General features: G+C 36.0%; 2 protein-coding genes and 1 long non-coding RNA gene across 3 annotated transcripts in view; all 3 read left to right on the top strand.

Moving 5' to 3' along the window:
* The first annotated feature begins 34,953 nt into the window (after positions 1-34,953).
* LOC143641037 (A-kinase anchor protein 9-like) lies at positions 34,954-95,198 on the top strand. Its single transcript, XM_077108478.1, has 17 exons — positions 34,954-35,114; positions 37,537-37,705; positions 55,152-55,397; positions 55,921-55,965; positions 60,026-60,199; positions 61,141-61,296; positions 61,991-62,182; positions 66,602-68,962; positions 76,326-76,536; positions 78,256-78,418; positions 88,578-88,677; positions 89,801-89,893; positions 90,280-90,636; positions 92,315-92,518; positions 93,753-93,893; positions 94,370-94,486; positions 95,019-95,198. Exons 1-17 carry the CDS (start codon positions 34,954-34,956, stop codon positions 95,196-95,198), a joined length of 5,070 nt encoding a protein of 1,689 aa, XP_076964593.1.
* Positions 95,199-102,857: 7,659 nt separating this feature from the next.
* LOC143641054 (uncharacterized) lies at positions 102,858-103,180 on the top strand. Its single transcript, XR_013155222.1, has 3 exons — positions 102,858-102,876; positions 102,953-103,020; positions 103,131-103,180. It is a non-coding gene; the product is annotated as an uncharacterized LOC143641054 (long non-coding RNA).
* A 32,135-nt stretch (positions 103,181-135,315) lies between these two features.
* LOC143641036 (phosphatidylinositol 4,5-bisphosphate 3-kinase catalytic subunit delta isoform-like) overlaps positions 135,316-144,179 on the top strand; it is a 10,102-nt gene continuing 1,238 nt past the window's right edge. The window contains 16 exon segments of the mRNA XM_077108477.1: positions 135,316-135,459; positions 137,012-137,240; positions 137,338-137,424; positions 137,427-137,569; positions 137,972-138,151; positions 138,305-138,454; positions 138,836-138,925; positions 140,005-140,226; positions 140,867-140,963; positions 141,050-141,180; positions 141,552-141,602; positions 141,673-141,845; positions 141,923-142,048; positions 142,244-142,387; positions 142,537-142,636; positions 142,754-142,932. Of these exon segments, the coding sequence (XP_076964592.1) occupies positions 135,316-135,459; positions 137,012-137,240; positions 137,338-137,424; positions 137,427-137,569; positions 137,972-138,151; positions 138,305-138,454; positions 138,836-138,925; positions 140,005-140,226; positions 140,867-140,963; positions 141,050-141,180; positions 141,552-141,602; positions 141,673-141,845; positions 141,923-142,048; positions 142,244-142,387; positions 142,537-142,636; positions 142,754-142,932 (2,246 nt within the window).

The raw sequence follows: 144,179 nt of genomic DNA, 5'->3' as shown, positions 1-144,179 counted from the left end.
AAGGCAGATCTTAAAGTAAACAACTGGAGCAGTGTATCTGGTGGCAGTAAAATCAAAATCAAATACAAAGATAAGGTGGTCCCTGAGAAGAAAGTGAGGTTGGTGTGTTGGAGGAAGAGAAGGGAGGGTGTGGTGTAGTGAATGATCAGGATACACAGTTTCTCAGTAGAGTTATAGGAAGAAGAAAATTTTTGTTTATAAAATTGTATACATGATTTTTAAAGATTCTCATGCCAATTGTGTGGGCACACAGTTAACCACTTCTTCAATAAAAGCACAAGATCTGAGCTGCTGGATTTTCAGTATGCACTTCAGCTTTGCTATTTGGGTTGCTTTCAATGATGAAGGCTGGGAAGGACTCTGTGTTCCTAGTTCCAGACTGGCCATTACTAACCATGGGAGATATTGAGACGAATGCAGATGTGCATTTGTGTAGATGAAGGAGGAGAGTTCAAACTCTGATGATGCTGATTGTGACAGTGGCATGTGTCGGTCACTGTCTTCACTGTCTTGAGATCTGTCCTTAGATGGCTTCTTCAACTCTTACCTGAGAAGTAGGTCCTCTGTTCCCCTTCTGTGATGGATGAAGAAACAGGCACACAGAGATTGAGTGGCTTGCTCAAGGTCATCTGGTTGGTCACACTTGCTCCTTGCATGGCAAATGGCAGATCTGAGATTCAATCCCCAATCTGTAGTTGCTCAAAATAAAGCAAAAATCTCTATTAAGTCATTAATAATTTATTTCTTCTAATAATATGTAGAATTAAGGATTACGAGGTCTAAGTTTAGTGGTTTATTTTTATTTTAAAAATATATATCCTTCAAACACTCTTAGTACATAAAACTTGTTTTTAGACTTGTAGCAAAACTTTCCAGGGAAAAAAAAGCGAGACCATAAAATTTTGTCACATTATGTTGTTCTTTTTAATGTAGTAAAATGCTTTTCATGTTTTAGAGTCTTGGATCCTATAATGTTTAAATTTACAGTGCTTGGGATCTAACATCTTCAGCATTAAATACATAATCCAAATCACAGTTCTGCAGAGGCAAATGCATTGAAGGTTTGCTGTGTTTCAGGTTATCTCAACATCACAGTTAACCATTTACCCTTTATTAAGAACAATTTCCTGAATCCAAACTAGTTTAAGATGAATAAGTAATACTTCATGTTCATAAATTCCACTATATGTCCATTTTTATTAAAATGCAATGACAAAAAGTAAACATGTGTACCAGTTAATAGTTGGAGATATATTATAGTGACCCAAGCTTATGTAAACTCTCCCAGGTATATTTTTTCTTAAGCACTACACAGTGTATGTAATGCTTTCCAAGCACTGCCAGTGTTTGCTATTTATCTGCCTTAGTGATGTTAATCTATAAATATGTTTTGAAAGCAGTATTTGGATAATGTTTTTTCCTCTTTAACTAAACAGTTTTATGGAGGGGAAGTGTAGAATGGGTTACAGGCTTTCAGGTTTTTTTAATGTGTTTTCTTGTAGTTTAGTGATGACTGTAATGTGTTAGATAGGCCTTTTCAAGTGAAAATTATTTACGAATTATATTGTCAGACTTTACAGTCATTTTCTCCAGAAGGCGTTCTCAGTGAATGATTAGATTTGTGGAATAAGTGGAAGTGGGGAGGGAATGGTTCCTACAGGCACCCTCCCTCCTCTGGACTCTCCAGCTCACGGCCAGTTCTCCTGAATATCTGCTCATCTCACACTGTTATTTGAAAGCAAATGTAATATATTATTTTCATTCATAAGTAAGGAACATTATTAAAAATGTATTGCTAGTCTTAGTGTTTGCACTTAAGATCAGTGTAATGTATATTGCACTGCTCCTTTTGAAGAGCGCTGGGGGGCTTCATATGGCATGCATGAATTAAGCCAGACACCTAGGAAAGATGTGAAAACAGATGGGATTTTTATGTATTTTAGATGTGATCAAACGTGCCGCCAATCCTTCATTCTGTTCTTCTGGATGGAAGGTTGTGTAATATTTGAAGTTTCCTTTTCCTCTTCCTTCTTTCTGATGTGTTTTCAACTACTGCTGCCACCTTACTTCCCTGATTATTATATGTCCCATAAGCCATTTTCTCTGATCCATTTTCCTCTCTGTTGCAGTTCATCTCCCAGACTGCCCTTCTAACTCTTGACATATCCCTTTGCAGTATCTATAGGTTGATTCCATCTGTTTAAATCCCTTTTTTTTCTGATATTCAATTTCTTCCACAAGCTGACCCTGTCAACACCTCATCTTTTTCTGTTTACCAACATCAACCTTTCATCTGCTCTCCTGAATGCCCTTCTGTGTGCTGGACCATGCTCACTCTTACCTCTCTGCTTTAACTTACACTCTTTGCTCAGTTAGTAAATCTGTCCTCTCTTTCCTTGATCTATGGTCTCCTTTTCCCTCAGTCATCCTTGTAGATGACTGCAAGCCAACACACCTTTTTCCCTTTCCAGAATTTCCAGAAGTGCAAATAGTTGATGCTGTGAATCGGAGTCTCGAGTTATTTCTTTTTTGAATCATCTTCCAATGGCTTGTGGATTTTACACATCTTGGGTACAGTGACTTTACAAACAGTGTTGGACACAAACTGTGTGTTTCTGATATCTCTGTTGATTACAGCTCTTGCGTAGGATGAATACTTGGATTATCTTAACCAACCGTGGAGGTTTTATCATAATGCATTTTCTTTGTCCTTTTTCAAGGACTGTTCCCTTCTAGCTGTCCCATCTGCTGCTAGTCTTTGAGGGACTGAGGCTTTTCCTTTCCTATGAAGGTGTGTGGGGGCAGGGCCTTTGGCGTTCTCATAGCCTGGCCACTGCTGTCCTCCTCTGTCATGTCATCCCCCTGCATCTTCCCCGGGTGGAGGGCACATGTGAGTGTTGTGGTAGTTAGTGGTCCGTCTCAGCCTCCTATGTCAAGAAGCAGGAAAAGAGGAAGCTCTCAGGCTAAACCCTGAGAAGACTCTTTAAAATAGAAGGTTCTTCAAATGAGGGTTCTTCTGTAGGAAAATGTGTCATATTGTAAGAGGCAGATAAGGAGAGGAAGTGAGAACTAAAACTAGCTCTGTTTCTCTCTGTGAGAGAAAAATTAGTATCAGGAAACAAATGTAAACATAAGAAGAGTGGATGCTAAGATCACTTTTTAGCAGTCACAAAATTTTAAAAGGTCTTCCCGAGAACTCTTGGGAATTAAACAAAGGCTATGCCACTAAAAATCTGAAGTGGCTGATTGTGGCGGTTGTTGTGTTTGTCATTTTGCGTTACTTACTGGTCCTGCTGTCCTGTTTGTAATGGTGCTCAGTGGCTTCTCAAAATCACCTCAAAATGAACAAAAATAAACTTTTAAAATTTATTTTTTATTCTGATCAGTTCTGTGTAACAGCAGAATGCTCTTTGATTCTTTGTACACAAATGATGTACAATTTTTCACTTCTCTGGTTGTCCACAAAGTAGGGTCACAACATTCGTGCAGTCATACATGTACCTAGGGTAATGGTGGCCATCTCATTCCGCCATCTTTTCTACCTCCCCTCCCTCCCCTTTGCCCAATCCAAAGTTCCTCCATTCATCCCATGTGCCCTGTATCCATTATGGATCATTACCTACTTATTAGAGAAAATATTCAGTCCCTGTTCTTTTTTGAAATTGGCTTACTTTGCTTAGCATGATATTCTCCAACTTCATCCATTTACCTACAAACCATGATTTTATTCTCTCTAATGCTGAATGATATTCCATTGTGTATATATACCACAGTTTCTTTATCCGTTCATCTATTGAAGGATATGTAGATTGCTTCCACAGTTTGGCAGTCATGAATTGTGGTGCTATAAACATTGATGTGGCTGCATCACTGTAGTATGCTGATTTTAAGTCTTTTGGGTATAGACCGAGGAGTGGGATAGCTGGGTGAAGTGGTGGTTCCATTCCAAGTTTTCAAAGGAATCTCCATATTGCTTTCCAGATGGATTGCACCAATTTGCAGTCCTACCAATGTGTGAGTGTGCCTTTTCTGTCACATCCTTACCAACAATTATTGTTGCTTGTATTCTTGATAATTGCCATTCTGACTGGAGTGAGATGAAATCTTAGTTCTGATTTGCATTTTTCCAATTATTAGAGATGTTTAACCTTTTTTTCAATATTTGTAAATTGATTATATATCTTCTTCTGAGAAGTGTGTGTTTAGTTCCTTAGCCCATTTATTGATTGTTTTTTTTTTTTTTGGTTGTTGCTGTTGTTAAGGTTTTTGAGTTCTTTATGTACTCTAGAGATTAGTATTCTATCTGATGTGTGAGGGGTAAAAATTTGCTCCCAAGATGTAGGCACTCTCTTCACCTCAATGGTTGTTCCTTTTGCTGAATAGAAGGTTTTTCATTCGAATCCATCCCATTTATTGATCAAAAATGAACTTTTAAATGTGAAACCCCTTTATTAACTGAACCTGTGTGGGTTGCATATGGCAGCTGCTAGTCACATGTAACCATTTAAAATTAAACTAATTAAAATTATATTGAAATTCAGTTCCTTTGTCTTTCTGCTAAGTTGATAGAGGTACTATTTTGACTGCACAAGATCCTGACCATTTCCATTACCACAAAGCATTCTCTCTCTCTCTCTCTCTCTCTCTCTCTCTCTCTCTCTCTCTCTCTCTCTCTATTCAAATCTAGAATATAAAACAAGTAGAAGAAGCCACATGTTAATATGATATTTAGTGGACAAATATTTTTGCTTTTGTGATTAGAATATAATGTTCATATTTTAAGCAATTTGTTGTTACACTAGGGAAAGAGCAGAATAGTTTGTGAAGTGGCATCCCAGTTGCAAAATGTTTGTTGAGAAAGTGTTTGAAATAACTCACTTTCTCTGCATTTCAAGAATTGTCTATTTTTCCTGGACAGGTTCTTAGATTCCTCAGAGTCGTCTGATGGAGTCTGAATGTGCATATAAATCTCCAGGCCTCCTTTGTTTTGATTCATAACAGAATTCCAGGCATAGGAATATTTACTCTTAAAAAATCTGCATTTTATTTTGTAATGGATTTGAAACGTCTTTATGCACCCTGTATAATTAGTAAAATGTTTTCTGTATTCTGACTAAACATAATTCCTCTTAATTGTATTTTTAACAGAAGGGCTTCACAGTGAAAGGAAAAAATATGCAGATTTAAAGAGCCAACACATAGTTTGTGGACCACCACTTGTATTCTGTTATGTGTTTATTATTTTAACATCCATATCTGCAATGTAAAGTCCTGTAATTATGCAACAAAACATGCATTTTTAAAGAGTCATCTCCAATTGGAGACAAAGTGAAACATTTATACATTTGGAGTGGAAGGAAGGAAGGAAGGCCGGACAAGAGTAACAGACTTACGTGGGGATAAAGAGGAACAAGAGGAACAGAGGACAAGAACAGGAAAAGAGGAACAGGCTTACGTGGGGATAAAGCTGATGGAAACAGCAATGGTAGGACCTTCTCTCCCTCCTCAGGCCCAGGAGGGACAAGGCCTTTGACACCAGACCTCTTGTCACTTTGCTTCAGATGCCACTGGATATTCAGGGCCAGATCTGGCACTCAGAGGAGAGATAACATGGAGCACTTTCATTCACAGTGGAAAGGTAAACAGTGACAGATTCAGGGAATGAGTACCATTGTTTCTGCCCTTACCATTTTTCCCCCTGAGAGGGCCTGAACAGAATGTAGGCCCTCAGTGTTCTCAGACTGGGAAGGTAAATTTTTTTCTTGGCATTACATGTCAGATGGGTTTTAGACTGCTGCAGATATTATTCTGTCCATTTTTAAGTTATCTTGCCCTTGGCTAATTGGAACTTCTTAAGTTAGTTCCTATGTCCCTTTTTTAAAGTATATAATAAAAAATTATATATAGCATATCATTATGATATATGATAAACAGTGTAATTTTGAGGTATGAGTATCATACAACAGATTTGTAGATCATGGGTGTTAAATTACATGGGTCTGAGACTTAGTTACAGCCTGTGATCATCCACCCTCTCAACATGTTGCCCTAGTCCAGAAGACCTAGGGGTCATTACCAGACAGGTTCTTACCCCTAGGCAACAACTTCCCAGTTTGTATTAGTATAAATTTATTTTCTCTGTTACTGGAACTCATACAAAAGAAATCATATAGTATATACAACTTGTGTCTTGTTTTTTTTCTTGAGCCCATTTTTGAGATTGGTTCATGCATTGGTAGTGTCTCTGTTGGTCAGTAGATTGACTATACCACAAAGTGGGTATGCACTGATCGGAATCAGCTGCCCTTTGGCTTGTTTCCAGTTTTTTGACTATTATAAACAACGGCATGTTAGCCATTCTCGGGCAGATGTTCTGTGAAAATGTTTTAATTCATCTTTGGCAGGTAGTGAGGAATGGAGTTTCTAGGTTGTAGGGTTCATATATGTTTAACTTTCTAAAAATTGGCACATTGGTTTTTTAACGTGTTGGTACCATTTTTCATTCCTATCAGCACTGTTGCATTGCTCCATAGGCTCACCCATATTTATTCTTTTTCATCTTTTTGGTTTTAGCCATCTAGTGTTTGTGAATGGAATTCTGTGATTTTAATTGCTTCTCTCTAATTATTAAAGACATTGAGCCTATTTTCATGTATTTTTTGACCGTCTGAGTGGCTTCATTTGTCAGTTATTTTTTATTTATGATAATATAATGACTTTGTTAATTTTAATAATAAAAACTTAGGTCCAGTCTCAGGTCCTGTCCTATACTGGATGCATTAAACCCTCCATTGCATTTTATTGATTTTTTTTTATTGTGATAAGAGCACTTAACCTGAGATCCACCCTCTTAACATGTTGTTAGGTATATCGTGCAATACTCTTGACTTAGATCCCTGGGGCTCATTCACCTCCTTTACCTGAAATTTCATCCCCTACTTCCTTCAGCTCCTAGCAACCAACATTCCCAGACTTACTCCATCAGTTTAACTCTTCTAGATGCTCGGCATCAGTGGACTCACGTAGTGCATTTCTTTCTGTGTCTGGCTTATTCTACTCAGTATTTTTCTAGGCCACCCCATCTTTCATGTTTGTATTTCTTTCAAGTCTAAAAGCAACGCGCCTTCATCTGTCAAGGTTTGTTCTTATAAAAAGTCCTAAGTGCTTTTTTTCCTATTGTGAAAATAACAAATGATAATTGAATATGTATGTGTGTAAGGGGAAACAAAGAGAAAAGATAAAGATTATCTCTTCTCTCTTATTTCTTCCTAGGTAGCCAAGAGCTTCTTTGAGCCTCCCTATTGATTCTGCCTTTAGAACAATAGAAAGTATGACTCACTTTTCTGTAGTTACTTGTTCAAGTGAATGTAAGCTTAATTGTATAAATTCCCCTTTTCTTAAAAAATCTTTGTTAATGAATGTTTGGTTTAGTTATTCGATTTGTTTTCCTTTAAAGTTTTGAGTGATCTTGATGGATGGGACATTAAACGGAGGCAGGTGGGAGACTCAGGAAAATATTGAATGGGCATTGCCAATGACAGTTTGATCCTAGCTTTCCACAGGGATTTTAGAATGAAGAGCAAGAAATTTTAGGAGACTTCAGTCTTCACCTTCTCCTGTACTCCTAATTTGTTGCTTTCCTAACAGTAAATGAGGAACTTGAAGGTGGGGCACCAGGAGTGTGGGACGGTACTCCTGTTTTGTAGCTCCAACCTGATAATGACAGAAGTCTCCCGATTCTACTCTGCTAGCCTGGGATGAAGAAGGCCTGGGTGTGCTCATAACATCCTTCTCCTGTGTTCATAGCTGAGATGGTGGAGTAGGCAACAGGCCCCAGTGATCAGAAGGTAGCAAGCTACAGCGATGGAGCCCCACCACAAAGCCAGAGAGACAAGGTCAGCTTGTTTCTAGGATTTTTGTAGATCAGATTGTTTTCCATCAAAATGATAGGATTTAGACATTTATTTTTCTAGGGATGATTTCATTGATATTGTATTCAGTTGGGAAAGTATAAGTTGTCCACTTTAGAAAGAATATGGAGAGACTGTTTTCTGTGTATCAGATTAATATCAATTATAGAAAAGTTAAGTCCCTCTTCCCCCTGGGACACCATCACCTTTTTCCCATGCCAAAGTTATTCCTCCTCAGAAAACAGCTTCAGCACCGGGGGGTTCCTGACCAGGGTCTGAAAAGCAGTCAGGTGTGTCAATTGCCATGAGGGTGGTTACAGAACTAAAAGTGCATGAATCCTGATGTGTAGCTCAGTGACTCTTCACCACAGGGACCATACCCATGAAAACTCTGCTGAAGCCTTCCTCCTGACCACTGCTGTCTTCATCCTCCTCAAAGGAACCCCTATCTGACTTCTGCACCTCAGACATTTGCCTGTATTTTAACTCTATATAAGGGAATTTTTCTACATTGAATTTTGAGTGTATTAACATGTTTTTGAGAGGGGAATTTATAGCTCTCTAAATCTGGAAAAAAATCAGGAAACATTGGTGTATGTTAATGTTGGATAATTATGATCACCATTATCCACAATTATGGTAAATGGCGAGGGAGATAGACTCATGAAGAGGAGTATAAGAATCATGTAGAAAAACTGGAGTCATGAAATCAGTGGCTCAAAAAAAGCAGTGTGGCAATATGGGAGAGTGTGTTTATCTTCATCATTCTTTTTAAAAATAAAGCTTTTCAATATAGTTAGAAATTTGCAATCTCTAGTCTCTTAGAAAGTTAATATAAACTGATAAATCAACAACAAAAACCCAAGCTTTGGAATGAGACAGAATCTCTGTTATAAACTAGTTGCAGAAATAAGAATGCAGCAATTAGCTTGTGATTCCCTCATTCATGCATTTATTTCTATCTTCAGTAGTCAGACACTTTGATAATCACTATGAATATATGTTATGTATATCATGTACATATAGTTCATAAAACATACAGTATAATAGAAATGAAGACAAAATATCCAATGTTCTGGGTTTATAAGACTGTGAAGAGAACATTCTAGTTCCGTGTGATAGGTTCTACGGCAAGGCAGACGTGGAGGATGGACAGTTAGCCCAGAATGGAGGTACTAGAGAATGCGCTGAAGATCTTAATGGTGTGTGAAAGGTTAGGGCCGCTGAGGGGTATGTGTGTGTGTTTGTGATGTCGTGACTGGGGTTTCCAGAGGGAGACTTTCCCTTGTCTCCTGCAGAAAATATCAACTCATTACCTTGAGATTCAAGGTCATCTTTCCAGGCATCTTAGTCAAATAGAACTGCTCAGGGTCCTAAATATGTCATGCCCCTCTTCCTTCTGCCTTGTTCAGGCCCTTCCTGGTGACTGATCTGGTACACACTGGTGCTACCCAGGATCCTCCTGAGTGGCTGCCATCTTGCCTCATACCTACAGGTAGATCCCCGGGCTGCACTGATGCTCAGACGTTTGTAAGAGCACACACTAGCCCCTCTTCTAGCTCTGCCGTCCGCACCTCAGTGCTCATCTCTTGTGCCATGTGCTCCAGGAGGACAGCCTTGCCGTCCAGCCTGGTATCAGGAGACATCTCTTCACACATAAAAATACTTAAGTCACAATGTTACATTCACATTTTACCTTGATTTAGAGCTGGGAAGACTTATATGCTTTACTAGAGTATAAATTTCCAGTGATCTATTACTCTTTAACTTTGCATAATACTTTATAATTATTTACTTTCTCATTTCATCTTGTGACTTAGGTATGTGTAGACATATCTTATATCCTTCACTAGGTGGTGGACTTCTGGAAGGCAGCAATCACAATTAATCATCTTTTTATGCCTCCTAATATCTAGTACACTAATGAGCATCTGAGAATTTATTGAATTAATGATTTTCTTCATTGATATCTTAGCAAAGATGCCATGAAGACTAAGGTTTATTCTGGCCAGGGATTTCTTAGATGTAGCATCAGTTATCAGAAGTATCTTGATGATAAAAAAGACTTTGGATAATTACATATTTTCTTATTATGTGAAAACTAGAATATGTCAAAAAGATTACACATTTTTTTTTTTTTTTTTTTTTGCCTAAAATGACTCACGGTGTATGTTCCACTTTTTCCACAATTTCCCAAATTACATTGCTTTCTAATTCCTGTCTGCATAAGTCTTTTATCCTGAAACTAAGGTCCTTGCCTTTGAATTCATTGGTATTTTGAGAACAATACGAACTATGACCATGAATGTCAAAACCTAAGTTTCAGAGGTTCATTTTAGTAATTGTGACTTTGTGGAACTGATGGGTTCTTAGACTCTTTAGCAGAATAGTCTAAGAATAGCTATAAATTTTGGTGTTGTGTATGATATCTGAAGTGTAGGCAGCATTGTATTTGGTTTGTTTTTTAGTTAACTGATGAATATAGAAATCCAGAAGGAAAGTCTTCCAGAAGATTCTTGATGTAGAATCATTGTTTTATGCAAACTCAAGTTAATTTAAAAGATGAGCATGCCAAACAAAAGACTCTGCTGTGTAACAGTGACTGCTCCCATGAGCACTCTTGCACAGGGTGGGGTGGTGAGGAAGACCCAGTCAAACAGGGAAGCAAAGTGCAGGCCTGACCTCTTATTCCTCTCACACCACCAATTTTCTCCTGTAAGATTTCAGACTTTCAGCTTTATATATCCTTGTGACTTTCTCATCAGTAGATCGATAACACTTTTCAGAGTGATCAAGTGGGAATAGAGGATGACTGTCGTAACTCTGCCTCTAAAACTAACTGTGCCCCAGCCTGCCCAGGTTCAAAATATAATTGAAATAACTGACGAATGTGGGAGGTCAGCTCTTAAGAATTAGCTTCTACAGCCTGCATCAAGATCATTAACCCAGGCACCTGAGAGCAAGTGTCTGGTACCCCATTGAAGGAGTTGGTGAATGTCATAGGTCATTCAGAAACATTTGCTCTCTCAGTCGGTTTCATTGCAGGTGGCTGGGAGTGTGGTAATGGGGGCATTAGATAAGGGTTCAAGGTCTGATTGTGCCACTGTTTTACTATGACACAGTAACTTCACTTCTTTGAACTATACTTTCTTGGTCTATGACCTTTCATAAAGAGATCACTGTCTTTGGAGTATTCAGAGAAAGTTCCATGAAGAACCTATGGCTTTGACTAATTAGAAAAGATTTGGATAAGCCAAGAGTTACCGTGGCCCTTCAGAGCTGGGATTAGACCAACTATAGACTACCTGGATATGCAGTTTTGGTTCCAGAGCTGCAAGTCTTCTTGTTCACAGTTGCTATTAAGCATGTGATCATTGTCCTCCCTTTAGAAAGATTATAAGCATTTTATTTTCCTACTGTGGTTGGAATGAAGGAATACAGTGTTGTTTTCTGATTCCTTTTAATTTTTATTCAGTTTGTTCAGGTATAGTTTCACATAATAAAATTGAATCTTTAAGCATAGAGTTCAGTTATTTTTGAAATGATATGTAGGTGGATACCCACCACCACTGTCAAGATTAAAACAGTGTGACTTCCCCAAAAGTTCCTTTCATCCTCCTCCTTGCAGCACTCTTGCCTCAGCCTTCTGAGTTGCTGTAGTGACAGACATGCACTACCTCACCCAACCCAAAATGTTTCTTTTTGTCCCTCTACAATTGATCCCCTCTTTCAAAACTCTCCACAGCCTTCTAAATGGAGTCATATGCTTTCTTTTATGTCTAATATTTTTAAATGTATCAAATGCTTTTGAGATTCATGCACATGATTTTGTGTATCCATGGTTTCTCCTTTGTTGGTGCTTAGTAGTATTCCAGTAGGTAGGTATCCTACAGTTTTGTTTAATCATTCACCATAGTCTGTGGACCTAATTCCTAAAACATGCTCTTTCATTGGGATGCGTTACCATTCTTTAAGTGCTTCTTTGGAAAATATGTTAGTTTCTTTAGTTAGAACCACGAAAAATTCTTATAATTGACAATTTAACCCTAGAAGCTCTAAAAACAATACTAGAGACTATATATAAGTCTTAAATTTGCTGTGTCTTAGTGAAAATTATGGAAAATCTTACTCAATTCCCTTAAGGCTCCTATGAGATAAGGCAATAAATATAAATCGGCTATAGAATAAATTTGAATCAAGTATCCGAGCATAAAATGTGATCTCAATAGTGTCTAATATAATTGACATTAATTTAAGTCTTCCAGTGACTGTTCTGACTAGTTTTTCCAGGAATTGGAATTTATTTAAGCTATTTTCAAGAATTTTATAGTCAAAAAATGCAATGACAGTGTGCTCTGATATATATGTGTGTGTGTTTGTGTGTGTGTGTATAATATATACATATATATCTAATTTGTACATGATGAACTTGGCTTATAAAAAAACCAAATGTCTTTGATTCCTCTTGATTCTTATAAGCCTCACCTTAGCAATGATTAGTTATTTGCTTTGACAAATTTCTATTAAAAAGTATTTATGCAATCAAATTACTAAGCTCTGTAAGCATGTCAACATTATTGGGTCTTTGAATCAAAATGATGGAAGGTAAAAATGATTAGCACATTTAAAAGAAAATTTACAACAGAAGTCTTGGTATTAAAGAACCTTACACAACAAACTGTGAAGGCATATTTATCTCAAATTATTGATTAGATTAGTTTAGTAATATATTTTAGTCTGTTGGTTATCAAATGCTGTAAATCAGAGATCTCAAAGCTATCCATGCATAGCCATGAATCATTTGGGGCCCTGGAGGAGGGAGGAATGTGTATGCAGAGGTGCCATGTTTGTCACATCATGCATGAACTGAAAATAAATTTCAGAGTGAGATCATTTTTAGCAGCTGCAGGAAGTCAGTTTACAACTAAATTAAATCAGAAGCATTGTTCTTTATGGATATTCTATTTCATAAAGAATGTTCCTGACAGAACCATTTTCCTTTCCTGCTCTGTGGATGGAGTCTTCAGAAATAAATTACCTCCTAGGGATTTTTTTTCAAAGAAGCTCAAATCATTTCTCAAAAGTTTTGAGTAACATGTGGCTCTTTTAGTTTTACTTTTTTAAAAACAAAAAGTTTGGATTGTTTTAATGTTACATTGTCTGAACAATGTGAGGGCTAATTTCTTTGTCACTTTTTTGCTTATTTTCAATAGATTTTTAATTACTGAGCTAAGAAGTAATGGTTGAGATAATCCTATTGTACCAACATGTGCAAAATTGTTTTTTTTTAACTTTCAGAACGGTCATGGTCTGGTTTTCATATGCATGTAGGGGAGTGCACATGCATGCCTGTTGCTGACACACATTGGAGACTTCTGCATTGTTTCTTTATTATTAAATTTTGGGATTTGTGTTATGACCACCAGTCAGCAGAGAAACTCCAACACTACTCGGGACAGCATGCATAATGTGGTGACACATCATTATAGGGCCTGAAACTTGAGTTGATGATGGGATTGCTACTGAGCCAGCCTTGGCCTTCCAGTTGTCAGGAGACAGAAAAGTGGCAGCTGGAATTCAATTTTAAACAAGGACTAGTTAATAAACGTTACGGGAAAATGTCCAAATGGCAATTACACCAAGGGGAGCCTTGGACTATCACTTACAATCCAGAGATGTAGCTCCGAGAGTTTTTTGACTTGTATTCCTTAAGACTGCAGTTTTGCCTCTGTAACCTGAAAGTTCAAGAATATGCTGAATGATCTCGAAAAAGGTATCTAAACTACAACGGAAAATATTTTACAACCCTAAGAAAAAAACTTTTTGCGTGTGCACGTGCTTGTGTAAAATAGGTATTAAAATAGCTAGATAAGAGGAGTAAGTTCAATAGGGCAGCTACAGATTTTGAAAATGTATTACCTATCTCAAAATAACTAGAAGATGGTCAAAGGTTCCCGTCACAGGGCTAGGGTTTTGGCTCAATGGTAGAGCGCTTGCCTAGCATGTGTGAGACACTGGGTTTAATTCTCGGCACCACATACAGGTAAATTAATAAATGAAATAAAGGTCCATTAATAATTTAAAAAAATATATATTAAAAAGGTCTCTAGCACAAATAAATGCTCAATCGCCCTGATTTGATCAGTATGCATTGTACACATGTATTGAATTTTTACACTTTTCCCATGAATATGTGATTATTCTGAGTGTCATTTAAAAAATTTAAAAACGCTGAATCATTGGGATTGCAGTTGTGGCTCAGTGGTAAAGCACTTGCCTAGCATGGGTGATGCACTGGGTTCAATCCTCAGCACTACATAAAAAAAAAAAGAAAAGAAAAGAAAGAAAGAAAAAGCTGAATCATTATCCAAACCCCATAATCCTGAATTGCAGTTGGCCCTTTGGTTGATGAGATCTGCAGTTCTCCACTTGGGCCATGGGAAGGTGATGTTGTCTGCGCCACAGGGCTTCTGCCAGAAACACTTGGCTTTGCCTTGGAGGGCAGGTTCCCTCCACATGTGCAGGGCATCGCACAAGGGCCCTTGACACCTGGGGCATGTGATTTAGGGCTAGAGGTTCCATGAAGGGAGAGGTGTTAAACATTAACGCCTCTTAAAAAGGGTTACTTAAAATCTTCCTTCCATCTGAATGCTGATTTCCTACTTGGCTTATAATGTTCTAACCATTATAGTGCCCCTTGAAATACCAGGATTGTGTTTTAGCTTCTGATGGAGAGACCTCTATAGAGAATAGTGTCTGCTCCATTTCTGAGCCATCTCTGCTTTTTTTCCAAACTCTGCTCATGTGTTCTGTCTCCCCAGAAGTCTTTCCTGAAAAAAACTCAATTTCCACAGACCCAGGTTAGGAAAAAAAAATCATTTGAGCAACCCTTCATGTAGTGCCACATTATGTTTTAACATGCATGAATTCTGTACCTGCTTCTACCTTACTGCACATAACTCCTTGTACTTATTTTGTTCATCTTTAGAAATATTCCCAGCAGCCAGGACCAGGTTTGGTGACTGACAGATGATAAATAAGTAGTTCTAATTAAAAGTGTCCTTTCTTTTAGGTGGCTCTTCCTGATAGTGACAATTTCTCCATGGATCTCATCAAGCTAGTAGATGGCAAATGCTATGTGACCTAAGGGTGTTTGGGTGCTGAATGTCTCACCCACTTGTGTTCCATTATTACCAGCCTCTTTTACTGCACTTGTCTATGAGGTGCTTTCCGAGTGCGTTCTCCTGCCCAGCACTTCCAGCATCCCAGCATTTATCTTATCACCTGGGAATCATCCCACTAGAGATTTCCACCAGATTGCTTGCTCATTTATGGCATTTGCACTATTTCAACCTCAGCAATTAGATCATGATGTGCTAAATATCTGATTAAATAATGATTAGAAATGGTCTTCCACAGCAATGTAAGCATTCCACTATCACAGCTTGAAGGCATGTTTCTGACCCAGTAAAAAGTAATTCTTAAGGTTATTTTTATTCAAGAGGAAAATCAGAGACTGATACAAAAGCTCTTCTGTTAACGTTAGGAGCCTCTTTTCATGCTAGGGTTTGCAAAGATAGGTAAGGATAGCCAAAAGTAGAAACAGACTGCAAATTCCCCACCAATATCCATCCACAGTATCTTCTGTCTCCAACGCTATCTTCATGCTCTGGGACAATTTGAAGATCTCTACGAATCTTCTCCTTAGTTTCCCCACCGTACTCATTTCTCTAACTTAATACCATCCTGGTTGTGATGTAAAATGCCCTAGTTAGGAATTTTTTTTAAATTCCTCAATGACGGTGAAAGGGAATCAAATGGTCACCTGTCATGCATGTAAGTGATAAAACAGCTGTCTGGCAGTCTGACAAATTTAATAATAGTCTTCCCAGGTTTTTAAAAAGGATATTAAAGTATTAGGGTATAATTGTTCCCTGGTTTTATAAAAGTGTATTGTCAATCAGAAGATTCTGTGTGTTTTCTCGGACTTTAATATTTTTTTCTAAGTAAATTCTTAAATTCTACTCTCATCACTCATAATTTTCCTGGGGTGGTTTGTAAATTTGTTATTTTAGATATCCTTTGCTTTTTCAAAAATTTTTTTCTTACTTAGACAAGCTCATGTTGTACAACGTAAAGCTTTTGTAGTCTGAATCATTGTAGCAGTTAAGAGGATTAAAAATATATTTACAATATGTAATATGTAAAAAGGTTTCAGGACTTTAAGGTAGAGCTTTGCTTTAAAAATAAGACAAGACATATCAAAGACATTTTATAAATATTTATTTTTAAGGATGTTTTCTCAAAAAAGTATTTTAATAAAAGTATTTCTTTTATTAAAAATATTTAAGGAAAGTTTATAGACAGGAGAAAATGTTTCCTGACTTCCAGCTTAATTGTTACAAAGGCCACTTATGCCTGTAAGCTTAGATTGCAGTTTTCTTTGTAGAACTATTATGATTTTTTTTTTCTTCATGCAAAATTCACTTATTTATCATGAGCGGCCTCTAGTGTGTATTCAGTTTGCTCCTGCTTGGCTGTACATTAGTTCGTTATTAGTGACTGGAGAGCAGTTCCATGTGTTCGGAACAAGAAAAACAACTGCAGTTTCTGTCATCTTAGCAATTTTATCAGTCAGTGAGAAGAACATTTTTGCATAATAGTGTGGTCTTAGGATTCCTGTTAGCAGTAATAGGGCTTTCACAGTGAATTTCCTCCAAGTGGCAGTGGCTCTCCAAAGCTTGTTTCTGATGTGGGAGCAAGAGTGAGTTGTCCTTATCATGCTAATATTCTCCATGGTTTTAGCAGATTGCTTTCAGGCAAGGGTGCAAGTTGCCATGATTTAGCAAAACAAGAGACTTGAGGCAAATCATAGGGCCGAAGTCTGAACTAAACTCTTCTTACTTGTCTTATTTCACATGAACTGTATTCAGGCAATTTTTAATGCAGTCAGAATTACAAATATAAATCATACAAAGGCAAGATAGTTTAAGTTAGCCAAATTGATATTAGTTAATATTCATCTTTTTTACCTTTATTCTTGTTTTGAAAAAAAGACTTGTCTTCCACTATTACCTCTGCTCCCTCTCCTTATAGAAGTAATATAAGTTCATTGTAATGAATTTGGAAAATACAGGAAAACACAAAGAAGAAGATAACCTGAAATCCTACTTTTATGAATGACTCTATTAATATTTTTACAAAAAATATGAATAACTCTATTAATATTTTTACAAAATTTTTAACTGAGTGTATGTATTTACATGTAATAAAATAGGGATTTTATGTATATATTGTTTCACATCATGCCCATTTTCATAATAATATATTAAGAACATATAACCATGTCACTATAAACAGTTACATTTTTAACACTATTCTATATATATCAGAAATGCACACAGTTTATAATTTTTTCTAAATAAAATTTGATGAACAATATAAATAAAACTTTGAGTTTCTGACACTTAGGGTAATTTCCTAGGAATAAAAGACCTGGGTCAAAGTAATGTTTCAAAAACAAACTTGAATTCAGTTTGATAGCTTCATTTTCAGAGTGTTTGTGCTCCTCTGCTGTTTCACAAACCAAGTGAAAAAACTTACATTTCTCTGTACTCTTGCCAGTGTTATTAACCTGGTGTTTTTTTTTTTTTTTTTTTTTGTGTGTGTGTGTGTGTGTGTGTGTGTTGCAGAGCCTCCAACCCAGGCCTCCCTGATGCTCAGCATGTGCTGAACCACTGAGTTACATCCCCAGCCCAAACCTGGTTTTTATTGATTTGTCATATGAGAAATTTATATCATATGAGAAATTATGTTCTTTTAGATTATGCAGCCAAGCTGTGTGACAGACCTTACTGTAGGCATTTGAGATACCATAGGTAACATAATGCCTGACTTCATAGAGATAAGTAAATTAAAATGTGATGTGTGTTGCTAGTAAACAGGAAGAAACTGAAGCTGGAGAAGGGGTAACATGTTTGTGGTAAGTCAGCAGCAATCAAAGGGAGGGGCCCTTACTGAGGAAGTGACCTGAGTTAAAACCACAGAGGTGCAGAGTGAGCCACCTGAGAGCCAGTGATGGGCAAGGTGGTATCAGCTTTTGCCACATAGCTGACCACCCCAAAGCATAGTGGCTTTAAACAATGACATTTATTTTCTCACAAGTCCAAAGGGTCAGCAAAGCAGATCTTCTGGGCTCATTCATCTGTCATTCAAGTAATTGATAAAGGAATACTTTATCAATCCCAGAGGTTCCCAGAACCTCTTCCTCAATCCTGTGCTTTATCAATACCTGTGTACATGACCCTTCTGAGAAAAACGTGTGGATTTTACACCAAATAATTCTGCGGGTCACTTCAAGCCCCCAGCTAGGTGTCCTACAACTAATTCAAATTAATTAATATTCAGTGTCCGGAATGAGCATTGACCCCACAGGTTAAGGGGTTGGTCCCACAAAACTGTCCCTTTCCTTAGAAAATCAGAATTAATGGGTTCCCAGGTAACTCACCATTCTGTCTGTTATGGTTTGTATGAGGTGTCCCCTAAAAGCTCATGTGTGACACAATGCAGGAAAGTTCAGAGGTGAAATGACTGGGTTATGGGGTAGGGTATGGCTAGAGGAGGTGGGTCATTGGGGGTGTGCCTTTGGCATATATCTTTTGTCTGTGGTGAGGGGGTCTGCTTCCTGGTGCCATGTTCCCAGCCACTTTCATCTACCCCACTTTTCCATCATGATGTTCTGCCTTATCTCAGGCCCTGAAGAAGGCAGCTGGCTGCCTGTGGACTGAGAACACTGAAACTGTGAGCCCCCCAAAACATTTTCTCCTCTCAAATTGTTTTTATCAGGTATTTTTGTTATTTATCCAACAACAACAACAAAATGCTGACTAAATCATGACTGCTTCAGCTCCAAATTGGGGGTTCACAGAACCTCTTCCTCATGTTTCACAACTTGTTGTAACAGCTCACAGAACTGGGGACAGGAAGGTTGCTAGGACAGGAGCTTCTGTCCCCCATGGATTGGGGATATATCGCCTTTCTGGCATGTGAATGTGTGCACCAACCTGGAAGCTCTTTGAACTCCATCATTTAGGAATCTTTATGGAAGTTCTATTATGTAGAAATGACTGATCAAGTCACTGTTCATTGCCAATTAACTCAGTCCCCAGCCCAACTCCCTTCATTTGGGCAAGGGATGGGGGCTGAAAGTTCCAATACTCTAATCATGCTTTGGTCTTTCTGGGATTAGCCTGCAACCTGGAGCTATTCTAGGAACCCTGAGCTACTAGTCATTGCATCAGCAAAAGGACACTGATCGGTGAAGACTCCAATGGTCTTAGAAGTTCTTATGTCAGAAGCCAAGGGATAAAGACATATATTTTCCTTATAGTATCACGGTATCACAGTTGTGCTGATGTAATTAGCATGTGGATGCGACTTTCTTACAAGTTTGGAGGTTAGCCAATAATAAGGTGAGCAGCTGACTCTTCTCTTTCCTTCTCTGTCCTTTAGGCTTGCCCAGTACTGCTCTCAGAACAACAGTGAGAGTTCTCAGAGACCAAAGGGAAGGCTACAGCTTCTTTAAGGTTCATAACTGACACACTGTCATTTCATTTGCATTTTGTTGGTCAAAGCAAATGACCAGGTTGATCCAAATTCCATCATGGGGAAACCGACTCTGATCAGCACCTTCTGATAGAAGAATCAGTGAAGTTATATCATAAAGGGGTTTATTGGAGAAGGAGAAAAAATTACAGTTAATTTTCCAAATTATCATGAAGAGAATAAGGTAAAGATTTCAGGAGGGAGAGTGGTTTAGAAGAGTATGTGATCGTGAAGGGATTCATTGTTAATGGTAATGATTTACTGTGAAACGGGAAGCCACTGTGGGGATTTGAGCAGTGGAGTGGTAGTAGCTCTCTTCTTAGGGCTGTGACATGGTGGATGGTAAGAAAGAGCCAAATGGGGAGTATATTTTGAAAGAAGAAGCTGTGTAATGTGCAGACAAGTCAATTATGGTGCCAAAAGAAAGAGTCAAGGATGACTCCAAGGATTTTGGACTAAGCAACTGGAAAAAAAATTGTTTTAGGTAAGATTGATAAGACTGTAAAATGAGCAATTTCTTTGGGGGAAAGAGAAGAGATTCAGTAAAGTATGCATAGAGTTTCAGTTATTTATCCACAAAACTTTGAATGGGCCACTTGAGTTGGATACTTGAGTCTGAGCGGAGAGAAGCTGCAGAATTCGTAGTCATTAGCATGTAAAGGCCCTTAAGTCCATAAGAGTTGGTAAGATACCTAGAAACTGCAGAAATCAGAGCAGCAAAGTCCAGGGACTGAGCTGTGGGAATTCAAGTGTTAACAAGTCTGAGATCATTGAAGACTAACAAGGAGACAACAGGAATAACCATTGAACTAGAGGAAGCCAAGAAACTGTGGTCCTCATCCTTAAGTCACATGAAAAATGAGAAGGAATAGAAAGTGTCCATTGGTGTCCAGTGGTGCTTCTGTTGAACAAAGTAGCATGGGAAAACTGAACATCAGATTAGTAATCTGAAAGTCTTTGGAGGTTGGAAATTGTGTGTGTGTGTGTGTGTGTGTGTGTGTGTGTGTGTGTGTTTGTGTTTATAATGATTTTAGATTATTTATATACTAAGATATTTAAATTTGGATGTCTTTGGTGTCATGTCTATTTTCTACATTATATTTTCTATTTGATTTTATTTCCATTTGAAACATCAACTCTATTTGAATGAGTACCCTCACACTTTGTATTTTGGATTTAAGTTATTTCCCAAGTAGTCCTTTTATTTTTGTTAGTGATATTGATCATCTAATGATTCTATGGTTTTCAGCAAGATACACATAAGCCTTTGTCATCTGATTGCATTCTTTGGGATTCCTGTAATAGAGAGATCTTCATGGGGAGAACTGGGAGGCTTTAGTGTCCGTCTTTTAGGAATATAGTTTACACGGCCGTGTGCAATGGTTGGAAGCATTAAGATAATTTTCTATCCTTGCCAGTGTCTGTTTTTAAGTATTTACTATATATTTAGCATATTACTTAAGAAATATTTTCCTCAACATTTTCTTAAGTAAAACTTTAGCTCTTGCCATGGGGGAAACTGTGGAAGTAAAAGCAGGATTGAGATTAAAAACACCATATGACAGCAGAAGCTGTAGCCAGACAGCTTATTGCACTTGGCAATAGGAAGCTCAGGAGGAGCAGACAACCTATTAGTGACCCTAATGGTGTTTATCGCTGGCTGTATTTATTGAATTCTGTATATTACGTCTCAGCTGAATCAGAGAGAGAAGCATAAAGCAAATAAATTACACAAAGTGATTCACTATCAGTGAGCTCTCTTTTTATATTTGTTAAGGTGAAGAATTGGCATTAACCTCTGTATGTTCTTTTGGGTTCTTTCCTGTTGTAAATAAGAGGAGACATTCCATTCTGCAGTGCATTGGGCTGCTCAGCTATTCATGGCACTTCCTGGCACTTCCTGCTGCTGACCACCACCACTTCCTTCTAGGAAATAAGCCCATGCTTTGCTTTCCATTCCTATAGCCACTCTCATTCCCCTCCCCACCCCTTCTGTCTCTTTTGGAAAACAAATAATTTCTTCAAAGAGCAGAAGGGAAAGGTGACCTAATACAACTTTGACTGAATATAGTATACAAAGGCCTGCTCTGAAGGGTGCCCGAGACGTCATTCTCTCATCCTTTAAAGATCATAACACACGAGGGTACAAGTGACTGGATGATAAAATCTTAGTCTGTTTGGGCTGCTGTAACAAAATAATGTAAATGAAACTGCAGACAAACAGCATTATTTTTTCTCTTAGTTCTGGATGCCCAGAAGGACAAGAACAACATTCCAGCAGATTCCGTATCTGGAGAGGGATGTTTTCCTGGAGCACACATGGTGCCTCTTGTGTGCTCATGTTGTAGAAGCACAAAGCAAGCTTTGGGCCTCCCCCCAAACCCCTACCTCTGTTTCTAGGGGATTACTGGGAGTTGCCCTTATGGCCTAATCACTTCTTAAAACCCTACCTCTGAGTGCCATCCTGTTGGGGATTGATTTCTACCATATGCAATCTGGAAGGACATAATCAGATGGCTGGTCTAAGAACTTAAGAAAGTGCCTTCCTGCCATCCTGTGACACTCCATGCATAGGATTTCCTGGACTGCCTTTGTTTTCTTTCTGTTCTTCCCATTGTTGTTTAAACCTCTGACCTTCTTCCCATGACTTCATGTATCGATTTTAACTTTCCATGCAGTACCAATTTAGGATGCATCTTTCCTTTCTTCTTCCTGTACTTGTTCCCCAATCCTGGCTCTTGTCTCTTGTGCCTCTACAGCTTTCTGTAGAGTATTGTGTTTGTAATGCTCACCTGTGTTTACTCTTAGACTTCACACCTTTAAGGACTGTGATAAGTCTTATATTCATATAACATGCTAAATGAATATCTGATAAGTTGAACTGAGTATTCTGTATATGGAGGATTCACCAGTTTTTGAGCAAGGCACACTGAAGCCTTTGTCATCTGAATGCATTCTTTGGGATTCCTATAATGTGTGGTCTTAGCTCTGACTTTCTAGCTCTCTTTCTGCATTTACAACTTTTGCTATTACTGGGCACCCCAACAGTGATTATTATCACCTCCAATTCCAACTGTCTAAAATCTAGTTTTTCTAACTTTGTTTTAACTAGGATTAAATCAAATTTATATAAGACATAAGGATTGAGGTGTGGCTCGGTGGTAGAACACTTGTCTAGCATGCCTGATACCCTGGGTTTAGTCCCTAACCCTGAAAAATAAAAATTAAGTATTGGCTTCAGTCTTTTAAAATTAAGATTGTGTAATGATTCTAGACAATTTTGAAAAGATAATTAGAAAGGTTGACTAAACCAGCTTATAGAATGACACTCTTAGAGCAGTCGATGGTGGTGATTTGTTAGAAGTGTTTTGCATTAAAATTTTCCCTTGTCACGTGTTTACAGGGACAGCAAAAGCCTTAAGTCAGTGGTGACCTGCTGTATCTTACAACTCAATTTTTGAACAAAACTCATTCCCATTCAAAAATTTGGTAGTAGGTCTTTTAAGAATATCATCTTGAAGGAATATTGAAAGAGAATAAAATCACTACAGTCTATATGCTTAAGTGTAATTTATATTCTAAATTTTGTTTTCTAGAAACACTTTGTATGATTTATCTGATTTAGTAGAAAAAACTTTTTCTTTTCATGCAAACTTATTTTAGGTCATAACACATTTTTCAACTCGGAGAATACTTGTGAGGTTGCATGCAAAATATAAGAATTTATTTTAATGGATTGGCTTTTTATATCTGTATATTATATAATTTCATATGCATACCATCTTTATACCATCCTTGTTTATAATGCAAATATTCCTGAGGTTCTCCTGACTTATTTATTTTACTCTTTTAAAATGTTTTATTGGTGCATATTAATTATACAGAATAGTGGGTTTTATTGTGGCATATTAATGTGTTCCCATAACAGCTTCATTCCCCAGTACCTACCTCCTCTCTCTTTCGCTCATCCCTGCCCATCTACTTCTTACTTGTGACTCTTATAATAAAAGTCCCTTTTGTTACTATTTCATGTCTACCTTCCACATATGAAAGAAAACATACGACCACTGTCTTTCTGAGTCTGGCTTATTTTATATAACCTGATTATTTCCAGTTCTATCCATTTTCCTACAAATGAGATGATCATTCATTACAGCTGAACAAAAGTTTATTGGGTATATATACCCCATTTTCTTTATCCATTCGACCTGTGATAAACACTAGGCTGGTTCCACAATTTGGCTCTTGGGACTCACCTTGTTGTAAACATGGGTATGTATGTGTTGCTGTAGTAGGCTGACTTTAATTCGTGTGGACCTTTACTGAGGAGTGGATATAGCTGGGTCATATGTGGTTTCATTCTGTCTTTTGAGGAAAGATCCTTACTGATCTCCATAGTGGTTTTGCTAATTTACAGTTCCACCAAAAATGTATAAATGTTTCTTTTTCCCCACATCCTCTCCAGCATTTATTCTTATTTGTAGTCTTGATTTATTTTTCTCTTTCTAGAGCAAAGAAGATATCACAGTTTGAACAAAGAGTTGATGATATATTAATAAAATTGCTTTTATTTCACAACTGTTTTTCCTTGAGTTTTGCTATCAAACTATTTTTTTTTTCTTCTTTGTATCTCATCCATCCTTGGTTCTACCTACATAGGTCATTCGTTAAACATGTAAAGTGATTTTCTGGAATGGGAATAATCTCATTCCCAGAAAATGCAGGTCATTTAGGTAGAATTGTCTGAACATTGTCATCCTGAGCTTTAAAAGTCACAGGTGCATGCAGAACTTCTTTTCTTTTTTTTTTTTTCCTTAAATATTTTTTTAAAAATTTTTGATTCTTTTTTTTTATTATTAGTTTTTCAAAATATTACAAAGCTCTTGACATATCATATTTCATACATTTGATTGAAGCAGATTATGAACTCCCATTTGTACCCCGTAGACATATTGCAGATTCACATCGGTTTCACATCCAGCTATGCTTTCTCATTCATTGTGCCCTGAACAAATTTCTTTTTTTTGTTGGTTATTCAAAACATTACAAAGCTCATGACATATCATCTTTCATACATTTGATTCAAGTGAGTTATGAACTTCCATTTTTACCCCAATTTCAAATTGCAAAATCACATCAGTTACACATTCTCAATTTTTACATAATGCCATATTAGTGACTGTTGTATTCTGCTGCCTTTCCTATCCCCTACTATCCCTCCTCCCCTCCCCTCCCATCTTCCCTCTCTGCCTCATCTTTTGTTGTTCAGTTCTCTCCCTTGTCCCTCCACCTTTTCCCCTCAAACCTCTTATATGTGATTTCGTATAACGTTGAGGGTTTCCTTCTGTTTCCATGCAATTTCCCTTCTCTCTCCCTTTCCCTCTGAATAAATTTCTAATAAGGAGGGAATGAAGTACATCAGTAACTTCATCACAATTGTGCCTAAAAATCTAGAAATTTGGGGCAGGGAGCAGGGTCAATTGCCATATTAATCAATGTTCCCAAGCAAATTAAGATAAATTTAAGATAAGTTTGTTTTCTAGAAGTCAATAAGTTTATTTTATCTACATCATTTTTCATTAAAAAAACAACCTGTTTTTGCTTGGTCTGGTCTGGGTTCCTCTCTTCTTTTTGTCTCTAAGCTGTGTCTAAATCATTTTATCATGACCCTTAACTTTCAGGACATCCAAATGCCACTGTTTCTCAAACATATACTTCCACCGCTGCCCTCTCCACCTGTTCTTCATTTGCACCAAGATTCCTGGAATATAATCGGCACCCCAGTTCAGAAACTCTATCTCCTTTATTTGTATCTTATCCCTGCTGCTCAGAAGAGAAGGTGTGGGAGTTGTCATTGAGAGTATCTCTTGAATAAATGTCTAAGAGCCTTGTCTAACCTAACACAACCACTAAACAAACAAACAACTTGATTTTGTTCCACCTGCTTTTCTCTCTGCCTCCCACTTTCCTTTGTAGGTGACATAAACAAACATCATCTACAAGTTGCTCAAAGCAAAGCCTTGGACTCATTCTCTCTTTTTCCCATCTCCTCAGTCATGAGCCTAGTGTGATCCCAGTCCAAGCCATCTTCTTATCTCACCTGGAACCCTGCCGAGTCTTCCTAATGGATAACATTCTGCAAAAAGCAACCCAGTCTTTTTAACTCCAAAGTCAGTCTCTGCCACTCCCCAAATCAGAACCCTCTAACAGCTTGCCTGCATATTTGTAGTAAAAGCCACTCTCCTGCTGTGTCTCACAGCCCCATCTCCAGCCTGGAGGCCAATCCTCTCTCCCTCACTCAACTCCAGTCTCACCGTCCTTTAGTTCCTGCCATAACCCTATGTACTTACTGTTTCCTCTTCCTCAAATTCTAGTCCTCCTCTCCTTCAGTGTATCTTGCACACTGCAGCATTTTAATGTCAGCGTCGATACTGATTCCCTCGTTTCTAAGAACAAGGTGTAAAATAGTATGGTACGTTCCCCTCCCAACACAGCATTCTATGGCACGTCACCCTGTTTTATTTTCTTCATTGCAGTCATTGCTGGTTTTTTTTAAATCATTTTGTGAAATCATTGTCTGTCTTCCCCTCACTAAAAGTTAAACTTCATGAGAGCAGCAGCATTGCCTGTCTAGTTCTCTTCTGTATCATGAACAATTACAGTGGCTACTGAACAGAGTAAGCACTGAGCACATATTTACTGAATGAAAGAACTCCTCAAACATATTACTGCACCAAATTGACTGCTCAGGCTCTGGATCACTTTTCCTGAGTTAAAAGCCAAAAGGTTTCCAAAGGGATTGAGTCAGATGGCAAGCACTAACATGAGATCATCAGGAAAGAAGGTTTCGCTTACGGTTTGGCCTTGTGGCCTTCATGTTTGAATTGCATCATTAAGAAAGAAAGCGTAAGCTGCTTTCTCCCAGGAAGAAACAGGAATAGTGGGCATCATGGCAGAATAGAAAGTTGAGATGGAGAATGTATGGTGGCATGGCTGGGACACTAAGTTGGACCAAAATTTAGAGGATCTAGAAGCAGTTGAACCTAGGATGGAATCAGATACAAAACCTGACATGAATCTAGGATGGTCACTTTTGCCGTGGGAGATTTCCTCTCTGTCTCACAATATGAGTAGCTGAGATGTCCTTTACAACAAAAGTCTTAGACACCCTGTTCATCATGGAGATACAGTTCTGTTGTGTCCAAAGTGTTTTTCCTTAAATTCAGGAATTGTTCAGATGGGGGAGCCCACCAGCAGGTGATAGGCTCTGAACTCCAACCCATAATAAAACCAAATGTTTCATATTCTTAGATTCATTTCAGTCATCCATAGCTCAAGAGCTATACCCTGGAATGGGCCATTTATCTGATGTTCCAAAATCTACAACTTTGGTGTTCTGAGCCCCACCTTGTTTTATAGGCCTCTGAAAGCAGCAATTGCATCTTGAAAATATTCATTTTATCTCCACCAGATGTGGACTTTAATTTCTCTGAATTTTCAAAGTATGTTTTGAGTATCTAAGGAACTTGTAGCCTTGAGTTGTTAATATTTTCTATAATTGCCTTAGCACCCTTTTCCTAACTGAATCATAATTCCTTAAAAGCAGAAATTAGATCTTAATCATTTTTATACCTGCTAAAACACAATCACATGCCTTAGACGTGAATGGACCAGTGTAAAATTTGGAAAGAGGGAGCTGGGTTAAAATACTTGTTCTGCTACTTAGTAGGTGTGTGACCTGATGACTTACTTCTCTAAGCCCACATTTTCTCATCTCTGAAATTTAAACGGTGAAAAAGAAACTAATAACCATGTTGTAGACTGTGGAAAGAATTAAGATCCTGCACACATAGTGCTAGTACAGAGTAAAGATAGTAGATGCCATCATGAGGACTCTCAGGGATGCCCAAATGAAAATCCCAAGAGATCCAAGAGTGTCTCATCCTAAGTGACTGTCTGAGATTCCACTACTGATGGCATCCTAAAATATTGACTCTCATGGAGCCAATGAATACTCGTCATACCAAAAGTTCAGCTGTGAATTCAGGCCTATATCCTTAATTAAGAAAAAGTTAACAGTGGAAAATCATTTCTGAGTCTTATAAATAGGAAATTGGATTTCCTAATGGGTAATTTAAAATACTTTGGGAGCTTAAATACACCTGGAGCACTCAAGCTATAAGTTGGTGACTCAGAGAACAAGGCACAGAATCCTGAGCTACACAGCAGCAAATGGCCACTTAAGCTCTTAAAGAGCAAATTGCAGAAAATAAATTAATTCATTTAAATATTCATGAGGCTCTGAGTGGGGAGTGTGCTGGAATGATGCTGAATGATTTCCTTTGTTATGGTGTTCACAAGTATTCATAATACCTCACTCTGTGCCTTATACCTTGGCATACAACAAATTTCAGAATCTTTTGCCTTTTAAAATACTTTTTAAAGTAACTTAGATTATAAAACAGGATATTCCAGTCAAAGTACATATTTTACTCATTGAGTTGGAAAAGTGGACAGTAAGTTTATCATAGTTGGAACCCCGAGGGAATGGAAAGTGGTTCTGATTATGTTGTTAGAAAAAGGCTTTGCAGAGGCTGGCAGAGACTTGCAGAAACTTCTTAAAAGTTAAAAACTTGCCAACTTTTTGCCTAAAATACGTGCAGAGATTCAGCCACCTTCTCGGATAACGTGTGGCACAGCAGTCTCAGTTCTAAGAGTCCGTATACTCATTCATAGACTTTGGGTGTATTTAGAATATTTATCAGAATTATTGCTCAATTATTTCCAGCTCCCATCAGATCTCTTAATTTTCACTATGGGAAACACAGACACTAAAATCCTGGTATTTTATGTCCTTGCATACTTAAAAACAAGTTTTATGGCTACATAATTGAATAAATAAAAGGAAAAGGGGCTGGGGAGGAGAAGGAGACAGCACCAGCAGCAGGAAACTTGCAACAAAAGGGCGTTAAGACTCAAAGCTGCACCCTATTGCATTTAGCATTTCTGGAAGGAGAGGGATGGAAAGAATATGCTGTTTGCCCTGCACCCCCTGAGTGGCACGGTGGCTTTCTTTCATGGAAGCATTTCATTTCAAAGCCTAGGCAGTGAAGGAGAATTTGGCCGCAGAGCAAGAGCTGGAACTGAGGAGACCTGAACTATGGACAGGGTGAGGCTTGGAAAAGGACTTGGCAGCCCTGCCTGAGGGCAAAAGCAATCAAAAGACTAGCCAAGGTCTGTCAGTGAGATGGGCAGGGATATGAAACTGATATTCTAAACATGGAAAAATATTAAATCCATTCTAAGTCAGTTATGATGCCTGTGTATTTCTGTGAGTTTCTGTTATTACAGTAATTTCTATTTTGACTTTGGGCTATGAATAGGATCCAGTCAGGTAGGTTTTCTTGCTTGTGAGTTTGGAAAAACACATAATTGTTCACACAGGGTTTAAATAATGTGTAATTTATGTATAAATGTATACATCTCTTTAACTGAATATTTTCTTTGATCCCAAAGACTCATGATTGATAAGCTCATTTTTTTTTCCTTTGGGGAAACAATGATATGTCATAGTTACAGTCTTTGAAGAGAAATCTTGGAGCAATAATAGGAAGAGAAACACATTTGAGGACCAGTGGCACTCGCTGGAGGGTGTCATGACAGGTCAAGAGAGACCCTTATTCAGAGGAGTGGAGACTCTGGAGGTATGGGTGAGATCCCTTCTCCAGGACCATGTTTACAGGCAAAGGGGAGCCCTTCAAACAGAAGTAAATGGTCACCTTTGTATTTTAACAAAGAAGACTCGAACCATCGTATGGGCTAGAGATACAGTAAATAGAATTGTTTTGTTTTTCTTTTTTCTTTTTTTCAAAGTCAGACCATATAGGAAACTAAAACCTCATTTTAGGTATCTGAATAAACAATCAACGGAAGCTTTTCTCATTATAAAGGATAATATCTGTTGAGCACATGCTTTTAAAATGGAGGTTATACTAAATGTCATTTTTTTTAATATGTACTATTCATCTTTGAAATTACAAGTTCACCTTCCATGACTTCTTATTTCTGAAGAACGTTCTCTTCTTTAGGATTTTGATTTGCAGGACTGCTTGGCTCTTCTCAACAAACTAGAAATTGGAAGTGTCTGCTCCTTGTGAAATGTGTCAGGTCTTTATGTTGATAATTCATTCTGTCATGTTGGTCTGACCAAACCTGATGACCCAAAAGTTTTCATTTTAAGACTGATCACCTTTGTTTAAAAAGTGATATACTATATGTACTATAGTATACTATAATGTACTACAAATAATAGTACATTGTTCATTAGAAAATCATCCCAATTACATACCCATCAATTACTCTCCTACTCTGAAGCATTTCATACTACCTGATGCTGTTGAGGGAAGGATTATTTTGACAGGTAGAATTCAAATATGACCTACTCAAAACGAATAGGCGAATGTGCTCTTATATAGGTACTAACTATTGATGCTTCTCTAAGGGTATATTGTTTAGTCAGCTTTTCAATGTTATGACCAAAGACCTGACCAGAAAACTTACAGGGGAAAAAGTTTATTTTGGCTCAGAGTTTCAAAGAATCAACTCATGATCAAATGAGTGCATAACTCTGGGTCTGAGGCAAAACATCTTGGTGAAAGGGTATGGTAGAGGAAAGTTGCTTAGCTCCTGGTAGCCAGGAAGCAGAGAGAGAGAGAGCGAGCTCCTTCACCTGGGCCAAAATATAAACCACAAAGGCACAACCCCAGTGACCTACTTCCTTCAGCCACCCCTACTTGCCTATGGTCACCATCCTGTTAATCCATATTAGTGGATTTTCCCACTGATTAGGTTACTGCTCTCATAATCTAATCGCTTCACCTTGGAACATTCTTGCATTTTTTCACACACGAGCTTTTGGGAGATACCACATATCCAGACCATAATAGCACTAATCCTATAATAAATTGAAAATCAGAATCTTCAAGAACTTTTAGTATGAAATACTCCATTACTACATTTTTAGTGATTAACTTGATGCTTAATAGCTCTTTGAGATGTTTTTCTAATCAATGCACATGAGCTATCATCAAAACTAGAATTCCTAATTCGGAGCCAAAACAGTTGGAGACCAACCAAATCAGAACCTTTAATAAGGTTTATAAAGGAAAACCATCAATCATTTATTCTCCCTCCCAAGCTCTGCATACATTATTAAAAATTTTTATCAAAATTTTTATTCTAAAAAGCCTTTTAAGAAATTTGAATTTAAGAAATATTAGCGTGTAGTATTATCTAATCAAAACTTGATTTGTAAGGGTGAATCAGCTAATATATTCATGATTCTACTCCTGTTAACAATTCTGAAATTAGCTGATAATTACTTTAGAATTAGAGGCTCTAATTTGTACATTGGTAATATGTTTCCAATCACCAGCCAATGTAATAACAATAATAAATTATACTTCTCTCTTCTTTGAGATGATGCTGAGTCATAATCAGATCAGCTGAAGTAGGATATTTTCACTAGAGCTGAATGTAAAATTTTCCCTGAATATTAAAATCTTGTAATGTTTCTGAAGATTTGAGGCCTTGTTTAGCACTGTGCTAGACAAGACCTGTCAGTAGTTTTTGGTGGTTTTTATTTCAGTTCAAGTTTATGACGAGAAATTCTTGTCGGCTTTATTTTCTCTGTCAGCAAAATTCCGAAGTACAGTACCAAACAAAAATGCTTTGTAAACCATTTGAAAGCCCAAAACTTGGCCATGTAACTTTACCCACATTCACCCTGAGCATCCTCCTAGTTAACTACCAGAGGCTTCAAACCAAGACTCCATTGCCCCCAGCTACTCCTAAGGTTGTGTTTTCAGTCTACAGAATAAAAGTAAATTAATTACCTCACAAATAATTTTAAACATTTCCTTAATTTGCAGAACGCTTTGCTCAACAAAATTTAGCTAGAACCTTAAAGCATAAAGGAAGGTAGATAATTTTTTTTTTGCTTAAAGTAAGTATAATACAAACGCTGTCACCAGGACTTTCCACCATTACCAAAATAAATTCATACTGCTGCATAGCCATATCAGCTCCACTTACGGCCTTTACCTTATATTTCCTACAAGAAATATTGGTAATAAATACTAAGTGAATACCATGTGCTACCTTATGTCAGATTCTGAGTGCTTTCTGTGAACTGTCTCGTGTAATAGGACATCGTTAAGTACTGCTTCACAGGAGGGGGCAACTGAGAGATAGAAATACTACCTTTGTTGCACGGGTTCACAAAGCCTAGGAGTAGTAGATGTCAGATTTTTTTCTGGCTGCCTGACTCCAAAGCCCATGTACTTACCATTAATCTATCACCTTCTATCTAAGGCAAAAGAAACAGAATAAAACCAAACCAAAACCTTTAATAGGATTTAGGAAAACAGATCTGCTGTGGGGAGACTGACATGCTTGAGGTTAATTTTGCAGAGATTAGTTGCCTGATGCTGTTCTGATAGGCCCACAGGTGAGGGGTTTGTTCTCAATTTTGGCCACACACTACAATTACCTGGGGGTCTATAAAAAGAACTGTTGCCTTCATGTCCTGTGCAAAGGGTGGATGTACTTGACCTCAGTACAACCTTAGCCTCAATGCTGGGTTCTTTTTAAAACTCCTCCAGTGCTTGCTGAGTAGCCAAGGCTGAGAAGCACTGCGGTGAAAGCTTTCTGCTTGTTCACTGATCTGCTCACACTGGGCGGAGGTGAAAGAGGCAGATGAAACAGGCCACCAAAGTGAAATCATCCCAAGTTCTCCTGTAAAGGAATTCTTCAATAATATCTTCATATCATTCCCCAGAGCCAAATAATTCTCTCAGAATGTTCAAATGGGTCTTTAAAATAACAGTCTAGGGGTTCTTGTTCCTTGTACAAGTGGTAAGGACCCCTGACCTGACACCTTGTTTGTTATATGAACAGCAGTAAAATCTCAAAGTTTGACAAAGCACTGTTTTGGATGGTAGAACCCAGGACTGGAGATGGGCAGCTTCTGTAGAAAGGGAACATCTGATGTGTTAATGAGCTGACGTGGTTAAAGAAGCCTGTTCCTGGGTGAAGGATGATTTTTTTTCAGCACCAGTGTGAAATGAACTCTGAAGGGTAAGCTGATTGGGGTAGCTGGACGCATTCTCCATTGTTTTCGGAGTTGACACAAGATGCTACAGTCTCATATTAAAAAAAAAAATAAAGACTATAATAATTGCCAGAATTTCAGACATAATCTTTTTCTAGTATGTACAAAATCTGCCATCTAAAAATACTAGTAAATATGATGAGTTTTGGGCTAATAGAGTCATTGGCTCTCTCCATTACTTCAAGTGATTAAAAACTGACTTTATTAAGCTTAGCAAGAATTTAAAAGAAAAAATATCTTAAGAGCTAATATTGCCTATTGCCCATGTCATACCCATGGAAAAGATTTTGCAGCTGCTGCTGACTTTGCCTGTGGTGCTCGATTAGCCCCAGATAGGTCACAATGAAAAAGATCCTCTTCACTGAGGTCATCCCTGAAAACTAGAGAGAAAGAACCTCTGTGCAGCCGGCTCCTTCACAGTCCTCTTTTTCAGTTTCTTTGTAGAAATGATGCTATTTTCAAATTAATTTGTTTCTTTGTTGATTTTTGTGTCTCCTCCCTTAACCAACTGGCAGGATGGCTGAGCTCTTGCCTACCTTGTTCATGGCTCTGTCCTTCCTGTGCATCTGGCACATAGTAAGACCCCCATGACTCCATTTTAAATGAACCTATAAGTGAACAGGTGCATTTGGTTGCTTCAGATTTCTACGTTATGTTCTTATTGGGAGTCCCATGATGGATTCCAATGCTTAGATGATTTATGCTTGGCCTAGATGCTTAGTGTTCTGAATGCTGTACTAGCAAGTTACTGATAGTCGTGGCTCATTCAAAAATATTATGGGGTTTATTTCTATGATTGGGTTTGTTTTAGAATTTTATGGGTCAATGTTTTCACTAACTAGGGCCTCTATCTCTTCGAAACACTTATTAACTTTGCTGATACTTAGCACTTTGTTTCCCTTATTAGGACTGATAATTTGAAATTAGAAACTGTTGTACAGAGCAGTTACTAGTTATCCTGTGTATAGTTTAGGACCCATACTTTATGGACCAAATAAGTGATAAGATATACAAGTGGCCATGAATTATGTGACTTAAGCCTGCAGGGAGAATATACTCTTGGATCGCAGGTGTTGTAGCTGCAGCACCCAATTGTGTTACACGTGCGCATCTCTACACAATTGGCACCTTTAAACGTGCCCTTCTGAAAACTCTAGGAGATAATACTAGTGTATAAAAGTTTGGGTTTGGGGTACCTTCTTTGGGTCTTCACTCTAGCGGAGACGCCCTGCACCTGTAAGACCCGCGAGCTTCCACCGTTACCCCCCAGGCCCAGCCGCCTCCGGGGAGGGGTGGCGGTAAGGGCTCTGGTGCGAGTGCAGGCCCCGGCTCGTCGGAGGTGAGTCTTGCCCTGCGCTAGAAAGGGCTGCACAGCCAGGGCCTTGTCTTCTGGGGAGACGGAGCAGCGCGGCAGGTGGTTTCTTCCAGGATGCGCCGGGCGCGGGGAGGAAAGGGTGGCGCAGGGCCGGAGGGCAGGTGCAGGCGCCCGCGGGAGATCAAAGCGAGCGGGGCCGCGGAGGAGGCGGGGAAGCTGCTTTGCTGGTGAGCAGGAATACCTTGCTTCGCGTCCAGCAGGGTCGGCCTCTGTGCAGAGGTGGGGCGTAGAGGGCTGTGCAGAAGCACTGAGCAAGACCAGCGCGGAGCCGCGAAGGCGAAGCCGCGCGGGAGGCTCGGTGCTCCCTGTAGGAGGCTTCATGCCAGGCGCCTCTGCCGAGCGCCCAGCGGTCGATAGGAGCAGCGCTCCGAGGCAACCCGGTGTTCGAGGCGCCTGCCCGCTGCTTCCTCCCTCCCATCTTTCCCATGGGGTTATTCAGTGTTCTGGAAGCACTGAATCCCCTGCACAGTGGGGGTTGCCCGGCAGGCTGGAGCCCCGGGCGCGAGCTGAGGACTGGGTTACAACATTCGCCCCGCGAGGCCGGCTGGGCGGGGCCGCGGGCGCACCTGCCAGGCGGGGCGGGGCCGCGGGCGCACCTGCCAGGCAACGCGGCGTTCCAGGCGCCTGCGCACTGTGACGTGTCTTGACTCCCGCCTCACTCTCTGTTTATGTGGAGACGAAGATGGCAGTGGCGACTGCTGTGCTCCTGTGGAGGAGGACGATTTGCCAGTGATTGCAGCAACTGACTGGTTGTGTTCTGGGGGGAAGGCAGCTCCCGGCCGGGCCCTGTGGCCTGGGTCGCGGAGTTAGCCGTCCCACCTCCGTCTGAACCAATTTTTCCTTTCTACCCCCGACCCCCTCCGTGTTCTTTCCCTGCCTCCCCCGCAGAAGCCATGGAGGATGAAGAAAGAAGGAGAAAGGTAGAAGCTGGCAGAGCGAAGGTAGGAGAGCCAGGACCGCCGGGCCAGAGGTGGGAGGCGGTGGCCGGGGAAAGGGTGGGAGGAGGCCTGGGGAACGAGTTTGCGGCCCAGCAGTGCGCTGCCCTCGGAGGGAGGTACTGCAGGGTCTGGGTTTCCTCCCCTCCCTCCTGTCCCTTTTCCTAGGACTTGTAAAGCCCGGTGCTGCTACCTAGCTGACGAGACTTTGGTGGTGATTGAATGGTGTGGCTCTTTTCTCACGACTGCCCCAATAAAACACCTCTCTCTCTCTTTTCTTTAAACCGTATTGATAATTAGGTGGTAATTAATAGCCTTTAAAACTTCAGCCCTTCACTTTTAAAGGGAGTTTTATGGGTGGTGCAGGCATTGTGTTTTCCATGGTGGGGATTTAGAGCTTTCCTTTTATTCAGTGGGGAATTTGTGTGCTGATCAGCAGCTTGTCTTCCTTAGGTGGCACGCTGGCACTCGAGGACGTGTGTGAGATTGGCCTGTGACAGCTGCCTCAGCAGTGGCCTGAGTGTGCCACAAGTGCCAGCTGTGAACTTGGCTTTAGGGGCGTTTTTAAAAGCGTGTCTTTGTACGTTCCTGTTTGGAGGTCTTTGTCATGGCAGTTGGTTTTGTATCCTGTGGATTGGAAGTTCTGAAGACGGAAAGATTCCACAGAACAAAGCTTTAGAATTCCTGCTTTAAATAATTTGTTTTACGTGTGTGTGTGTGTGTGTGTGTGTGTGTGTAGTGAAGTTCTGATTTTATGTGTGTGTGCGTGTGTATATGAATGGAAATTGTAATGCAAACATTACAAAATTGTATTATGCATAGATATCCTTCTTGGGGCATCATGAAAAATTTAACGTAGACAAAATATAAATTGAATAGCATTTTTTTAAAAAAATTACATATTTTAGCAGCTCTTTAGGCTTGCCTGAAAGGCCCCCTTCCTCCCTACAATGAGTTACTTTTTATAGGTGATATTCTTTTTAGAGCTAATGGATAACAATCATACTTGAAACACAATTAACTATTTTTCCTCTCTTCCTTTCTTTCTTCATTCTTCCACATAAACAAAGGAAACCAGGTCAATGATTTCAGTAATCAATGAAAGAAAGGCCTTACTGCAGAGATGCAGTAGTAGATGTTCATCAGAAGTGTGTTAAAGGAATGTGTAGGTTAACCAGCTTCATATTTCTAAAATGTAATTGACTTTTATATAATCTCCCCCTTTTATTGTTAAGACTTAAATGCTTGTATTTAAACAGGTAGATTTTGTTTTTTACTCTAGGATATATAAATGAAGGAACATTTGCATTTTCAGAAGCCCAGAATTGCTTACGGTTGTGCAACCCAAGGGTTAGCAGCCCAAGGTTAAGCAAGGGACTAAGCAAACACTCTGCATCTAAGGAATTGAAAGTAATTTTGTGTACCTTTTCAAAAGCGTGGAAGTTCTGGTTAGATATCTTATTTGTTACCTAAGAATGTTTACTGCCTTCTACCAAATGTATCTTTCTTAAATGTATGTAAAGCAGTTCTACTAAACATAGTTAACTTTGAACAGTCACATTTCATAATAATTAAATTGCTTGCTCTAAGTAGATTTGGCAAAGTTGAATTTTGATTTCTTTATGTATATATTTCTTTATCTTTCAAAAGTCTACCTATGGGGTAAAAATCATTTTAAGTTAATTTTTATTGTAGTTTATTTTCCCCTAGAAATGAACCCAGTTTCCAGTAAGAGATCCTTGAGGCCTTTAAGGCAACATATGTTTGCTGTAACATTAGCTATCTGGTATAAAATACTTTACTGAGGTCATGATTCCTCAGCCATGTAAGTGCAATGGAATATTACACAATCATTAAAAGGATTAAGGCTGAGAGGGACATGGTAAATAGAGTGAAAACAACATTATCAGAAATAGTTTAGATGTTGCAGTGGTATACACCTGTAATCCCAGCTACTCAGGAGGCTGAGGCAAGATCCTGTCTGAGGGAAAAAAAAAGGGGGGGGAGCTTTCATTATAGCTCAAAGGTAGAGCACTACTGCTCTTTATCTCCACTACTGCAAAAAAAACTAAACAAAGTATGTACATTATTTCATTTGTATAAACATGTGATTTTAGAATGGGATTGAAAAACTATTATAAATATAGTTATTCATGGGCTAGGATATAGCTCAATGGTAGAGCACAAGTTCCTAGGTTTAGTCCCCAACACCAAACAAAATTTATAAAGCAGTTCTACTAAACATAGTTAACTTTGAACAGACACATAATCAGCAAACTTAGATCAAGAGGTGGAAATAGAGAAATGGCAACAGTCTCTGCTTTCCAAAGTAGGAGAGACAGATGCTCCTGGGTAATAAGTACAGTGAGAGGTTGGATTTTGGATCTTACCCCCCCCACAACATTTTGTTAAAATACTTAAAATTCTACTGACTCATTTTCTAGAATATTTTATAAGGAAAACTCTCAATATCAATTAAATGCAACCTAGCATAGTGCTTTTCATATAGCAGGTATTCAATAAGTGTTTGCTTCTCTCTAGCTGTGCATGCTGGCAAGATGAGCTGGTCAAAAGAGCTGGCTGCAACATTAAAGTAAGGAAACAGCGAAGAATCATGCAACCCATGGACACCAGTTTCTCAGGTGGAGGGTGGGCCTGCTCTGCCACCTCAAGGGTCCTCTTCCACGCTGGAAGGCAAGAGGGCAAGAGGGCGAGTGCACTTGGAACCCCTCTGTTTATTAGGGAAAAGACATTTGATAGAATGTTCCACCCCAATAAGGCAGGGGATAGTGTTTCAGCAGGGGTTGCCCAATCCTGTTGGGTACTGCTCAAGCCCAGAGCTGAGGCTCTTCCTTGATGAGTGGGGGTAAAGGCCACTTGCTTGGTATAACACATGGTGTGGCGTATGTTGCCAGTCCAATATCCCCTTTACTCAAGGCTTTTGGAGGGGCTTAGCTCATGTACAGGGCAGTCCCTGACATTTGCTTCTTGGATGAATGAGCAGAATGACAGAATAAGTTCTTAATGAGTGTAGTGTTACCAGCTAGGTTGGAATTTAATAAGAGTAATCCAGAATTTTCTTAATCAGAAGTCTCTTATTGCTGGTATCAGAAACCACCTAAAATGATCATTTTCCAAAATTTCTTCAGAGACTTGGTTCTCCAAGTATCTCATTTACTCATAAGACTTAAGTGTTAACATTTGATAACAGTTTTACAACATACAACTTTTTAATCTTTTTCTTGGTAATTGGTCTTCTGTTTCTTTCTCTCTAGATTTCTCTAAATTTCCTTTTTCAAGACCTTATAATAAATGATCATTTTAAAATTCTCATGTATACAGTATAGTATAATTAAAAAAAATTTTTTAGTTGTAAATGGACACAGTACCTTTATTTTATTTATTTATTTTTATGTGGTGCCGAGGATTGAAACCAGAGCTGCACATGTTGCTAAACAAGTGCTCCACCACTGATCCACAACCCCAACCCCTACAATATAGAAGTGTACTTTGTAAAGTATTTTATATTAACCAAAATCTGCAGTAATAGGAGAATGTATTATTTTATGTAGCCATTAAAATAATTCTACAAACACTTTTCAAGTTGGGAAAATACCCATAGATAATGTCAGGTAAAAAAAAAAAAAGGTACGTGTAAGTATTTATATATGAAGACATCTGAAAAATATGCACCAAGATGTCAGTTGTGGTTATCTCTGGGTAGTGGGTTATAGGTATTTTAATTTTTTTATACTTTATTTTACAAATTCTCTACAACATTATTCTTTTATGATCAGGCACAATGTTCAGGTATCATTTTTTTTTCTTTTTTTTTTTTTTTTTGGTGGGGTTCTTTTTTTTTGTCTTTTTTGGAACTGGGGGTCGAACCCAGAGCTTTGTGACTGCAAGGCAGACGCTTTGCCACTGAGGTACATCCCAGCCCCAGGTATCATTTTTAAGAAAAAGATATTACATGCAGTATGATAAACAGGTTAATGTTGTATGACTCTCATACAGAACAAGAATATGAAATGCATAATAATTAGGTCTCCTACATTAGGGTAGTCCTGGAACTCTAATTCTTACTCCAGTACCGCTTGTATTATGTAGTCAGAATTCTATATTATTGGACATTTATGGATTGCCTTTTTGTTTTTGTCATTCTTATCCATTTTCCTTGCTGTCAGTTTTTTGGTTTTTCCTATGAACTTGCTTGTCCAGCTTTGTATTTTCTCATTTGCCTTTCCCCCTAACTTGCTGATTTAGATTTGTTGTAACAAAAGAACGCAGAAACTGAGGTTAATGGAATGATTTGTAAGAATCAAGGGCTAATGGAACTTAGTAGAAAGGACTTTGCAGCAATTCAGTTTTTCTGATGCTAGGTAGTTCTTTGGTTTGCTGTTGGGTCCTCAACTATCTCCTAAGTATTGATGTTGCAAGAAGCCCAATACTTAGAGATGTTAACTACATTATTAAATATTTTCAGAGCTGGGCTTGACCTCATTTACAAGTTCCTGACAGAGATGGCCCCACATAGGCTATCCTCGTAGTGAATCAACCAAACTATTTCAACTCCATTTTAAATGACTTAATTTTTTCCAAGTAAAATTATTTATGATTATATAAATAAAGTAGTTAATTATTAGTGAACAAAATTAAAGGACAGTTGTGTATTTAGAATGAAATTAGTCCTATCAGTCACTTTTGCTATATTTTTAAAAGTACTTCCAATGTATTAGAATTCAGCAAAACCAAAGTATTATACTTCTATAGCATTTTATATAATTGTCATTATTTATTGAATAATTAAAATTTTTACTACATTCAGTAACTTGGAATTATATGAGTTTTTTGTTGTTGTTGTTTAACAAGCATTTTTAGTTTGTAGAATAATGCCAGTGTTGTAATGTTCTGTGTAAGCTCTCTTATTAGGTTATTGATAAGATTTTTCAATTACTGTGCTGCTCTGATAGGCAAGCTAGTTATGGTATAAAATTGTTCCTTGCATTTTCAGATATTCTGCTCCACAGTGAAGAAAGCTATTCTCCCTCTCTGATTTCTTTTTAACTTTCTAGTTTTTTATACTTGTGACAGGTCTTACTTAATTTTCAAAGTTACATTTGATAACAGTTTTACAACGTACAATTTTTTAAGCTTTTTCTGGATATATCAATTTGATGCCTCCATCAGCGACTGGTGTGTTCCTGTGATTTAAAACTAATTCATGGCTTTTGGGCTTTGCTGAAATAAAAGAAAACATGGTGTTGAGAGGAAAGAATAGACATGACAGGCTTCTTGAAATCTATGTTAAAGAAATTTCTCTAAGGCAGGAAAACAGAGCATCAGTGAAATCCAATGAAGAGATAATTTTTTTGAGGACAATTTTTATCCCACTCCTGTTCTCATCTAGTCCCTTGGATGTGTCTTTTATTTTACTTCCTCTTTTCACTTTTCAGTTTTATTGACAGAACACCACAGACATCCTTACTGAATGATAACCCACAGCAACGAGGAAACAAAAAAGATAGAATTCATCCAAAGGATTGGACTATGACAAGAGTGGGACAAAAATTTTTCAAACAAAAGCATTTCTTATTTTTGTTAAATAAAAAGGTTTGTAAAAAGAGCTAAACTATGACTATTAAACATTTAATTTAGGCTGCTGATGATTGAAATGTGAATTAATTTCTTCTAATATGACAAATAGAAAAAAGTTCTGGTAAATTGTGAAACATTAGTGATAAGGGACATTATTTTTATTTCTTAGTAAGATTTTTATAAAATTAAAATTAGGCATTCTATTTAATTGGTTAGCATCCTTTTAATTGGGAGCCTGGCATGGTGATGCATGCCTGTAATCCAGTGATTCAGTAGACTGAGGAAGGAAGATCACAAGTTCTAGGCCAGTCTCATTGATTTAGTGAGACCCTAGCTCACGTAGTGAGACCCTGTCTCAAAATAATAAATAAAAAGGGCCACGTGCAGTGGTGTTTACATGTTTGGCTGTTTTCACTTAGTGTAATGTTTTGAGGTTCAGCCATGGTGTAGCATGTGTCCATGCCTCATTCTCTTTTATGACTGAATAATATTCCAGTGTGTGTATATACAGCAATGTGTTCACACTTTAATCCATTGATCGGCATTTAGATTGTTTTTATGTATTGTCTATTGTGAATAGTGCTGCTTTGAACATTTGTATACAAGCATTTGAATACCTGTTTTTATTTCTCTTGGGCGTATATTTAGGATTAAGAATTCTGGGTCTTATAGTAATTCCATTAAACATTTTGAAGAATCTCCAAATTGCTTACCATAGTGGCTTTACCATTTTACTGTACCATTTCATTTTACATCCCCACTGATAATGCATGATAATTCTAGTTTCTCTGTATCTCAACAAATTTGTTTTCTTTTTTTAAATCATAGCCATTCTAGTGGGCATAAAGGTATTTCTCACTGTGGTTTTAATTCTTGTTTTCTTTTTTTTTATTTTTTGATATTTATTTTTTAGTTATAAGCGGACACAACATCTTTGTTTGTACATGGTGCTGAGAATCGAACCCGGGCCGCATGCATGCCAGGCGAGCGCGCTACCACTTGAGCCACATCCCCAGCCCCAATTCTTGTTTTCTTGATGACTAATGACACTGAGTGTCATTTTTGTATGCTTTTTGGCCATTTGTAGATCTTCAGACTATTCAAGTCCTTTACCTATCTTGTAATTTGGTTGTTAGGAATTTGTTTTACATATTATTATTAATGTGTGTGTGTGTGTGTGTGTGTGTGTGTGTGTGTATATATATATATGTATATACATACATACATACATCAAGGGAGAGAGCATGTATGATCATGTACAAGAGAGGAGCAGACAGAAATACACATTTCCAGTGGGATTATCTTCCATCTCTCTTTCTTTTTTTTTTTAAAGCTTGTTTGGCTCACCAAAATTTAAACTGGTACTTCCTTTGAATAAGCTCTTGGTGAATTGATTACAGCGTGATGGTGAAGTTTGAGTCTTTTGTGGTGCAGTGAGTCATTCCATTCCTTGACCAGCTGGTCAAATGGGCACCTGTTAGCCTTTTTGGCTTGATCATTACCAATACATATCAGTTTTGGGGGAAAAATGACTTAGTCTTCCATAACAAAAAGCCCTGTCATTTTTCTGTGTGAACACGATAGACATGTGTATGTATTCTACCTAGTACAAAGGATTTTTATTGTCATATCGACTCCCCTTTTACTTTTTGTGGTAGTTTTCTCCAAATAGAACTTAGGATATTTAATGCCCATTTTGGTACACATCCTAAAGCTTGGTTAATTTGTTCATGGATTTTACACTGTTCAAAAGTGCTAAATGTTAAGACTATTCATAAATTTAGCATTGTTCCAGGAGTAGTTTTGCCTAGGTTATTTATTTAAATCTATATTCTTTTGTTCTATGTAAAATTCCTTTATCTTACACGAACAGTGTAATTCTTGTTTGCAGTTGCTGTCCTCTTTTGGGTTACTGTTTGCTCTGATTTTTATGTAATCTAAATTTTTTTGTGTAATTCTAAGATTTTTGTGTGTGTGTTGATGTGTTTCCCCTTTTAGAGATCATTTTTTAGAGCCTCAAGTTATTTTGATGATTCAGAACTACTCTATATATTATACAAAGTCCTATTTAAAAATTTGACTTTATAAATTGTATTGATTGATTAGATTTTCTGACTTACAGATTTATGAATAACTAACAAGATCTACAGTTTCTTTCTCTAGCCACTCCCTAGCGCCTCAGCAACCCTGGGATTGAGCCCAGAGGCTCATGCATGCTAGGCCTTCTATTTCTTGATATTGCATATACTATAAAATTCCTTGTTGTTTTCTAAGGATTGTTCATTGTGGGGGTTCAGTAATTAGGTTTTATTTATTCCTCAGAGGTCTCACTTTTATTCAAGTTGGTGTTTCTTTACTAGTTGTTTTTCCCAGGGAAGATAAAAAAGGAACCAATTATAAATGAAATACTAGTTCAAGAATCAAATTTAATGTGTGAAAAGTGTGTGAGGGAGATGTGGGGGGTTGTTGTTGCCATAGGTGTGGTCAATGATCTCAGTTAACTTCCCGCATCATTGATATTTTATTGAGTGCATGTGTATATGTTGATTCCATGAAAGTTGAATAAATTAGTAGATGCTCTAAAGATCAACGTATTAGAAAAGGTATAAAAACTGCATTAACAAATGTGCACTAGGAGGACATTTTTTAAATGAAATAATGGGTTTTAGCTAAAAGTCACAGAAATTCTATATTCTACTAATTGATAAATATTTTTGGTGTGAAATCTTTTATATTTGTCAAACTAATGTTTACTTTTGACTTGCATAAATTCCTTTTTAGTGAACTACATGTCTGAGTATTTCTAATGACTTTCATTTTTCTGCTTCAAACAACCAATACCAATTTCTAAAATAAAGTTTGACAGAAAAAGTTTAATTTGAGATTTATTTTTGTATATGATATTTATTTTTTTGTAAATTAAAAGGATGAAATAATATTTTATATAGGCCTCAAGATTTTAATTTTATGAAAGAAGAATCTACACTTATTTTTTTCCTAGGATATGAACTTAAATTGTTTTAATGTTCTAAGTTTTCTCTGTCTCACACACCATCATATTTTCTATGCACAGTAGTGTCTATTTCGAGACGCATCTTGGTTGAAAAATCCTTTGAACATTATGGGATTATTTTTTTATACTCATAGCCAAATCCCAAACCTAATTTTTTTAAATTCAAAATCTGCCTCATTCTATTCCTATCTCACACCCTAAAAAAATCAGGCCTAACTCACCTTTTATGTGCTTTTTTTTTTTTGACTCTGTTAATTTTCTCAAGTTGATTCTGTACATTGTCACTGTCTTGATCTTAAAATGTCCCTTTCATTTTGTTACTGAGGTATTTTCAGTCTTATTAATCTATTTAATATTTATTTGACCTCCATGCAAGTCGGTGTAGATTCAGAGATAAAAATACCCACAGGCCTGCCCCTAATATTTTCACATTCTAATAGAGTAGAAAGTCAACCACAATACAGTAAGTGAAGTGCAGATAATCATTTATTTACTCATTTGATAAATACATTTGTGCACTTATTGCTTGTTATTTCTTGTGCTAGACTGTAGAATGTGAAAGACATGAAATCTGCTAAATACAAGATTCATTTAGTTAATAGTAGGCAGAAATATAAACAGATATTTATAAATTTAGGAATGTAATATAATTCTGGCTCTATGAAAAACACAAGGAAGGAATATCTGATTCCATTTGGCAGTTAGAGAAGGCTTCTTGCATGGATAAACTCTGAATGAAGCCTTGAAGTTTTGAGAAAAACTTGGTGAAAGAGGAGAGAGGTATGGGTAGAAACTTCAGGAAAATGAGACTGGAAGAGTAAAGCACCGAGGTGTGGAACAGTTTGACTTCTTTGGGGGAAGGTGTACAAGAGCATTGGTATTATTGGAGTATAAAGGTATAAGCAAGATAGGGCAAGAAGTGAAGCTAAAGAAGGTAGGTCTGGGCTCTATCCTGAGGGTCTTGAATTTCATGTTAAGGAGATTTTTATCCTGAAGGTTGTGGGATATGTTGATGGGTTTTAAGACAAGGAGTAATATGGTTACATATGCATTCATTCATTTAAATTCTTGCAATTAAAAAAATATTTTTAACTGATACTTAAAAAGATTGAGTTTCAGATTGATCCATTTTGCAGCTGTATGGAGGATAGACTTGAGGGTAAAACTATTTAGAGGCTGTTGAACTACAATTGAGACAGTGAAATAGGAGTGAAAGTGTAGGGATAATCAAGAAATATAGAGAGGATAAAATCAGAATGTGATTGGTTGGTAAAGGAGAGAACATGGATAAAAGGTTGGTGTTATCACTAAGAGAAAAAGAAGAACAGTTTCAGTTGTTGACTTCAGGCAAGATTGGGAAATCAGTTTGGAATATTTTGTATTAGAAGTTCCTTATGAGACATCTGAGTGGAATTTTTCAAAAATTTTGTTGAGAAAAGTATAACCTATAGTGGCTAACCCAGATTGTCTGGGATCAAGTGTGACTTTGTCAGTTATGGCTATATGTCTTTATGAAGTTATACTTAACCTCTCTGTAACTCAGTAATTCATCTGTAAATGTTGATACTGGGGTTGATGTGAAGATTTAGCCTTTTAGTATAAAATACTTTAGAATTTTGTCAGGCTGTAAAAAGTCTTAAAGAATTATTAGCCATTCTTAAAATCATTGTCATGTTAGAATTTAGAAGATTAATGCTATATAGCAGAAAACTAGAGTAGAGAAATATGCTGGGATCAGATAATGAGGGACTGTATGTATTACTTAAAAGTAGTATGAATTTTAATCTAAATATAGCAGAAAACTTTTTTTAAGTGTGTTATATCTTAACCTCTGAAAGGGTTCTTTCCAAATAATTTATTATTTTTAGGTAGGTATGCTGCCACCAGGTGCTAGGTATGTGTTACTGTTGTACAAATGAAGCAATAAAACTATCATTTTTTTAAAATGAAGTATTGATTTGATTAAGATCGCTGAATATAAACAGTCTAATTCTGGTAGGACTTCCTTGTTTCAAAACAAAAACTAAGATTAGTTAAGATGAGGTAAGAGAGGGTTGTTGTAAAAATGCAGAGATTTCAGAGGAAGGACAGAGAAGTGTAGTAGGGCCTCAGAGAATCTGAAAAGCCATGGGAAATTGATGCCATTCTTGCCACCATTTCTTATCTCATTTCCATATTTTTGTATATTAACTTCCTTTATTTACACATCAGTTTGTGTATGAACAAAAACTATAGGATGAATTTCCAAACCTATGCTATATAGTGGAATGGTTTCCCATTAAATACATTTAAAAAATTTTTTTTAAAGGCAAAAAAAACCAATATATAAACAGTGGAAGCAAATCTCATAAAATAAACCACTATCTGGTGGTTCCCAAATTTTGCTGTACACTCGAAGCTTCTGGTAAGCTTTTAAAAAATTCTTTGTACTGTTTAGAACACACACCATGCCAAAATCAGAAAGTCTCACTATTTTAAAAAGATTTTCAAAGAGCAGAAAAGTTTAAAACACATTGATGGAGCCACTTTGCATGATTTTGCAATACTTGAGTGATTATATAGTATGACTTCTTATAAGCCAGGTACTTTATTTGGTGTGCTTTTGTAAGGATTATTTAATGCCAGAAGGAAAACTGGCTATATTGGATATAGAGAAAAGTGTCTTGGGCTGCAATTTATCTTGTAGGATGATCATGTGTACTGTAATTTAGAGGTCATTTTAGTGGTGTGGCTGTAATTACATGAGTATCAAATTATGCACTAATTTTAGAATCCTTCATACAAGATATCTCTTCTCTATAACCTTTCTGGACAGCTCTGCTACTTCCTTGTTCCCTACTTTCAAGAGAAGAATCTAATTGATTCACTCCTCTTATCAAAAGAGGGTGAAAACAGATGTCATGGATGGTAGAAGTTGTAAGTACTTGCCAGTTCCCTCAGAAGGAAGTTCTACATACTTTAAAAGTACTTCAGTGTTTCACCTACAGAAGAATGCATGGTAAATACATATATATATATAATATTAAAACAAGTGAAAAAAAGACCTCTACATCTGTCACTTAGATTAAAAACATTCATCTACCAATGCATTAAAATCTTTATCTAATTCCACCCCTAGCACCTGAGCTAACTATAGTTCTGAATTTATCATCACCTTGCTTTTTATACCACATATGTGTACATAAACTATACTTAGTTTTCTGTTTTTGAACTTAGTGGTGTCATTATGTGATGTCTTCAGTGATTTTCCTTTTGTTCAATATCATTAGAGCATTTTCACTCCTGCAATAGTATTTCATTATAGAAATTTATCTCAGTGTCCATTCTCATCAGTGAGCATTTAGGTCATTTCCAGTTTTGTTACTGTTACAAATACTTCTATTGTGTTAGGTTTTGTCTGCAAGTGCCAAGGGTTTAGAGTTGGATAGAAATCATGAATCCTGTGTTCCCTTAGTCCTTGAGTACTGGAGAGTATCTTTGAAAATGAGATAGAAAGAGGGAGTGAAATCAAAAGCAACCTGGTGAGGCTGGGGTTGTAGCTCAGTAGTGCAGCACTTGACTAGCAGATATGAGGCACTGGGTTTAGTCCTCAGCACCATATAAAAATAATAAAATGGGAATTGTGTTCATCTACCACTAAAATATAAAAAAAATGAAAAAAGCAAAACTTGTATTTGTTAATATTATCTACATGGTTTCATTATATAAATCATCAAACAGACATCCCTGGGAACTATTGATGAACACTGGATACCCATTGACCATTAACATGGATCACAGAGGTAACAGTTCTTTTATTTTTTTTCTATTTTTTTTTAGTTGTAGATGAACATAATATCTTTATTTATTTCCTGTGGTGCTGAGGATTAAACCCAGTGCCTCACATGTGCAAGGCAAGTGCTCTACCACTGAGCCAACCCCAGCCCAGTTCTTGTATTTTTGAGTTGATATTGCCTGCCAAAACTATATGCTTACCAGAAGGAGTCATTTATAACCTAGACTTAAAAATTAATAAATAATAAAATAGCCTGCATGACAGTGAAATGAAGCAGATTTAGGTGGTATCTGAATAATACTCTTTTGGATGTGATTTCTAGTAGGTATATAGTTTTATTATTCTTTAATAAAATAGTTATTATTGAAGGTGGAATGGTGGTGGAATGGTGGTGGAATGACAGTGGCGGGAGAAGACAGTCTGAGAAATAAGCATACAAAGACTGAGTATACTATCCCAAGCAGCGATTGTAAATGATATTCTTGCTAGACATTTTCTATCAAGCATCTGAAATTAAACTCTCACATTGATTTGGATTGCCCTAGAGCCAGGAGTACTGGATTCAGTTGACTTCAGGCTAAAAAGAAAACACTCTTGGTTTTCATCATAAACATAGGAACCAATGTGATAGTAAAATGAAATGAGACTCCAATATGAAACTGTAGCCACTGCTTTAGCGTTTATCACTTTGTTCCTCACTCTGTCTTGGTATTCTAGTGCTAATATCATTGTATTGATTCATGGAAGAAACTAAAAAGATTGTTTCATGACCTAAATTTTTTGTTGTATATGTTTATATGTGCATATTAGATACAGAGATCTCTCTGTGTATGCACATATACTTACATGCATCTATATGTATAAAATAAGAAGATGTAAATGGAAAACATAGGCACCATAAAAAATAGTTATAGTAACACATGGAGCCATGATAATATTATCAGTGAATATTCCTTAAAAATATGTAGGGGTAGAAGGCAGTAAAGATCTTTCAAAGAAGAAAAAAATTACCTGTAGTCTCATAATCTACAAGTAATTATTTTTAATAATTTGTTTTTAATTTTTAATAGTTTGTTTATATGCCCAAATATATTTAAAAACTCCACTTGATTCATTTTATGCAGTTTTGTGCTCTTATTTTACCCAGCTTTATACTGAGAACATTTTCCCACATTAGAATTTTTTGAAAATATTTTTTGACAGCTGCATAACATTACATTGCATTAAGTAAATATAGCCATGTGTAGCCATGGACCTGAATGTATCATCTTAGGGTTTTTTTTTGTTGTTGTTGTTGTTTGTTTGTTTGTTTTTGGTTAAAGAAACTATGTAGGAGTTCTGAAGTTCTGAGAAATAATGCCTATTATTAATGCCTAGAGGTGCCTCTTTCACAAAAAATCAGTTTTTTAAAAATTCAGCAATTATTCAGAGCTAATATGCAGTCAGTGTTCTAGACTTGGAGTGTATAATGATTGATTTTTATTAAAAATCCCCTCCTTTATGGAATTTTCTAGTAATTTATTCTGAATGATACTTAATAACATGAGAATAAAATAATGTTTTGGTAATTTTATGTACTTAGATGTGATTCGTTCTGAACACTGAATCATTCCACTTTTTCTGTATCCTATACCATTTTTCAGTTGGGATTATTTAGTAATAGCTATATACTTTTTGTTGGCTTGTATTTTCAAGCAACAGTTTACAATTTTTCAAAGTAAAATGCTGGTTTCCTTAGAATTGCAGGTAAAGAAAGGAGAAAGGAAAGGAAATAATTGAAAAATTTTCTCAAAAAACCCCAAGACCTGGAGGAAATTTTAAATGATCCTTCTATTGTATCTCTTCATTATACAGTTGAAGAAACTGAATTCTCCTAATGTTAAGTGGCTTGTCCACTGTCACATAGCTAGTACTATATGACAGCTCAGCACTATATTATATGTAGTCCATATTGTTTTGAAATTCAAGAAATATTTGGGTTGTCTGTATACCCAGTCCATGAATTACACAAAATTAAGATGATTCCTGAAGCTACAGAATCTGTTTTCTTTTTAAACATGAAGGTGATCGAATTGAATGAGATTATAGGCTATAAATAGGTTTGGTTGCTCAATGATTTAAAGTCTTATGGTCTTTTCCATTCTTGATTTCCTTAGTTTTATTTAGCACTATTTTTTTCTTACAGTTTTTTTTTTTTTTGAACGGGGGGTGTGTCTTGGTGATTCTGAGACTGACCCCAAACTCCTACATTCAGGAGGTCCTTCTGCCTCATCCTCTCAAATAGCTGGGACTACAGGCATTCTAGTAGGCCTGGTTTGTACCTTTCTGTTATTTTGGAAAATATGATTCAGAGCATCCTAAAATGTTGCTTTTATCTTTGCTCTCATTTCCCCTTCTTCAGCTGGTTTTTAGGTTAGTCGTTATAATCTTTTTGTTTCCATGGTTAGGCCACCAAAGTTTGTCTGTGATAGTTTATATAGCTTCTTGTTTATCATCCATAAAGAAATATTAAAAAGGCTTAATGACAGCCCTGCAAAGAACAAATAGTCACCTAATTAGAATTATTTGGGATTTCTTCCATTTTCTACAGGAAAAACATAAAAATCACTTTTTATAGTTATTTTTAAATACTATAGAGATTACCAGATTGCATATTTTGGGACATTCTCTTTGAGGTATGTGCATTTTCACTTTTTTTTTCCTGTCATCAAAAAACACTTGTCAGTTTGGCAGTTTCTTTTGTTCATGCTTTAAAATTAATGTTCTAGGATTGTGAAATACAATGAAAAAGGACCTAAGAATACATAGAAAGCAAATTAGTATAATGAAAGGTTGGATTTGGAGTCAGATACTCTAGTTCTGTTTTGTTTTGCCACTGATTATAATATTGATCAGGTAACATTGATTTTTTTAAATATTTTTTTTCTACATAATACATTTATTTTGTTTATTTACTTTTATGTGGTGCTGAGGGCCTCGCATGTGCTAGGTGAGCACTCTACCACTGAACCACAACCCCAGCCCCTAACAAATTGATTTTTATATATCAGCTTCTACATTTTTGTCTCAGTAAGATATTTTCTGACCTCTCCCTACAGTCAAATTGAATTTCCATTGTATGCTGTCTTTAATGCATATACTTTCTCTTCAAAGCACTTTTTATAACTTGGATGTACATATTTCTTTATTTGTTTAATATTATCTTTCTTACTGGATTACAATTCATGAAAGTTCATATGTGTTATTTATCACTACATGCCCTGTCATAGCTCATGATAGGCAGTCAATAAGTATTTGTTAAATAACTGAACTATATACTTACAACCTGACATAAATCCAATTTTTATGCTTTTCAGGCATAAAACTACAACACATCTCTTTCAGAAGTCCTTTTTAAAGAAAATCAGGACAATACAGTTTCCTATAACACAATACACCTCTTCTCTCTCTTCTCGCTGTCCATATATGTGTATATGAACGATTTCCAGGCTTAAGAAATTGTGCTCTAACCCTTATTTCTCACTCCATTTAATAATAGAGTTTGGCATTATACTCTGAAGTTCTACTTTTGGGGCCATGTGTTTCATTTATGTCTAGCACAGTGCCTGGCATGTAGTAAATAGTCAATGTACACACAAAAACCTAAACAGACTTCAATTAGTCATTTATTTTTGAAGGAACATTATAAAAACTTGGCATGTTTATATATATAACATTTTGAAAATGTATTGTTTTATTGAGAATGATCATTTATAAAATTATAAATATTGAGTTTAAGGAACTCAATATATTTATATTCAGTTGTTTATTCATGTTCTGGTCAAGATAAGACATTTACTTGTGATCTGGTCTACTTTTGAAAGACAAATATGTGAACATAATATCTTTCCAGTAAATCTTGCAACTATTTCTGTGACTACATATGTTAACACTTTTATAATTGGCTTCCAAATGACAAACACAGATGGCTGTAGTCTGAATTATCAGCATGTTTTAGAATAAATGTTTTCTCAGTAATTTAAATTGCATCATTTCAGTATCAGATGGTTATCTAATTGATTCAGATTTTTTTGCTTATCTGCTAGCTTGCCATTTTTCAAATTTAAAATAAAACTAAATAGTTATAAATAATTGAATACATGATACAATCTTATTCCTCTCACATTTTTATAAAACAGTAGTCTTACCAGAAAGCTATTATGGATATTATTTTTTATGAGAAACTTTTTGTTCTGTTTTGGTTTTCTTGGTGGAAGAGGGAGGTTATAGTAAGAAGGATTCTTTTTATGTTCTTATTCATTTATTAGCCATTTTTGTAGTTGGTCTATTTAATAGTTACAGTAATTCCAATCATATATTTCCTCTTTTTAAGGAACAAAGAAACTCACTTAGTCTCATTCTTTTATCTTTCACCTCTTAAGAGTGATTCAAGTAATTTGAAAATTGTTTATTTTAATTTTGAAACCATGGAACATTTTAATAAAGTAGAATTAGGTATGCCTTTTATATGATCTTGCTTAGTGTGGTGACTTTTCAATAAAAGATAAATTATCCTTTTAAAAAATTCAACATAGGGGCTGGGGATGTGGCTCAAGTGGTAGCGCGCTTGCCTGGCATGTATGCGGCCCGGGTTCAATCCTCAACACCACATACAAACAAAGATGTTGTGTCTGCTGATAACTAAAAAATAAATATTAAAATTCTCTATCTCTCTCTCTCTTTCTCTCTCTCTCTCTCTCTCTCTCTCTCTCTCTCTCTCTCTCTCTCTTTGCCGCAGTCCGGCTGCAGCAAACTAGCTGGGGGATGACGAACAACTTGTGTATGTTGATACAGCAGGAATGGGAGCCATTTATTGTAGGACAGGAGCAGTATTTATACATTCCACACAGCTTATCTAATTAACATAAACTAGATACAGCAGTTAACCAATCAGGAATCTCCACATTTAATGGCTCACAAACCACTCCCTCTGGCAAAATGCCAGGCGCCCATCCAGACTTGTTTACAGACTCTAACATCTTTTTAAAAAAATAGACAAAAAATTCAACATATATTTATTTAATATTGCTCTAGGCTTTTCATGTATAGAAGTACGGAGGAAAAAAATCCTTGCCCTCATGGGGTTTACCTTCTGGTCAATTTTTCTGAAAAAATAATATGACTCATATAACGAGTAGTATAGGCCTAGAACAGTATCTTTAATTATGTTTGTAGAAGTGATTCATTCTAAATACTATAATGGAACTATTTCTACTTTTTATTCCATATCTGTGTGCTTCTTTTTGCATTTAGTAACAGATATTAGTATTTTGGAGGGTTTTTTTTGTGTGTTATTTTGTCGTTGTTGTTGTTGTTTTTTAAATCAAAGTTTCCATTCTTTATTTATCTATCTTTTATTTTGTGCTGATGGTTGAACCTGGGCCCTCTGTGCTTGCTAGGCAAGCACTCTACCACTGAGCCACATCCCCAGATCTAAGTCATTCTTTCTATAATGCAAAGTTAATAATTTTTTCCTTCGTTATATATTTGATATTTGAATAAATATTAGATATAAATTATTGATATGATCTAACACTTGGAATTTTAAGCAAAATCTTCATCTTTGCCTTGATAAATTTTGCTGACTAAATATATTCTGATGCAGAAACGTGATATTTCAAGAAGTTTCTGAAATTGAGTATAAATATTATAAATTTTATTATTAGTATTTATTTTTTGGCATTTCATTCTCTCTAAGGGATGTTTTTAAATAATGCTCCTGGATTTCTGATTCTATTTATAGATAAAGTATTTGCCAATATTCTAGTTAGTTTATTTTTAAGAATGATCTGCTATGCTCCAAGTAGTTCAAGTACATTTCAGCAGCTTAATGTGAAAATAGAGGCAACTGGTCTTGCCACCTGTTCCTCAACACACTGGGTAGTTACTAAATAACTGGGAAAAATGTTAAATGTCATATATTTTTATACTCTGTAAGTATAATCATGAGCTATTTCTGACTTATGAATTAAATATCTTTATTAAGGGAATAGAACTTGTTTATATGCTTTTCTTCATCTACAGCAGATAATTTAAGTATAAAATGTTATTTATAAATAATGTATTTGCCACATATTTTGATAGTAACATTAGCAAGATTGCTTTAATACTTTAGATAATAAGAAATTTATTTGCTGTCTTTGTAATTGATCTGGTTAAGAGTTATGGTAATTCTAGGCATATATTTCCTCTTTTTAAGGCAGAAAGGAACTTACATGAAGTCTTTTTTCTCCTCTTAAGAGTGTTCAGGAGCTCAAATTAAATTTAAGTCTTTGTCAGTAGTTGCTTTATATAAAAATCAGAATACTTACTGTATTTAAAAAAATACAGTAATAGCTCAGCAATATATCCTTTGCCTAGCACATACAAGGCTGTGGGTTTGATCCTCAGTACTACATAAAAATAAATAAAATAAAGGTATTGTGTCCATCAAAAAAAATTCTTAAGAATAAATAAATAAAATGTAAGTGAGCAATAGGAAAAATACCTGTAATCTGAACTCCAAATGTAAACAAAAGTTGTTAAGGTTGTAGTTTTCCAGAATTTACCTATGCCTATGAATATAATGATGTTTAAATTCATACTGGATATAATCATTGAAAGCTGTGAGCCTGAGACTTGCCTTATCTTTTAAAAAATGAAGTGTAATTTTCCTTTCTTCAAAATAAATAGATATGCTACAATACTACTTTATACCTGCTATTATATCACAAAGTCTTTAATAGCAATTGCTTGCATTGGCATTTTTAATATAAGTTCACCATAATTAGTTCTAGTGTTACCTGGTATATAATGTGTACTTCTGATTTTAGGTGGTAAGAAAATATTTTAGGTCTTAAAAAACTTTGGATAGTATAGTAAGAAAGTTTTTACCTTTTTCAGTTTTCTTTCTGCTTATGATAACGAAAGTCTGTTTGATGCTTGTCTCTCTTTAACAGTCTTTTATTTTGTCCACTTTTTTCATAGCCTTCAGCAACCTCTTACTAAAATTTCAATAATAGATTTATCATTTCTTTTATTTTCAACTTATCTCTTAAAAGAAACAACAAGTGATATTAACTTTCAATTTATGCCAGAGATTACATCTCCTTTTAAAATAAATTTAAAGAAAATACACTGTTTAAAATATGTTAAGTAAATGATAATGTGTCAATGACTAGGATTTGGTACAAATTCTGATGATGACAGACAAATGATAAAGGGTAGAAAACACTGCTGTTTAAAATTTTAAGTTACTTGTAAGGTTTTTCCCACTATAAATATGGTTGCAGTGAGCATTTGTATAGCTAATAGGCTAATTATCTTTTTGTATAAAAGATAATTATAGACAATATCTTTTGTATAAAGTAGTAGACCAGAACAAGTGTGTTTGGAGCTCCTTGTTTTTGTGTGTATTTTCATATAATCTTAAATCCAGAGATTATACTGTGAATGAGAGTCCCTCTATTCCCCTATTCTAGTTATAGAATAGTTTTTCCCCTAACTCAGCTAATTTCCTCTTCTTTAGACTTGACATGTTCATTTCTTACCCCTCAATATTTAATAAGTTCATTCACAAGTACCTAGTTTTACAACCTTTACAACCCGAATATTCAATCCAATAGTTATTCTGAAACTGTGAAGTCATCTATATTATTATCATCATTTTAATTTGGTGATAGTTTGATCTTTTAAAGAAAGTGATCCCAAAGAAAAATTATCATTGATATTAATGATACTTTTTTCCTGTAGCTTGCCCAGTTTCGACAAAGAAGAGCTCGATTGGATGGACAAAACCCTCACAAGAAGCCAAAAAAGAAGAAAACCTCAAGCAGTAAAAATGATGTTCATGGCTTGAATATTGATCAATCAAAGAGTGAGGAGATGTTCACAAATAGTTCTCAGGGTGTTGGATCAGCCATGATGCCTGAACCCACAATAATGAGAACTCTAAACAATGAAGAAATGCTTAAGCATGAGCAGGTCTTTTCTATTGATGTAAGTATTCATCCAGATTTTAAAACATTCTACCTCTAACTAGAAAGTAGTGGCAGTGAAAAGTCATTAACATCCACCTGAGGGAAGCTTGACAAAGTCATTGACTTTTTAGCATCAAGAACTGATGATTCTTTTAAAGAACTTGAACTTTTCTGATGGCATGTTAAGGATTTACTTTTATTTAAAAGAGTTACATGAATTAGAGGAATGGTGTCTTTGATGCTTTTGGCTTACAGATGACATCTACTATATATGTAAAAGTTCTTGGTACTTTTGTATTTATAACAATGCCTTGTGATAAATTTTATATGCATTATTATAAGTCATTATAATTCATAATGAAATGAAATTTTTAAAGTTTTGGATAATTTTTACTAGTTTTTTAAGTATTTTTTTGAATTTTCTATCATTGTTACTAACAGCAACGTCTTAGTAAAGCAGGATTTTTTTTTTTTTTTGTAAAGTATGATATTTAGCAGGGGAAAAATGTCATAATTGTAATCATGTTTTACTTTTGTTGTAGCCGGAAAGTGAGATTTCAACCACAGCAGATGATTACACTTTGGAGGTAAGACTAACATATCCCAATTAAAAATTTCATAGATAAAATTGATATTTTTTTGAAATTATTGATTTTTGTACTTTATTTCTTATAAATTTATATGCTTCTGTATATATTTAATATAATTTAAGGTAACATAATATAATATAAATGGATTGAAAAACTGAAAATTATATTTTACTGCTGTATCTTTTTCCAGTGGTTAGCTAAAGTCTTAACTGTTTGAATTGCTTAATCCTTAATTATATAGCAGCCCTATTTTGGTTTTTAGGAAAGTGAGTCTGCATTTCTAGGATCCATGACCATTTTAAGATAGCCATTTAACACAGTAAAAATTTTATAATTAGTATGATTTTTATAGTAATGCTTTTTACAAATGTTTGAATACTAGTGTGTGTATATATATGTATGTATATATATATATATATACATATATACACATTTATATATATAAATGTTTATTGGAATTAATGTTGCTGTAGTATTTATTGTGCGTGTGCATGTGTGTTACTGGGCATTGAACTCAGGGCCTTGTACGTGCTAGGAAAGCACTTTGTCACCAAGCTACATTCCCAGCTCTTTTTCAGTTTTATTTTAAGATAGCCTGGGCAACTTAGTGAGAATCTATCTTTGAACTTGTGATCCTCCTGTCTCAGCTTCCTGAGAAGATGGGATTAATGGTGTGCATCACCATGCCTGACAATGATGATTTTTATTTTAGGTGATAAACTATACAATAGGCATTGGTCTCTTAAGAAATACCTGCCTTCTTTATATGTTTGCAATAAGTATCACTTTGTTATCTTATTCTTTTTAGATATGATTGTCATTTCTTTGCTCCCAAGTTTAGAGTACATGGAAAATTATTCTTTACTCTGAATGTTTAAGCAACTTAGTATATTTCATAAGTCTGAATTTATTGTAGGCTTCTAATAGAAAAACTATGTCCTTTTTTTAAGAGAGAGAGAGAGAGAGAGAGAGAGAGAGAGAGAGAGAGAATGAGAATGAATATGAATCTTTTTTGCAGATGGACACAACACGATGCCTTTATTTTATTATTATTTTTTAATGTGGTGCTGAGAATCGAACCCAGGTCCTGCCCATGCTAGGCAAGCACTCTACTGCTGAGCCACAATCCCAGCTCAAAAAACTATGTTCTTAAATTAACATATTAGTTTTTATTTTTGTTGTTTGAGTGTGGGTGTGTGTTTGTTACTGGGGATTGAACCCAGGGGCGCTCTACCACTGAGCTACATTCCCAGCTGTTTTTATTTGAAACTTACTTGCTAAGTTGCTCAGGCTAGCCTTGTACTTGCAAACCAGAATTATCTCAACTTTTTCCATGGTGTGGTTCTCTGAGGACCTGCCTCTGAACATCTCCTAAGAAAATGCTCCAGCAGAGAAAAGTCTTGAAAGTCATTCACAAAGACATTGTTAAAATTTGCCTTGAGCTTTTTTCTGAGCTGGCACAAAATAAAGAAAACTACAGGGAAAAAAATTTCAGAGGCATTCTCTTAAACTCTCTAAAACCTAGAAGCTCTGAGGACTCCCAATAACTACTGATGCCTTTCTGAGCTGCTTTACTATCATACCTCCCAGTCTGGAGGTGAGATCACTTTTCTGTCAAAAATGTCTGTTGCCTAAAGGAGACTCAGGTCTCATCACTGATGAGAGCAAAGATCAGATAGCAACTCTGCTTTTGTGGAGTGGAGAAACAGGGCTTTCAGTTTGTATATTGATGAGTATTATATGCTGTAGCTTGGGGAATTTGGTGGGAAGGCCTGCAACTAACTAAAGATGAGGATGAGAAGAATGAAATGGAGGAGAGTGAGGTGAAGTTTGAGAACTCTTCTGCAAACTTATGAAAAAAATCTTAGATAAGAAGTTGAGAATCTTAGTTATGAAGGTTGTGACAATCCTCCAGTAGGCTGTCTTCAACCTGCTGCATTGTGACTAGCACTCAGGGCTAAACAGCGAACTCAGAGCAGATCATAACAGTCCAGGCACTTCAAGACAACTCTACAATGGGCAACATGATGGCCAGAAAGTACTTGGAGAATGATCCTAACCAACTCATTGTGGGGCATTATAAATATGTTTAAACTGAATTTGAGGAGAACTAACAATGGGCAACATGATGGCCAGAAAGTACTTGGAGATAGATCCTAACCAACTCATTGTGGGGCATTATAAATATGTTTAAACTGAATTAGAGGAGAACTAACAATGGGCAACATGATGGCCAGAAAGTACTTGGAGATAGATCCTAACCAACTCATTGTGGGGCATTATAAATATGTTTAAACTGAATTAGAGGAGAACTAACTGAATATTTGCTATAGAGGTATTAGATATAACTATTATACTGGATAAATAATTTATGTAATACTGATAACATGATATTTGACATGATCTTTGATGATATTTACAAATATTCATTTTATTACACTGTTACTTCAAAATAGAAATTTTAGTGTGTACTAAAATTAGAATGTGTCATTTCTGAGTCATGAAAAACTAATTGAAATTTAGAAGTATTATAATTTGAAAATTATCACAAGTGACTTTATATCTAGAAGTAGTATTCTACATTCTTGTGGTTTTTCACCAATTACAATAATGTAACAAAACTTGGTTTTTTTGCCTTCCCTTTAGCTTTATTTCTCAGAGATTATTCTTAGAATAAAAGTAGAGGAATCAAACTGATTTTTTAAAAGTCTCTTAGTTAGGACCCTCTCCCCCTTTTATTTGGCAGTTGTGGGTATTGGGCCTTGCACATGCTAGACAGATGCTCTACAACTGGGCTACATCTTCAGTCCTAGGATTTTTACTTTTTAATGTGTCATGGCTCATACAGACTTAATCCTAACTCTAGACATTCTGACTAGTCTGTCCTACATATTTCAATGTTAACAATTTCATTCTCCTGGGTTCTATTAACATAGAATTGTGAAGGCTTAAGATATGGGCAGGAATGAAGTTGGTTTTTGTATTCTTAGTGGTAAAAAGGCAATTAAATGATTAATTGATAAGAAATTAATTTCCCACTCCTTAAACCCTATATACATATTCTATCATCCTCCTTTCTCTTACTACAAAATATCTGTTCTACAGACAAGTGGTGATATGTTAAAGAAAGCCCCCACATCTGTCTGGATTTGCATGACTAGCAATAGTACTATCCCCAGAGGAAAGTTTTTAGGGGAGTGTTCTTTACCTCTTTATTTCGCTTGGCTTGCTTACTAGCCTTTAATAAAATTTATACCAGTAAATGGTTTTATTTGAAAATAAATAAGGCTTAATTTTAAAAATATATTTAGCTAATTTTAAGGAAGCATTTTGTAAAAGAAGATCTAGTAACTTGAAGCTTTTAGTTATCTTTCTGTAGACTAAATAGGAACTGCACTTAGAACTTCAGTTAACTTAAATGAAAGTGTCTTTTGCATTGTAAGAACTTAGATGTTTAAGGAATGATTGACATTTGATGTGCCTCTTAGATACTTCAGTTAAATATAATTACCATATTTGTTTTGCTATTAAGGCATTTTCCCTAGATGTAAAAGATACACAGTTAGTAAAAATATTATTGTTAGGTAAATAAAATTTGGTCTATCATAATATATCAGGAAATTGTTTTTATACAGGTAAATGATTGCTGTAATGTGGTGAAAACAGGAAAGCCTACCAATTTATTAATGGTACAGTATATAAAACTACTCATGATACTAATATTTTTTTATTATTTAAAACCATTTGACTTACTAACCAAGCTTTCTCCTGTATGTAATTCTTTCTGTATGTGATTTATAGAAGTTACTAGATCTTCTTTATTGCTTAACAAAACAAAGTTACCTCATTTTCATTATAACATGGAATTGGAACAAAATTTACAGATATGCTGTTTAGGGGTAATATCACATTAATAGCAAACCAGATTGTCATAGAAGTGAACTTCAAAGTGAAGAGTGCTGTTTTAAAGTGGATTTTGCTATGGAATTCAATATTCAAATTCCTCTCTCAGGAATGTTGCTAGTACTGAATTATTAAAAATATTGGATTGATTTAGGAAGAAGAATTTGGTGTCGTTGATTCTTATTCTGAACAAGGCGCACACTATAGTGAGACTCGCCTAGAGTTGATAGAAAACGAATTAGTTGGGAAACTTGAACATGAGCCCAAAGAACTGAACAGAGAACTGAAAGAAATGAGGGCCACTTATGGGACTGAAGGATTGCATCAGGCACATTTACCTTCTGTGGCCTTTGTTTGCTACTCACAAAAACAAAAACAGGAAATTTTTAAAAAAAAATTATTTTTTTTTAGGTGAACACAATATCTTTATTTTACATTTATGTGGTGTTGAGAATCGAACCCAGTGCCTTATGCATGCTAGGCGAGTGCACTACCACTTGAGCCACATCTCCAGCCCTCCAGGAAATTTTAATGATAGTTTATTTATTTAATGAGAATTACATGTGTTAACTTAAGATTATCTCATTCACGAGAAAAATGGGGTTCTTGCACATAGTATTAAGAATCCCATTTTACACCTAGAATTCAACTAATAGGGGTAACATGTATGTTACTTTGTTTATTTAACTTAATAAGATAGAGTAAAATAACTTTAGTGATTTCAGTACAGATGTTTTTCTAATGAGCCTGAAAGAAAATTGTGGTATAAATCATATTTTTTTAAAAAAATGATGACAAACCCATTAAGAATGTCAGCAAGTCCCTGTAAATATTATCTGCAGTTAGAGTGACATCTCTTGTAGTAAGTAATCAGTTATGAATCAAGATGAAAATGGGATATTAATGAGGATGACAGAATAGATTTCAGTTTCATCCTCTCCAAAAACAAGTTGGTGGTGTTGCCTGGTAACAGATTGGGGGAGCTCCCCAGTATAAAGGCATTTGCTTCTAGAATTAGATATATAGAAAAGCCAGAACAAGTGAAAATTTTTTGCATGTGCACATTAATTTCTTTCAGATTGATTTGGAAGTAAAACAAATTTCTTAAAGCTCATAGTTTTCAAATGTGGGAGATAGCATAAAAATTGTAAGAATTCCACTAATGTGTTTTGAATCTCATATTTTTTAAAAAGTTGCTTGTAACAATGATAATCAGTTTTATGTAAAATATAAGCCTAGAATGTAATTATTTTCACTGATTTCATTTAGTTACAAGAATTTGAAGCAGCACTTAAACAAAGAGATAGTATTATCACACAGCTCACCGCCAATTTACAACAGGCAAGAAGGGAAAGGGATGAAACGGTGAGAGAATTTGTAGACTTGATGGAGCAAAGTCAAAAATTGCAGATTCAATTCCAACAAGTAAGTATTACAAGTAGAACAAGACTTACTCGATTTTTATAACGAATTTTTAAATTTTTTCACTTTATACTTCTTGGGTAGTTTCTTGCTGTTGTTTTCTTTGTACTTCTTCCCTGTCTCTATTTAAAAATTCTACAAAGTCTTATCAGGTGTATTTTTGCAGAAATTTAACCTGCAGTTACACCCTACTTTTTCCAACCCTGGTATATGGTTTTATGTTAATTAGGTTCTCAATTATAACTAGACTGACAACTGGATATATTCCATTTATCTTTAGTTGGAACTATAATCTAATTGTGTTAAACAAAAGGGAGGAATTTAAGGTAAGAATACAGGCTTTTTTAATGAACTTAAGGGCAGAAATACAATCAAAACTCTGAGAGAAATTGGAACTAGAGTTTGAAAAATCATCAAGAATCCAGGAAGAAGTTTCAGTCCGCATTTTTCTCTGCCTGTCTGCCTGTCTTATTTCTCCTATTTTCTCAGCTTTATAATGTGAAAGGTAAATTCTTTGGCTCATTACCCAAAGTGCACATGACCTATCAGCATGTTGACAGCATGGAAACATGTTGACTGAGATCGTAAGCCTATGAAGTGAGCATAGTTTCCAGAGAACCCCTGTGGGCTGAGGGTACAATAAAGTGTCACTTCAAAATTTAATATTTTGAGGTTTCTTTCTATTTTCAAATTACAGGCTAGTGAAACTCTACGAAACAGCACTCACAGTAACACAGCTGCAGATTTACTGCAAGCCAAACAACAGATTCTCATTCATCAACAACAGCTTGAAGAACAAGACCATCTATTAGAAGATTATCAAAAAAAGAATGAAGACTTCAAAATGCAAATTAATTTCTTACAGGAGAAAATTAAAGTATATGAAATGGTATGTGTATCTTAAGGAAGTCAACCTACTTGTAGCAGCTTTCTAATTAACTTTAAAGTTTTTAATGGAGGTGTTTATCTTTTTTTATGCATATGCACCCAAAATTTCATAATTGAGACAAACTCTTTGAGTATATAAAATAATATATTTCAAAAACATTGAGAATTTTGTAGTAATAGTTTTAAAGATGATACTACTCATTACTCTGCTCCTTAAAAGTGATCTGCCTATGTTAAACTAAAGTCTCAGGAGAATCTATTTTTATAACTAGGATTTTTATCCTTTTTCCTCCAACTAAGTGTATTTCTTCTTATTTTAGCCATGATTATAAAATTCTGAAAAAGAAATTTTGTAAATTTAAACTAGAAAAAATGTGGTTGATTCTTTTTATTCACTTGAGTTATATTCCAGTTTGGGGGAACTATTTAGTCAATAAGTGCTCGTGGTTGGAAATGTATCACATGGATTGTAATCTTTAATCTTAAAAGCAATTCATGCTAGCAGATTCCAGTTTTTTGTTTGTTTTTTGAGAAGTTGAAGTTTAGATGTGATTTTCCTGAAGCTGCCCCATTAACAGGTACCAGAGTTGAAATTCTGAGCTCCTTGCACTACACTGCACTCTGATCCTTGCCATCTCTGTCCTCTTTTTTTGCTCTGTGAGAGCTGAAACAAGTCAGTGTGATCATTGTGTTTGAATGTAGCTGAACATCATTTTACAGTAACTCAAATTTCTTGCCATCACTCTGTGTGTGTCTACAAATGTCTATGAAAGCACCATTGGTATGGATTTGTGGGTTTCAAATAAATTTGAGCAAGTAGGCAAATACAGAATCTGGGAATAATGAAGATGGAGAATACATATTATACAGCATATTTTATAAACTTAGAAGATTCTACAGGAAGTTGAGAAATTACCAAGAAAAGAATATTGTTTGGATAACAAAAGCATTAACTAGCACTTATTAAGTACTTACTCTATAACAGGCAGTATTAAAAGCCTCTTACACATATTAATGCATTGAATCATCACTACAACCCCATGAGATAAGGGTACCTTTATCATTTACAAATGATGGTACCAAGATAATGCAAGATGAAGGAAATAATTTAGGTGCAGAAGTGATGTATTGATAGAGCCAGATTTCAAAGCTCAGCTATCTGATTCCAGAGACTCCTCTTTGAAAAATAGGAAATGTACAAATTAAAATTATGAGAAGGGCATGCTTTTCAACTAAGGTAATTTAAAGATTATGCAAGTGTTTACAGAATACCTATTCTGTAGTAACCCTTGCAAAAGATATATGACGGACCTTAAGATGTCCCCTTTCTTCACTGAACCCATGGAGAGGTGCGGCATGTACACAAGTTACCACAAAATAAAAAGTAAGTGCAGGTAACAAGTGTTATGAATGTTTTGACAAGGTCTGATTTATGAGGAAAAGATTCAGGGTAGACATCAGCAGGGAGGTAATATTTGAGATAGATCTATAAATTGGAATAATGTGTCATTTATATTTTTTTACCCATAAATTGGTATAATATATGGAACATAATATATGGAACAGCTATTCAATACCTATTTGGTAATCAAGAGAATTGTTTATGAATTCATGACAAATAGAGATAGGCAGGATATTCTTTGCGGGGTGTGGAGTGGGCATAAAGACCCAGGCTGAAATGTTGAAAATGTATAGGGAGCAAAAAGTAATTTAATTAGAAAGCAATAGGCTTTGGAAGTGTCTTTCTGGAGGGTAAGAGTAGAAAGACAATCGAGGCCTAAGTTGAAAGTGTCTGGATCTAGGATTTTATTATTTCTCATTGTCACTAGGTGGTATAATCTCAGATTATCTAAAATTTATGTAATTCATTTTAGTAATGAAAATAAACTGTTTATTTGAATGTTAGCAATAATACTTTTATTGTTCTTTTTATTATATTTTAATTTCTCAGTTTTCAAAAAATTTAATCCCTTTGAGAAGTAGTTCTGTCAGAGCAGCTGAAGTAACTATATTGATAGTCAAAGGCTCATTATCCTAATCCTCCAAACCTCCTGTGTTATAGTAGTCACAAACAGGAAGTATATTATTCCCCACTCTTTCAGGTGTAGTTCTAAAAATAGAGGTTTCCTTGACTGAAGGGCTCTCAGTTTTGTAACATAGAACAAGTGATTTAAAACCATGTAATTTGAAAAAAGCTAAAAAAGAAAACTGTGAATTTGTGGTGTTTAATAGTTGAATGAAGAATTATGGTTATCATATTAGGTGTTGGACAGTGTTGAATTAAGTTATTTTCTTTTATGAGGAGTGTTCCTTTCATCTTATAGAAAATCAGGAAATAAAATTATAACAGATTTTTTATCAATGTTAACGTTTTTCAAAACTAGTTATTATTTAACAGTTTAGCTAAAATTGACCATCATGAACTGATTTTACTTTTTTAAATTTTTTTTTTAGTTGTAGAGGGACACGATATCTTTATGTAGTCATTTATTTTTATGTGGTGCTGAGAATTGAACCCAGTGCCTCATGTGTGTGAGGCAAACACTCTACCTCTGAGACCCAGCCCCAGTCCTGATTTTACATTTTATATAGGTTCCAAATGATTTATAAATTTCTTTCTAGTATATGAATATATTTGTATAAAGCTCAGTAAAAATAAAATACCTTAATTATTTTATTTTAACCTCAAACACGTTCTGGGAGATAGAGAAAATTTATCTTTATTGTACAGATAGAAATACCAGGATTAATTGATTATACTAATTTACTAATGTTGCATTCTAGTGTAGAAATTAAGAAGGCTCAGCACTTGGTAATAACATATGATGTAATTGGAAAAGGAATATGTGACACTAAGACAACAGCTCATAGTCTCACTCAAGAGGCTGCACAAGATAACCTTGGTTTATGTAGTGCAAAATTTGTCCTTTGATTGTTAGGCTCAGAAGTCATATTTTTTTCTTGAGCTATATCAGAGGTGAATTAGTTCAAGAGGTGAATGTTTAGGTCTAAATGTAAGACTGTGACTTTACAATGAGAAATAATTATCACAAACTTCAGATTTTAAGCTCATTGGATTTTATATTCTTTCTATGGACAGATGAATTTTAAAAGCCAGGTAATAATTTAAAAAGTTGTTTATTAAGTATTAGATGAAAGGGTGTTGGAGGAATCAGATGTTCAGTGGCATGAGGTTGAGATAACCTGTTACATCCATCTCAGAGTAGTAATGTTCATGTCTGTAGACTAAACTTCTTAAATGCTCTTTGCTGTAACTCCCAACATTGTTTTCTGCATTCAGTATGGTTTTTCGAGAGGGATCAGACTTCTCAAAGGTTGACGGTGCATTGGTCTTCTTCCAAGAACTATACTCAATTGATCAATGCCTATATTTTCTTAGTACATTCATTCAAGGCGCCTAGAAGTCCTGTTTGGCAAGGACTCGTGTCTCCTTAAGATAACTTTACTTCCTTACCTATATTTTCATCAGTTATATGGATTTCACTTATTTCCTTGGCTTTCGGACTACAGCTCTTAACTGTTTAATGAATATGTGTTAATATGTCTTGTCTTAGCCTAATCTCCAGTTCCAAAATTGAGTCCCCAGATAGGAACTGGGGAAAATTATCTGATGGTCTTTTATCTTTCTGTTTGAACTGTGGGTCTAAGCCCAAGTTGGTATGCTGTAAATATACAGTAGTGGTCTTAGGTGTCACTTGATGTTCAGTCACTTAAGCATTGTATATCCCTAAATTTCTGATTCACTTAAAACCCCAGGAATGAAGTTAAGGAAGACTTAAAGGAATCCACTTTAGTTCTTGTTGTTGTTCTCATTTTATAGCACTTGTCCATGAAATACCTTCAAATCACTAGAATCCAGGGGAGGACCGGTATTTATTTATTTTTTGTTTCTTTTGAGAATCCAGGGGAGGACCGGTTTTTATATTTTTGTGTCTTCTGAGAGTGTATAGATAGTATGTAGTACTATAACTAGCCATCAGAAATACTTATATTTAGAATATTGACCAGTTAATAAGAAAAATGAAAATGTGATAGTTTATATAAATATTTTAGTCAGACTGGTTTTTGTTTTGTATTGCTTTTTTGGTGGTGCGAGAGATCAAACCCAAGGCCTCACACATGCTAGGCAAATTAGATTGCATTTTTAAATTTAAATATTTAATCACAGCACAATGTAAGAGAAATTTCTTCCCAAGAAGGGTAAAACTGTTATATTGTTTGCTCATATGTATTGTCAGGTAGATAAGTCCTAGGTCTCCTTGTACTGGGAAAAACGGGGGGGGGGGGGCAGGCCCAACAGTTGCTTTTTATAGAATTTTATAAAAAGGAGACACCCATAAGAAGTTGCCAGAACCTAAAAATGTCATTCTTATATTTTCATTTTCTTTTCTTTCTAAAGGAACAAGATGAAGTAGAAAAGTCAAATAAAAAAGAATTACAAAGAAAGGAGGCAATCATCCAGGCATTAAATATAAGAATAATTGAAGAAGAAAAAAAGAATCTTGAACTAAAGGATCAAGTCACAGCCACTAAAAAATTAATGAGAGAAGTACAAGAACAAATTGCAAGTATGAAATTAGAGCTGGCTAATTCTAAGCAAAAAGAAAGACAATATTCTGAAGAAATAAAACAATTAATGGGTACAGTTGAAGACCTTCAGAAAAGACATCATTACACAGATAGCCAGTTTGAATCTGATGTGGTACAGAGAATGGTGGAACAAGAAATTCAGAAAAGATTAGAACATCTCCGAGCAGAGATGGATAAAATGTATGGGCAACAGATAGTACAGATGAAACAAGAGTTAATAAAGCAACACATGTCACAGATAGAGGAACTTAAAGCACAACATAAGGAAGAAATTGAGAGTGTTTTAAAATCACATTTAAATATTACAATTAATGAAGATCAAATAAAGTTAATGAACGTGGCAATAAATGAACTGAATATGAAATTACAAGATACTAATGCGCAAAAGGAAAAACTCCAAGAAGAACTAGGAATAGTTTCAGGAGAAAAATCTACTCTGCAGAGACAACTTGATGACCTTTTTGAAGAATTCAACTTTTTAAGGGACCAAATTCAGAGAGCTAGAATGATAATAGCTGAACAAGAAAGTCAACTGAATGAAGCACGTAAGTCCCTTAGTACAGTGGAAGCTTTAAAAGCTGAGATTGTTCTGGCATCTGAATCTAGGAAAGAACTAGAGTTAAAACATGAAGCAAAAGTTACAAATTACAAGATAAAACTTGAAATGTTGGAAAAAGAAAAAAATGTTGTATTAGACAGAATGGCTGAATCACAAGAAGCTGAATTAGAGAGGCTGAGAACACAGCTCCTATTTAGTCATGAAGAAGAACTTTCGAAACTAAAAGATGATTTAGAAGTTGAACATCGAATAAATATTGAAAAACTTGAAGATAGCTTAGGCATTCACTATAAACAGCAGATAGATGGCTTACAAAATTTAATGAGTCAAAAGATGGAAACAATGCAATTTGAAAAAGATAATTTGGTAACTAAGCAGAATCAGTTGGTTTTGGAAATTTCAAAACTAAAAGATTTACAGAAGTCCATCATGGATTCAAAATCAGAAGAAATGACCCTTCAGATGCATGAACTCCAAGAGGAAATCGAAATATTAAGACAAGAAAAAAAAGAAAAAGGTACGCTTGAACAAGAAGTTCAGGAATTACAACTTAAAATTGAATTATTGGAGAAACAAATAAAGGAAAAAGAGGATGACCTTAAAGAAAAGTTTTCACAACTTGAAGCAGAAAATAACATTCTTAAAAATGAGAAAAAAGCTTTTGAGGACATGTTGAAAATTTATGTTCCTGCTGAACAAGAAGAAAAATTGATTTTCATTGACTCCAGCAAGTACATATCCAAAGATTGCATCTGGCAAAAAGAAATGGAAATGCTTACAAAAGAGAATGAGGCCCTCAAGCAACAGTGTATTCAGCTAAATGAAGAAATTGAAAAGCAAAGAAGTACATTTTCATTTGCTGAAAAAAAATTTGAAGTTAACTATCAAGAGTTACAGGAGGAGTATACTTGCCTTCTCAAGGTAAAAGATGATTTAAAAGACAGTAAAAACAAACAAGAATTAGAGTATAAAAGTAAACTTAAAGCACTTAATGAAGAGCTTCATTTACAAAGAATAAATCCAGCTACAATCGAAGTGAAAAGTGCCATGCTTGATACTGACAAAGCTTTTGTCGCGGAGCCATTAGAAATCTGTGAAGTTGTTGAGAAAGATACAACAGAACTTATGGAAAAACTTGAGGTAACCAAGCGAGAAAAGCTAGAATTGTCAGAGAAACTGTCTGATCTCTTTGAACAATTAAAACAGAAACATGATGAGGTTAATTTTCTCGGTGAAGAAGTCAAATCTTTAAAGCAAGAAAAAGAGAAAATTCTATTGAGATGTCAAGAGCTAGAACTCCTAATTAACCATCATAGAGCAGAAAATATAAACATGTGTGATGTTCATTTAAGTTCTTTACAAGATGGAATATTAACTATTATAAACAAGGATTCTCAAGGATCATTATCTAATGTAGGTGAAGATTTTGGAGAAGAATCAAAAACAGTAGTGGAAGAGAAAATTTCTTTTGAAAATGTGGCTATTAGAAGAGAAAGCAAGCAAGAACAGTTATTTTCACCATCAGTAACAAATGAGTCCTCACCTGGGACAGATCAATCAAGTGAAAATGATAAACTCCATCAGGAACTTTATGTACTTAAATCAGAACAGGTATGTTTACTTATTTACATATGGTATAGCACAGTGAAAATGTACATTTCATGCTAAAAAGAGTTTTCAGCTTCTTAAAACAAATTTTTAAAAGAAAATGAAAGTGAATCATGTAATTCTCATTTGGATCTATCATTTATCATTTAATTTTTCTATTTTTTTCTTAAACTGTTTTTCTTTTAGCTAATCTATTATGTATTCTGCTCAGAAATTAAAGCAATATTTTCTTTGTAAAGACAATAGTTTAAATAATATTCTTTAGAATCTCAACTTTACAAAAGTTATTGATTTTATAACTTAGTATTTTGTTGCAATTTCAAAGACTTTTAGAGTTTTTATTTCATACTGGTCTTTTTCAAGGTTCCACAATTGTAAACAAACTCTTGAGTGTTTTAGAACCTTATGCAGGTGTTCAATAGTTATAAATTCTTTTTCCTTTGTGCAAGAAAAACACTTAAGCCCTAGAGTTTTTTGAGTCTTATACCTGAGGAGGAAAAAAATAGTATTAATTCTCTGTACAGTTAAAGAAATAAAACACATAAAATAATAGGTTATTTCCTTTTATGTCAGCTATTCATATTAGAAATAACAGAAAAGTCTGATGTGTATCTTCAGTATGATAATGCTAAATAAACTTTTTATAATTAAAAACATCTTTTAGCTGTAGATGGACATTTTACCTTTATTTTATTTATTTATAATATGGTACTGAGGATTTAACCCAGTGCTTCACACATGCTAGTCAAGCTCTCTACCACTGAGCCACAACTGTAGCCTGCTAAATAAACTTATGTGTTTCTAAAACTTAGGTAATAAATATCTTTTGCAGATATAAGAGTTTAGTGTTGAAAGAGAGAAGAAGTTAAGGAGTATATATTTCAGTGAGGTAGACAGGTAATAAATGAGAAAATAAGACAGAAATATTGTTAACAGTCTATTAAGAAATAAAACACGGTATTGTGATAAAATAAAACAGGGAAGCTCACAAAAGAAATTGAGAATGATGGGTGGAGGTGGGTGGTGGTCTGGAGATTGGAGGAATTAACACTTGAACTGAGATTCGAATGAGAGGGAAGAGGCTGCATTATGGAAATTAGAGCAGTTGTACCATGAGTAAATTTGAGGAACTGAATTGAAGGCCTATGTAGTTGAGTTTGGGAAGAGTTTGAAGAAGGAAGAAACTCAATCATAGGGAGCCTTATAGACTTTGTAAGTTTAGATTTTTATCCCTAAGTACAGTAGGAAGTCATCGGAAAGTTTTCTGTTTTTATTTCTAATGACATGTTCATGTTGATGATCTTATCAAATGTGGTCATACTTTACGTTTTTAATAACTTGAATAGACCCAAGAAATTCAAATTGCTTAACTACTATTGCTATGTTAAATATTGCAAATGTTTTTAAAACTATAAATGGTGGTAATTACTCCTAAAAAAATGTCAGACATAATTTAAATTTTATTAAAAAGCATTATTTGAAGAAGACCTGAATTTGAAGCACATTTGTCAAATTGGTGAAATTTTCTTAATAGGAATTTTGTTTCTGTATTGAAGATACTTGCAATGGTATTTAGATACTCTCTCCTTGAAATTAACTAAACAAAGTGAAGAAAAGCAAGTCTGTAAATTGCTCCCATTTATCATTACTAAAATAAACCCCATCATTGATACAGAGGGGGGAGTAAGGTATGTATGCAGGTGGAGGGAAGCTCACAGAAGAAATTGAGCGGTGACTTACATAGTGATACTGTTTACTTGTCTGAAATACTGCAGAGGCAACAAAATACTCCTACTCTCAGTATTAAACTTAGTAATTAGAGCAGATATATCTCACTGAAACCAAAATAAATGTGGCTGTTAAGAATTTTTAACTGGCCAGCTGCAGTGGCAAATGCCTATAATCCCAGCTGAGGGAGGCTGAGGCAGGAGGCTAGTGAGTTCAAAGCCATCCTCAGCAACAGTGCGGCAGTAAGCAACTCAGTGAGACCCTCTCTCTAAATAAAATACAAAGTAAGGATGAGATGTGGTTCAGTGGTCGAGTGCCCTGAGTTCAATCCCCAGTACCAAAAAAGAAAAAGAAAAAAATAATTTTTTAACTGAAAAGAAAGAAATGAATAGTTTTGGAGTATAATTCCATATTATCAAAGAGTCTTTTCAACATTGGGATGCAAGAAATAAGGAGTAGCAGGAACATTATAGATATTGGCTAGTTATTGATGCTGAGAGAAGCCATAAATTCAAGTGTGTGTGTTTAAAATTGGAGGTAATTATTGGTATTGGAAGAGATACTGAGCTTAGAAACATCTACTGGAGCTTAGAAACCTCAAGAGAAACCATAATATCAGTTCTGTGAGTGAAGAGACACTACTATATAGGCTATATAGACAGCTACTATATCCCTAGTACCTAGAATAATGTTTTGCACATGATCAGCAGTTAATGTTTTACGAATGGACGAATGAGGGGTGAATAGGGGAAATAAACAAAGCCGCTTTATCAAGAATCAGCTGTGAATCAGGATAGGCCTTCATGTTAGAATGAAAATCAGAATAGCTTTTGTCGCTTGCTATTTAGCATTGTTCTATAAGCCCTAACCATTCCAAAGATAAAAAGATACATGGCATAAATAGAAGTAGATAATTCACAGGTGTAATTAAGAAATTGAGAAAAATAATCTAAGCAAATAAACCAAAAAACCTAATGTAAAATAAATGTCAAAATTAGCCAAAAATGTGTAAGACCAATATAAATAAAATTAGAATACTATCAATTTAATAAATGAGATATTGAAATGAGTTAAGTATTAAACAGCATAGAAAAGTGTCAAGAATATCTACATTCAAAGGAAGTAGAAGGAAGGAAATAACGAGCAAAAATAAGAAAACTTGTAATAAACAAGTGGGAAAATTTTTCAAGAACTTTGGGGGTTTATTATTTGAAAAGATTATTTACAGGTATTAGATCTCCAAAAATATGACCAAGGGGGGAAAAACACATAAGCAAAATCAAGAATGAAATAAGGACATAAGTACAGGTACCACAAGAAATTTTAAAAGTCATAAAAAATGCTACAAATAATCTCTGCCAATAGATTTGAAAATATAAGCAAACTCTAGATGGTGTTCTGGAAGAATATAAACTACCAGAACTAATGCAAATAGAAATGAATAAGTTCAAATAACCATCAAATAGAAATGAATAAGTCAGTAATCATTAAAAAGTTGATGGTAGTGGTCAGAAGTTTTCCCTTTTTGCCTCATCTCAAACCAAAATGCTAGACTTAAGACCATTTTACAAGTAATTCTTATTAACTCTCCAAGAACAAAAGTGTAATTGTCCACTAAAGTAGGATTAAAGAGAGAATGGAAAAAGAAAGGAAAGAAGAAAAACTGAAGAAAGAAAAACCAACCAGTTCACCTTAGAAGGCCAATATTAATATGAAGTCCTGATAGGAATTGTAAAGAAAATAAAATTGTAGAGTAATCTAACTTGTAAGTGTAGTTGCAGAAATTCCAAATAAAATATTAGCAAGTTATACCAAGAGTGGACAAATAGTTAAACATTTGAAAAAAAAATATGTGACTGTAATCTCTACATTTTTATGTAGCATTTTATGATTATTTTAGTGTATATCAGAAAAAATACATAAAAAATTGACAACCCATTTATAAGTTAAAAAAAAGCTTTAGGAAATCAGGAATAGCAGGGAAATTTTCTAGTCATGATGCTGATTTTCATCAAAATGTTGACAGATTATATTTCTGATGGTGAAATTTGAAGCATTTCCATTAGAATCAAGTATAGGACTAGGATACATACCCATTGTCAACATTACTATTGCAACATGGTTTTGTAGTTTTTAGTGAATGCTTCTCCAGTTCTTGCAATATGACAAGAATAGGAAATGAGAAAAAATATGAACAGATCAGGCAAAACTTTAAACCCAAGATAATAAGATGTTTTGAGTTTTTGTTAAGAAAATTATAAAATATTGAAGGACACAAAGACCTGACTGTGTGCTAATACATATCATATCCATAATGGAAAGATACAAAGAAAAAAATCAGTTCTCTCCTAATTAATAGTTCTAGTCAAAATTACAATAAGGTTTCTTAATGAATGTGGAATACTGATTCTAAAATTGGTATAGAAGAGTAAATAGCCAAGAATACTCAAGACAATCTTAAAAAGTATGTATTTGTTATCAAAACTTATTACAAAATCATTATAAACAATATGGTTTAATGCCAGGATGGTTAAGTAGATCAGTAGAATATAATGAAAATCCCAGAACAGATCTGTATTTTGTAAAAATTTAGCAAGAAGGCCCTACAAGTCAATGAATCACTTAGTGAATCTCTACTACATTCCAGGCACTTTTCAAGTCATTCATAATTTAACAGTGAATAAAAATGGTCAAGGAAGAATAAAGTTTACTTTTTAGGGTTTAAATGAACATTAGAAAATACAGACAAATATTTCTGGTGGTCTTAAGTGCTATGAATAAAATTACAGTATGATAAGAAGAATAAGATCTCCCTAAGTGTAGGGCTTTTTTTGCATAGGGTAGGTCAAGGAAGACTACTTTGGTGAGATGATATTTGAGCAGAGACAGAGGAAATCAAAAAATAAACCAAATTAGCAGAAGAAGCTTAGAGTATTCAAAATTGTTTGGGAGGGAAAAAAACCAAAATTGTTTTGAGCACAATTGACTTTTGATACTAGAGGTTAGAAGTTAGGGAATTAGATCATTGTCACTTTAGGGAAAAAAATCAGGTTGGTTAAAAATGTACACATAAGAAGAAAATAGAATCTTAAGATAGGGAAAACTTTTAATAAAGACAAAGCATGGGAAAAGATTTAAAATTTTTATTGTATCTTTTAAAAACAATAATGTAAAACAGATTTGAGGACTGGGACTAGATATTTGCCATGAATGTAAGTTGCAAACAAAAGCTATCAAGAATATAGAAAGAACAATTAATGTAACAAGAGGTCCAAAAACAAAATAATAATGGGCAAAAGATGTGAAAGACATGTGCCTGAATAGGAAATCAAAGTATCTAATAAACATGAAAATATTCTTTCAACCTTACTATTCAGTGTAAAAATAAAATAACATTTTATACCCATTTAGGTTGGTGAAGTTAGTCTGATATAAAGAATGGTGAGGATGTGAGTATATAAGTACTCAACCTTCTGGTAGCATTGTAAATTAGTACTGTTATATAAAAATAATTTGATCAAATCTAGCACAGTTAAAAATGCACTATCTGTGACCTAGCAGTTATATTTCAAAGTAGTTCTCAAAGTGGGGTTCCTGACCAGAAGCACAGCATTACTTGGTAACGGGTTAGAATTCAAAGCTCTTTGACCTATCCTGAATCAGAAACTGTGGGGATGGGGTTAGGTTCCTAAAGTAACCTGTTTTAATAAGCATTCCAAGTGATTCTGATGCATGTTACATTAGAGAACCACTAATTAGAAAGAAATTAGCACATTTATCCAAAAATTAGGAATAAACCAATTTATCTCCTGAAAGGAAGTGGACAAATTTTGGTATAGTCATAATACCACAGTTAAAATGAATTAACCTGTTGCCTACATGCTGTTTATTTTTTGTTTGTTTGTGGTACTGGACATTAAACCCCCCGTTACCTACATGGAATAATACCAGAGACATATTGAATGAGAAAATAAATTTGTAAAATTAATATCATTTGTGTAAGTCCATAAAAATACAAAATATACAGTGCATTGAGAATGCAAAATGTATTGTAATGAGAAGTGATAATGTAAGAATTGGACTGGATTTGTACCAAACTATGATTATGGTTGCCTGTGAGAAAGGAGTGATGAGAACATAGAAGTTTATGGGGAGTACAGGGAATGAAAAAAATAGAGAAAATGTTATAGTACTTGTTAATTTGGGTTTTGAGTTTATTGCTTGCATTTTTCCATATTTAAAATAATATTTTAAATCCAGGCATGGTGGTGCATGTCTGTAATTCCAGCTATTTGGGAGGCTAAGGCAGAGGAGGGTTCTAAGTTCAAGACCAACCTTGGCAACTTGTTGAGACCTTGCCTCAAAAAGGGCTGGGGTTGGGATTGTGGGTCAGTGGCAGAGCGTTTGTCTCACATATGTGAAGCACTGGGTTCAATCCTTAGTACCACATAAAAATGAAAATATTGAAAAAAAGGGGGCTGGAAATGTAGCTCACAGGTAGAGAGCACCCCTGGGTTCAATTCCCAGTGCCATGAAAATAAAATATTATTTGAAAATAAAAAGAAAGATAAGGAAGAGCCAAGACAACATGAGAGAAATTGGTATGAAAATTTGTTCTCCTGGTCTCCTTGGCTAACTACTCTTACACAGATGTAGCCGATCCATTGCTGTTAGTCCTCTTAGGGTTTTTAATTGGACCCTGCATCTTTAACTGTTTATTTAATAAGATATATAAAACAAAAAATACATTCTGTAAAACTGATGGTCCTCCATACTCACTACAGTAGCTGTAAACCAATGATGATTAATTAATGATTTGGTTAGTTCCATAAAACCAGTGGGGAATGTTATAGGCCAGGCTATATAAGCAATGACCAAACAGACTTCATTTTACCCTGAGACTCCATATTACGTAAGAAGAGCTTCTCCCATAGGAAAGTCCCATCACTGTACCACATTACTAATTGCCTAGCATAGCCTACTTGCAATACAGAATAGCAATTCTTACACAATGTAAAATTGTTCTCTTTGGTTCCCACTTTCCTTGGGCAGTGTACCTTTCTGGGGAATAATTGATTAGATGTTAGTAGCCATTCTTAATTTGTATTCAACTAGGGTCACTTTGATCCATTTCTCTTTTGATTATGATTATGAAAAAATCCCAGGAGAAATGAATGAAATGAAAATTTGATTAAGACATTGCATTGTTTCGCTAATGGCTTTATTCAGCTTCTGTACTACTTCTTGCTTGCTTTCTTGCTGGTTGCCAAGTCAATCTGGATGTGGTTTTCGCCTTTAAATATCCTAAAATGTTGAGGCTCTAGGCTGTTTCCTGCAGAGACAACTTGTTCCTGTAGGGAGCATTCCCAGACAGTCAGAATAAAGACTCTCCAATATGGACAAATCATAAGCTATACCAAATATCAGAATTTGCTCTAAAATTGAGGTAATGATACTACTCTCCTTGAAAAAAGAAGTAGCCAAGTATAATTGAATGAAGAATGAAGAAAAAATGTCATTGGTTCTCTTATGAAGTTTTAAACTATAATTTATTTCTCCTCTTGTTTTAGTATATGCAAAAAGCAAATTATTTTATAGTAAATTATTTTAAATTTTTCTAATATATATTCACTTTCAGAATGATTTAAGGCTACAGATGGAAGCTCAGTGCATATGCCTTTCAGTGGTTTATTCAGCTCACGTGGATCAGGTTCGTGAATATATGGAAAATGAAAAAGATAAAGCTCTTTGCAATCTTAAAGAGGAGCTTATTTCTACTCAAGAGGAAAAGATCAAGGAGCTTCAGAAAATATACCAGTTAGAACTACAGAATGTAAAAACACAAACAGGTAAATAGTTTCTGACTTATAATTACCATGAAGCATCACTTAGAGTCCACCATTTCATAATTCTGTCCTTAGAACTCACAGGGGAAGGTGACTTGTGTATCTAAGCCCTAGTCTTATTTGTTCATATAAACATTGGATATTCATTCAAGTGCTAGAGAAAACTAAAATTACTGAGTCATTTTCCCATAGGAAATTATAATCCATTGGGAAAGCATATATAAAATACACTGAAAATTTCTGAAATGTAAAGAATGGAGGGAGAAAAAAAGAGTTTTGTCTTTCCTGGGGAGATGAGTAGGATGAGGGTATGGGTAGGAGTAAGTGGGTTGGAAATTTGGGGAAGGCTATGGAGTCTTAAGCATTGAGCTCTATCTAAGATTGCATCCTTTTGGGAGAACTGGGAGTTCAGGTTGTGTTAGCTAGATAAAACTGGAGTGATTGGAAGGAGCTTGATCAGGAAAGGTTTTATGTACTCTGATGAAACATGTTTATGTTTTATGCTATTGGTGATAAGACCTACAGCAGAATTTTAAATAGTGGGAGTAACAATAAGATTTTTATTTTAAGTTGATACCATTAGGATCAGTTGGAAGGGATAAAATTATTGATGGGAAGACCAGCCAGATTGAATTGAGTATGATAGAAAGTTAAGTTCAACACTTAGAGTTTGGTTCTAGTTTGTCGTTAATGTTAGCAGAAATTAAGAATGATACCCAAGTTTCTAGCTTAAGAAACTAAAGTATGGTTCTAGTCATAGAAAGGAACCAATTTGTGAAAAAAATAATAATTCAGTTTTAAATATATTGAGTTGTGAATAGAATACTTATTGACTTTGAAAAAATATATAGGAGTTAGTTGAAAATAGAAGTCTGAAACCTGGGAGAAAAATTTAATTATGAGGTAAAGATTTATAATCAGCATGAATGTCAAGGAAAAGAGGTCAAGGACAAGAATGAGTTATCAGGGGAAACTAGAGAGTGAGTTAAAAGACCAAGATGAAATAATGGGAAGTAACAATGTTAAGGGACCATACAATGAACCATAAACAATTAGTCACAGTTAATGTTTTTTTTCATGATTATTTGGCCAGTTAACTAGACTTCTTGTGTTCAAGGTATCTCTAGGCCTTCACTTTTGCTTTTAGAAATGAGTTTTATTATTGGAATTGCTTTGGTGAACAGAATAGAATTTCAAGCATATCAGATAATACCATGCTTTTTCACTTCAGTGGTTCTTTGAATATAGTAATATTTTAAGTTTGTATTTTTTTAAATTGATATCTTCTTGAGGTAGTCTGTCCACTATTTCCCAAATTGCATGTTAACTAATGGCTCATTTAATTGGCAAAAAAGTTAGTTTAGTGATTAATTATCAGCATTTTTAAGAAATAAAAATAAAAGAGGAAAGTGAAAGGTGTTAACTACTCTCCTGTGGTCCCTTTTCAACACTTCTTTTGTTTCATGTTTCTGAATTGTTTTAAAGATATAAAATTGTTGAATTTAGAGATACTATACCATAAGGATAGGAGAAATGATCTTGAATCACACTGTTTTCTTGTTTTCATCAGTCAGAATGTGTCAAATTAAAACCTGAGTTTCACTCAAAACATTTTTCAAAGAATAAATATTTTTATACATTGAAATAAAATGATTGTTATTTCACTGAGAAGTTTGTATTGAAATGTGTATTGTCTTCTCTTCCTGTTATCTTCTCTGAAAGATACCAAAAAAATTAAACAACTTGAAGAACAAATTCAAGAATTAGAAAACTTCATATGCTTTTTGCGCAAACAATTGAAAGAAACTGAAGAAAATCATAGGGCAGAAATTTATTCTCTGCAGGAGAAGCTTCAAGCCATTAGTGAGACCACAGTGGACCCAAGGTATGTATTTACTTAAAACTTCATTCAGCAGTATTTGTAGCTTAGTAACAATGATAGTATCATCTGGAATGGTTATTTTAAGAATAAAATATAACTTTAACAAAGAGATAGGATGTAACATTTTTTAAGAAATAAGAGCAGGAGATAATTCTGTATCTTTGAAATGTGTGAAATAAATGTTGGTATAAACCAAAGACATTTTATTATAGGAATTTTACTTATACTTTTATAAAGATGTTATTATTAATCTATTTTCTGAATTAAAATAGGTCCGGTAGTAGACATTTACTTGTTTATTCTATGCCTAGGATTTGATATGTTGATGTGGTGAGTACTTAAATAGTCTAAGTATGATCATTCCACTATGACTTGAATATACTCCATTTGATTGTCTAATGCTCAAATTCATCATGTCCCAAATAGAACCCTGATCTATGAGGAGAGAAGAAATGATCTTCAATTACCACTATGTATGTTTTCTTGGATCAGGATCTTCTAAAATTTGCTCCTTCTGTAGCCATCTTCATCCATCATGACTCCTTTCTGTCATAACTCTCTGCGATTCTATGAAAAAAACTTGGTTTTTTTTAACCTTCAAAGTACATCACAACTGTGCCACTCCTTACTGCTCCACTGGTCCCTGCCATTGTTTTGTGTTTCACCTGGATTACTCAACTTCTGTTTACAGTCTATTCTCTATATAGTCAACACAAGTGCCAGAACCTTTGCTTTTATAATTTCAGTTACATCATGTTACTCTAATCCTCTTCTGCTCTTTACAGTCTCACTAGTTCTGAGGACCATGACATCTTTGACTTTCATTTCCTACTGACTTTCTTATCACTTACAGTTCTCAAACCATATAATCCCATGGGGTTGGGGTTGGAGCTCAGTGGTAAAGCACTTGCCTGACTTGTGTGAGGTCCTGGGATTGATTCTCAGCACCACATATAAATAAATAAAGTAAAGGTCCATTGACAACTAAAAACAATTTTAAAAGATTAAAAAAAAAACCTCATACATCCCCACTATGATCCTCAAATATATCACATATCAGTACGCTTCTGCTTTAGGGATTGATTGGCTTTTTCTTCTACCTAGAATGATTATTCGGCAGGTATTGTATGCCCACACCCTCATCTCCTTTGGATCTTTACTTAGATGTCATGTTCTTACATAAATTAAAATCGTCCCCAAAGAGTCTGTGTCTTACTTTTCTACTTCATTTTTTCTTAAAATTATTTGTTTTCTATGTACGCATACATTATAATCATTGTGTGTGTGCATGTATATGTGTATATAAATAATGTATGTATGTAATTTATGTATGCAAATATATATAAACTTAGAGGAAATATTGTTTCTTTTTGTTTGTTTTCAATTAAGGAATTTAAGCCTTTTTAAAAAACATTTTTATTAGTTGTTATTTTATTTATTTATTTATTTACATGCAGTGCTAAGAATTGAACCCAGTGCCTCATACACACTAGGCAAGTACTTTACCACTGAGCCACAACCCCAGCCTAGGAATTTAAGCTTATCTTTGTCTATTTAAGTCACTGATGTATTCTAAATCCACATGATTTCTAAATACTAATCTTACCTTATTGTTATAAGATTAGACATTTTAAGAAAACAAACTGTAAGTTAAGAACCTTCTCTTTCCTGTTGCCACACTTCATTTCCAATATAAGCAATCATTGTTACTTTTGATATGTATTCTTTCAGACATTTTCCTATTTATATAGACATATATGTTAAAACAGGCTTTTAATGCAAGTGAGAATTTACAAGCTTTTTTAACTCAGTAATATATCTTAGGTATATCTTTATATATATACATACATACATGCACACACACACACATATATTTATTTATTTATATATATATATATATATATATATATATATATATATATATATATATATATATATTTTTTTTTTTTTTTTTTTTTTTGTATCCGGGATTGAATTCAGGGGCTCTTTACCACCAAGTCACATCCTCATCCCTCTTCTTTTTTTTCAGAACTACTGTTTTTATTTAAAATAACTCATGTTCAGATCTACCACATACCAGTTGGGTAATGTTAGACAAATCAAATTTAATGAACTATTATTTCTATATATGTAGTTTCAATAACTAATTATTATTTTTTAGTTCTAACAATTTTTTTTTCTTCTAACTAGTTATCTAAGATAGTAGGATGCATTTTGACATATCATACATAAATGAAGTATAACTTCTCATTCTTTGGTTGTGCATGATGTAGAATATGTGATGTAATCATATATGTACCTGGGGTAATAATATCTGATTCATTCTACTATCCTTTCTTCCCTCATAACCCTCCCCTCACCTCATTGCCCTTTGTCTAATCCAAAATATGTTTATTCTTCCCTACCCCCCCAACCCATTGTGAATTAGTATCTGCATATCAGACAAAATATTCAGTCTTTGGTTCTTTGGGATTGGCTTATTTAGCTTAGCATGATATTCTCCAGGTCCATCCATTTGCCACCAAATGCCATAATTTCATTCTTATTTAAGGCTGAGTAATACTTCATTGGGAAGATATATATCACACTTTCTTTATCCATTCATCTGTTGAAGGACACCTGGGTTGGTTTCGTAGTTTAGCTATTGTGAATTTAGCTGCTATAAACATGATGTGGCTGCATCACTGTATTATGCTGATTTAAAGCCCTTTGAGTATAAACCTAGGAGTGGGATAACTGGGTCAAATGGTGGTTCCATTCCACATTTTCTTATGAATCTCCATGCTGCTTTCTATAGTAGTTGCATCAATTTGCAGTCCCACCAGCAATGTATGAGTGTACCTTTACCCCCTCATGCTTGCCAACATTTATTGTTGCATATTTTTTTTTCTTTTTTTGTGGTGCTTAGTAATGAACTAGGGCCTTGGTCATGTGAGGCAAGCAGTCTACCAAGTGAGCTATGTCCCTAGGCCTGTTGCTCGTATTCTTGATAGTTGCCATTCTAACTGGAGTAAGATAGAATTTCATTGGAGTTTTGATTTGCATTTCTCTAATTCTAGAGATGTTGAATGTATTTTCACATATTTGTTGATCGATTGTATGTCTTCTGTGAAGTGTCGGTTCAGTTCCTTAGCCCATTTATTGATTGGTTTGTTTTTCTGGTGTTTTTATTGTTTTTTAATTTTTTTTTAGTTGTTCATGAAACTTTATTTTTTAAATTTATTTATATGTGGTGCTGAGAATCAAACCCTAGTTCCCTCACACATGCCAGGCAAGCACTCTACCACTGAGCCACAACCCCAGCCCCTGTTGTTAAGTTTCTTGAGTTTTTTATATATCCTGGGGATTAATGCTCTGAGGTGTATGTGTGGTAAAGGTTTTCTCCCATTCGGTAGGCACTCTTCATGTTATTGATTGTTTGATGTGAAGAACCATTTTAGTTTGAATCTTTTTTATTGATTCTTGCTTATAGTTCTTGTGCTCTAGAAATCTTGTTAAGGAGGTCAGTTCCTAAGCTGAGATGGTAGAGTTTGGACCTACTTTTTCTTCTGTTAAATGCATGGTCTCTGTTCTAGTGCCTAAATCCTTGATCCACTTTGAATTGAGTTTTGTGCAAGATTAGAGATAGAGGTTTAATTTCATTTTGCTTCATGTGGATTTTCAGTTTTCCCAGCACCATTTGTTGAATAGGCTATCTTTTCTCCAGTGAGTATTTTTGTCACCTTTGTCTAGTATGAGATAACTGTATTTATATGGGTTTGTCTCTATGTCTTCTATTCTGTATCATTGGTCTATGTGTCTGTTTTGGTGCCAGTGTCATCCCATTGTTTTTTGTTGTTGCTGTTATGGCTCTGCAGTATAATTTAAGTTCTGGTATTATGATGCCTCTTGCTTCACTTTTCTTCCTAAGGATTGCTTTGGCTATTCTGGGTCTCTTTTTTCCAAATGAATTTCATGATTGCTTTTTCTAGTTTTACAAAGAATGTCATTGGAATTTTAATAGGAATTGCATTAAATCTATATAATGCTTTTGGTAGTATGGCCATTTTGACAATGTTAATTCTACCTATCCAAGAACATGGGAGATATTTCCATCTTCTAAGGTCTTCAATTTTTTTCTTTAGTTTTCTGTAGTTTTCACTGTAGAGGTCTTTCACCTCTTTTGTTAGATTGATTTCAAATATTCTATTTTATTTTTTGACGCTATTGTGAATGGGGTAGTTTTCCTAATTTCTTTTTCAGTGGCTTTATCACTGATATATAGGAATGCATTTGATGTATAGTTGTTAATTTTATATCCTACTACTTTGCTGAATTTCATTCATTAATTCTAGAAGTTTTCTGGTGGATTTTTTAGGTCTTCTAACTATAGAATCATATTGTCGGCAAATAGTAATAATTTGAGTTCTTTTTCTATTCGTATCCCTTTAATTTCTTTCTTCTGTCTACTTGCCCTGGCTAGTTTCCAGGATTATATCAAATAAAAGTGGTAAAAAAAGAAGGGTATTCTTGTCTTACTACAGTTCGTAGATGGAATGCCTTCAGTTTTTCTCCATTTAGAATGATTTTGGTCTTGGGTTTAGCATGTATAGCTTTTACAGTGTTGAGATTTGTTTCTACTATCCCTAGTTTTTCTAGTGTTTTAAACATTAAAGGGTGCTTTATTTTGTCAAATGCTTTTTGTGCTCCAATTGAAATGATTATATGATTCTTCTTGAAGTCTATTGATGTGATGAATTACATTTATTTATTTCTGTATGTTGAACCAACCTTGAATCCCACTTGAATATGATGCACTATTGTTTTAGTCAGTTTTTTTATTTCTGTTACTAAAAGATCTGACCAGAACAATTTTAAGAGAGGAAAAGGACTCATGGTGTTATTTGAGGGCTCATCGTGTTTAGACGTCTTAGTCCATAGAAGGCCAGCTCCATCCCTTGGGCTTTGAGGTAAGGCAGAACATCTGGAAGAAGAGTGTGACACAGGGAAGGAGTTCACATAGTGATCAGGAAACAGAGTCAGAGACTTCACTCTCCAGATACACAATATATACCCCATATAGAGACTCCACTCTCCATATAAAAAATGTATACTCCATAGCCATCCCCCCAATTCCCATCTCCTCCAGCCATACCCTGCCACTTCATTTAATTCCTATCGGGGATTAATTCACTGATTAGGTTAGTCATTTCTCTTCTGAATCTTCTTGCATTGTCTTATGTGAACTTTTGGGGGATACTTCACAACCAAACCATAACAACTATATTTTTAATGTTTTTATATGTAAGTTGCCAGAATTGTATACAGAAGTTTTGCATCTATGTTCATTAGGGATATTGGTCTGAAGTTATCTTTCCTTGATGTGTCTTTGTCTGATTTTGATATCAGGTGATACTAGCTTCATAGAATGAGTTTGGAAGAGTTCCCTCCTTTTCTGTTTCATGAAATAGTTTGAGGCTTATTGGTATTAATTCATCAAAGGTCTTGTAGTACTGGGTAAGAATCTTTTTCGTCCTGGGCGTTACTTAAATGGTTGGCTTTTGATGACTTCTTCTATTTTATTGCTTGAAATTGATCTGTTTAAATTGTGTATGTCCTCCTAATTCCATTTGGGTAGCTCATTTGTCTCTAGAAATTTGTTGATGTCTTTAAATTTTTCATTTTTATTGCAGTATAAATTTTTAAAATAGCTTCTGATTCTCTACTGTATTTCAACAGTATCTGTTGTAATATTTTTTGTCATTATGAATTTTAGTGATTTGAGTTTTCTGTCTTCATTAGCACAATTGAGTTTATCAATTTTATTTATTTTTTCAAAGACACAAATTTTTGTTTTGTTAATATTTTAATTGTTCCAATTATTTCAATTTCATTTATTTCAGCTCTGATTTCAATTATTTCCTGTCTTCTACTGCTTTTGGTGTTGATTTGTTTTTCTTTTTCTAGGGCTTTGAGATCTTATGTTAGGTCATTTACTCATTGACTTTCCGTTCTTTTAATGAATTTATCTTAATAGTGTCCCAGAGATTTTGACAAGTTGTATTAGTTCTCATTTATCTCTGGTAAGTATTTTAAAAATTTCATCCCTGATTTCTTCTTATATCCATTGGTTAGTCTCTAGGTGTTGGAGTTTTTATTTTTTATTGTATCAATTATTTCTAATTTCATTCCATTATGATCTGATAGAATGCAGGGTATAATCTCTTTTTTATTTCATAATTGTTGCTTTGTGGCATATTTTAGAGAAGAGTCTGTATGCTGCTGAGAAGAACATGTATTCGTTGATGGATATAATACTCTTTATATGTCTGTTAAGTATAAATTATTGACTATATTATTAAGTTCTATAGTTTTTTTGTTTAGTTTTTGTTTGACGATCTATCCAGTAGTGAGAAAGGTTTGTTAAAGTCACTCAGTATTATTGTATTATGGTCTATTTAATTCTTGAAATTGAGGAAGGGTTTGTTTGATATATGTAGATGCTCCATTGTTTGGGGCATAAATATTTAACGTGTTATGTCTTGTTGATGTATAATTCCCTTAAGCAGTATGAAATGTCTTCTTTGTCCCTTCTGATTAACTTTTGGCTTGAAGTACACTTTATCTGACATGGGGATAGAAACCCCTGTTTGTTTACTCAGTCCATTTGAGTGATATGTTTTTTCCCGTCCTTTCATTTTCACTGTGTGGATGTCTTTGCTTATGAGGTGAGTCTCTTGGAGACAACAGATTTTGGGGTTTTGTTTTTTTAATCCAATCTGCCAATCTATGTCTTTTGGGTTTATTAGTTTAGACCATTAACATTATTTTTGAGATATGATTTGTGTTCCCAGTCATTTTAGATTATTTCTACTTTTTAATTTGAATTAATTTCTTCTTTGATTGATTATTCCTTTTGTATGGCTCCTCCCTTTGTTGATTTTTGACTTTTTTTTCCATCTTCATGGAATATTTTGTTGATAATGTTTTATAGCACAGATTTTCTAGTTATGAATTCTTTTAACTTTTTTTTTTATTATGGAAGGTTTTTATTTCATCTTTAAATCTGAAGTTTTATTTTGTTAGATATAAAATTCTTGGTTGGCATCCATCTTCTTCAGAACTAGGTATATATTATTCCAGGACCTCCTGGCTTTGAGGGTCTGGGTTGAAAAATCACCTGAGATCCTAATTAGTTTCCCTCTATATATAATCTGATATTTTTTCTCTCATAACCTTTAAAATTCAATCCTTATTTTCTATATTTGACCTTTTTTTAATGATGTGTCTTGATGTGGATCTGTTGTGATCTTGTACATTTGAGGTCCTCTTGTATTTGATTTTCCATTTCATTCTTCAGATTTTGGAAATTTTTTCATATTATTTCATTGAAAAACTGGGCATTCCTTTGGTTTGTATCTCTATGCCTTCACCTATCCCGATAAATCTTAATTTGGTCTTTTCTTGTTATTTCATCATTCTTGGAAGTTCTGTTCATGGTTTCTTACCATCTTCCCTGTGTAGTCAACTTTATTTTCAAAATTATATATTTTGTCTTTATTGCCTGAGGTTCTATCTTCCAAATGGTCTAGTCTATTGATAATAATTTCCATTGAATTTTTAATTGGTTTATTGATTGTTTCATTTTGAGGATTTCTGGGGTTGTTGTTGTTGTTGTTGTCATTTTCTGAGAATCTCTGCCTCTGCAATGATCTTTTACCTCCTCAAATTTATCTCTGATTTTATTCCCTATATCATTCTTTATGTACCAGGTCAGTCTAATATGTACATTCTAAATTCCTTTTCTACATTTCTTTTACTGTGTTGTCTATGGGTTTAATTATTGGATCATCTTGGTTTGTTTGGGCCACTTTGTTCCATTGTTTTCTCATGTTGTTCTTATGTCTGTCCTTCTAGCAGTGTGGATTTCAAGCAGTACAGTGTCTACCCTGTATTTTAATAGTGTCCCTGAAGATTTCTAGTACCTCGCCTTTAAGGAAGAGACAAATAATAACTGCACCCAATACAAACAATATACAGCCTTAAACCAAATAGCTCCTATTAAGGCATCCACAGTTTTATTCCATTAAACTGAAATGGTGTGTTCAATTATTGTCTACAATATAAACATTAAGTTTGCAAAAAAGTTTACAGTTTCCATTGGTGGACAAAGAGAGAACAAAAGTCATGTAGGGTGTGATGTTTATGAGGAAGGATCAGAAAAGATAGAAGTTAAAAAATTATAGGAAGAATGAAGGGAGGACTTTAAATAGAGGTTGGGTGTTAGCAAGAGAAAAGTGAGAAAGAGAATACAAGGAAACAGATAAATGAGATGGGAATATATATATAATTTTTTAAAAGAAAATAATAAACTGTAATGTACTATTCAGATATCCCAGTCCTCAATAAAATGATCCATGAAAAATACTTGGTTTCAAAAATGGTAGACATGTGAGAGAAGAAAAAAAAGGAATCTGGATGAAAAATTGAACACTTTTTTTCCATTTGCTGTTCAAGTTTCTCAGCTTCTCTTCTGTGCAGTTAGGTCTGTTGTCTGGAATTTGATGCTAGCTCTACCCTCAGGGTAGTTAGGGTTGCTAGGGTGAGAGTATTAGTCCTGGAAGCGGAACTACTAGAGCCAAGGTGTAGGCTTAGGTACGTTCCAATCTCTTCACTGCGTGCCTATTGTTCTGAAGATTTTAAGTCATCACACCTCCAAGGCTCAGCAATTGTCTGTCCACATTGGAAGACCATACCTCGGGAATCTCCTTTAGGTTCTACACATGTGATGTAGGAATCTGTTCTTAGCCCACTGCTTTGCCTGCAGACCCCATGAACCCTGGTCGTCATTTGGTCTCCAAACTTGATCTCTTCCTTTGCCTGTCCTTTCAAATTCACAGTCAGGCACTTCTCTTCCAGCCAGTACTGCAAGCAGCTGATTGGATGGGGAGGGAAAAGCCAGGTGGGTTTCCTTGATCAGTATTCTCCTGTGTAAATGTCCCTCCATGCTTGATTTTCTCCAGTCACTTTGGAACACTCTCTATCACACAGCATGGGTTTGCCTTGCACATTTTTGGGGCCAGACTTCGATCTGCCAATAATTGACTCACCTAGCTGCAGGACCCCAGCCACTGCTTCACAAGGGTTCTTTCTGCTGTCCTCCATGCATGCCGCCAAGAAAGCTGGTGGCTTCCCTCCTGTACACAGATGCTGTGCAGCACAGCTTACTGATTTTTTTGTTGTTGTTGTTTTTTGAGCAGTATCTCTGAGCTCTTAAGCTCTCCATACCGCAAAACACCTCTGTTTTCCTAGGAATGGGGATTCCTTTATTGCTTTACTACATTCACATAGGGATTATTCTGGTTTGTACTTCCAGCTATTTTACAGCTCTGGAGCTGGGGATCTTTCCCCCTTATTTTATTATACAAGATCTCTTGAGTCCATGATCTGTTTTGAGTATCCAGTATTAAATTCCAGTTAAGTCCTTCCTAGTTCTGGACCATTCACCCATCTTGTTGAAAAAAGTGACCTTTTTGCTTTTCTTGGTTCACTCCACAGATCTGTCAGGGAAGCAAATACTTTATTCAGCCATCTTCCTGCATTTCCAACCCCTTTTTTTTTTTGAAAGAGAGTCTCACTAAATTGCTAAGGCTCATCCTGAATTTTTGATCCTCCTGCCTCAACCTCCCAAATTTCTGGAGTTGCAAGCACACACCACTGTACCTGGCTCTTTTAATATATTTAATCCAATATAATCTATTCTATATTATTATATGTTTTGTGTCTGTGTAATTTAGATATCCATGTAATATGAATAATATGTATCATATATCTTAGGTATATAAGTAGTGTGTAGTATCAGTGTATATAGTATGTTATATTATGTACACTGTTGCTATATAAGCATATCTAAGATGTTATTTTTAAAAGAATTATTAAAAATGTTTTTTTACATAATAAATTTTTTATCATACATTTATACTGAAATTCATTAAATGACATAATATTCATTGTTACTTTTAATTGGAAAACTTAGTCAAAAATGTTTTAAGTTACAATACTTGTAACCCTGGGGGAACTATCATTTTTGTCTCCCCACTGCCTCAGTACACGTTATGCATGGTAGAAACTTTGGATAAAACACACAACACTAATTTTTTTATACTTTTTTATTTATATTTAGCTTCTCTGTTGATTCAGTGGTAATTAAAGAATCTGATGTACAGAAATCAGTAGTACATCCTGGAAGTTGTCTAAAAAAGAATATTGATCATGCAATAGAGGTATGTTATTTTTAATCTTCATTTTTAAACAGTTATGTACACTGATACTTTTTCTTACTATCAATTTTATGTCTTCAGTTTTGTAATTATGTAGTAAATATTTGGCTAAGATTAAGCATAAATCATGAGGATAATACCTTATGTAAAAGATCCAGAATGTCTATAGAAATATTTTTCATAGCATAGGAAAAACACAGAGAAAGTTAAATTTGAGAATTTTCCTCCCCTATTACAGTTTAAATTTTTTCTTTGTAACATTTCTTTATGAACTGTGTAACAAATCAGCTTCAGTACCATGGCCAACATAGTCTTTTCTTCCCATTATGGAAGCGGAGGGTATCTTCAGAATGGTGTATAGGATTCCCTAAAATCCAAGGTGCTAGGGCTGGAATAATGGATCAGGCCATCTTCCAACAGAAATAATGATAGAAAAAAGCTTTTTTTACCGTGCTTGCCACTGAACCACTCTCTGCCTGTCCTCGACATTGTATTATTCAAAACTTTTTTCAACCCCCAACTGCATCTTCATCTTCACTAAATAATTCTAAATTCTAGTAAAAATTAAAATCACTGACTATTGCCCATTCTCATTCTGGATATTAAGAAGAGATATGAGCCACACTCGTCCCTTATTAAATGTCTGTTGGATGAAATTCAAATGATTGGTAAATAAACAAATACTATCATGTTGACAGTATATCTACATTTCTAAAATTAGATTTATTTTTTTAATTGATAAAAATAATTTGTATGTGGAAAATGGTGTTCTTTTAATAAATACCAAGAAGAAAATTTGCTCATGCTTTCATTATCAAACATAGCCACTTGTTAACATTTTACCTATGTCTTATTAATTATATTTAAGTATCCTTAACCCACCCTAGAATTTATGCTAATAATTACAGATATGTAAATATATTTCTCTCTTTGCATCTTTAAGTTTATAGTAAGTGTAATTATTTTGTAGGATTATTAGATTAAATGTTTTTAGTTAAAAGATAACTGAAATTTATTTTTATTTGAAAGTGTCCAAAAATAGTGATATTTTTGGAATATTGACTACGTCCTTAAAATTAATGGTATAAAATCAGTGTAAATTGTCATATTTCACCCTTCAATTTAGTTTTCTAAGGAATGTGGAATGAAACAAGAAACAAATATGGTTAAATTTTTGGAAAAACAATACCAAGAAAGATTAGAAGAAGAAATAGCTAAGGTAAGTTTATAGTTTATCTGCAAGGTTTTCTTGGTTTATAGATTTTCTTGATCTTTGAACTGTCAAAAAAAGCATGGATTTTATTGATGGTATGTACTTTGTTTTTATTTGTAAGTTTCATATATAGTCCATCAAACATGATGTTATAGTTAGAAAAGTTTTGCTTGTTTTATTTTAAAAGGCAGGCAGTAAAACACTTTGATGTTAAATTTATTGAAAAATAGCCTATCTCTGTATCACTTTATCAGAGGATTTATTTTTGTTTTTAAAACTATGAGGCCAGGCTTTTTTCTAATTCATATAATTTTGAGTAATGACCCACTTTTTAAATCCAGCTGGTATTTATAAATCTAATCCTTTTTTGTTTGTTTGATTGATTTCTTTAGGTCATTGTGTCAATGAGCGTTGCATTTGCTCAACAAACTAAACTATCTAGGCTATCAAAGGGAAAAGAAAATACTATGTCATCAAAACAAGCACTTACTTTCTGTCAGCAAAATGAAAAACATTATTTTAATGAAATGAAATTATCTCAGGATCAAATTAATCTTCAGACCTCTGATGCATTGGACATGAAATTTAAAGAAGAATTTAAGCCACTTAGTAAAGAGTTAGGAGAAGATGGAGAAGTTCTATTACCAAACAGTGATCATCTTGATGATATAATAGAATCAGAGGTCCACCAACTAACTATTTCAGAAGAAATGTTTTCCAAAGACAAAACATTTATTGTTAGCGAATCTGTAAGTATGCTTCTTTGAATATAAAAAAGAAAAACTTATAATAATATCTTCAGTTTAAAACAGTAGCAATAATGCTGATTAATAGAGAATGAAAGTATGAAGTCCAGTCTTGACTTTAATGTATTTTATTAATTATAAGGTATTTGATTAAGTGAAACAATATTGGTGTGAAGTATAAAATAAATCAGGTCATAGTATTCTTGGTTGTCTTATGGACATAGTACATGTTAAGTTCTCATTGTAAATTATACCTGTGTTAATTTTATTTAAACTAATTGAAGATTAATTATATTATAACTAGGTAATACCTGTGGCCAAATGATTTGCTCAATTAAATGTAAGAACATAAAAGGAAATTGCTACGAATTCAAGAAGACAATTCAAAGTATCTTATTATCTATATGCTAATTCTTTTTTCTTGTTAGTTGAGGATCTGTTACCCCAACGAATTGCAGCCTTTATTAGAAAACAATAAATTCTACTTCTTTTAAAATTATCTGAATTTCAAATTTATTTTATGTGTTCATGATAGATATATCTTGTTCAGAGGAGTATTCAAATAAAACTGTCAGCTTTTTATGTAATGCAAAACTTGTGAAATGTTTATGAAAACTAATTTAGCTGTAGCTGTTCAAGGCAGAATGATTTTAATTAGTATCATAAGGGATTGAAGTATTCATAGAACCTATTGACTTGTCATGAGTGTGAGAAACTCATAAATGTAAAGCATTTATTTCCAAATAAAATTTATTATAATTTTTCTTTGAATAAGCAGTTTTCTATAATACGGTGATGACCAATGAATAAAAATTAAATAGGCAAAATTCCTTATATTTTGTGAACTTAATTTTTAAAAATATTTTTCTAGTTGTATATGGACATAATACCTTTATTTTATTTGTTTATTTTTATGTGGTTCCCAGGATTGAACCCAGTGCCTCATGCATGCTAGGCAAGCACTCTACTACTGAGGCACAACCCTGGCCCTATAAACTTTGCGTGTGTGTGTGTGTGTGTGTGTGTGTGTGTTGTTGTTGTTGTTTATATTATTTCCCCATTATAAAATATCAAGAGATATAAAGGAGTTATAACTTCATTAAGAGAAGGGGCTAGAGATGTAGCTTGGTGGTAGAGCACTTGCCCAGCATGTGTGAGGCCCTGGGATCAATCTCTAGTATGGGCGGAAAAAAAAGTGGATGGGGTGGGGGTTGGAGGGGGTGGATAAAGTATTTTGTTTTTCTCTGTTAGAATTAGATTTTAGCTAAACTATCTTGTAAGTAGCTGTTTCCTTTTGGAAAATAACATATATGGTGGTAATAAATTAACTTCATGTTGTTTTGGAATTATAAATAAGAAAAATACTTTTTTAAAAAAAGTGATTTATGGGCTGGGGTTGTGGCTCAGTGGTAGAGCGCTTGCCTTGCATGGGTGAGGCACTAGGTTCGATCCTCAGCACCACATAAAATAAATGAAAAAAGGTATTATGTTCATCTACAACTAAAAAATAATTTTTTTTAAAAAAGTGATTTATGCTTTTGTTTAATAATAAAACTAAAACTCAGATGCTTTATGTTGTTAATAGAATTGTTTTCATATTCAGTTAAAGTATCAGTGGTGACTAATTACCACAAAATATGTTATGATTGAGTTTTTTGCTTGTGTTTTTTTCCTATCAAAGATTCATGGTAAGATGTTGACATCAAGCATGGATGCTTCTAGACAAATGATGTCAAACGAAGAACAGTTGGAAGATATGAGGCAAGAACTTGTACGACAGTATGAAGAACATCAACAGGCCACAGAACTGTTGAGGCAGGCACACATGAGACACATGGAGCAGATTCAAGAAGAGATTAAGAGACTTAATAGACAGTTAGCCCAGGTATGGAATTTTAGAGTCTCTTTTCTCCTCAATTGAAATAATGGTATTTTTTATGTGGCTTTTTTTTAAGTCAAAATTATTTTTCCTAGATACAAATAAATTACAAATACTTAACATCAGGAAGTTCCTGGGATCAACTTTAGACCTTGTTAGGCACACCTAACTCAACTGATATAATGTGCATTATCATTTTATTTAACTGCCTTTCAGACACTGGAAATGTGACTACAATATAAATTTAAAAATTCTATTGACCATACATAGCTAAAGCACTTTGAGAGTTTTAGAAATATTATACTGAGGTACTTGAGTATACAGTTGCTGACATTCACTTTTTCAATGTTCATTTGTAGTTCTGTGAGTCTACCAATTACCATCTCCAAGGCTTATCTTTATCTATCTTTAATCCATCTTTTTAATCATGAATGGAAATCTTCTGAAGTAATCTGTTTCTAGAACTCTCTCCAAGGACACATCTCTTATTGATTAGAGAAATTCAAATTTATATAACATTCTTTTCTAAATTTAAATATCTCATGGTATTTGGGAGCTATATTCTTATCAACTGCTATATAAAATATACTCACAACATTATTGCAGAAAAGCAAGAAATATTTACATGAAAGTTCTTATGAAAACAAATTTATTGAATTTAATTTTGAAAACTAAAACGTGTATTTTTTAAATATAAAATAATAGGGAAATTGATATTTGAGAATAAAATATATCATTTGAAAAATCAGTTTGCAGGGTTGGGGGTGTGGCTCAGGCAGTAGCATGCTCACCTGGCATGCGTGCGGCCCGGGTTCGATCCTCAGCACCACATACAAAGATGTTGTGTCCGCCGAGAACTAAAAGATAAATATTAAAAAAAAAATTCTCTCTCTTTCTCTCTCTCTCTCTCCTTTAAAAAAAAAAGAAAAATCAGTTTTGCTTTTCTTCATTGCATTTTGTGAATTTGTTCTTCTAAAATTTCAATGCAAAAATTGACAGAGAAAATATTACTCGAACTATACAAATTCCTGAATATTTAAGTTTAAATAACTTTTTTTCTAAAGTTGCGAATTTTGCATTGAACTTCATATGTGCCTTTTAATCCCTAATAATGAAATATGAATCATAAGGTAGAACCAAGGTCTCTTGGTCCCAAGGGGTTAAAAGAAATCTGCTTGATGTTTCTGCTTTTTACCTCTATCGCAATCAATATTCTTCCATGACCTCTTTTCTTATTTAGAGATCCTCATTAAATAACAAAAACCTGGTTTCAGAAAGAGAAAGGGTGCTTTTAGAAGAGTTGGAAGCACTAAAGCAGCTGTCTTTTGCTGAAAGAGAGAAGCTGTGTTGTGAGCTGCACAGCAGCAGTACGCAAACACAGGTAGTATTGACTTTGGTGCATTTAGGAACAGTAGATCAACAATGAAGTAGGATTTGTTTGTCTTTATTGTTGGTAGGTGACGTATTTTTATAGTTACTGAGCTTAACATATTGGTGATCACTTAGATATAAGGTAGGTGGAGTCAAAATGCCTTGCTTTCTGTTTAAGATAATTTGAATCTGGCATTGCTGTAGGAGAAACTGTTGTTCTACCAAGGAGCAACCTTTATTGACAACCCTTATTGCCACACTATGTAGAGTATATTAGTTTGAAGCCATTAAAACATTTTTCATCTCTACACTTGAATGTTTTATCCTTTTCTTGATACTGCTGATCTCTTGATAAATTGTAGTTAAATATTATTTCAAGCACTTTCTGGTTCACATCATACCAGTACAGAAGAATGATATGCTGTTTTTAAGATGACAGGTTTTCTTTCTGTCTTGTCCTCTCTGCCGTTGCACAAACTTAAACAGAATGAAAATGAAAACCAAAGGGAAATTGAGGAACAGATATTGAAAGAAAAGGAAATGGACAGAAAACCTGAAGATGTACCTCCTGATAGTCTGTCCAGTGAAAGCTATACAAAATGTGTATTTTTTCAGTGCAAAGTCAATTAAAATGGTTGTTCAAATGTAATAAATTTTATTCATCCTGATTTTTATCTTGTATATGTGTATTTTCTTAAAATGTCAATCAGTTATTAACTTGCATTGCCTCAAAGAAACTTTTTAAACCAGAAAATTAAGTATTTTATGATCCTCTTTTGAGTAGTTACTGATTCACCAGCCAAGGGAAGATTACATGATAAGGAGTCTAAATTTAGGAGACAGTCATATGTGCCCAGCCATTCCTGCTGGAGGTAAATTATTTGAATTGGCAGCAATTTTCTGGGGAATACAATAAACAGGGTCAACTTCCTGAGAGCTCTGATGTTCTCACTGCAGCTGTGAGAGTTGGGGCCACTCTGCCCTCTTCCTTAACCAAGGTCTCAACCCCCTTGATTGAGGCAGGCCACCGAGGAGTATGGTTCTCTATTTCTTTGTCTAAGTCTTGTAGTCCTGATGTATCCAGTGCAGAAATTCCTCCATAACCCATAGGAATTCATGTGTTTTGACTTTTCAGTTGCAGCAGGAAGTCAAAGACTGGAGTGCATCACACGCTGAGCTCAGTGAACAAATCAAATCATTTGAGAAGTCCCAGAAAGATTTACTTGTAGCTCTTAATCACAAAGATGATACTATTAATGTAAGTTTATACTCCAAATACATGTTTCATCTCATGAATTCTCCTGAAATCTTCTGAATTACAATCGAGAGTCTTCCAACCTTTTGCTTCTTTTCTAGGCTTTAACTAATTATATCACACAGTTGAATCGGTTACAATGTGAATCTGAATCTGAGGATCAAAATAGAGAAGATGAGTCAGATGAATTAACCAACGGAGAGGTAGCAGGTAAGATCAGTCTCAGGGAGGTTGAATCCTTTTTTTGCTTTCCTGTCTTTAATTAAGTATTTATACAGATGCCACTTTTCAGCTGGCTGATTTTCTTCTTAAGCTTCAGGGTTGTAGACACATATCACTGGATCTATAGATATGTCTGTTGCATTGGCAGAGGTGGGTTGCTGGGGTATAATGTAGCAATAGGCATGTGAAGAACACTGACCTTTTCTATCCCGTTGAAAACTAGTAAGTACACTGCAGCTACAATAGTCACATCCTGTACAATACTTAGAGTGTTGAACATTGTACAGTAAGAGAAATTTATTTCTTAACTTATGCAGATGATAGTTGATTTTGATACTCATCATCTCTATGGGTCTGTGGTTTTAAGGTCCACAGTCAGTCTTAAGAGTCTGGAGGTAGTTGGAACCATAAACTAAGGCTGTGAGAACAGAGGCTAGAGACTATCAGAAAGCTAGAGAGAGGGAGTGTAACAGTGTTTACTGATGAGGAAAATATTTCCAGATGTTTTCTCCAAAGTTGGATATTGCTTACATAGCAAGTATTTCAAACCACACCTGGTAGTAGATTCAGGGAGAAAATAGAGGATTGAATCTTTCTAAATAAGACACTTACTTGCCCAGGTGAAAATAGATCTGAGAGAGAAGAAAAGCTTTTATCTTACAAGAATAGCATAGATAACATTTTAGTTGTGCAAACTAGAAATTCACCTTTTGTTTTGTTTTGTTTTTAAGACAGACACAGTACTTTTATTTATTTTTATGCTGAGGATCAAACTCAGTGCCTCACACATGCTAGGTGAGCACTCTACCACTGAGCCACAACCCCAGCCTGAAATTCACCTCTCTCTCTCTCTTTTTTTTTTAAATCTAAGCTTGCAATTCTCTTAAAAGTCATTAGTCTAATCAGTTTAGTTATTTAATTGATTTTTTTTTCTTCTGGTGTTTGAACACAATCATTATTTAGTTTGGGGAAGTTAGGAGAGTATAGAGTTAAAAGTAAGGAAAGAAAAAGCTAAAGTCTTTTGTTTTTTAGGTGATCGGAATGAGAAGATCAAAGATCAAATTAAGCAGATGATGGATGTCTCTCGGGTATAGTTCTTTGTAAGAGTCCCATAGTGCCTGTGAATTCTTCCTGTGCCTCACTTTTAAGAATACCTCTCTTTTCTGCAATTTTTAGACACAAACTACAATATCAGTAGTTGAAGAGGATCTAAAACTTTTACAACTTATGCTAAGAGCCTCGATGTCCACAAAATGTAATCTAGAAGGTGGGTTCTTCTTGAGAAGAAATTGCCATGTTGGAAAGACTTAAAATTTTATTGGAAAGATAAAGAATGGCTTCTTGCTTTCATGCTTCTTACTTTTCTTGGCACTACTCCCTCAAACAAGTTCTTAAGTCCTTGTACACATATAGAGATAAGCTGTTTTATCCTTTACAGACCAAATAAAGAAATTAGAAGGTGACTGCAATTCACTACAGTCTTCTAAAGTTGGACTGGAAGAGGAATGCAAAACTCTAAGGCAGAAAGTGGAGATTTTAAATGAACTCTACCAGAAAAATGAGATGGCACTACAAAAGTAAGATTTTCATTGTTTGTTATTGTTATCACTGTGTGAACTAATAGATAATTTTATCTTTTCTTAAGATTATTTACAATTTCTTCTAGTTGTAATAAGTAGAGATTTGTCTTTTTTCCTTTGTGTTTTGTTTCCTATAAGTTGCATTTTTCTTTCCATCGTCAGTCTTAAGAGTCCTGAGGTAGTTGGAACCATAAACTAAGGCTGTGAGGACATCGTAATCAATTGTCAAATTCATATGAAGGCAGGAAGTGGTAAAAGTCACTGATGTGGAAATACCTCGCAAAGTTCTAGACCCTTTCTATGATCCCCCTTTTTATTTTAATTACCTTTCATTGTGATCAGTTAAGTAATTCTAATGTTTTGAACTTGTATCTCTAACTCTGGACCTTTAAAAATACTGAGTGATTTGGAATGACATGTTTTAGTAGAATAAAAACTTCAAAAAGGAATAATATTTACTTATTGATGGTACAAGTTTTGGACTTGAATATCTCAGATGTTCACACAAAATTGAACTGTGGCAAGGACCTTAGGAGTTATGATTACAGAAGTACTTGTTTGTAGAATATATTTATATATTAATCTTCTTAGTGTGGAGCTAGTTATTTTTTGAAAGTTCATTTGAAGTTTTTAATCCACAAAAATACTTGGATTCTCTAAAAATAGGTTGTGTCAGATTTTATTTGTTTGCACCTGATTTTACTCTTCGGTATATATATATATTTATTTATTTATGTATTTATTTATTTATGTATTTATTTATTTATGTATTTTTTATGTATTTATTTATTTATTTATTTATTTTATATATCTTGTAAAGCAAAGACAGACCTTCTTACAGACCTAACTATTTTTAGGTAGTTTGACTTCTGTTGCCTAATTAATGCATTAAATATTGAAACCTTTCCATTAACTTTTCTAAAATTCTGTGATCTCCAAGCGACCTTTTTAGAATCTCAAATTTTTGTTCAGGCCAGTTCTAAATTCCTGGCCTGTTTCAAATAAACATTTCTCATTTTATCACTTTTTTTTAAAAAGAACACTTGTTTTCTCTGTCCCTGCTAGTAATCTGAATGACCTAAATGGCAATTAATTTTTTTGTAATGCAGTTAAATTGTAGCACTATTTTTCTCAACTCCTCCAAAATTCATTCAGTCTTCATCTGTGGTTTTTACTCTTTTTACTCATCCCCAGGTACTATGTTAGTTCATGCCTGTGTCATCTTTTCTGTTTCTAACCTAGATCATCTGTCTTCATTCTCCATTTTTTATATTTGTATATAACTTATTTCAAATTCTTAGTAGTTTTCTCTGTAGCCGTTGAGTGGACTTTCTAAAATATAAGTCTGTCCATGTCAATATGTGCCTGTGGTTTATGAAGAATTTGCTTTCTATTTGATGACCTGTTCTTTTTTTCTTCCTTGTATCTTTTTAATAGTTTAAATATTTTTAATTATTTTCCTCATCCCCTGTATAAGCTTGATGTAATCATAAATTATAATGGAATTATAATTATATAATTATAATTTTATTCATCTTCTCATAATTTAAAGGCCATGGTATATATTCTGGATTTAACAAAAACCTGACATAGATTAATAGGTTTATTATTTTTTTTATGGGCTTTAAGTAGCTCCTGAATCAGATAACTGTTGTGGCATTGTATGTTAGTACTTCATATACTGTGAACTCCACAAGACATTCATTCAATTTATACACATATTTAAAGTTTCTGTAGTTCTGCATTCTACACTGTTGGTTTCTTATTTGAAATTATTTTCATTCTATTTGAACATTGTCCTTTAATGATAGATTTGATTAGTGTATCAAAGGTAGTACAAGGATAAACAGAAAATAGTATTTTATTCACTAAATATTGCTACCTTTATAATCTGTATTAGGTTCACATGAACTTCATGATTAGAGTTAAAACCAGTTTCCATTTTTAAAGGATCTTTCTTTTGGCTACTGAATTTTGACTGTTACTTAGTTTTAGCAATTTAAAAATATCCAATTAATTACCATCTGTTTTAAATTTTTTCTTTAAGGAGTCCATTATCATTGTTGTTTCGTCTTATCCCTCTTCTAGTTTCTGTAGTCCTTTCTCTGTTTTTTTAACAGTTGTATTGGGAAGTGCCTAGGTGTAGTTTTCCCCACCCCACCCACTTTTCCTCTTGCAGTTATGTTGCTTGGGACCATTAAACACTTCTTGAATTTTCGAGTCTTTTTCTAAATGTTGATTTTACCTCATTCTCTCTTCTGATTATAATAATGCATATTAGAATTTGATTTCCCCTGCCTCCTACATTCTGGATTTACTTCTTCTGGATATTTTCTTCTGACCTGTGTTAAAAGCTCTAGGATTTATTTCACTTCCCAAATCTGCTGCTAAAATCATTCATTGAGTTTAGGATTTTAAAAAATTCAGGGTTTAAAATATTATTTTAGTTGTAGATGGACACAATATTTTATTTTTTATAGGATTTTTTTAAGAGAGAGAGAGAAAGAGAATTTTAATATTTATTTTTTAGTTTTTGGCAGACACAACATCTTTGTTTGCATGGGGTGCTGAGGATTGAACCCGGGCCGCACGCATGCCAGGCAAGCACGCTACCGCTTGAGCCACATCCCCACCCCGACACAATATTTTATTTATTTTATGTGGTGTTGAGGACTGATCCCAGTGCCCCACACATGTGGGGCCTGTGCTTCACCACTGAGCCACAACCCCAGTCCTATTTCAGTACTACAGCTCAAACCCAGGACCTTGAGCCATGTGCTCTACTATTGAGCTACCTCCCCAGACTCCTTGCTCTTTCTCATAAGGGACTAGGGTCTTACTGCTTTCCAAGCTATCTTTAATCTCATAATTCTGCCTCTGCCTCCTGAGTATCTTTGACTGTAGGTAGGTCACCACACCCAACTATTTCTTGGTTTTATAGTTTCTAATCCTTTGACAAAATTCATAATCTTTTTTTTTCCTCTTTTGTGGTGCTGGGGTTTGAACCCAGAGCCTTGTGCATGCAAGGCAGCACTCTACCAACTAAACTATATTCCCAGCCCTGAAATTCATAATCTTGACTTTACTTTTTTGACTATATAAAGCACAGTGATTTTAAAACATGTGCGGATAACCCCATTAGCTGGTTTCCTTTTCTGTGGGATTTTTTCTCACAGAATTTTGTCTTATGGAGTACCTGGTCAGTTTTGATTGGCCAACATTGTTGTGGTAATTATAGATGAAATTTGAGGACTAAGACGAAGTTGTCTTCTTATAGAAAAGTGTTGAGGTTACTTGAGTAAGATTGTCACTTTAAACTTAGTCAGCAATTAAGATAATTCAAAAATGACTTGTCTTTTCAATGTTTCAGTATTGTTCCTTTTGGATTTTTTTGCCTGTTCATCACTTAAGTGTGCAGTGCTTTCTAATCTAAACTCAAAGGCTAGGGCATTTATTAAGGGTCCCTTTATTGGTAGCCTCATGTTTCCTCAAAGCCCAGGAAATTAATGAAGGCTTGGTTCAGACTCATATCTTTGTGTTATCTTCAATAGGAGAAAAGTACCTTAAAGTGCCAGCCTTACTTGTAATTCTGAGATTCCTTTTTCTAATGGATCTTGGCCACATACATATATCTTCACTGACTTTTTAGCTTGGATCCCTTCAAACACAATTTTATATTCTTATAAAGATGTTTTGATTGTTCTTAGTGCTCTCAGACTAACTCTTTGATAATTGAAAACAAAATTCTCTCTGTCCTTCAAGATTCAGTTTTCTCCATATTCCTTCTTAAGCCAGTGGGGAAAATTATTATATTCCTTTAAGCATCATTTATACCTGAAACAGTGAGCTCTTTTATTCTTTAGCATCTTACAAGGTAACTAGTATATTATAGCCACTCATAAAATACTTGCTGAAGAATTAAATGAGAAGCTATATAAGAATATATAATCCCCTTTTTCTATTTGGTATCAGTAATCCTTTTTTACTGTAGTTCTTCTGATTTATGGAAAATTAAGTTTCAAGTTAATTATCTTTTGAATTGGAACTATGGCTAAAGTAGTACAAGGATAGCAGAAAATAGTATTTTTTAAATCATTAAATGTGGCTACCTTTGTGTCAGTAGATGAACATCTTGAGTTTCATGATCAGAGTTAAAACTTGTCAGTAGATAATACTCTGATAGTGGGTCAGTTTGGCTTCTTTTTCTGGTTGATAGACATTATCAAAACTCAGATTTGTCTTTTTGCTTAATTTACAATTCTAAAGTGTGAAAAATGTTCTGTGGTTAATTGCATAGCTAAAAGACATATTCTAGAAGATTTTTTCTTTGACTGACTATATGTTTATTATGGTACCATTCTTGGATTGAGAAAAGAGTTCCTCCATGACAAAGATATACTTAGTGTTCTACCCATGGCAGAAACAAGAAAAGAATTATCCCCTGCTTTATCCTAATATGTTTAATTATGTTAGGTTGATCAGTCCTGATCTTCCACATTGAAGTAAAGTGAATTTTTATTATCTTACACACAGGAGACTTGCCCTTGGGGTACATGTTGTTTTCACATTTATTTTATTTACTGGTAAGTAGAGAATTAAGAGGAGAAGTTAGAAAATGTAAGTGATTTGCCAGAGTTTGATTTATGAAATTGCAGGTTTGAATTCCCATTTTATGTGCCTAAGCATTTTATAGAATTGTGGGAAGTGATATTCACAAAGAGAAACTTTTGATTTGATAACTGGCTTTATTTTAGGAAACTGAGTCAAGAAGAATGTGAGAGACTAGAAAAAGAGCAGCAGCTGTCAGCTGCAGATGAAAAGGTGATTTCCGATGTACAGGAAGTTAAAAATTACAAGTGAGTTCAGTTTCTAAAGGAGGGTGTCAATGTAATGAATTAGTGTTAGCTTTCTTTTTAATCTTTTTTTTACATTATGTAGATAGAAGAAAATAGCATGGAAGTATAAATAACGAGAGGATATGAACACATTCAATTCACACAGGAGAAAAAATAAATTGCAACTTAACAAATGAAAAATGTTAACAAAAATTTACTTGTACCCAATGGGCAAGACCATAGGGAACTTGGTCAATGCAAACAGTTCTGGGGGTTTTGTATGTTGTAGTAATTCTTAAGAAATCAGTTTGCTGTGTGTTATATCAAGACCCACAAAAGTGTGGCATTTGATAGACCTTGGAAATCTTCTATGGATATAATTTGAATAAAAGAAAAAAAGTTTTAAGGAGGAAGATATTTCTAGCAGAATTACTTGAGAACACACTATTGAGAAGTTAAGGAAATTATAATTTATCAATTCAGAATCTCTAGCAATTAAATGATAAAGAAGTTATTAGTATTAGGTTTTTATTTTATTTTATTTATTTATTTATTTATTTATTTATTTTTGGTGCTTTACTACTAAGCTACATCCTTAGACCTTTTTTTTTTTTTTACTTTGAGACAGGGTCTCAGTTGCATAGGTTCCCACTTAATTGCTGAGACTGACCTCGAACTTGTGATCTTCCAGCCTCAGCTTCCCAATCATTGGGATTACTGGCATGTGGCATTGCACCTGGTCTGTACTATTAGTTTTGATCACACTGGATTCATATAACTATAGAAATGTTTTTCTTATGTATGATAAAAGTCTTTAAAAGTATAGCTGATGGAATAAAGAGAAAATGGTCAGAATGTTTCAAATTTTATTCAGTTGTTGTAATTCTTAGGCGGAGAATTGAAGAGATGGAAGAAGAATTACAGAAAACTGAGCGCTCATTTAAAAACCAGGTAGTAATTAATACTGTCCTGTAGTTGCAGAATTCTTTGATATCTAATACAGACAATTACAGGCTATAATAATGAGTCCCTAAAAACGTTTTTTTAATGTGTTGTCTTTTTCAGATTGCTATGCATGAGAAGAAAGCTCATGATAATTGGGTAAGATTTTTTCCCCCTTTTCTTTATTTTTTGCATAGCCTACCGCAACTGAGTTTGAATATTTTTTCTTTAATAGCTCAAAGCTCGTTCTGCAGAAAGAGCTATAGCTGAAGAGAAAAGGGAAGTTGCTAATTTGAGACAGAAGTATGTGATTTTTGTGTCTTACTGTATGTTTTATAGTGTTTTAAGGTTATGCTAGATATTATTTAGGATTGCTGTTTCATAATTCAACCCATTCTTTCTCAATATTCAAGACTACTGGAAATGACCCAAAAGATGGCAATGCGGCAAGATGAACCTGTGATTGTAAAACCAATGCTGGGGAGACCAAATTTACAAAATCCTCCTCGGAGAGGTAGGGGGCACTTTGTAAAAGGAGCTATTTTATTTCTTGGTGCAGAATGTATGTAAATTACTTTTTATTTCTGTGTGTAATGGTTATGAAATAATCTGAATGATTTGCTAAAGCGGGAGATGTGGGGGTTGGTGTCTTGGAGAAGGCTGCCTTAAAGTAGTAACACGGCATTGTTGTCTTTAGGTCCACTGAGCCATAATGGCTCTTTTGGTCTATCCCCCGTGAGTGGTGGAGAATGTTCCCCTCCACTCACAGCAGAGCCAGCTGGGAGACCTCCTTCTGCTACTCTTAATCAAAGAGATATGCCTAGAAATGGATTTGGTGAGCATTCACATGTTGCTTTATAGTAAACTTCTTCAAGGTTTTGGTTTTTTTTCCCTTTTGAATATTCTAATGAAAACATAGAATTTGGGCCTGTACAATATATAGAAGATAATTTCTTACTTTATCTTAGTGAATGTTTTCTGTAAAATCTGTTCTAGAATAGAAAACATTTTTTTTTTCCTGGAGGTCCCTGTATTGTTTTTTTCTTTTAAATTTTACACTGTGAAGTGTACACCTTTATCTTTAAATTAAATCTCTATGGTGTTCCTTTCCCAAATATTATAAAAGTAGCCTTAAACTTTATGTAGCATACATATTTCCAATATGAAATACTGAGTCTTATTTCCAATTCCAAATAGGACTGTAGTCTTGGTAAGATTGGAAGTCAGGTTATACAGACTAAAGAAAAGCCAACCAACACATACTTCAAGTCTATAGCTTAAAGTTTAGGACCAGTACGTATTAATTTGCTGTTCTATAAACCCAAGGCAGTTTTATTTTACTTAAGTCTCTTCATAAATTGTGATTTTCGTATTGGGCAACCCATTTTTTATAAAAAATATTTTTAATTGTAGATGGTGTGGTGCTGAGAATCAAACCCAGTGCCTCACACATGCTAGGCAAACACTCTACAACTGAGCTATGACCCCAACCCCTGGGCAACCCATTTTTAATGTTGCTTTCTAGTTATTGTTGAACCCTGACCTGTCCACCAGTGGTTTATTTCTTCTGAAAAATACATACAAGGGCTCTGATCATTCTTTCCCAAGGGTCAATGGATGGACCTTTACCTCGTACTCAATGGTCTTCTGAGGCATCTGGGAAACCCGTTGCCTCTGGTAAAGAGACCAAGTAATTTCAAAGAATCTGTAATTGTGGATGCAGGATTTTTATTCTTTTCATGTTAGAATAAGTCTGAATCCATTCTTTGATCTCTTACAGACCCAGGATGTGGTCCAGCTCACATGAACAGCAACTCCAGAAGTTCTTCTCCAGCTAAGGTGACGGATGAGGGCAAGGTAAGTTCTGTAGTTACTGTGAATTACGTGGTCATGCAGGAACGTGTTGCTTTCCTACAGTACTTGCTCTTTGCTTTATCCTTCTTTGTGTTCTATTTGTACTATCCCATTTGTTTTTTAAAAAGCAAACTGTTCCCCAAGAACCTGAGACCCACTCAGTTTCTACCATTACTTCTTTGACTGAGCATCCAGTTGGAGTAAGTACTTAGAGGTTGAGAACTGAATTGGGTTTTATTCTGTGCATTTCTGGGAAGGATATTCAGAGCATGACACTGATCTTGTTTGCTTTAAACTGCATGCAATTTTGAGCTTACTTTTCTCCTTAACTTGGAAATGTGGCTTAAGTGTGTACAACTATAATGAACTACAGAATGTAAAAAGTTATCACTCTAACTTTATATGGTGTTTTGTGTTGAATGTTCTAAGGCAAAGTAAATTCATTATAAATTATATAATTCATCATTTTTATTTTTGTTTGGAAGAATGCTATTTAAGAATTCCTCCATTTGAGCAAACCCTATTTTGAGTGATTTGAATTAGATTGGTATCAGATTTTCTGAAAGTGAAATACTGTTTCAGTGCAACAATGATAATCTGAAATGACCTCTTGAGCCAGTCCCAAGCAATGGTCTCATTTGTTCACATAAGTGCATTCTCTTGTAACTGTGTTGCTATTATATCTGGTAGGTCTTCTGCAGCTCTATAATAAAATAAATTTTTAATTGTTTAGTTTCAAACCCACTACTCATAGGAAATGATAAATCAATATCTCAAATGGTGTACAGTAAATGAAAGTAAATATTAAAGCCTTGTCTTCCTAATTTGTGTATATAGCATTGTGTTGGAAAATACTTCTCAAGTTCCAGTGTATACATATTCCAGGAACATACATCTCTGGAGCAATCTAAGGGCAGCTTAGATAAGACCCCCAAACCCCTTTGTAGTAGAAGATTTAAAAGAGAGCAAAGACCTGTTGTTAGAGAGGAGTAGAGGTGGGAAAGCATGGCTTAGAGGCAAACCTGGGATTGAGATCCTTTAATATGCAGTGTGGCCTTCAACAAATTTTGATAATTCATTTGCTTTTGTTCCCTCTTATTTAAAACAAGACAGTCTACTTAAAGATCTCAGAGGTTGAATAATATATGAAAGACGTACTGAAGATACTCTGAATTGTAGCTATTATTACATGGGTAGAGAATGGATTTTTCATTTTATTCTGCTCATTCTTAATATGGAAGTAATGAGCTACTGTGATGAAAGGGAAGTGATGGGGATGGGGGGAACTCCCTTTGAAATAGGTTGTAGTGAATACAGCATGACATACTGGTCAGAAATCACCTCTGTTAATAACCTCTGCCAGTCCTCTTGCCTTTCCCTTTCCTGTGCAGATATAATCAGTAACAAACTGCTCCCTCTTGTGGAATCCTTCTAACTTCTGTAAGCTGTCAGTGGGAATACACAGGAGGGGTGGGTAGAGTTTTGTTGCACTGATGGTGTTCTCTGGACAGGTGCCTGTTTTGGGTTTTAGCTTTTATCGGTTTTGGTACTTTGTCTTAATACATAGGAATTTTAAAACTGTTAACTGCTTTCAAATCTTAAATTGCAGGTTAATATGGCTATGAAAGGGCCCCCTCCTATCTCAGGGGTACCCTTCATGGGCCCCCCTATGGGACCCCCAATGGGACGGCCTCCACCACCTCCCTTTTGGTATGGACCGCCATTTCAGCTCGGTGGGCCTTTTGGGCCTCGGCCAATTCCTCCACCATTTGGTATGATGATCTGAACAGTAGTGATTGACTTATAAATCACATTCATCTTTCATTTCTATTGCTTGCTAAAACAGTTGGTTGCTATCTCAGGTCTTAACAATGAAAGGATACAGCTGAGTACATTTTAACTTTTCCTCCAGTTTTCTGGGACATATGGGACACTACATAATCTTATACTGAGATAGGCAATAGCTATCTCATAGACAAGGATAAGGGGCTATATAGAGAAAAGCCAGAAATATTACTTCTGCAGATGTTTGTTGAAAATATGTTGATATGCACTGCAATAGATGGAAAGGTGGATGAGACACATGCCATAACTTAAAATTTTGTCACAGATATGAAAATCCTATAGCATAAAGTTTGTAATCACCCATAATGGAAGCATAAGCAGTAGGTTATAGAATATAGAAAAGGAAAAGTCAAACCCTCCTTACCTTGAGAAAAGTCAGAGGGAAGTGTTAAAGAGGAGGATTTAACAGTGACCTAATAAATGTTGCTGATTTAATTAGGTGACTGTGGAAGGCCTTTTCCAGGAGGGCATGCACCTTGATTCTGATGGCATGTGTAAAGTCCATGCTGAAATACTTCATGAATTTTTAATGGATTCAGTAATAAATAGTGGGATTTCCTTTTATCAAAATTTCTTTGATGTAGTAAAGTTCTTATTTCATAATCTATCATCTTGTCATGGTAATATAGTACTTCCAAATATAAATGGAGCTCTTGTGAGATAGAAATAATTCTGCAATTATATAGTAGGGAAAGAAAACAGATAAGCCTGGAGCTAGGTAGAGCCATGTTTAAATCCTTAATATGTTGCTTCATGGCTAGTTGGCCAGGCTATAACCTAAACTTGTTCCATTTCAGTTTGCCTCATCTGGCAAGTCAGGATGTTCACCAGTTGATGTTCTAGGCTTGGGAGAAATTAAAGACTATATTAACATACTTGAAATCACCCAAGTTCAGAAATTTCTGGGTATTTACATAACTTCCTTTTTATTTTCCAGGTCCTAGTATGCGTCCACCAATAGGCTTCAGAGAATATGCACCAGGTGTTCCACCTGGACAATGGGATTTGCCTTTTGACCCTCGTGATTTTTTTCCAGGACCTGCACCATTTAGACCTTTAGGCTCATTTGGCCCAAGAGAGTACTTCATTCCTGGTGCCCCATTACCACCTCCAACTCATGGTCCCCAAGACTATGGGCCACCACCTGCTGCAAAAGACTTAATGTCTTCAGGCTTTAAAGATGAACCTCCACCTACACCCGATTCTCAGAGTAGTGAGGGCTGTTCACAGGCCTTAAAACAGGGCCCATAAAATTAACCTCTGACACTTAGTCAGAAAGTGGACTATGAACTATTCATTGTGTTGAAGGATTATTGGCTTGAAAATATAAAAGTTTATTTTAAATGCCTTATGTTTTTAGAATGAAGCTGCCTTGGCGCAGTATACATTTGGAGCCAAAATATTTTCCCCCTAAATATCCCCCACTTAAACTAGAGTATCCTTCCAACTTTAAAACATGCAATAAGGAATACCTTTGTTTTAGTTAATGTAGCATATACAATTGCTAAATGATTTAGAATGTCATAATTATGGACATTTCCTGTGGAAATGCTTTAAGAACATGTATTTCCATTATCCTATTTTTAGTGTATTCCAGTTGATAACAGAGAAATGGTGTTTTATAACCTTGATTTTTCTCTTTAAATATCTGGTCACAGAGACTGTTACGCTAAAAATGTTTACTCAAAGATCATAAACTTCATTTTCCTTCTTGCTGAAGTTCTTTGTTGTAATATTTCATAAAAAATTGTTTATTAATATTTCCCAAGTGTCTGTTGATTCATTGGATCGTCATGAGACTTTGTGCCATTGGGGAAGCATGTAAACTCACTCTCAGAACTGAAGATGGTGACTTGGCAGCATATTTCCTGTTGCTCACTGTTAAGGAGGCTGAACCTTGGTCAACTGTGGACTTATACAGAGGAATTTCTTTTACTTGTGAGAAGTCTTGTGGCTCTATTTTTGTAGCACATTCATGTACTTTTTTCTAACCACTGTTCATGTGAGAATGGTTTTCTGAAAATGAGTTTACATTAGTAGCAAGAGTTGTTTGGCCTGAAGTTCTACTGCTTTTGCCATTATTGCATTATAACAGTAAAATATAGGGTGGTATGTTGTGTCTATAAAAAGTAAGGAAATTAACCAACAATAAAAATTAATTTAAAAAAAATAATAAGGAAATTTCTTTAAAAAAAATGTACACACACACTCTTCTCTTTCCCATACCTTGCCACTGATTTTCAAGGAATATGATAAAAAAAATTAGAAAAGTATAATCCTCTGAGAAAGAATGAATGAAACTCTAAGGCTTATAATGTCTTTAATCAGCAACTATGGGCTGAAATAAATTCTTTTTTTTTAACAGATACTCAAATATATTTTATTTAAAAATCAATTAAAGCAAGTCCTGAATCTGTAACTACTGTCTTTAAAACAATGTTCCTAACAACTAGCTCTCCAGAGCTGTAATTTTAATTACAGCAATTTTAACAGTACATTTTAAGAGGTTTAAGATTTAAATAAAATTATAAAAGCCTGGTACTTCTGTTTACTGCTAGACCATATTCTTCTATTCTTTACTAGAAAGTAATAGGATTGTTGAAACCTAGAATATATCATTGTTCTTTTTATGTCCCCTAAGTATTCTCAAAATAGGGGAAAAAGCTTCAGTGTGAAACAAAATCTCTGTGAAACAAAATCTCTAAACTTCTGAAGATGACTCAGAATCAAAAAGAATGAGTCCGTTAGGAAGAATTCAATCTACATAGCCTCCATTTAATATCAGAAGCAGCAGCTGTGTGTAAGAGGAAAACCATATAATAGCTTATGCCATTTTTAACCATGTAAAATAAAATTTAAGTCACAAACACCAATTTTGAATGTATCTTTCAACCTCTATAGGACACAAGGCAATGCTGAAGTTACTATAACTTCTAATTTTAAAATAGCATTTAAATAAAGGTGATGTCAGCTAGGAAGATAGATTTTCAAGGAAAGGCAGATTTTTTTTTATTCAAAGCAACAGTAGTTTTCCCTCTAAAGCCTTTTTTGTATTTATTCTATTAGTAAGCTATAATGCGTTCTACGTAGTTTATCTGAGCAGTTCTGAACCCACCCATAGTTGCCTCTTCTTACATCCATCTGATTGTACCACTTCTGCAGCAAAGCCCAAGGTAGCTGCCCATATACCAGTTGTGAGAGAATACTGTCCCTTGATTCAATTATACTTTTGTATCTCAAAAGTTTTAGAAGTCCTCTCCAGCAAATTGTGTTTGAGTTTAGTTACTAAAATCATTTCATTTGTGAAGCAGTAGTGTTTCAACCTGAAAGTATTACTGCTATAGTTGTAATTATTGTCCAGTGACTCATCCCCTCCCACACTAGAAAGTAAATTTAAACAACTAATTTGTGAGATACAGATTGTTTTGTGTTAATTGCTTCAAGATAAAACCACCTTTTTTGGCAGGGGAGGTTTGGTCATTTAGGTCTGAATTAAAGCTAAGCTGATGACAATGTTCAATTTAAGTTTGTTTAATGCTGATGAAAGACATTCATACAAAGCATCCTCTTTTTTTTCACATAACCCCGTTCTTTGGTGGCAGCTGGGGTTGTGGCTCAGAGGTAGAGTACTTGCCTAGTGCAGGCAAGGCCCTGGGTTTAATTCTCAGCATCACATAAATAAATAGAGGTTAAAAAAAAGGATTCTTATGTGAAGGATGCTAAATGTTTCTTCATATAAATTATCACTTTGAGGGGCTGGGGTTGCGTGTGAGGCACTGGGTTTGATCCTCAGCACCACATATAAATATAAAGGTACTGTGTCCATCTACAACCAAAAAAAAGGTTTGTTTTTTTTTAAATTATCACTTTGATATACATGTTTTATAGTCTATGAAAAACAGAAAGAACAATGTATCAGTTTTGCTACATTTTAATAGTAGATTTTAAGGGAGCAACTTCAAACATCAGTAACATCAAACAAAAAGGTACTGAGTACTCCACAGGGTACAGAGTGCTGCCAAGCACCTTGGAAAGTTTACATGACATGGAGAAGATGAGGCCCTTCTCTTGAGAAGTTTACAGTCTGGAAATTTTGACTACTCAGAGTTTCAGTTGAGTGAACATTTTATTAAGGCAAATTCTTCGTTTCCTAGAACTACTGTAGACTGAACTATTTTTGCACTTGTGAAATTAACCCAATCCAGATGAAAGAAAAGACTAAATTTGGTTGAGAATTCTTTCAGGCTCATATAGTTTTATTAACATTCATCTAGTAAACAAAATTGACCTAACAGACAACTGAAAAATTAAAGACTAGATCTCTTGAAGTGCAAGGGCTAAAATAACTGTTATTCATTTTAAAAAGCAAACAGATGGTATGATTAGGGTTTACACTAGTTTAAAAATAGGCCAAGTATTGCATTCCCTTCATGCATTGTTCTTTTAAAATAGTGAATATTAAAATACATGTGTTCTACATGTAACCCACAAAAAAAGCTCCTCACATATTTTTATGTTCTGTGTATCAAATGTCCACCTTGTGTACTATGAAAGTTTTATTTATGTCTCATCATTAAGTTAAAAGTAATGTAAATGGTGAAATTATAATAGGCTAATGACCTGCATATTTTCATATGAATGTCAATATATCTAAATAGGAAATAAATGGCAGTTGTATCTACCTATATTAAAAAAATATATCTTTCCAGATTTTGCATACTCATCACTTTATAAAGACAAGGTATGCAAGTTTTAAGGTTTCACAATCAGTTGTCAGAAAAACAGCAGTTGTTCCTGCAGTATCTCATTAGCATCTGACTCAATTATTTTTAGATGACATGATTTAAACCCACCCAAAAATTTGTAATTATTCTGAGAGAGATGGTTTTAATGTTAACCCTAGAATCATTAATGTTAACCCTAGAAACAATAGCAATGTGATGTAGAACAACTAATCAACATGACTAAAAATATGCTCACTTTCAGAAAAACAATCTGGTCATCTGAAAAAAAATCATAGCTACAATCTGGGGGGCACTCCCATATAAGATATTGATCTGGTCAAGGCACACTATTTCTAAGTAGAACTATCAGATGAGGGTGAATTTAGGCCAGCTCTAAGGAACAGCCTATAAGACAGACCATAACTGATCCAATTTCCTTTCAAAGCAATCTGGTACTATCCTACCCACTTCAATTCAAAAGTTTGAAGTTAATTCAAATCAAAAGACCATATTGGAGCAAAAGTGAGCAAATGTGTAAACTCTAGCACATTCTTATTGCTGTATTTTAAAGTTTGAAGATGAGCATACCTACCAAAGCAGTATTGTTCCAGGAAGCAGGATAGGAACAGTGGTAAATTAGGAAAAAGACTATTAATTACACAATTAATAGAAAAGTAAAAACATGTTTCAAAATCTACAATAAAACTTGTATCTAAAGGAGTCATAACAATGAGGTGCTGGACTTAGTTCTGTGGTACAGCTTTGCAAAGGACTCACTGGCCTATAGGTACGGCTCACTTCCTGCCTCCTGAAAGATGAATATGCTACCCAGAGCTATGATGGTTTCTACTGAGTGGTAAAATTCACAGAAATTCCACATTACTCATGTCAGAATCATTCCTTGTGCAAAGTTTGATGTAGAGGAAGATAAAGTGGTTTCTTGGTCAATAACTGCAATTTCTTTCTTTTAAAATCAGTGGGTTTCTTGTATCTGTAACCACAATAGAAAGAAGATTGTTTAAAATACTTTGATGATTGATTTACTCCAATGTTACATTCTAGATAAGAGGGACTAAGAAGAAACATGAACCAGTAACCATTAGAACAGTATGAATCCTATATGTATATCGCTTACAGTTCTATTACAACTGGCCCAGGTTTAATCTCATCCATCTCCATGAAAGCAAAACACTTGGTGCTGGTAACCCTTTTTTTAGGCTTTCAGTGTTTGAATTCAAAGAAGATAGCTGCACCTAAGGAATTAAAACAAACCACATAAGCCAGAGACCACACATTTCTTATGTGTCACCAGAAGCCTATGATTTTACAAAGTAACATGTGTCAAACAGTCTGATGACACAACTCTTGATAACTCAATGTGGCTGTCACTCCAAGCTCTTCTACCTTGTCTGAGTGACATTTCTCCATATCATTTAATTCTACAAAGTACAACAAAATTGTATGGCAAGAATGTAAGTTATGTACACAGGTAGAATCATAAACTACCAAAGGATATAAAATATTAAATACCACAAGAAAAACAGAAGTTACTTAAGTATCAGCAGTACCTATAGCAATGGTTTCAATAAGCACCTCTATTAGATAGAATAGAAATTTAAAAGAGTTCCTTTGATATTTTATTTCTCTCCCTCCTGAAACCACCATGCCCAGATTGTCCTTTCCATATTCTTACAAACTAACTGCCAGTTATAGTATCTTTTTACCCAATGCATCTTATTGAAAGAAAAATTAATAATTCTTTAACTGTTAGAAAGTAATCATTAGGTACCTAAAAGGACTTAAGGTAATTATTAGAGAACCTGCTTCCTTAACTCTGTATTATGAGAAAAACTTCCCTGTAAAATAATATTTAACCACATTATTACACAACTAGATAATGCAACTGCTAATTCTCATATTTAAAAAAAATTGTTGATTTCACTTTCTTTAAGTCAATATTCATAACTATGTGACATAAGATCTTGTGTTAAGTACACTATCAACACAAACTCAGATAAGTACTGTCCTTAAGAAGTCCTTAAGAAGTCAGTAACTGATAATTACAAACCTTTGGTTAATTTTTCAATATGCTTCTGGAGCTCAATGTCCACATTAAAATGAACATATGTATCTTCTTTTCTTGAAGCCACAGGAGTATCTGGTACAGGAGTTAAACCTATGCCATTCAGATCTGGAGAAACAAATAAGTTTCTGCTTATGAGCATTCACATATACAGATGGAAAATCTAGAAACTGCAAAGGTTACAGTTCCTAAAGAGGCATGGAAAGAGCTGAGAGGAGATTCTCAGGCTAAGAGATTCCTATTTGGTGTGAGCAAGTATGTGAGAGTTGTTGAAGTTCATGGGGTATGTGGAGAGAAATGAATATAGACTGGATAGGAGACCTCATGAAGGGGACAAGGAAGCCTTTACATGGCCAAGTGGACAAAATTTGATCTTCATAGTGAAGTGGTAAAAAGAACAAACATGTTTTCATTAGGGAATAGCCCACTATATTTTTTATGCAAAAAAAAAAACCTGGAGTATATAATTTGCCACAATGGAGCTCTGCCACCAATTTCTAAATTTGATCAAGTGTTTGGCTTATTTAGAAAAGTCTTTAAACCTAACCTTATCATAATTTCCCTGTTAAAAACCCAAAATGGATGAGAACAGCCAACAAAAACCCTTTTGTTAATGAATAATTTTTCATATATATTTTCTAAATTCTGGTTATACTGTTTACAACATACCCTGAATTTACAACAACCAGATGGTATGTTATATATAGTTTTAATTTTCTGGGTTTTAAAATCTCAGTTTAATCAAATTCAACATGGACTCATTTAATAACTCCTCAGTGTTTTTGTGTTATTCATTTATGAGTCTCAAAAAGCTCAAAAACAATTTAGTACATTTAATAATTAAAAAATATTTACATAAAAATATTTCAGGTTAACATATGCAAAGGTAACTTAACATTTACAACATCATTAAATATTTTGTGTTTTAAGTATACTTTCTGAATGAGTATGCAGTTTTACAAATGGTCTATCAAACAAAGTAAATATTTTCCAGTACACTATATATTTGATAACTGGTAACATCGGAATTTAAAAGTGTACCAGTATTAGTGCTGTGGATTATGTTCTTTAAATAAATCTTTTTCTTTGTGGTCATATTTTTCTTTTAATTAGCACTAATGAACCCATGGATCTGACTTTATTTCTGCAATTGATAAAAGTCCCTCCATTTAATTTCAGCACCGATCTGTTCCTTTGGTGCAAAACTACAGATTAATATAAGCCATTTGTACTAACTATAGTTATTTCTGTAAAATGGTATAATTCATTCCTTAATCACATCATCATCCCACGGGATTGCTTTCAGGGCATGGATGTTATGAACGCACCCTACTTCCCTGTCCCCTGATTTTCATCTGCCTCTGTAGGACTCACCTATGTAGATACCTCAGTAGCACAGGAAGAAGAGGGGCTGAAGCAGGAGAGATGGGAAAACAGGAAATGGGGCTTTGTGTAGAAAACTACACACCCATGGAAGGTGAGGAGTGCTATTGTTAATCTACATCCTGAAGGCTGTAGCTGCTGTTAAGGACAATGTGTATGTTTAGTCCGCACGTTAGCTGGAATCTGAAGAGCAAAAATCTATACAAACTCAAAAGCAAGTAGGAAATATATTTTGTAAGTCTTTCAGAACTATGTTCTGTTATGATCTCTTCTAGGATTTTGCCTCATTATAGAATGCATTAAAGTAAGTTGTCACATATACAAGACCATCCCCTGTCAAAAACTTTGTCCCATTTGAGAAAAAACATAATGCAATTTGCCAGTTATTTACCCTTTACACTAACTGTAATATAGAGATTGATGCACTGTCCAGCATCTATCAGACCAATTTTCTCAATCCTGATAGTGAGTAATGTCATTCCCAGTTCTGATGGCAACCTTGGTAATAAAGTACCTGGCAACAGAGAAACCTCAATAAAAGTTAGCTCCACCAATAATTCAGAGTAAATACTTTGACAAACAGAAGATATAGCCTACCTCTTAAGAACTAGCTAGGCATTATGTATTTTTATTTCCAAAATTCATGAACATCTGATTTATACTTTTTTAGAAAAATATTTAATTTTACACATAATATATCTGCATTTCCCAACCATACAATCACCTTTAAGAAGAAATAATAATTTCTATAATAATAGTGTATAGTATGTATAATAAAAGTTTGTTAAAAACATCACTTGAGGAAGCCCAATTATACATAATAGTATAATATGCTCACATAATATTTATATTCCATATGTACTTCTATATTATACTCAGCATCTTAATATGAAGTGGTAGAACAAAGACAAGAAAAGCTTTTAAAATGCTTGTTATTCTGTTCTAAAGTCTGAGACATTTAATATCAGAGTTGATCAATACATTATTTCCTTTAGTTACTACTAATAAAGAATAATTTACAATTTGATATTTCTGTTAACTATATAGTCTAACTTCTATTCTTCATTCTATTTTGTATGATTTATTCTCAGAAATTAGTGCTATACAGACTGCCATATAAAAGTGCCATTTGTATAACTGAACATTTTCCCCAAAACCAACTAAAATTTTTAAAACTAAAAACCCACCCAGAACAACATGACAACATTCACCCACCAAGAACATATGAAGGAAGAAATCAACTGTTCAGTATGTTCCCTTTTTTGAAACTACCAATAGAGAACAGATGCAAATAAGCTGATTTTAATCAAGTATGTATACAGAACCTCAAAATACATTTAACAAAAGATTTTGGTTGATGTTTTTCAAGTTTCTATTCATCAATGTGTTATGCTACTTTTAATGATGAGTTATTTGAAATACATGAAGCAATTAACACACTATATTTGAAAATACACATTTGATTGATGGCAAATGTGGATTGAGGAAATTTTGGGAGGTGATGGGAATGTTCTGGACTTGTATAGTGATGACAGATGCAAAACTCTATAGAGGTGTCAAAAATCAATGAATTTTATTCTTACAGAGGGAAATGTTATGATATACAAATTATACCTCAACAATGCTGTTAAAAATGTATTACTTTCTAATTTAAACAAATATGAAGACAATACAGACAAATGCAAGAATGGGAAGGCCTGGAGGCTGCATTCCACTGTTGCATTAACAAACCTAAATGGGCTCAGGCTGATATCATTAAATATATACATAATACCTTTTATGCATCTTCTTTGATTGACAAATGAGGGTACTTTTAGAAGAGGGGCTTGTACCTGGACATCTGGGATGAACTTCAGAGAGCTAAGAAACACCTCTGAAATTTTATGAAAAATGTGAATATGTATACATTTATATTTATATACATACATATTCACATGTATGTATCATATATGAATTTTTCTGCAGAAAAGTTCATTCTATTATGTAGTACATGGCTGTATAAATATTCTACAGTATATGTACAAATTCTTGTGTTGATAGATATTTGAATTACTTCAAGTGTTTGGATATAGTTAACAAGGCTATTATAAATACTCTTCTGAACATCTTCTGGTGCCCATAAGCACCCATTTCTGAGACAGAGGAATCACTAAGTCACCTGGCATGTTACCTCCATACCTACTATGTAACGACAATCCATTTCCCAAGGTGGTTGTGCCAATTTTTATTCCTAGCCCAAGTGCAGTAGTGTTCCCATTGCTCCACATCCTCACTAGGTACTGTTTTCTCAGATTCTTCATGTTAGCCAATTTTGGTATAAAGAGATCAATCATTTTAATTAGCATTCCTCTGAAGATTAATAAGGTTGAGCACCTTTTCAAATAAATCAAATAAATGATTTCCTCTTTTCTGAAGTGTGTTCAAATATTTTGCTCGATTTTTTATTGAGATGTCTATCTTATTGAGCTGTAGGAGGTCTCTATTATTTTGCTGGACAAATGTTTTACAAATAGCTTCTTAGTAGTTTTCTTTTATAAAGACTTTTTGTTGAAGTAGAGCATATACATTTTAAAATGTACAAATTGTTAGCACAGTTTGCTGAACTTTCACAAAGTGAATACACCTGTGTAAATAGCATCAGATCTAGGAAAGATATGATCAGCCTCCTGGGAGTGTCCTTCCCCACACCCTATTCAATTCAGTCTTCCAAAAGATAGCAACCGTTGCTAACTTCTAACACCAAGTATTAGTTTTGAATGTTAAGAATGACTTTTGTCTGCCATGGTGTCTTCTGATTATGATAAATACTTACTGCTAGTAATATCAAATTTCTTAATACCTTTCTTCACAATCAGTGCTTTCTATGTTATATTTAAGAAAACTTACCCCACTCCAAAATCATAAAGGTATTATCTTGAAAGCTTTTTATTGTTTAGCCATTCACACTTAATTCTATATGTCACACAGAATTATTGTCTATGGTGTATAGTAGGAGCTTTAATTTCATTCAGTTTCACATAAATACTCAATTGTCTCAGCACTACTCATTAAAAGACTGACATTTTCCACCACTGATCTGCAGTCCCACCTCAATCATAAATCATGTGGCAATCACTTTCTGAGTTTTCTGTCTTACCGGACTGTTTATCCTCTTATCACTAATATAGTATCTTACTTCTATAGCTGTATAAAAGGTCCAGGAACTGCAATAAAAATTCAGATGAGTTTCAGAAAGAGTCTATCTTTATAAATTGCTTCTTCTAATTTATGAACTAGTATATATCTTTACATTTTAAAAATCATAACATTTATTTAATAGAACTTTATTTGACCTAAAAGCCTTCAGAAATAAAGACCTACAGATCCAGGGAAAACTCCTGTGTTTATGTTTATGTTCCATGAAGAATGAATGGCCATGTAGAAATGACTGGAAAGGGGGTGTGAGCTAATGGTAAAAGGCTGCCAGGGTCCTAGCAAGCCCTGTCTGGTCAGATTCTTCTTGGCCTCTTTGTATAGCCTTCTTTCCTTCTGGACCTAAGGCAGGTCCTGTCTGGAATGAGGGTTTTTAAGGGAGGGGGGAAGGGAGGGTAAGGGGACAGGAAGGAAATAGCAGGGAGGGTAGGGGGAGGGAGAGAGAGAGAGAGAGCTTTCTAGGTTTTATGAGAGAAGGCTTTGGGAGAGAAGGGTGAAGGACAGGAGGGCAGGAGGAGGGCAGAGCCTTTGCTGCTGAGGTTGCTTTCAGGATTCCAATCTCCTTCAGTTAGAAGTTCTCAGCAGGCCAAAACCCCACTCTTTGGGCTATCATATTCTGATCTGACCCTGCCCACCTTCCCCCTCTCCCTACCTCCTCCTCCCTTTCTCCTTTTAAGAAGGGAATTTGTAGATCTTTCCATCTTCTAAGATCTTCTTTGATTTCTCTGTTTAGGGTTCTGTAGTTTTCATTGTATAGATCTTTGACTTCTTTCGTTGATTCTCAACTATCTTATTTTTTTTTGAGGTTACTGTAAATGGGGCAGTTTTCCTCATTTCCTTCTCAGAGGCTTTGTCACTGATATACAGAAATGTCTTTGATTTATGGGTGTTGATTTATATCCTGCTCCTTTGCTGAATTCATTTACTATTTCTGGAAAGATCTACCTTGCTCTTGGGATAGGCAGAATTAATATTATCAAAATGACCATACTACCAAAAAAACTATATAGATTTAATGCAATTCCAATCAAAATCTCAATGGCATTCCTCATAAAAATAGAAAAAGCAATCATGAAATTCATCTAAAAAAATAAGAGACCATGAATAGCTAAAGAAATCCTTAGCAAGAAGAGTGAAGCAGGGAGTATCGCTATATGAGACCTTAAACTATACTACAGAGCAAGAGTAACAAAAACAGCATGGTATTGGCACTAAAACAGACTGGTAGACCAATGGTACAGAATAGAGGACACAGAGACTAACCCACAAAATTACAATCATCTTATTTTAGACAAAGGTGCCAAAAACATGCACTGGAGAAAAGATAGCATTTTCAACAAATGGTGCTGGGAAAACTGGAAATCCATATGCATCAAAATGAAATTAAACTCATAACTCTCACCATGTACAAAACTTAACTTAAAATGGATCAAGGACCTAGGAATTAAGTCAGAGACTCTGTGTCTAACAGAAGAAAAAGGTAGGCCCTAATCTTCATCATATGGGTTAGGCCCCAACTTCCTTAATAAGACTCCTATGGCACAAGAATTAAAACCAGGAATTAATAAATGGGATGGATTCAAATTAAAAAGTTTTTTCTCAGCAAAAGAAACAATCCGTGAGGTGAACAGAGAGCCTACATCCTGGGAGAATATCTTTACCCCTCACACATCAGATAGAGCACTAATCTCTAGGGTATATAAAGAACTCAAAAAGCAAAGCACTGAAAAAACAAGTAACCCAATCCAAAAAAGGGTCAAGGACTTGAACAAAACACTTCTCAGAAGAGGATATACAATCAATCAACAAATATATGAAAAAATTTTCAACATCTCTAGCAATCAGAGAAATGCAAATCAAAACTAAGATACAACTCTAATCAGAATGGCAGCTATTATGAAGACAAACAACAATAAGTGTTGGCAAGGATGTGGGGAAAAAGGCATACTCATACATTGCTGGTGGAACTGCAAATTGGTGTAGCCAATCTGGAAAGCAGTATGGAGATTCTTTGGAAATCTGGGAATGGAACCACCATTTGAGCGAGCTATTGCTCTTCTTGGACTATACTCAAAGGACTTAAAAAAAACATACTACAGGAACACAGCCACATCAATGTTTATAGCAGCACAATTCACAATAGCTAAACTGCGGAGCCAACCTACATGCCCTTCAGTGGATGAATGGATTTTTTAAAATGTGGCATATATACACAATGAACTTTTTAAAAAGAACTTTTAAAATCATGGCATTTGCAGGTAAATGGATGGCATTGGAGAAGATAATGCTAAGTGAAGTTAGCCAATCCCCAAAAAACAAATGCCAAATGTTTTCTCTGATATAAGGAGGCTGACTCATAATAGGGTAGGGAGGAGGAACATGGGATGAATAGATGGATTCTAGATAGGGAAGAGGGGAGTGAGGGAAAGGGAGGAGGCAGGGGATTAGCCTCCTAATGAATGTGGAATGAATGTGATGGACATCATTATCCAAAGTACATGTCTGAAGACACAAATTTGCTGTCAACCTACTTTGTATACAAACAGAGATATGAGAAATTGTGGTATATATGTGTAATAAGAATTGTAATGCAAAAAAAAAACCCAAGTACATGTATAACGTGAATTGGCGTGAATATGCTTTATACAAAGATATAAAAAATTGTGCTCTGTATGTGTAATAAGAATTGTAATACACTCCATTGTCATGTATTTAAAAAAATAAAATCAATAACAGAAAAAGAAGGGAATGGGGAGTGGGTAGGGAAAAACTGTGGAATGAACCCAAACTAACTTTCCAATGCACATATGTGAATATACTATAATGAAACTCATCATTTTGAATATCTATAAGATGCTAATTTTAAAAAATGTAAATAAATAGATCAGTAAAGTGGATCAAAGGGAACAGTGGGAGGGAGGATGGGGAGGGTGAAGGGACTGAATTGGAGCAAATTATATTCCATGCATTTATAATTAGTCCAAATGAATCTAATGTCAAGAATAACTATTATGAACAAATGAAAAAAAGAATAATGACTTCACTGTTTTTATAAAATGCATTCTCATAAACAATTCAATTAAGAGAAATGAAAAAAGTAAAAGAGAACATACAATTCAACATCTCACCAACCATAACAATTATTAAGTCACTCTTCCATCTTTTTCCCTAATTTCAAGATTACTCCAGTTTCCTTTTCCTTTTGATATTCTTTTCCTTCTTTCAACAAAGGTTTATTTTCTACATAAAATTCTTATATTTCTTTTGTTGAATTTATAATAAGGTCCTTGATATTATTTAATACTACTATAAATATTATAATAGTTCATTTTCTAAGCAAGTATTACTTGTTTGAGATAGAATTGATTTGTCTGTACAAATTTTATATCCAGAAACCGCATTATCTTATTAATGAGTTATGAATGGGTTTTTTTGCATATTCTCTATATATTCATAAATATGCAAATAAAGAACATCCTCCCTTTTATATTTCATTTTTCTTATCCTAGTGCAGTAGCTAGGGCTTCCAAAACAATTCTGATGAAAAGAAGTAATAGACACTCTTGTTTTGTTCAAATTCATCATTAAATGATTTGGGGCTGTAAATGTCATGTAGCCATGTTTTATCAAGTTAAGGATGTTTTTCTGTTCTTTGCCAAGAATTGTTTAAAATCAAGGCTGTATTTCAAACTGAACTGAGAACTTTTTCTGCATTGTTGACAACATTATGAAATCTTTCCCCTTAATCTGCTAATGTGAACTACCTTGATAAATTCTGCTAATAATATATTTTGAAAAATCACTCATTAGTTCATGGAGATTTTCTGAATTATTTTCTACAGCATCCTATGTATCATAGTTTATTCAGTCAATCTTCATATAGCAGTTACATTATCTCTAACTTTTTATCATTATAAAAAACACCTCAACAGAGAATCTGGTATATATGCAAGTGTTTCTCCCTCTTTTTCCTGTATTTTGCGGGTGCATCTTCAGAGTAAATTCTCAGGAATGGGATTGCTAAGGAAAAAATATGTACTTATATGTTGTTAGAGAATGCTCAAGTTCCCTCCAAAGGAACTGTACCATTTTTCTATTCCCGCCAGTGATTAATAAGTACCTATTTCCCCTAAGACTCACCAACAGTAGCTTTAATTTATGTTTTTTATTAAAAATAAAGTTGAGTATTTTTTTATATGTTTAACGGGTATTTTTAAATGTGTGTGTGTGTATGTGTGTGTCTGTGTGTGTGTGTGTGTGCGCACGCGTGCACACTCGCTCATGTTGTCTGTTCCTCTCATGTATTCTGCTTTGGTTATTACAATTAAAATTTTTCTTTATATATTAAGAATGTTGGGTTGGGATGTAGCTCAGTGGCAAAGTGTCTGCCCTGCATTTGCAAAATCCTGGATTCGACCCCTAGTTCCAAAAAAGACAAAAAAAGAACCCACCCTACCCCACCCCCCAAAACCCCCAAGAATGTTACCTCTTTTATGTCTTACCTCTTTACTACCCTTTTTTGACAGTCAAAAGACGATTGCTTTACAACTTTCAAAGTCTTTTTGATGTTAAGATTATTTTTTTCCAAGTTGATATTAAACTTGTTGTTACTTTGGGGTGAGTCAATTTTATAACCTGTCATCATCTAGATCTTTCAGTTGAAATGGTAGGGCTGATGCTACATTCTTTATCAACAATCTTTTTGCCTGATACTACACACTAAGGTTTAATGTAATCATTATGCTTTGAATAATTTAATATGGAGGCAGTGATTGCAAGTCTGAATTTCTTGTTTAATTCAAGGTAGAATGTCAAACATTGTGCTCCATGATGAAGGAAGCTGACTGTAATTAAGATCAAAGATTACATAGAAAGGTGCCTATTTAAGGTGTTTCAGAATGGTCTATGATGTTCTCTCTCTCTGCATGGTCAACTCCTACATACTCAGTGAGTCCTAAATCTGGCTAGATTTATTGAACTCCCTCAGCCCTTCTTTTTGCCAACCTATGACATTGGTGCACATCTCTAATCATAATCATGTGCTTTTGGCTCTGTCTTGCTGACTACACAATAAGCATCCTGAAAGGTGTGGGAACTGTTCCTTTTGTAGTATGCACAAGGAATAAACAGATCTTTGTTGAAATATTTTATTGAAAGAATGACTGAATTTCCAGTTCTAGAGGTTATCATGCTCTAGTAAACAAATGGCTAGAGAATCTATATCAATGAGTGAAGAAATAATAAACATAAAAGAAGATCAAATACTAAAATAACACCATACCATCTATAGCTCTTAAGTTAGATGAAAAAGGGTGCATGTTTTTGAATCAAAGATAAAACCATGATAGTTGTAAATTGAGCCAATGCATTAAAAGGAAGATTTCTAAGTGAAGAATTAACATATCCAATTTCATAGTGTAATATGAGAACAAGTCAAGTACATTCATAAAATCTGAAGACTAACAAGGATAAGAAAGAAATCACTACACACAATCCAGTGTAAACTGTGCTATTCCAGCTAGATCATCTGCTCTCAGATCTAGAGCAAAGATCAGAAGAAATGTTCTTCCACATGGAATTGCTATGTAAATAAGAAATAGCTAACACTTGTGAGTATTTGTGATGTGCCACGTACTGTACTAATATCATTTTCGAAGCAAACTCAAACACAGTTTGTTGTAATTAGTAACCCCAATATTACCACTAGATGTATGACTACTTGGATTGAATGTTTGTATGTGAATACCAGATTTCATGTATTTTTTAAAATCTCATTTCAATCCATTATTTAAAATAGTAAACTATTTTACTTTTTATTCACTGTATGGTCTATTCATGCATCATCTCTATATACGTAGACCCAGGATACACCTATTTTTATCCACAAACTCTAAATGATAGGGTTTCAAAACATGCTCCCAGAAATGGTGGAAGAAATACGCATGTCACCTGCTCCATGTATTCTTTTCATCACATCATCTTCTGGACACAAAATGCAAAACTCACACTTATCTTATTCTTCTCCCAAAGCCTCATTTTAAAGAAAGCATGGATTACTAAAATCATCTGTGTCTGCATTGCCTACTTTCAAATTTTAATCCTATGGTGAGTATACACTTGTTTCTTCCTAGAATAGTGTATTCAACCATCCCCCTGTTGAAAATATCCCTGACCTATCACTCATTTTATACCTTGCCGGATCTCCTAACATCCCTATTGATATTTATTTCCACAAGAGCCTTGTTGTGACTGACTCTTCTTGTGTGCTGACATTCCTATTTACACTCTAATAGAAATTCATTGGATTGCAAAAAGGGCCTTTGGTCCAAATCCTAAACTCACTCTTCTTCCTTACCCTAGTCTGGAAACCTGCCTACTCTCTCTATTTCACTGGAAGTTCTCTTTTACATTCAGTAGTGCCAGGTACAAGATCTCATGCCATTGTATATGGATTTAGAGGATTCATCTCTGCAGAACATAATTCAAAACTATGTATCCAAATCAAGGGCCCAACACCCTTGTGTGCTTCAGATCTTACCTAGTTTTCTATTTTCATACTTACATTTCACCTTACATTCTTATAAATATCCCAGTTGCCCAATACCCGTATTCATCCAGCAGAATGACTCCTAACCCAAATCGAACATGATATGACCCTTAACCATACTCTGTTCCCTCAATCTATTTTCACATAACAGCAGGTCCTGATTTGATCTTGCCATTCAGGTATGTAGGGAATCCTACAGCTGCTGAGAAGCTCAAAGATAGATGCAGAAATGATCCCTGGAGGAAATGTAGGCAGCTACGTAGGACCTGTGAGGTCTAAAGTCAACTTCCATGGCCAACAACCCAGTCAGGATGAAGGGATGTTGCTGAATCAGCCTCTCTCTTCTCAATGCAGGGAAGATGAACACAATCAGGCCTATGTGGATTGCTGATCCCAGGCTCCTAGGGTATATAGAGCTTTATGTCTTGTGAAAATGTCACAGGAAGGTGGGGCAGCCTCCATCTCATGGGACCCTTGGAAACAATTGTTAGGACAAAGTGGTTGCCAAGGCAGTGACCTCATTCACTTCCCTGAAGGAAGTGACCTCACGTCACTCTCTAAACTTGGGATCCAGGAGGCAAGGCACCCAGAGGCAGTTCCAGTCTCAGTGGGCTCATTTGTTTGTCTGTACCAAGGCCAGAGTCATCCTTTCTTGGCACCTAGTGATGTGTGGAGAGCCAAATGCCTTAAATGGTCTGAACAGGGACCTTTCCTGAGAAAGAAGTGTTGGCTCATTGCTGGCTCCTGACAACTACACAGAGATGGCCACAGACACCAGAGCTGAGACAGGGCAGGCCACAGCTGGGGAACATATTTTCACCCACCAGTCAGAGGACAGAGTGGATAGATGCAGACCAAATACAGGGGCGGTTTGTGTGTCTTAGTGGGTGTGTGTTGCAATTTGTCATTTTGTGTCATGTTCTAAGAACATGAAGGAAAAAAGTTTTTCTGTTGTTGTTGTTGTTGGTTTGAAATGGACTGTAGACTAGTGAGTCTTTCTATGTCAGTGGATTCGACTGGGTTTGTGTTTACAGAGAGTAGAGAGAAGAATGCAGCCGTGGAATTCTTTGCAGGACTTCTCATGGCCAATTTATGAATGGACTGCTGCTTGCCTTGCAGATGGGCAACACCTACCAAGATCCTAAGTTCCTGTATTCTTCCTGAATTTTGGCCACTCTCTGAAGGGGTTCGTGGTTTTGTGTCCAAGATATGTACCACCTTCAAGCTGTGTGACATGCCCATGGACTGGATTGCTGAAGGGCATGCCAAACATCTCAGAAAACTCAAAAATTAGCATGACTGGTAAGGATCTCTCTGGAGAATCCCTGCTTGGATAGATGGCAACCCAAGTTGCATGATTAGGAGCTGTCAGTGCCACAGTGTTCAATTAAAGCCAAGTTTTTCTCCAGGCTTCTTTCTTCCCTATTGTTCTGTTCCCCTGAATGTCAGGGAGGTGTTTGCCTTGGGGCACTCCTTTGGGAATCCTCAAGAAAACAGTTTCAAATGGAAATGAAGAGGCCTAATCTGTGCCTTTGAGGTAAAGTGCTTTGTAAAAGCTGTGATGAATCAGACTCTTGGCCCTGTGTGTGGCTGTGAATTACATTCTCAACACCCCAGGCAACTCAAGAAAAATCCCAAGTGTCCATCCTAATCTAAAAGGGTGAAAAAGAAGTGTAATATGGGATGAAGTCTCTTGCCTTCCTCTGGTCAGGCTCCTGACCCGTATGAAGTAAGAACAGGGATCCTCTGGGTCAAATGAGTTGTTGCAACCCCTCCAGTAACTAGCACACAGGTGTTTGGGTTTTTTCATGAGTCCAGTACACATAAAGAATCTACCCCTGGCAGGCAGGTGGCCTCTAATTTGAGAAGCAGAGCGGTATTAACTACAGGCCCATTTTATCTTTCCTATTGTTAAGGTCTGTAAACAAGTCAGATTGGCACCTGTTATTTTGCCAGAGAAATGTTAGCGTCTGTAAACAAGTCTGCAGGGTGTCTGGCAATATGCCAGAGGGAGTTGTTTGTGAAGTAACAAAAGCGAGCCATTAAGTGTGGAGATTCCTTATTGGTTGACTGCTGTATCTATTATATGCTAATTAGATAGGCTGTGTAAAATGTATAAATACAGCTCTTATTCTACATTAAAGGGCTTCCACTCCTGCTGTATCAATGTACACAAGTTATTCGTCACCCCCCGGTTATTTTGCTGCAGCCGGACTGCGGCATCCTATTTCTCAGGAAGGGTGTCCAGGCTACCAAGACATTTGGCATATGATGGGCATGAGAGCTTACTTTGCACACCATCTTAGACTGCTCCCCCTATGCAAACCCCCTGCCAGAATGTTATGATGAGTGTCTGTATGGAAGAAGATGAGGGCCATGTGGGAGTGTTTTTGTTAGAATACTGGTCTTTTGTGTGGTGGTTGGAAAAGATGACTGGGTCCACCTCAGCTTGAACTCTGGTGTGATGCCATTAGAGACTGAGTACTGAAACTGATCTCAGAGAACTATTGCCAGGAATTGTGTTGGGATTTTAGAAGGCCAGGCATTAGAGGAGCCTTTGGAAACTGAGATCTAGGCCGAGGGTGGCTTTCTCCACAGCACTGGGAATCTCAGCCAGGATTTCACATGATTTTGCTGTTAAAGCCTTTTCAGCTATAGTTGAGAGCCAAAACTCACAGGAACCTCATATTTTAGACCCCAATGGGCCTGGATTCCTGTGACCTTTCGCCACTCCTTGGGAAGCCTTGCCTGCTTGGGATCTCCAGAGCTTTTACTGAAAGCAGATTCCTCAACACCTAATGGCTCCTGAATGGATCAAAACCCACAGTGCCAACTTCGTCATTCGTGAAATATGTCTAGGCTAATACCATGAAGTTTTTGAGAATCCCATGAGCAAAAATCCCTGGAGAACGTTTAGATATTCTGTTGCTCATCATGACTGAACCAGCGAGTGCCATTTTTGACTGAGTGGAATTCATGACCATGGTGAAGAACAGAGATGCCAGTGAGTAGGAGCCAGCAGGGAACTGGGCCTGGAGCAATGGAGTGTAGGTGTGTGATCCAACATCTGTGGTGGGCCCCTGTGGTTCTGTCATTGGTTTCCAAATGACATGTGACTGACAAGGTGCAGCCAGCAGACCCTAAAATATAAAGGCATGTTGTTGTGGGGAGAGGATTTGGTGTGATGCTCAGAATCAAGTTGCTACACTTAAGTGGGAAAGATATATGGGATAGCAGCCCAGTTTGTGTGTTTTCCTTCAGACCCTGACTCACCCCACGTGACAGAGCTCCCTGCAGCACTGTGTCCCGGTTGACCTCTTTGTATTTCAAAAACAAACACCAAATATCCAGGGAAGCTGCAAGAAATGCCATTAAAACTGGGCGGTGAGACAAAGGCTTCACAATCCACCCAGGGAGACATTCATACCCCAACGGCCACAGTTACCTGCATAGAGAGGATTCAGCTCTGCTGCTTCCTGTTCCTATTGGAAAATATGAACCCATGTCCTCCTATTCACATAGACTCAGACCAAGCTTTGATGGTCTCACTACAAAGGAAGCTAAAGCACAAAGCTATATTTTTAGTGCACAAATGTCAGAGGCAGATAGTCAAGAAGTCATTAGGCCAGCAAAGCTCCCATGTTTGGGGAATGTTTACCATGTCCCCTACTTTCGGGATCTCTTCTGCCACACCCAAGTTTGTGAGCTCCTCAGAATTTCCAATTCCAGATATGTATTCACAGATTTTTTTTCTCTTCTTCTCTCATTGTGTCTTATTTGGGGTGATAGTAATGTCAAGGCATTGTGGTGGATGACAGTGGAAGATTTTTATGTGCCACGTGTTCGCATATATATTAGACTCATTTTCCGTTTTGCCATTTGAAATATTGAATCTCTGACACTAACCCATAACCTACTAGACTCTGACTACTTATCCTAACATCGATAAAAATAATCCTAAAGGACTAGAAGTAGAAACGTTTGATAGGAGGCATGGTGTATACTTGGATTTGCCTTTTTCTTCATCAGAGATACATATTATAAAACCTGTCACACATTTTTCTCGTTTTACTTCTCCATGAATTTTCAAAATTAACAAATATGTAACTTCCTGACTCCCTGTCTCTTTCGCCTGGGTCACAATGTATATTTCTATATAAATATATAATCCTACTGCCATCACAGGTATATTCTTGAGAGTACTCTCACTTTGAAAAATACGAATTTCATGAAGAGATCACTGCCCCCCAATACACTGAGATAACTGACAATTCAAGCTGTGGTGTGTGTGCTTTATACTTCATCAAGATTATACATGAAACAATGTAGAGGAAAATGAATATTTTGGGTACATATGTGAAGGATATATATCCCATTATGAATTTCAATTGGCATACATACTATTATATTTTAATATATATATATATATATATATATATATATATATATATATATATATATATCTTTCACAAGATATTTCTCAGAAATATTCATTTTCTTGACAAAGATATTCATTTCTGAATACTCAAAATGAACTTCAGAGAATATTGAGTACTAACCCTAATATTTCTATAGTAAGTGACTCAGTTTAACATCTATGAAAGTATATTGATATGGGACATGATGTGTATTTTGAAGTAAATTTTCATTCAAAATTTTTATATTCCTCTTTCTTCAGAAATGATACATCATAGGATGTATCTTTTTAGCCACAATTCACAAATTGATATGCGTATGATTTACTTTCATTCACTCCCTGTATCAGAACCCATGTATATTTCCATGTTGCTTTACTTGCTTTTTCATGAGATTTCTTTTATAACACATTACTTTTGAATTCCATCATCATTTTCGAAGCAAAACACAAACACAGTTTGTTGTAATTAGTAACCCTAATATTACCACTAGATGTATGACTACTTGATTATTATAATAGCCATTCCAAAAGCACTGTACAGGCTGCAGGAAATTTACTTGATTTATGCAGTAAATCCCTGAGACAAGTTTATGCAAAGTAGCCAGTGTAAGAGTGTTGTGTAAAGATATCTTGGGAATAAATAGGGATTTTATTTTCTGACTTTTTTTGTGAATGACTGTTAGAAACCATAGTCCATAAAAGTCCTAGAAAAAGAATGCAAATTTATTTGTTTGCAATTTACAGATATTTGCACATGCTCAGTTACCTTTGCATCTAAAATTGGAAACTTCAGAACATAATAACTTGAAAAAAATTTGTTAAAAAATTTAAAAACTCAATGCACAAACAAATTTATTTTAGAAGCATTTGGTAGTTGTGGAGTTATTACTGTGGTCAGCAGAGTTGGGACAGGGCTCTGGAAGGTCTAAAATCTCACTCAGGGTATTGGTGATTCACTTTATTTTACACTACTACACCCACAATACAATACTGCCAGCAAGAACAGTTGAGAAAATATGCTGATAATGTCTTGAGATGAACTGGCCCCTTTGACATTTGGCTACTTCTTTTTATTTATCCCAGCTCATGAAATTGTTGGGAATATATTCATGATACCTAGAAAATCAGACATTTTCTGTGCCTTAGATACATGTGGACCACTTCTCCCACATTCCTCTTTACTGAGGGTTATTCTGGCCTTTGGAAATTTGGTCCCAAATGTGGTACTTTGCTCAACATAGATCTAATGCCCAGTGTAATCTAGCATTTTGTACTGATTAAAGGTAGATATTTTCTAAATTGTGCAATGTTTCTTAGTCATTCTATCATTTTTTTACTTTAAAAGAAGACACTTATAACATTAGTAGTTTTTTGTTAAGTGTATTTATAGGTGGAAAATGATCCATAATTTTAAAATTCTTCTTTATTTTCAGCATAATTTTCTCCTTAACATCATCTTTTTTTGTGTTGCTAAGGTTGTAACCCAGTACCCTGCACATTATGCACACATGAATTGTGCCATCAGTCCCAATTTCTAAGTTTAAATTGGTGAGTTTCATCCATTCACGTCTAATGTTATTTTTCACATGATTGAATTTAGATAGAACTTTCTGTTGCTCTTAGCAATACCAAAATGAACATAAATATGAATTCAGATTTTGTTCATGTTATGATTCTTTGGTCTATATTATTGCAATATAGTTTATAATATACATTAGTGTCACATAACAATCACTATTTTATTTGTTCTTCTGAATTAAAGGTTTGTGAGTATTTTGCATATTTTACTTCCCATATAAATTTCAGGAAAAAAAAGTTCGGTTTTCTCTCTGCTTTTATTAAAACAAAATCATGCTAAAAATTTTATGGGGAAATATTGTACTTTAAATTGAGAAAAAAAATGGTTGTCTTTACAGTGATGAGGTTTATTTACACACATGATATTTCTAATTCAGCTTTTTATGTGTTTCTGAAAATTTCTATTTTGTAATAAGCTCTACATAATTCCCTTGAAAGCCTCTATACATGTGATATGTTATACAGATATCACTTTTATATAATACTTATGTAATATTTTTTTCACTTTGATAAATAGGGTGTAATGAAACCAAAATATTTCTAGGTTCTCAAGTTCAATTTTGCCTCAAACTTTAGTATTTCTTTCTTCTTGAATATACCTCCTCTTTATTCCAGCCCCTATAATTCTACTGTATGAAATAATATAGAAGTAGCCTTATGCTATAATGTAACTAAGTATTATCCTCGCTCACTGATACTTAGTGAGAAGCATCATATATATTAAATAAGTAAACACTTTGTACAGAACAATAACTGTTATATACAACTACATTTCTAGTTAATGAAAACTTGTTTTCTGTTCTCATCAATACTATGTAATTTTTTGTATCTGATGCTATTTTCTATTTCTCTCAGTTGTTAAAATGTTATTATTATTATTATTATTATTATTATTATTTTAAAAATTTCATCAAAATAATTTGGTAATTTAAGTCTCTTACCTGCTTCTCCCTTGTTGTGTCTTTCACTTCTTTTTTTTATTAAAAGTGCTTAGTTGTATGTGAGTTCTAGCTCTAGGTGTGATCACTGAGCCACACCCAGAGCACAATTTTTATATTATTTAGAGACAGAATATCACTAAGTTGCTTAACACCTTGCTTGTGCTGTCTGTCTCCCACTGTCACTTCTCTTTGTACCTTTCAATGCTATCATTTATGAATAAAATTTTTTAGTTTTGCCCAGTTTATAAATTTTTAACTTATTTTGTGTAACTTTTTGAGAAGATATAACACCTCTTTTTTGTGATTATTGAGATTGACATCTAGGATGCCATTTTAATAAATTACATTCCCAGCCATTTTTTGAATTTAATATTGAAACACCATGTTAGTAAGGTGCCCAAGCTGGCCTTAAAATTTCAATCCTTATGCCTTATCCTCCCAAATTGATGGCATTAGGGGCATGTATTATAATGTTAACACTAAAAATCCACTTTTTATTATGGTGTCTGGGATTGAACCCAGTGGAACCTGATCACTGAGACATTCCCAGAGCACTATTGTGTATATTATTTAGAGACATGGTGTCACTAAGTTGGTTAGCACCCTGCTTGTGCTGAGGCTGGATTTGAACTCAAAATCCTCCTTTCTCAGCATTTTAAGCCACAAGAATTACAGGCATAAAGAATTGTACCAAGCTTTTAAAAAATATTTTATTAGTTTTTGATGGATATTTATTTACTTATATGTGGTGCTGAAAATCAAAGTCAGTGTCTTGCACATGCTAGTCAAGTACTCTACCACTGAGACACAACTCCAGCCCATGTACCCAACTTTTTATACTCTCTTTGAAGTAATCAGTAGCAACTTTAAAAATTAAAATTGCACTTATATTACTTTTTCTAGAGTACAGTTATGTATTACTAACTAAAATTATTTTTAGTGTTTTTTAAAACCAATCTAATGAATGACTATTATTTTTTTTATTCAGAGATTATTTTATCACCTCTTCAGGTTGGTGAAAGCTTTTTGTTTTTTTAAAAAATATGGAGGTCTCCTATTATCGAATGGGTCTATGCTAATTGTGTTGAAAATGATTCTAGAGAGTTCATGCAATTTCCACATTTCAAAGACTATTGGGGCAGAGAAAAGTCAATATTTATAACCAAGAAACTATTTCCAGTGGAAGCATAGTACAAGTGTTCGACCTGGAGTGTAATCCATATGTTTCAGTGGTAAGGTTGTGTTAGCACCACCACCCTAGGTTTTTGGGATTCTCTAAGTCACCGTGAATGACTTTAAATCTATTACTCTTTTTAAAAATAAAATTTCTCCTACCTGCCGAAAGGTGAATTAGACTTAAATTTTCTGAAGGTGCTGATGTTGATCTTTAATTATAGTGTATAAATGACAAATAAGAAGGGCCTTAAAATTGTCGCATATTTTCCAACTATATGGAGTAAAACACTTAGATGTACTTACGTGAAATAACAAAAATGCATTTCAGAGAAGTGATATCACAGAAATTTCAGGGCAAAATCTTGGAAATGTGGGAAAAATATGTTCAGATACATATGCATTTTTATAGAGAAAAAAGATAAGTGATAAGTGCATGAGTATGGGTGTAAATTCAGTGTGCCATATCCATTGTAGGTACATGAAGTAGTAATCAACATGATCCAGAAATCTATAATTGTGGAAAACATTAATAACAATATAGAAAAAATACACTAAATCGTTTTAAAATGCCTCTGTCCTCTGTTCTTCTTATAAATTTAATTCTGTCAAATGGGCTTATATGGCTATGATTCTCTCTGAATTTGTTTTCTTTTGTATTCAAGTTTTTGTCAGCTCTGAAATGTAATTCCCTGTCCTAATATTACGTTTGTGGCTCTTTTACCAACTGTTCTGGACTGCAGAGGCACAGAACTACATCACTCCTTCTGCAAAAGAAACTGACTTTTGTCAATCTTTCAAAACAATATTTGAAAATACAAATCTTTTTGAGGGTCTTTCATATCCTAAAATAGGTTGTCAGACCTTGTTTGAGTTAGAGGGTAATTACTCGCTATGTTAGCAACATCTTCCCTATGAGAAAGGCTTATCTATCTTCTTTGTTTAGGAGGCCCAATAAACACAGAAGGGAAGTTTTTATGGTCATAAACAAAGGAATACCAGAAGCCATTAGATATGAGAAAATGTAAAAAAAAAATCTTCTCTTAGAGCCTTTAGATGTAAGATAGCCTTTCCATGACTTTTATATGAGTCCATTCACAGTCACTCACATTCAAAATCTTGTATTTAAATTATCCATTAATGTAAGAGAATAATTTCTGGTTATTTCATTCCAATATGTGTCTAATTCTTTTATTTTTAGCAGTAGTAGAAAATCAGAGATTAGTGCATATGAAGCCTTTTATATGAACAAATTTTTATTATGATCATTATTGAACAGCATTAAGTAATATTTATCAAAACATTAACCAAAGCTGCTAGAAAACATGATTAAAGCTTTATTGAATTTTCTGAGTTTCAGGAATAGCTTAAATAGCAGATCTTAATTTCTAATTTGTATGTATGTGTAGTTTTGATTCCTATTAAAATCTTCCTTGTGATGTGAACTAACTTGGGCAATTTTTAAAATTTATTTATTTATTTATTTTTATCTAATCAGCTATAAAGAACAGTAGAATATTCTTTGATTTGTTGTACACACCTAGAGCAACACAGTTTTCCATCTGTGGTAGTACAAAAAATAGGGTCACACCGTTCATGCGTTCAAAAAATTACCCAGGGTAATGATGTTGGTCTCATTTCACCATCTTTCTTGTCCTCATTGCCCCTCCCCTTCCCTTAGTCCCCTTGAACATACCCAAAATTACTCCACTGTTCCCACACTTCTCAAAGTTATGAATTAGCATCTGCTTATCAGAGAATGAATTTGTCTTTTTTGGTGGGGAGGGATTGATTTCCTTCATTTAGCATGATATTCTCCAACTCCATCCATTTACCTGCAAATGTCATAATTTTATTCTCTTTTCATGCTCAGTAATATTCCATTGTGTGTGTTTGTGTGTATCCATGTCTTTATTTCCCTCTAGAAAGGCATCTAAGTTGGTTCCACACTTTGTCAATTGGAAACATGAGCATTTTGTTGACTGTTTTTTTCTGTCATCTCATATTGAATGAATGTGATTTGGCCAAAATTAGAGTCCCATCTACTTTTCTAGCTCATAGATATTTGTGTCTTCTAAGTTTTATATAAAAACCTTTGGCCTTATTGCAGGGGGTACTGGGGATTAAACTCAGGAGCACTTAATATTTAACTTCAGCTCAATCTTGTAATTTATTTAGGGACAGGGTCTCACTAAGTTGCTTAGCACTCTGCTCATTGCTGAGGCTGGTTTTGAACTTGAAAAACTTCTGCCTCATTCTTCTTAGCCACTGGAATTACAGAAGTCTTTGACTTGTAGTTTCATAAAATAAGGGGCACTGAGAATATCTTTTTTTTATTTCTTAGTTTTGTTTTGTCATCATCATACTTTCCATGAGGTAAAAATTTGTTTCATGAGGATATTTGTAAAGTAAACACGAATGCAAATGTGAGAAACTGAATAAAAAGAAAGGAAAGAACTGAAAGTCAACAGAGGGTTTGAGACTGTGATGGTGGCCACTGTGAGAAATCTGAGCTTTTTTTCTGTACGTTTTCTTATGATATTTTTTATGGTTCCAAAAATTGAAACTAGGGCCTCATGCATGTTACACAAGTACTCTACCAATGAGTTACACATACAGCCCCTGGTTGAATATTCACTAAGGGATTGCATTTTATGACATTCAATTCTCAGGAGAATCATGGAAAAGTGATACTTTTATTTTTCTTGTAAAATTTAGCCATCAACTAATAACTGCTCTTCAAATAAACTGAGGGTGTGCTTTCAGATTTGAAAAAAAATACTGTGCTGTAAACCTGAATTTCAAGACTCACAAAGTAAAATATATCTAAATACACACACACACACACACACACACACAGAATGCCCCTGGGGATTGACTGTCCCATGGAATTCTGGACCGAGGAGGAGAAGAATCAGAGTGTGGTGGTTGACTTCCTTCTGCCCACAGGGATCTACCTGAACTTCCCTGTGTCCCGCAATGCCAACCTCAGCACCATCAAGCAGGTACTTCCTGGTCTCCTGTCATCCCTGGGAGCTCAGAAAGAGAGAGGCATTGTTCCTCACACTTGAGAACCTCAGATATAAATTTTGAAAACTATACAATATCAATAACTTGTATAAAATGGATGGTTAAACTCCACTTACTATCTGAATTCAGCTCACCCCATGGCAATGTGTTCCCCTCCCTAGTTACCAGAGGGCCAGCTACTAGCCTCAGTTGCCCTTAAGCCTCCAGTGCTGGAATGGAACTTTGAAAGTTTGACTCACATTATGCTGTCTGTCACTTTAGTGACCACAGTCTGCTCCCAGCCACATAAGGGCCTTGCAGGAATTTGTCTTTAAAACTGTTGCCAACATAGTGCCCATCATCCTTGGAAAGGGTCCTCAGGTTCATTGGATGAATTTCAGGATGAATTACTGAGTCAAAGCAATGAACATCTGCTTTGGTAGATGCTGTCCTCTGGCTTTCAATGGGGTTGTGCCACTTACAAACTAGGGTTTAATGGGTCATGCCTTGGACTGCCCGAGGGCAAGAATTTATTTCACAATTTTAAAAGCTATTATTGAGAACAGGAAAAAAATGATAGAATCAATGGACCACACTTGAGGGATTTTTTAAATGTCCTTGAAGATTTCTCTCTGCCTTTTTTCCATCCTTCCTTAATTTTTTCTACTTCAAAAGTAGCTGGGTGTGTCCCCAAATGTTCTGGTGGCTGAGTCAGTAGGATTGCAAGTTCAAAGCCAGCCTCAACAACACAGTGAGATTTGAAGCAATTAAGTGAAATCCTGTCACTAAATAAAATATACAAAAGGGCTGAGGGTATGGCTCTGTAGTTGAGTGTCCCTGAGTTCAATAATAATAATGGCCCATAAAATTTTGGAAAATAAGAATGAGAAGGAAGAGACCTGCCTGTGATCCTGCCATAGAAGACAGCCACAGACACTACCTTAGTCATTTCCTGTTTTCTAACCACATTCTAACTAAATTCTGATTATGAACTTTCTTGTCTTGTTTTTCTGAGTGACCACAGTAACATCTTGTTCATATTCTAGTTTCTGTAAACATCATTATATGGTTCACTTAATGTGCTTATAGAACTTCAAACAATGTGCCTAAAGTTGAAACACTACAGTAGCAGACTTGTCCCTGGGGTCCCATCTCTCACTTAATTGTGGTTTTGATTTCTTCATATTTTTATTGATATGAAGCTTTGTGGGCTACGTGTTATGTGTCACAGTGGTTCAGCTCTGCCATGGCTCAAGGCCACCATCGCCTTGGTGGGGTGAAAGCAGCGCTAGATAATGTGTCTAAGGAGGGCCTGGCTGCTCAGTCCCCAATCTCCACACATTAAGTCCTTCACAGAGTACAGGGACAGGAAGCTTGCTGACTAGGTGGTTGGTCACAAGGGCCAAAGGGTTCCTAGGAAGTGATGCTTGGGGTCTCCCTTTGCCCTCTATGTGGCTCATGCAGAATGGGATGCCCAGACTAGAGGTCTCTACCTGCCTCCCAGCAGCTGTCATGGCCAGCAAGGCTGACCATAATGATTCCTCTCAGATGCTGTGGCACGAAGCCCAGAATGAGCCCCTCTTCCACATGCTCAGTGACCCCGAGGCCTATGTGTTCACCTGTGTCAACCAGACCGCAGAGCAGCAGGAGCTACAGGATGAGCAGCAGCGGCTGTGTGATGTCCGGCCCTTCCTGCCCATGCTGCGCCTGGTGACCCTCAAGGGTGACCGCATGGAGAAGCTCATCAACTCACAGATCAGCCTCCTCATCGGCAAAGGTAGGGCTCATAGATCAGCCCACACCTCGGCAAGGTAGGGCACACCTGGGTGGCTGGTGCCACATGCACCTGCACTGAGCCTGCTCCTGCCCTACAGGCCTCCATGAGTTCAACTGCCTCCAAGACCCAGAAGTGAATGACTTCTGCACTAAGATGTGCCAGTTCAGTGAGGAGGCGGCTGCCCGCCTCAGCAGCTGGGCTGGGAGGCCTGGATGCAATACAGTTTTCCCCTTCAGCTGGAGCCCTCCACCAGGAGCTGGGGGGACAGCAACACCTCTCAAATCTCCAACCCAGACCTGCTGGTCAATGTCAAATTTGAGGGCAGCAGGGTGAGCCCATAGCCCATGTCCTAGGGAGGCTGCCCCAGCTGTGGCACATGGGCTGCTGTGCCCATGGCAACCTTCCACTGCTAAAACACTCCAGTGTCCCAGGCCCCCAAATTTCCCTTCACTCACTGGCATCACACAGCATTTGCCAGGTATGCAGGCATGCAAGGGGTATAGTCAAGCATCCCACCAGGTAAGCTCTCCAAGGCTGAATTGGTCACTTAATCACTGGACAAGTATTTCCTGGGTGTCTGCTGTTACTTTCACCAGTGAATGACCCAGGTCCTGTCCTTGTGGGGCTCACACTTGGGGATACCAAATAAAGGCAGGCACGTGGCCTTGCCCCTTTTCCCCAGAAGCCCATGGGCCTGAGAGCAGCATGCCAACACTCCCTCCTCCCCACAGGAGAGCTTCACCATCCAGGTGTCTACCAAGGATGTGCCCTTAGCACTGATGGCCTGTGCCATCCAGAAGAAGGCCAAGGTGTACCAGCACCTCACAATGGAGCAGCCTGAGGACTATGTGCTGCAGGTGAATGGGCAGCATGAGTACCTCTATGGCAACTACCTGCTCTGTCAGTTCAAGGTCAGGCCTGCAAGGAGCCCTCTGCACTCTGGGATCCCTACCACTCTAGAAGGGGCCAGCATAGGAGTGAGAGAGCCAGACTGTGGGTCTCTCTTGGTTCCAGGGAATGGATATACCACCCATTGACAGTTCAATCTTACACTCTCATCTCAGTACATATGCAGCTGCCTGCACAGTGGACTGACCCCCCACCTGACCATGGTGCACTCCTCTTCCATCCTTGCCATGCAGGATGAGCAGAGCAAACCGGCCTCTCAGGTCCCGAAACCACACACCAAACCGCCCCCCATTCCCATGAAGAACGTGAGATGGTGTTCTCCCCTTGCTTACCCTCTTTCTCTCCCTACCTCCTTTTGGCCGATCCTAGAGCCTCTTGGGCAGCACCAGGGCTAGGCATTGATCCAGGGACTTTGGATGGTGTAGTCCTTTTGGAGAGTCAGGGCCTTGAACTGACACCCAGGGTGGGGTCCTGTCTGAGCTACTGCATTCCCAGATTGCCTACTTCTCTGCAGATCTCAGGGGGGCTGGGGCCTCTGGGCCTCTGTGTGGCAGACTGGTAAAGGATGGTGTTGGTGACAGGTTTCTGAACCTTGCCACAAATTTGGAACCCTCTCCCCCTCTCCCCAGCCTTTCAGCAGTCAGGGGAATGAGCTGGGATTTAAGCCCCTCTCCTCTCCTCTCCAGCCCTCCTCTGTGTCCCTGTAGTCACTGGGGCAGCCTTTCTGCATTGGGCTGATCCAGGGCAGCAAAATCAATGCTGATGAGCAGATGAAGGTAGGGGCTTGGGTACCAGGTGAGTGGACAGGTGGTTTTTTATGTTTGGTTGTTTTTTTTTTTTTTTTTTCACAAACAGGGTGTGCTGTAGCCTGGAGGGGCAGCAGAGAAAGAAGAGTGGGAGTGTGTCACACAAAAGTCACCTGGACAATTACTCATTATCTCTGCCTGGATTGGCTGTGAACCACATCCAAACAATAAGAGGGGAAGGGAGCCGGCCAGCAGGTCAGGGAGGCTGATTAATGGAAACCTGGCCAAGCAACTTGTGGGTATTTGACTTTGGTGGAGCTTGTGGAATCAGTCACAGCCCAATGAAGTAGGAGGCCCAGTAAGAGATGTGTAAGTCACCACAGAAGCTGGCTGCAGCTGGGCTGAGGTGCTTTCAGGGGTTACCCACCCAGGGGTGCCCAGAATCTGGGGGACACTGCACATGGTTCTCCCCGGAAGCTGAGCCCCCATGGGCTAGGGGAACAGTGCCCTGTTGTCTCTTCAAAAAGCACTTTCATGGCTCCTCTGCACTCAGAACCACCTGCAGAGGTGGATTTATTGTCCCACTTCTGGGAGGTGATGCCTGTCTGGGTCCACAGAGCATACCATGTCTTGTCTGGGTCTCTTTTTCTGGCATTACTTTACAATCTGGGAAGTGGGGTGTGTCTGCAGGAGTCACGGAGGATTGGGTGGGAGCAGCTCTGGGGATGGGCTGGCAGGTTGGAACTGGAACAGGTGCACTGGAGACTGGAGCCACATGGGGCTCAGAAGATGCTAGGCATGAAGGTAGCCAGAGCTGTTAGAAGCAGAAGGGACCCTGGAACTTCTGAACCCTGATGAGGAAACTGAGGTTCTGAGTTGACCCACAGAGTCAAGTGTACTGAGACTGGCTTGCCCCAGCACAGCCTGGGGTACCAATGCTCCAAGACATCTGTACCACTGAGCTGCCAGCCTACACTCTGCTGGACCAATCTCAATGCAAGAAGTAGATTTGGACCCCTGTGTAAATGGGGACCTTCAAGGAGAGGATTGGAACTTTAGATGGGGTGGGGCCTTCGCTCCCTCACCCATGCCCTGTACCCTTTCCCCAGCTGGTGGTGCAGGCCGGGCTCTTCCATGGCAATGAGATGCTGTGCAAGACGATGTCCAGCTTGGAGGTGAGTGTGTGCTCAGAGCCCATGTGGAAGCAGCATCTGGAGTTTGACATCAACATCTGTGACCTGCCGCGCATGGCCCGGCTCTGCTTTGCACTTTTTGCGGTGATGGAGAAGGCCAAGAAGGCGCACTCCAGCAAGAAAAAGTCCAAGAAGGTGGTGGGTTGGACTGACTGGGAGAGGCCCAGGCCTCCGACACCCAGTGAAACCCCTTGCTGGGGCCTCTTGCCATCCTGCTTCCACAGGCAGATACCCTGAGGACAGGGGTCCTGGAAGAGCCTGGGGACCCCAGTCTCCCTGCCCACCCTAGTCTGGCTCCTTAGTCTGACTTCCTGTGCTGCCTGAGTGATAGCTCATGATTTGCCTGACTTGAAATATCTAGCCCAGGCCTCGGGTCCTTAGGGGTCCTGGAGGAAGCACCCTTGGTGGAAGGACAGTGTTCTCAGGGGGACAGAAATGATGAGTTAGTGGCTGCCTGGGGAGAGTGTGGCTGGGCCCCAAGTCACTAGACCCAAGATGAGACTTGCCCCTTGACCTGGGTCAGCTATGGGACTGGTGAGCTTACTCAAGTGTCTCTGGATGCTGGGTGTGAAGATGCAGGAAGCCAGGAAGGGATCTTGCTGGCTTAATTACTGAAACTCTGACAGGAAAGAGGTAGCGGGTCCTTCCCCTCCTCCTGGGTCTAACTTGGAGACCTTCCATGCAGTCTGGATCTTCTCTCCTGGTTGGCCTGGAAACTGGTTCCATTCTGCATATGAACAAGAAGAGGCTCACTCTGATCTGTAGTATCCTTCTCCAGGATTGCCCAATCACCTGGGCCAACCTCATGCTGTATGACTATAAGGACCAGCTCAAGACTGTGGAGCTCTGCCTCTACATGTGGCCCTCTGTTCCAGGTGGACCCAGCCCAGCAGGGAGAGGCTCTTGGAGGGTAAGGCATCCAGAACTGGTTCCCTACAACTACATCTCTCCCTGCCTTCAGATGAGAAAGGAGACCTGCTGATCCCCATGGGTACTGTGCATAGCAATCCCAACACAGAGAGTGCTGTCACCCTGGTCATCTACCTGCCCAAGTTGGCCCCTCGCCCTGTGTACTACCCTGCCCTGGAGAAGGTCAGTGAGGTCCTTCTTGGAAGCTGAGCACTAACCAGGAGCTCTCCTGGAGGTCTTTAGAGGGGGCCCCTGGCCACCCCAGGCTTTGCCCATTGCTGGGGGCTGGGTCATCATACTGATTTGAGGCCTTCCAGTAGCTATGTGGCCCACCAGGGGATGTTGGTGATGTCTGATGACATTTTGCTGTCACAGCCAATGGGAGGGGTGCTACTGGCCTGTGGCAGGCTGAGCCTGGAGATGCTACTGAATGCCCTGCAGTGTGCAGGAGGGCTCCCACCAGCAAGAGTGGTTGGCAGTAGTGCTGAGGTGCAGATGTCCTGCCTAGAGCCCTGCCAGTGCTGGGGAGCTCACAGCAGGTACACTTGTTGCAGATTCTAGAGCTGGGACGTCACAGGGAGCGTGGGCCTACCACCAAGGAGGAGGTGAGCTGGGGTGCTGGTGGGGCATGAAGCCAGGTGCTGGGCTGGAGGCCTCACTCCCTGTGCCCCTTAGAAGCTGAAGTTGCAGAGAATCCTGGAGCAGCGGGGGTCAGGAGAGCTGTATGAGCATGAGAAGGACCTGGTGTGGAAGATGCGGCATGAAGTGCAGGAGCACTTCCCAGAGGCTCTGGCCCACCTGCTGCTCGTGACCAAGTGGTACAAGCATGAGGATGTGGCCCAGGTGGGTGGAGAGGGGCACCAGGGGCACAGCTGGAGTAGAGAGATAGCAGTGGGCCGCCCACCACCTGACTGCAAAGCGTTCTCCAGATGCTCTACCTGCTGAGCTCCTGGCCTGAGCTTCCTGTCCTGAATGCCCTGGAGCTGCTGGACTTCAGCTTCCCTGACTGCCACATGGGCTCCTTTGCCATCAGGTCGCTGCAGAAACTGACGTGAGTCCCAGCTGGGCACTGAGGCCCACAGGCTGCCAGCTCCTCACTAAGACAGCTTGCCCTGGCAACCTGGAACTGGGTGCTGTGTGGAGATGAGCCTAGGCTGGCCTTACCCTCTTTCCAGTCACCTGCCAGCTGGAGACTTCTGTCCTGAGTTTCAGAACCCCAGACTCAACCAGCCTTTCTCCCCCACAGGGACGATGAGCTTTTCCAGTGCTTGCTGCAGCTGGTGCAGGTCCTCAAGTACAAGTCCGACCTGGACTGCAAACTGACCCAATTCTCGTTGGACCAGGCTCTGGACAACCGAAAGATTGGCCACTTCCTATTCTGGCATCTTCGGTAGCTGGATGCACCCCTGCTGATTCCTTGGGAACCTAGAAAGGCTATGGGGGATGAGGGTCTCCTGGCCTGCTGACCTCATGTTTACTGGGCTGGGGAGGGGCTATGTGCCACTCCTGGCCATTCTCAGCCCCATCTTCTCCCTCCAGCTCTGAGATGCATGTGCCGTCTGTGGCCTTGCGTTTTGGCCTCATCATGGAGGCCTACTTCAGGGGAAGCACCCACAACATGAAGGTGCTGATGAAGCAGGTGAGGCACAGAGTGCCTGTGCCTGAGGCGGGCTCCCCTTCCAGGCCCCTTCACAGTCATACTCCTGGTTCTGGCTCAGGCTCATGTGCACTGCTGCTACTCCATTCTTCCCACCAGGCAGAAGCACTGAGCAAGCTGAAGACCCTGAGCGACTTTGTGAATGTGAGCTCCCAGAAGACCACCAAGCCCCAAACTAAGTAGCTGATGCACTTGTACATGCGCCAGGATACTTACATAGAGGCCCTTTCACACTTGCAATCCCCATTGGACCCCAGCACAATGCTTGCAGAAATCTGGTGAGTCCCAGGCCTAACCCCACGTGGAGTTCATGGTGATGGTCAAGGCAGAGTCATTGCCATCCTCCTAATTCTCCTTTCCCGTGTCCTGGTCCCATGAGGTTCACTGATGTGCAGCCCAGATATGAAACACCCCCAAGATGATCATAAACACCAGGAAGTAAATGCAAACAATAAGCACCATGGTGGCAGGATTCAGGATGACTGTCAAGGGAGAAAAAAGGACAAACAGGGCTGCAGAGAGGTCACCCAGATTGAGGCTTCCCACCTGTCATTTGTGAAGACACACTCCACCTGACCCTCAGAGACTAGAAAGTGCCAGGAAGAGCTTTGTGTGGACAGAAATTGCTCGGTCACTGTGGCTGTGGGCAGGCAATCATTTCCTTGTGTGTGATGGGGAGCCGGAATGGTGCTTCCGTGCTCCCAGCCAGGTGGGACAGGGATATCTGCCTAAGCTCTGTGTGATGCTTAGTGTTTGCACCTAGGTGCCTCCCAAGTCCTTCCTGTAAATGATTGAGGACTGAGAAGGTTGTGGCCTGACAGGTAAACAAAGAAAGCATTGCTTAGTGTGAACAAACTGTGGTTGGGCAGCCATGTGGCTGGCATGTTCCACAGGATTGACAGCAGAGATCATGTTACCTGCAGTGGACAGGAAGAAAGGATCACTAGGGATGAGCATCCTGACTGTTTCCAAGAGGAGAAAAGGGGCAGCAGCAGCTGTGAACAATGCTAGTCTGAGTAGCCCCTGGGCCCTCCTGTAAGAAAATGGTGCATGTGTCAGTGACCAGAAAAAAACTAACAAACAAAAAACAAAACAAAAAAACACTTGTAATAAGTTTGAAACCACTGTAAATCTGATGTTGTTCCATGTCCAAGAAACAGCCCTTTTCTATTTTTTTATTTTTAATTTTTTTTAAAGAGAGAGTGAGACAGAGAAAGAGAGAATTTTTTTAATATTTATTTTTTAGCTTTTGGCGGACACAACATCTTTGTATGTGGTGCTGTGGATCAAACCTGGGCCGCATGCATGCCAGGCGAGTGCACTACCACTTGAGCCACATCCCCAGCCCAGCACTTTTCTAATAACAACAAACAAACAAACAAACAAAAACAAAACAAAAACGCTTGTAAGCACTTAGAAACCACTATAAATCTGATGTTGTTCCATGTCCAAGAAACAGCACTTTTCTAATAATTCCTTTATAGTTAACTTTATAAAATAATCCATCCATGAGAGCAGAGTGGCA

This window comes from Callospermophilus lateralis, unplaced genomic scaffold (assembly GCF_048772815.1).
Source record: "Callospermophilus lateralis isolate mCalLat2 unplaced genomic scaffold, mCalLat2.hap1 Scaffold_83, whole genome shotgun sequence".
NCBI lineage: Eukaryota > Metazoa > Chordata > Mammalia > Rodentia > Sciuridae > Callospermophilus > Callospermophilus lateralis.
The sequence above is the reverse complement of the archived record's forward strand: the minus strand, read 5'-3'. Positions and strand labels throughout refer to the sequence as shown.

Coding starts and splice junctions, on each gene's coding strand:
- LOC143641037 (XM_077108478.1), top strand. CDS start 34,954: ATGGAGGATGAAGAAAGAAGGAGAAAGGTAGAAGCTGGCAGAGCGAAG. Junction 37,706..55,151: donor GAAGGCAAGAGGGCAAGAGG/GCGAGTGCACTT, acceptor TTTTTCCTGTAG/CTTGCCCAGTTTCGACAAAG. Junction 55,398..55,920: donor AGCAGGTCTTTTCTATTGAT/GTAAGTATTCAT, acceptor CTTTTGTTGTAG/CCGGAAAGTGAGATTTCAAC.